Source organism: Seriola dumerili, unplaced genomic scaffold, assembly GCF_002260705.1.
Source record: "Seriola dumerili isolate Sdu_G_001 unplaced genomic scaffold, Sdu_1.0 BDQW01000088.1, whole genome shotgun sequence".
NCBI lineage: Eukaryota > Metazoa > Chordata > Actinopteri > Carangiformes > Carangidae > Seriola > Seriola dumerili.
In genome coordinates, this window is record NW_019174343.1 from 13439176 (window position 1) to 13578100 (window position 138925).

The window sequence follows — 138925 nt, forward strand, 5'->3', positions numbered from 1 at the left end:
TGACAAACAGTGCCATCCCCTGGCAGCAGGTCAAGTTGCAAAAAGACCATTTATGGCGTGTTGGCATCAGTAACGGTGCTTCTCTCAGAGATGGTTGGCATAGTCCTCTCCAGTGTCTGCAGTATTCACCTTAGTGCGCTGAGTTTGCACGGACGCATACAGATCGGACATGGTGGAGACACCGTCAGTGTTGCCTTCATTTCCTTTCTCCGACTCTAGCGGCACCTCTAACTGAACTACATCTGAGTACTGTATCTGTGGAGAGCTACGGCCAGACTGCGGCCTGGGAGGTTTCAGGGCCAGGTTGGCATAGCAGTCCTGAGTTTTGGACTGGAAGGAGAAAGAAAAAACAAAAATGTATAATCTTCACCAATTATTAAATCAACAGCCACAGGATAAGTTTGTAGTGAAATTCTTAGCAAAGTTATTCATTACAACAATCCCATCTGTCCTTACAAAGGCCTTTTTCATGTTGCTGCTTCCATTTCCTTTATGCTACTGCCAGTCTGGCAAAGTGGTGTAGCAAAGGTTAGTGATGTATGTGAATCAATATCAGATGCAGAGAATGATGAGAACCTACAATAAAGAGTTCGCTTTTTGTAAAAGGGTTTAAAGATTCTACCTGTGAGTTAGAATTGACTCTCTGTTGGTCCCTCAAAGATGAAGAGCTTAGTGATGAGTGTGGACGATCAGCTTCTGTGAACAAAGCAATGCCTATGGAAAACATCACAACAATGTAAACAGAGGCAAATGTGTAAAGGCATACACACGGTCACACACAATGCACTCACTTACTTGTTTGCGCATAGTTTATGTTTCCATAAATAGGATTTTCTTCCATATGCCTTGGACCCCGACTTAAATTTGACATACAAAGAGGAGATACATTTTGTAAATGTTCAGGTTGGCGATGATTTCGAAACATGCAGAGCATTTTAAAGGGAACATAATTTGCTTCTTCCTTTGAAAGGTATATATATATGGGCTGCATACCTTCGTCTTCGACATGTCCATTTTCCTGGGGAATAAAACATTCACAATGAAATACAGAAATTAATTTATTTTCATTGGATTTTAAAAAGAAAATAATGTAATTACCTGGGAAACATTTTGATACACAGAAAAAAAAATTCCAAGATAGTGAGATGAACAGCAGTATGCTGATAAGTCCAAATAGCATCTTCATATTATATGGCAGACAAAAAAAGTTCCAGTCTAGACAAAGGGAGAGAGAAAGAACTATATTTATTATGGATCATTTAAAATTATTAAACATCCTCACCAGACATGACACTTGTGCAAGTCACATATTGGACCAGGATTAGCTTCAAAATAAATCCACCTTGTCAATGAGAGGCAAGCTATGGCTAAAATCAAATAGGAAATTTGTCAAATACAAAACAGAATCGTAGACATAACATAGACAGTCAACTGTTCACACATACATTCACACCAATGTTAAATTTAAAACTAACCACGTTTTTAAAAATAATAGTAAACCTCTCCAGACCACAGCCATCATGCAAAATTCACAGAATGAGGTGACAATGCTAACCACTGCACCACTGTGTTTCCCAACACAGAGTCAATGACAAGTTGTTCTAATGACAAAACAAGAGGGTGATACAACAGGGACGGAGCTGTGAGCTCTAGTTTGTGTCTCTCACACCTGAGTCACAACGGTCAGCTGACTGAATGCAGCTTCCTGTTTACAAAATCTCCCGCTGAGTCCTTTGGTTGGGTTCGTCATATGGACTAGTTGCCACTTTGCATGTCAACAGAGGTGAGACATGGATCAAGGGATGTGAAAATGGATGTGAAAACTCAACGGTTCAACAGAAGTGTCCTTGAGTGTTTTGCAATCAATGCCAGCTCTGTGCTTTCGCATTGAACATTGATATTATTCTATTTCAACTCATGAATGCTTATTTCGTGAGCCTCAAACAAGGTTTATGTAAAAGATGAATTCTGCCCAACAGACAGAGGTGTAAGATTTTGTTGTGCCCTTAAGGAAAAGCTTTGCACTGCCACTGTCTTCAAGAGATCTGCTCAACCGTCAACACCAGCAGATGTGGTTTTCCTAAGAAGCTCACATACATGAATGTGTGAACTGCATGACTGCACAGTACACTAGGTTTTTGTTGCAAAAACATATACTCAGCAAAGCATTTTGGACGCATTTCCTATCTCACAACACATTAGTAAAACCTTTCAGTCCAACATACTGCAGTCAACTAATATTTCACTGAACCTATCACACTTGAGTAAAGTAAAATATTCAGTCAATACACTGTTTTGTGACACCACCACATCAAATGAAAGATGTATTGTGAATAGAAATTTCCACTGAACTCAGCTTGACGTGTGTTTATTATCTTTGAAAATCTTTGACATTTGATCAGTGTTTAAAGTTATTTGGATGCCGAGTGTTTGTCTTAATAATGAGGTTAAACTTGCTAAAAAAAAATTATATCATTGTAATTTAACATATGGCTATGGAAACAGCTGGCATTCTGCAAACCCTATGTATTTGTCTTTTTGGATGCAGAGAAAACCCATCTACAATACAAACAGACCAAATTATGTCTGAATATGATCTGATGATGATCTCTTATGAATATAAATCTATAATATAATATGAATATTATTATTCTCATTATGGTGGTGTGTTACTTCCCCTGCATGACTCTGCATGTCGCCTTTGGGTAAAGCAGCACCAACCTAATTAGTAATACTTTGACATGCCTGTAATTGTGTTACACTGACTGTTCTCATTTAGTTGTAGTTTCATCAGAGTTTCTGAAAGGAATAATTATATCATATTGATTATGCCATGGTGGCATCACATTAACAGTTATAGTGTGTGTGTCTGTGTGTGTGTGTGTGTGTGTGTGTGGTGTGTGTGTGTGTGTGTGTGTGTGTGTGTGTGTGTGTGTGTGTGTGTGTGTGTGTGTGTGTGTGTGTGTGTGTGTGTGTGAAATAATGATGAGCAGCTCACAAGTCAAATTAAAAACTAAAAAAGAAGAATTTTCACTTTAAATAAATGCTTTTTTAAAAATCTAAAACCAATCCACTTCAGTGTAATATGTTAGATATTCACATAATATGTTATGTTAATATGTTGTTAATATGTTATCTGTATGTAATCTGTTACATCACGTGTAATATGCCACAGAGAAATATGCATACATGCAGATTCGGATGACATCAGAGCCACATCATAAATGTTAAAACAATGTGTGGTCACTTAATGAATCTAGAGAGAATCATCACCCAAATATGCAGCCTCCCCTTAGCTTTACGGAGTTTAATAGTTTTATATTCAGCTCATTGTTTAGCTTCCCAGTGACAACTTTACTGTTTTGGTTCACTCTCACGGTGGCCACTGCAGGTAAAAGGCCAAAGCTCTAAAAACACAATGTCTGCTACCTGCTCTGCAGATAGCAGACAGACACAGTTAGTGAGACGCTTCGCAATGTTCATTAGCTACACACTAACTTTGTTCATCTGCCATATATGACCGTTTTTGCATTACACACAGTCATTTGACCAACTGTCAATTTAAAAACATTAATTAGTGAAGCTTTAAAGTTAGCTGTACAATAGATGCACCACTCCCTTGGCTGCCATTGATTTTTTGTGTTTAATGAGTGCTCTGCTGGGGCAGATGAAGAGCTGGCAAAAAGTGGAAAAGTAGTTGGGCAACTGATTGTGAATTTATTTGTGAACTAGTCTATTTATTTCCCTTCCAAAATTAAATTATCAAAAGCTTAAAGAAAGTATTTACGCATGGGAACTGTTGGGTTTCTCTCTATAATATGGTTCGATCATTCTGTAAAGGGCCTTATAATGTATGTTTGGTTTAATTTGGTTCTATATAGATAAAATTAAACTGAACTTAATTTAAGTCAATCCAATTCAATTCAATTCAATTCAATTCAATTCAATTCAATTCAATTCAATTCAATTCAATTCAATTCAATGAATTCTACTATATTATTTACATCTGACATCTGAGTGTTGGGCTGATCTTCTGGCATGGATCTCCTACACAATGAGATCTGGATAGTCCTCATATTGTCTAAATATACCATATTACCTAACTAGTGCTTGTAATAACCATCAGCTTGTTTTCTTTTGCCCACTGCAATAAGATGTACTTAGCATATTACCTGACTAGCACTTAACACCTCTCAACAAAAGGGTGTAAGCCATTCCCCTGTATTATTTCAACATAGGTATGATGTAGAGAACAAGCACCTGGCTGTTGCAGTCACACGTAATATGAAATAGCATGAATACTAAGCATCTTTGTCATTGACATTTTAAAAAGCAACTGTTGTAATTACATCCCATATCTACTCTTACATCCAACATTATCATTTTACAGCTGAGAGACTTCATTCAATACTTACCACCCACTCGTGTCAAATTGCAACAGTAATCCATGGCAGCGAAGCTTTAACCAAGGACAATGCTCTTTTTATGCTCTTTACACCCTGTGTATGATAACCAAGACTACAGCATCTGTTGTATGTGTATGCTTGCACAATGTGATGCTATTCAAGACACTCCCTTTTCAAGGGACAGGATGTGTGCTTTTGCAGAAAACCACAAACTTTTTTAGATTGACAAAAACATGCAAGGCAACAAGTTTTGAGTGTGTGAACCTCTGCTAACCTCTGCTCTGGTGATATTAAGGAATATGAGCACAGAAACCAGTTTTGCTTTAATTACCTTAATATTTGTATTGTCACATTTCAGTATTAAACAGGACTCTTTATGACAGTACAGTCAGGTGCAAGCTGCAGGACAAAAATAGACCACTGACAATGACTAAAACTGAGACTAACCACTAACTAAATTTGAATTCCATTATTAATATAAGACCTTCATTTTAAGAGAAAGATGGTGATTTATATTTTGTCATGATGACCTCTGAAAATGTTTCTGTAGCTGGACCTTTACCTGTGACACAGTTGAGATCTTATCTTCATGTATGTGTTTACATCCAAGCTAGTACCCAGTGTACAGTAATACAGTAATGTACAGTATACCTGATTCAAACATCATCCAGACTTCTGATTGATCAGTGTTTACAGGTTACAAGATGATGTATCCAAGTTTAAGTCATAACCTGGATGTCTTTAGACATAGACTACTTAATTACAATCAAATGACATTGAATGTGATAAACCATTATCCAAATGTGTAACTTGGATATTTGCAAATAATTGCAGGAGTACCACTGTTCTGGTATCCAGGTTCAGTGAATAGTTGGATTCCTCTGCATTGTATACTGTATTACTGAGATTATTTCTCTTCATCTTCCTGTCCACTGATTTGCAGAAACTGGGAGGCTGGTGACCAAGCCAAACTGTGTCAATTATTTTTTACACACGCCAAAACAACCTCAGACAAGTGGTTTCCTGTAAGGTGTGTAGGCAGCTAATAGGTTGAGCCATGTCCACATGTATACCATGAAACTCAAACAATTATTTAAAGTGATGAATCTGCACCAGTAAGAAGTCAGAATGTGAGCATTTTTAAGGAATTATCAAAGGCAAAAGTGTACATGAGTAAGTCATTCATTTAGACGTGCTGAGTTCAATCAAGGCTTTGTTCATCAGACTGCACAGGTCATCATGAGCTGTGTCATCGCTGTGTTGAGGTTTCCTGCTAACAACTCCACCCTGCCTGATATGCTGTGCTCTTTTTGTCTTGTTGCACTGATTATAACCACGTGAATCCTTCACTAACCGTTGTGCATCTGTAATTTTGCTCCGGTTTCCCAGCGGTGATCATAGAGTTCACCTGCATTTAGCTGGTGTTTGAAACACCTCCATGTTCAGCTCTTTTAACAATTCATCCTTCAAATCTGAACTGCACATCATCAATTTTCAACATTTTTTTTATCAGTGCACATGAAGTACAGTGACCTCTTGAGGTCTTTTGGTCTCTCTACATCCATCACTGTTTTAATTTTCTTCCTTATGGTTTCAGTTACTCTCTGAAACCTCACACAAACAAGGGCAAATCAGAGACTTTCTCAATCATACTAAATATTGTAAGAAACTATTTTATCTAAGGAATTCAAGGACATTAGGGTAACCTAACAATATGATTTACCATGGCTTATATATTTTCAGGAATATCATAGAGATGTGATGTTCAGTGTTAGCAGGCTCATACCGGCCATTGCCTGTTGCAAAGTATCTGCTTAAACTGCACATATTAGTCATATTTTTACAAGAATGCCATAGTGGTGGAAGAAGTATACAGATAATTTACCACAGTGTAAAAATACTCCATTACATGTATAAGTTGTCTCGTCTCTCGTCTCGTCGTCTCCCGCTAATCCGGATCCGGGTCGCGGGGGCAGCAGCCTCAGCAGAGAGGTCCAGACGGCCCTCTCCCCAGCCACTTCCACCAGTTCCTCCGGGAGAATCCCGAGGCGTTCCAAGGCCAGCCGAGAGATATAATCCCTCCAGCGTGTCCTTGGTCGACCTCGAGGTCTCCTCCCGGTGGGACATGCCCTAAACACCTCCCCGGGGAGGCGTCCAGGAGGCATCCTAACCAGATGCCCGAACCACCTCAACTGGCTCCTCTCGACATGGAGGAACAGCGGCTCTACTCCGAGTCCCTCCCGGATGACCGAGCTCCTCACCCTATCTCTAAGGCTGAGCCCGGCCACCCTGCGGAGGAAACTCATTTCGGCCGCTTGTACTCGCGATCTCGTTCTTTCGGTCATTACCCAAAGCTCATGACCATAGGTGAGGATCGGAACGTAGATCGACCGGAAAATTGAGAGCTTCGCCTTCCGGCTTAGCTCCCTCTTCCCCACAACGGACCGATTCAGCGCCCGCATCACTGCTGACGCCGCCCCAATCCGCCTGTCGATCTCCCGCTCCATCCTACCCTCACTCGTGAACAAGATCCCGAGATACTTAAACTCCTCCACCTGAGGCAAAGCCTCCCCCCCGACCTGAAGCGGGCAATCCACCCGTTTCCGGCTGAGAACCATGGCCTCAGACTTGGAGGTGCTGATTTTCATCCCAGCCGTTTCACACTCGGCCGCGAACCGCCCAAGCGAGAGCTGAAGGTCGGCGTTCGATGAAGCTAGGAGGACCACATCATCCGCAAAAAGCAGAGACGAGATCCTCCCGCCACCGAACCCAAACCCGTCCACCACCCGGCTGCGCCTAGAAATTCTGTCCATAAAAGTTATGAACAGAACCGGTGACAAAGGGCAGCCCTGGCGGAGTCCAACCCTCACCGGGAACAGGTCCGACTTACTGCCGGCTACGCGAACCAGACTCACACTCCTTTGGTACAGGGATTTAATGGCCACTAACAAGGGGCCATCCACCCCATACTCCCGGAGTGCCCCCCACAGGGAGCCCCTGGGAACACGGTCGTAAGCCTTCTCCAAATCCACAAAACACATGTGGACTGGATTGGCAAACTCCCATGCTCCCTCCAGCACCCTAGCGAGGGTAAAGAGCTGGTCCACAGTTCCACGCCCAGGACGAAAACCACATTGCTCCTCCTCGATCTGAGGTTCAACTATCGATCGGACCCTCTTTTCCAGTACCCTGGCATAGACCTTACCAGGGAGGCTGAGGAGTGTAATTCCACGGTAGTTGGAACACACCCTCTGGTCACCCTTCTTAAAGATGGGGACCACCACCCCGGTTTGCCACTCCAAAGGCACTGCCCCCGATGTCCACGCAATGTTGCAGAGGCGTGTCAACCAAGACAGCCCTACAACATCCAGAGCCTTGAGATACCCAGGGCGGATCTCATCAACCCCCGGGGCTCTGCCACCGCGCAGTTGTTTCACTACCTCGGCGACTTCTGCCCCGGAGATTAGATCATCCATCCCCAGGTCTCTTGGCTCTGTTTCCTCCACGGAATACGTGTTGGTGGGATTGAGGAGCTCCTCAAAGTATTCCTTCCACCGTCCTACTATATCCTCAGTTGACGTCAGCAGCTCCCCGCCCCCACTGTAAACAGTGTGAGCGAGTTGCCGCCTTCCCCCCCTGAGGCGCCGGACGGTTTGCCAGAACCTTTTTGGAGCCGATCGATAGTCTTCCTCCATTGTCTCACCGAACTCCTCCCACGTCCGAGTTTTTGCCTCAGCAACTGCCGCAGCTGCACTCCGCTTGGCCCGCCGGTACCAGTCAGCTGATTCCTGAGACCCACAGGCCAACCACGCCCTGTAGGCCTCCTTCTTCAGCCTGACGGCTTCCCCCACCGCCGGTGTCCACCAGCGGGTACGGGGGTTACCGCCACGACTGGCCCCAGCTACCTTGCGGCCGCAGCTTGCAACAGCCGCCTCAACAATAGCAGAGCGGAACAAGGCCCATTCGGACTCAATGTCCCCCACTGCCCTCGGGACGCGGTCGAAACTCTGCCGGAGGTGTGCGTTGAAAATCATCTTGACGGGTTCTTCCGCCAGGTTTTCCCAGCAGACCCTCACAACCCGTTTGGGCCTGCCAGGTCTGCGCGGCGTCTTCCCCCGCCATCTGATCCAACTCATCACCAGGTGGTGGTCGGTTGACAACTCTGCTCCTCTCTTCACCCGAGTGTCCAAAACATGCGGCCGCAGGTCTGATGAAACGACTACAAAGTCGATCATAGACCTGCGACCTAGGGTGTCCTGGTGCCATGTGCACCTGTGGACATCCTTATGCTTGAACATGGTGTTAGTTATGGCCAAGCTGTGACTAGCACAGAAGTCCAATAACTGAACTCCGCTCGGGTTCAGATCAGGCAGGCCGTTCCTCCCCACCACACCCTTCCAGGTCACGCTGTCATTGCCCACGTGAGCATTGAAGTCTCCCAGTAGGACAATGGAGTCCCCTTTCGGGGCACTTTCCAGCACCCGTCCCAAGGACTCCAAACGTGGGTTCCGGAGCCGACGCTATGTGTCGAGGTGAGGCCGACTATATCTAGCCGGTATCGCTCGACCTCTTCCACAAGCTCCCGCTCCTTCCCCGCCAGAGAGGTGACGTTCCATGTTCCACAAACCAGTTTCCGTAACCGAGGATCGGACCGCCAAGGCCCCCGCCTTGGTCTGCTGCCCAATCCACAATGCACCGGATCCCTCTGACTCTTCCTGCAGGTGGTGAGCCCACTGGGAGACGAACCCATGTAGCCGGTTCGGGCTGGGCCCGGCCGGGCCCCATGGGCTAAGGCCCGGCCACCAGTGTATAAGTTGTATATTCAAAAATTAAGAAAAGTAAAGATTTATCAGCAAAATCATTTTAAAATACTGTATCAATTATGCAGCAGAGTGAACCCTGTGTATGCAACATGATTTCATTATATTACTGATGCACTAACATGTAAACTGCTTTTTCATTTTTGCTAATATCAACTACCTTAAGTAGGCTTCTGTTGGGTGGTTTATTCTACAATAATGCATAATTGTTCAAAATGGTATGTAAAATCTATGAATAAGTATAGATTTATATTTTTAATGTAAGTATTCTTTATACAAGTATAAGTATAAAACAGAAGTTTGAAGGGCTTTTCTTTTCATCTCATGTACACAACAGGATGTAAACTAACAAGCATGCAAAACAACAAAATAAAAATTGACAATACAGACAATAAAAACAGAATTTGCTAAATCAAAAGGAAGTAATGTGTGACCTATGATTGCTATGTAACTGCTGTTAAATGAATTTAAATTCATTGTGCTAGCCAGTGGATGATCCTACTGCACACAGTGTGAAGAATGTAAATGTGCCAACGTTGAGTGCTGGTCTATAGATCTTTGAACTAGAAGCGTGGACGGAAACGCAGTTTGCTGATGTCTGTTTTTCCTCCGTGTGAAACACACTGGAGCTTTAAATGAGTCGGACCTCCCAAACCTACTCCAGACATACCTCTAACAGGCGGGTCCGACCTCCTTTTGTCCCGCCCTCTGCTCCGCCGCTGCCCTCTCCTCTCCTGAACGCTGATGTGTTACTAACTTCTGCCATCAAGTCCGAGAAAATGTTCAACTTCGGATCAAAGTTATTGTTGCTTTTCCTCCTGGCCTTCCCCTGTGGACTCGTTTCCATCGGTGAGTCGTATTTTTTCTGCGTTTGAAACACATTGTTCATGTCGCCGCCTCAGTTTGGTTTAGAGTTTTTAAAAAAAAGTTAATAGTCTAACGTATTGACGTGGCACAGTCGCAGAGCTGCACACAGGCAGCTTCACGTCTCCACCACCGCTTTTCTAACATGGACGTATGGACGTTTTATTCATCATTTCATCCAGTGTGATGAAAGAGTTGTAACTCATCGCTTTTGCCCTGAAATGAATGAAAACGACGGTCGCCTACCGGCTGCTGCCGTCCAAGTACAGAAGAATCACCTCCGTCATTAAATGTGAAGTTAAATTTCTCCCTGTGAGCTGTAGAGATGATTATTTATTTTAAAAAAATATAAAGTAGTTTTGGGATGCAGCAACGGTTGACGGCTCCCTCTCGCTGGGACACGTCACCATAGATAAGATGATGGGTTTGAACGTTTCTCTCAGCCTGTGTTTTCCCGCTGACTTACATTAGTGTGGGGATTTGCACTAAACTGCTGCCGTTCATTTTAAATTGGCAACAAACAGGCTGGTTCACTACAGACAGGGAAATAACAGCAGTATCAACAATATCAGTGGTTCCAATGTGTGAAGACTAGAGTTATCCATTCATTTTTAATTAGTTTAAGTTTTAACCACATAAATAGCTTGAAAACATCGTTTTTACAAACATTTAATTTATTCACTGGTTTGTTTTTACTTTTTGGCATAGTTATTTGCTGAATATTTATATCTGACTGGTGTGTGACCCTACCACAAACCAAAGATATTCAGTATAAATTGTTTATAAGGGTGAATACTACTTTTCTTTTACACATTTTCACAGCCACTCTGGACTTTCTCCACAAATAAGCAGGCTAGGGTGATATTGACATATATAATTATAATGTGGTGATATTTTAGGGCTGACAGAAAGAAAAATTCTTAGTAATGTGGATATGATGATCATGTTCATTGTCCATTTTTACTCACCTGTAGTGCTGCTACCTGAAGAAATATGCTGTAAAAAGAACAGCTTTGAACAAGTCAAGTCATTAACATATTATGACAACAACCAAAATCCCTGATGATATCTACACTTACAACATTAACTCTACAACCATCACCCACCCCCTTAAACATGCAACTTTCACAAAACTGTTGTGTCTTCCGCCCCCATGCAGGCCATGTGTCCGCAGAGTCAGACTCTGCTGAGGACATTGCTGAGGACGCTGATGCTGCAGTAGATGAGGAGGAAGATGAGGAAGAGGTCCTTGTTGAGGAAGATCAGATACAAGCCTCAGTAAGTATCTTCGATCATACAGCAATGTGGCAAAACATAGAGTTTGCATGCAGGTGGTTACATCACAATGTCATGTTCGTCCTCAGGAGGGTGAGGAAGATGAGTCCGATGAAGCTGCTGACAAGCTGTTATCTTCTCACCCTGATGCCGACACAACCATCATCTTCACGACAGGAGAAGGTTGGTCCAGGTCTTGAGTTTTCACAGTGTTTACGCTCACGTAGAAAACAGAAGCAAAAAGTGCGTACAGCACGGTAGCTTGCTTTTGTTCTAAGGAGTAAAATAACAGGCAACTGTGTGGCTTTGTTAGTACACCGTACACCTGACGTTTTAAATGTATTTAATATTTATTTGTATCCATCTTAAATTTAGAGTTTCCTGCCAATGAAATTGTGAGGTTCCTGGTGGGTTTCACCAACAAGGGGAGTCAGGATTTCACCGTTCAGTCGTTGGAGGCCTCCTTCCGGTATCCTCAGGACTTCCAGTTCTACATTCAGAATGTGAGTTTGATCTGAACTGAAACCACCAGCAAACATTTCTCCACCTTTTCAGTTGGATACATAACAAAATAATTTTAAAAAAAAATCAATAATGTGTTGGTTAACTCACACTCTTTTATAAATTATAAAAAAGGGAAGAACATTATTCTAAAAATATTCATCTGAATTATATAAAGGGCTTATAAAAGAAACATTTCTGGTGAATTCAAAGCAGTACGGCCACATAAAATCAGTGGTGTGTTATAATTGTTTTTTACATTTTTGTTTTTTTACTTTTGACTGATTCAAGACAAATAAAGTCCACAACATTTATATTTTAATGCATGTATATGTAAGTGTATATTTATATTGAAAAGAAAAGACCGATGTTTTCTGTCTGCCCTGCGTCTGAACACAATAAATACTCCTGAAAAGAATTACCATGTCATAGTGTAATACAGTAGCTGAGTTTTTTTTTTTCTATGTGTGTGTTTGTAGTTCACAGCTTTGCCCTTGAACACCGTGGTGCAGCCCCAGGCTCAGGCCTCCTTTGAGTACTCTTTCATCCCAGCTCAGCCCATGGCTGGTCGTCCATTTGGTCTTGTTATCCTCCTCAACTATCTTGACACTGAGGTAAAAAAAAGAAATAAAATAGTTTTTCATTATTTAAATTAATTAAAAAAATGTTTGTGGTTGGTTGTTGGTGAGGATATGTTGAGGTTGACTTTTGAAAGAGAGAAGATACAGTGTGAGGCCGTGACTGTCATGATGCACATGAAAATTAAAACTTAAAGAAGCCACAGTCAGCAAAGCAGCTTCTCTTTAGTCATGTTTTTATAACTGGCACCACTGGTGACTCTGTCATTATTTTCTCCCTGCGAAGTTTTGACAGCTGTTTCCATGCTATTAACAAATTATGTGATAAATGTTGAGTTACATTGTCAGTATGGTTTTTTAATGAGAAGTTTCAAGAGGGTTCCTGAAGGTTGAAGCTATTTCTTTACTTATAGTAAATGTTCACTTTGTAATCTTTCTTTAGGGCAGCGTGTTCCAGACTGCCATTTACAACCAGACTGTCACCATCACTGAGAAAGAAGAGGGACTGGACGGAGAAACGTAAGACTTTCTTTTACTGGGTCTATGTTGTATCCTGATATGTGCATACTCGTAAATGAACATGTAGATGCCAAAATGGAAGGAAGAAGATGACTTATAGCAAAGTGACTACATCAGAGTGGGCAATAGATGGACCTATTCAACCATTTTCTTTGCATCTCACTTTAGCGTAAATAATGTTTAACTCAAATTATTTTTGCCCACATTTTACTTAACTTTTTACTTATTTGCCATATCTCTTGAAGCCCTGGCATCTCTTTAAGGCTTCATAGTACCAGCTCTACCAGAATATTGCAGCACATGTAAGAACCTGTAAAAGAAGGTGTGAAATTGGCACAAAGAGATTAGTTGTCAGAGCTCTGCTGCTGGTGCACGATGCAGGAACTGTTGCCAGTCTTTATGCTACAGGTTTACACTAAAAAATGCACTTGAATTTGCTTTTGAAGGCAGCCGTTTGCTTGAATAGCGCTCTGATTAGATTTGCATCCATTATTTAGTAAGTAAACTGCAGAAGGTCATAAAACTGTTTTCATACCACCTCCCTCAACTAGGGATAAAAAAAAACTCTGCTTGGCTGCTTTATGTGTTGAAATAAATTATACAAGAAATAATAAATTTCAAATTAAATGGCTGCATATTATGGCCGTGCATTCTAATAGCTTTGTAAGTGAAGTAAATTGCAGTTAATTGAAGGTCTAAATTGAGCAGTTCAATAAAAAACACTACTGCTTGTTGTTTTCTTATTACAGAAGTGATTTTGTTTTACTTGCAGAATGTTCATGTACGTGTTCCTGGTTGGACTGGTGGTCCTGATGCTCTTTGGGATGTACCAGGTCCTGGAGTCAAGGACGGTATGTGTTTGTCTTCAATAAACCGTTGTGTTTTTTATGTTAGGATATGTATGTTTGATCTACTCAAGAAATTTCAATCAGCTTTGCCAATGCAAATTTAATAAGATATTTTCATGTGTAAATCCAACAGCAGTAAATAGATAATAAAGTGTGCATTAAGGTTAATAGATAAAATAGTTTAAAAATAACTTTGAACCTGTGTTTTACAGAAAAAGAGGATGCCAGTGAAAATAGAGAAGGGCACTGGTGGGATAAATGATGTGGACATCAGCTGGATTCCTCAGGAGACTCTCAATGTCATGAGTATGTTCGTTTTATTATCGCAAGTAGTAACAGACTCATTTCTGTTGCTCTTCATGAAGCAACACAAATAGCTGATCTTTACATCCTGTCTTACAGACAAGGCTTCCCCTAAAACATCTCCACGGAAACGAACCAAGAGGGCAGCTGGAGCAGATCAATAAAACTGCCCATGTTCCATCCATCATCATGCTGTTTCCATCCATATCATATTATTGATTACCTTTCACAATGAGTCAGCATTACTGGAATACAATTTCCAGCAAACACCAGTGTGTTAAAGATGTTTGTATGGATCTCAGCCTCTCAGACGCTAACAGGACTCAACTACAGTTCATTTTTAAAGCGACTTTTTTTATCTGTATGTGTGTGTGCGTGAGTGTGTGTGTGTGCGTGAGTGTGTGTGTGTGTAAGGTGAGAAAAGAGAATAAAATAAGTCATTAAAAATCATGGAAAAACAAAAGGGATGTGGTATAAGATGCCCCCCCCCCCCCCCCCCCCCCCCCCCCCCCCCCCCCCCCCCCCCATGAAAGCTGTTAAGCCATAATAATTTCATTGAAGATTAATTTGTTATCTTCAGGATAAAATAGATTTTATGACTTCAAAACATTCATATTTAATCCTCCTCTCTATCTTGTAAACACCATTGTGCCTTACCTGTACTGTGACTGTGATCCCCCATAATCAACCCCCCCCCATTTAACATACAGCCACATACAGTCACATACAGTATGGCTGGAGGTTTGTAAAACTTTGAGTTGGATGTGGTATTTGTTTTACAGTGGGGCAATGGCAGCTGCAAGTCTAACAAACATTCAAACAGTGTTCTCTGGAGGGTTCTGCAGGTTAATTTATCTGTTTCATCTCCTTACTGTTGTAAGAGGCTAGGTGAAGCATTTGGAACTCTTGCTAGGTGCTAACGGTGCAGTCAGTCTCAGATTGCAGGCCATTATTTGTGATGAAAGACCTTCTGAACAACAATAAAAGGGTGAACAAAATGTTTTTTTGGTCCTGGCAGTTGCTCTCTTAGAAACTCATTTCTTCATGATTATACTGTTGTCATGTGCAGTCTGTCACAGTTTGTGCTTCATGCCGCAATCTTATGTACTCAGTTTCAGTAAAATGACAACTGTGGATGGTGTTATTTGAGGAAGTTAGGATGAAAGTGACTTGAACCACAAGATTTTGTAAACCTTTTGGTAAGGCTTTATTTTCATGGGTTTGTAAATTCCTAATTCTTGGAAATTATTATGAAATTAAACTATAGAATTTGTCACTATAACTAAAAACGTATCAAAAGAGGTACAGTATCGTTGATTCCAAATAAATGATAAACTTAAGTAATCTAGTCTTTCAGCCAGTTACATCACTTCAGCTGGACTTTCACTGTGCAGACCAAACTATAGTTTTGAAACCAATCATGGTCCAATGAGCAACTTACAGAATTATGACTTCATAACTTAAAACCTCCAGCACATACATTGAGAAGTAAGAGACATCTTGTGTCCAGCAGTTAAACTTTTGAATTATAGTTGCATATTCATAGATTATGATTTTTTTAATGAGGGAGCTGCAGAAGTTTTACATTTTAAGAATAAGTAAAAAAAAAAAAAAAAAAGAAGAGAGTTAGACACAAATGATCCTTTTCTAAAAACATGTCAGACGGGGCTCTTTAAACTACAACCAAATGGGATAGCGGTAGCTTTATGATTCATGTGTGAATATAAATATAACTTACTGTAAGTATAAAATGGAGATCCTGCAAAGAGACAGCATGGGAGATGAAAAAAAAATAATAAAAACGTGACTGACTGGTGGCAAGCAAGGCACACTTTGAGAGACCTCCCTGTGTTGTGTGAGTGTTGCAGGAGGGTTGCACGGCGGTTCCTGCTCGGGGAGGTAGGAGCTGTCCGGTGCTGAGGGGGGAAGATGAGCTCAGCGCGCGCGCCGGGGGGCAGGTAACGTCAGCAGTCGGCCGGAGCAGGGAAAGACTGAGCATACACACCCACCAAGTGTTTATCGCCGGTTAATCACCGAAACACATTAAGCATGGGCAGCTAATCAGCTCCGTGTGACTCAGCGCCGCTTTTCCATTCCGATCCACGAGTCCCTCGGCAGCATCCCGCGCCCTCCGCTTGGCTTGAAATGGGATGATATGGGATTTTTCATGTCGACGAAGATCGGGGGGATTCTTGCGTTTGCCTTGGGTAAGTGCTCCTCCGTGGTTTCGTTTGGGCTGCGAGCCCCTCTGGATGGTCTGACAGGGAAAACTGCCTTACATCGTTTTATCTCCCTGCATCAGAAATGTCACTGCTGTAATTGTTATCTGCATTCATCTCCATCAGTTTTGCATGATGGTTATGAGATCTGTGCCGTGGCCAGCTGCTTCTAGTATATACCCAGCGACCATAGATACTGAGTGTCTATACTTAGGTGATAGTGTGCAAGCTTTTAGACATGCAACATTCAAAAATAAAACCCCTCAAATAGATTTTTCTTTCCTTATATGTCACTTTTACGAATATTTGGAGCTTTAATTTTTGCCTTGTCCTTTTGCAAATTGTTCTGTTGTGGACATGTTTTAGCATTTAATTTGCAAATAGCTCTGATTAGAACATTGCACTCCATGAGAAAGAAATGTATGAGCTGCAGTGGTCAGGACTATTCTCTGTGGTAACATCTGCTTCACAGCCAGCCGCCCACTGACATCTGTGAAGTTCAGATGCAAAATCTTACATTTACATATGAACATGGATGTTAAAAATACTTACATGTATTTATGCAATATAAAAAAAAGAAAGAAATTGAATGGAAAATAAGTTTTGTGCATGATCATGAGCAGTGTTTGGGGCTACTGTTGGAAGTGTGGAGATGCTAAAGGAAGAGAAATCAGATTCAAACTATTTCGAACATAGGGATACTTACAAAAGGCCAGAAATCCTAAACAGGACTTTACAGAATGAAAGCAAAGACTTTTGATAACTTTTCTTGCACATTTGTAAGTGGACATACTGATGCTACTGATTCATCTTTCAAACTTGAAAGAAAATGAAGGATCAAACATCACCAGTTCACAAAGTCTGGTCAAATTAGCATTTACTTGTGTCTGTTTTGCAGTATTCCTGTCCCTCACAGTGTCAGGAGACTCAGCAGATGTGAAGTGTGAGAAAATTTATAAGGACTTTTCTGATTGTGTCCTGGAGCTGGGAGAGAGCATGGACAACTATCAGGAGAACGTGACCAGTGAGAGGGGAGTGGCAGCCGTGTGCAGGTAAGAATAATTCTACCAATAAGAGAGTGTGCGTGAACAGCATGCAGCACCTATTTGAACACACAGGGCATCGCTCTTATAAACACCAAATTCAGTCTGTAGGATTTTATTTGAACCAAACACTGTGCACTGTCAAAGAGGGTAAAAACTGCCATGACAGGTTCGAATAAAAAAAACAGTCAAAAGCACTGATCTATAGCACTGTGCATAAAATTGTCCCTCAGTTCAATTTGTAGGAAATAGTGCATGATTGAGTGGAAAAATATAGACGGATACAGTATGAAATCTGCAACTCCTGACAAAATATGGAGAGAAAAAGAGAAGATGCTATAATCTCAGAGGGAGAATGGAGAAATGAATGGTGCTGAGACACTGAGCCATTGTACTAAATAATTTATGACTTCGCTGCAGCAGTAATGAAATTCCAGGGACGTTTTTTGTCATTGTTACTGCACGCACTCTACAACCCCAGTACAGTATATTGAAGACAAAGATTTACACAAAAACCTTCTGTTGAAAATTGCCCGCTTGCAATATCATCTGTGATATTGTTTCACTCTCTGATGCAGTTGCCATGGCAATTAAAGCTCAGTTTGACTTACTTGAAGCCATCGTAGCCATCTGAGCGATAGATTATTGGCAAACAAATTAATCCATGACAGCCATTGCACGTCTGCATGCTGTAGCCGGGATGAATTCTGAGTGAAATGGCAGACGCAACGTTGATCTGATGATCCTTTGTTTGCCACCAGCCACTGGGAAGCTTTCCATACATGTGCCCTCACAGCCCTGTCCGACTGTCAGGAGGAAGTCAGCTCCATCTGGGAGACGCTGAGGCAGGACTCCAGGAAGATGCGCTTCCAGGGAAGTCTGTTCGACCTGTGCAGCCCCAGCTCCGCTCCCAGCATAAGTTCACGTCTCGCTGCACTTACCCTGCCACTGATGCTGATCATGACTGGGCCCAACTGGTCCTCTGTATAGATGGGGTAACGGTGGGGGGGGGGGTTGAGAGTGAGGAGATGGGAGAGGTAAGGAGGGCCTCACATTCCCCAGGGTTCAGTCCTCCTGAGTTCAAACTTAAAGCCAAGGATTTAAGAGAGACAAATGTTTTAATAAGGATTATTTTTGACACAGAGCCGTGGATGCCTGTGGCAAGCCAATCAATATTTGCTGTGATGAATAATGTTTGAAATCCTCTCAAATACTTCAGCTTGATCTTCCCTTATGTCTAAAAACTGGTGGAGTAGTGAAGAAAATGACATTTCTGCCAACTTATCAGTCCAGGCAAACTAAAGCAGACACTCCAAGTATTCTAATGATTTCAGATACAATGTGACCAGAGTCAGATCAGTGACTCCTGTGGCTCTGGGTTACCACTAAACAAGGGGTGGACACAATACTGTGAATACCTAATGTAAAACCCACCTGCAATGAATACTCTTTTTTTTAGTTTTATAGAGATACAAGTCTGTTGACAATTATTATATTCAGTTTTCAACTCTGAGGTCATTTCTAAAGCAGTATTTGCAGAGCACAGGTTTTCATTATATTACAGTAATGTATTCCTGTTATTGTGTCCACTCCCTGCACCATTTATTGTATGCTTTTATCATGATAGTTAAAGGAATAGTTCAGCATTTTGGGAGTCAGCTGAGAAGGTCGATAACACTCTCATGTTTGTACGGTAATTATGAAGCCATCGCCAGCAGCCATTCAGCTTAGTTTTGCACATGGCTGCTCCCAACCAAGAAATTGTTCAACACAAAACTTGTTTTTGAGCTTTTGCACATATTCAACAAATGATATATACAATATTAATTGGAGAGCTTTAGAGGCACGGGTAGGTAGATTTTGTTACTTTTGGACAAAGGTAGTCCTAGCTGTTTTCAAGTCTTGTGCAAAGCTAAGCTAACCAACCGCTGGCTGTTTCGTATTTAGTGCAGACATGAGAGTCTTATCAATTGTCGTACCTAATTCTCTGCAAGGAAGCAAATGACATATTTCTTAAAATTACTGTAATAAAGAGTTACTGTACTGTACTGTACATTAGCACTACAACAAAAGTTTTAATCTTCATTTAATTTGTATAAATACATCCAAACCATCATGATATAATTAGCTTCCACATTACAGGAGAAGATTTAAAGGGGTACTTCACCAAAAATAACAGCAATATTTTAGTAAATCTTAGCTCTTAGTCATTACACATCTATTTGAATTAGTTGTCAACTTACTGATCAATGAACCAACCTAAAGACCAAACCAGACATTAATCTTATGGAACTAATGACACCAAAGCTAGCAACAGTTCAGATACACTTTAGGTGAAATGCACCTTTAACCTGTTTCAAATTGTAGTAAATGTTTGTGTAAGTGACAATCAAGCCACTTGTATGAAACCTTTGACCCCTTTTCCCCTACAACATTTCAGCCCACCGTGGCTGATGTTGCACGGCTGCTATAAAGACACCAAAAACAGACATCTGACACCTGGCATCACATGTTCACTCCTCCAGCTCCTCTCTCGCTCTCTCAGAGCCTCGCCCCACTCTTTGGTTCAATCTTCACTCAATCATCAGACTTCTGACCCATTGATGTATGTGAAAGAAAAGAAATCTAGAGTGTGAATGTTCAGTGTTGTCTCATAAATTTTTGTTACATGTTTTGTGTGAAAGTGCTCTACTGTAGTAAACGCAATATAACTAGAACTTTACTTCTTTCTCAAAGTACTGCAAAAAACACAGTAGTTTATGCAGGACACAGAGACTACACAGGGATGGATTCTATCACAGAGATTAGATTTTCAAAGACAATAATTCAGCCAGAAGTATAATGAAAATTCCCCAAATTATCATATTTTAATACTCATACACAGATTTTATTTAACTTTAAAAACCTATAATTAATGTCTAATAAAGTTAAATTATATGCAATAGAAAAACGAAACTGCTATAATACAAAACAATTGCTTTCCATATATCATCCATATAATTTATTTTTTATTAATTATATTTCAATTACAGGTCTACCAATTAATGCATTGCATAATTATGTTATCAAACAAAATACAGATTCCAAACTCTGCTGCTCCATTTATCTGTTTCATGCTTTTAATTGGTGTATTTTGGAGAAACTTAGGCTTGATTTTACAACACACCCATAAATTTCAAAAGCTGTTATTAGAAAGAAAAGTATAGTGAATCTCATCGACAGAAAACAGCTAATGGTTACTACAGTTTGTAGCAAAATTGGCATCATTCCCACTCAGTCAGCTCATTTAGCAAATATACCATATACATTATCATTACTTGTAATGGTGTTTTAATCACTTTGAATTAATTTTTTTTTTTTTACAACAAGACTAGGTCAAAACCTTGTTCGTGCCTGGACTGTGTATTGTTAATGAGCGAACTGGAGGACATATTTGAAAACTGTTGTGGAATCGCTGTTAACAATTGACATCATCACATCACGTGTTTGCATTTTCCCTAGTGTCACAGGTTTCAGTTCTTTATCTGTTTGCTTCTCCTCTACTCTCTTTGCTCACACATATACAGTTTTTCAATACAGTTGAATTCCCATTAAAGCTTTTCTCATTCACATGTTTTTCTGTTTCTGTTGCCAGACAAAGGAACAAGTTGGAAATAGTGACTGAAACACAGCCCATCAAGGATGAATGTTAACCAGCAGTCACTTCCAAGCAGCAGCTCTGCACTGCTAGAAGCCTGATTTTATAACCACAATGACAAAATCACCAAACCCATGAGTTAAAATAAACAGCTGTGCTGTACAATATTTACTTGTAAAATGATCACTCCCCCAAAGAAAAGTTAGTAAGCGACAGAAGATCTTTCTTATTTTGTCTCTGAAACGGCGCACAGACTCTATCTGGGATCCACAACTGTTTTCAACTACTGTATTTCCTCAAAAAGTGACTGGGGAACCAGGGCAGCAAGGTGACCACCCATAACGAGGTGTAGCCCACAGTTGGCACCAATACACTAGGTTTATACAGTCTTGTTTAAAAAAAAAAGTCTCTAAATCTTGCAAAAAATGCACTAAATTGTCAACACCACAGGCTGTAAACGCCCCCTAAAAGAAACTGTTTGTGCCAATTCATTTTGAAAGAGCAACAGCCAATGGGGAAACTCCAACTCACTTCACATGGCAATCACTTGCCCAATGGTGGAAATATGATCAGTCAGTCAGTCACATTCACAACTTTAGGGCTGGCCCCGCTGTCCAGCCAAAAGTGTGACATTTCTAATTTTATGGCAATGGACACTGAGATTCATAGAAAATTAAAAATTATTGAGCAATAGCATTGATTTTTGTTTGTTTTTCCAAAACTATGTTACCATTTGTACATTTCCTTTAATTATTATGGTCTTAACAGGCATCATCAATATATGGGTGATTTCTGTGGTCCTGAATATTTTCCTCATTTATTCTTTATCACAAATGCATGACAATTTTTGTGGCAGTCTGTTGATTTTAACTTGGACAAAGCGTACAGTGGTATTGACCTGTGCATGAAGTTTCACTTGCTCTTCAATGTATCAGCATCATTTCTTATGCAGTTTCATTAGCCACCCATCCCCCACTGCATTAGCATGTGTGTTCTAGTTGTTTCAATTTATTTCATGTTACAAGAGTGGTAGCATCATGTCATCCATTGTGTGTCTGGTGGTGAGAATAAAAAACCAGTTGTGGTGTCCTCCAAGCATGAGCAATATGTATGGTCACTTCTTTAAAAGAGGACTCTTATATCCTCATATGCTGTTGAAGAAAGCATGACAATGACTGTGTTATCATGAGCATTATACCATAAAAAATAACCCTAATGTCAGTTTAAACATGGAAAGAACTCCTGAATGTAAAAACAAGTTCAGTATCCATGTGAGTTTTTCAGTTTACCAATAGAAAAGCACACTATTTACAAGACTGTATAAAGCAATATATGGCAAAGTAATGTGTTTGTAATAATAAAGCACCATGTTTAAAATATATGTGTGTGTATGTGTGTGTGTGCATCACCTTCAGCAAAATACTGGATAGCAATGATCTTAAAACAGAAAGTGGTAAAACAGTGGAGCGTTTAATTGATGCAGTAAGCCCTCTGCTGTACAATTCATCTACTACTGACTTTCTGTTTTTAGTCCTCCCTGAAGCAAAGTGTTGGTAATGAGGATCGCAACCAGCATTTTTCAGCTCGTTAGTGCTCTCCCATCTGCTTCTTTCCACCTGGACACTTCCAGCACAGGAAATGGAGGGAGAAAATGAGGGATCAGGGCCCAGGGTGGAAAACCTTAGGAGAACTACAGACACGATCGGGGTGTGCCCCTCATTAGAGGATCCATCTTTGACGTATAAAGCATAATGGCCTTTTATTTTTTTCACCTACACTTTCCTGACTGAGATCTTCACTTTTTTTCAATCAATCCAAACTGGTAGAGTTTTATTAAACAGCATATCTAGAGAAGTACTTGCATTGTGCCAAAAGTTCTCAATGCTGGTGTAAACACCCTATATTTAAATCTTCAGAGAAAAAAAAAAAAGTACACTTTAACTGATGTTTCCACACTAGAAACAAGTCAGAGAATATAATTACATGAAGGGGAATAGGTCCATCTCTCGTGTTTTTTGTACAGTATTTAAATACATTATAAAAACAAAAGTTATGTTTAAGACTCAAAAGGTGGCATTGCATGTGAAAACGTCCAGTGCAGCCATTGTTGAGTTGAGTTTGAGTTGAGTTTGAGTTGAGTTTGAACACAACTTAAAAGGAATAGTTTGACATTTTGGGATTTGCGCCTATTGCTTTCTTGCTTAATGTTAGAAACAAAGATTGATACCACTCGTGTGTATGGGAAATATGAAGATACACCCAGCAGAAGATTAGTTTGGCTTGGTACAATAACTGAAGACAGGGGGGAGGGCCTGTCTGGTTCGGTACAAAGGTAATGAAATCCACCTATCAGCACCTCTAAAGCTCCTGAATTATCACTTAGTATATCTTGTCTGTTTAAGTCACACAAAAATCAAGGCGTCATATAAATAAGGTGTGTTATCACGATGACAGTTTTTGCACAGATTAAAGGATATTTGTCGTTTTTGCTATTGCTAGATAGCCAACATTAGCAACAGCTGTTTACTTACAAGTCTAGAAGAAACATGCTCACTTTCCAATACCGAGTCAATGTAGCATCCAGTCCGACCTGAAGAAATAGGGCTCTTCTGTTGGCAACACAACAATGGCTGAAGGTCTTGGCAAGACTGGTAAGTAAGCAGCTGTTCATACTAACATTGGCTACATAGCAATAGCAAAACTTAAAAATAGCTCCTTTAAACCAATGAGAAATACTGTTACACAGTGAGATTCAAAGATGCTGGTAGAGGGATTGTGTTTACCTTTAAGCTGAGCCAGGCAAGCCATTTCCCATGTTTCCAGTGTTTGAGCTAAGCTAACCAGCTTCACATTTACTGTACAGACATGAGCGTGGTATCAATCCTCTCATCTAACTCTCTGCACCAAAGTGCATTTCCCAAAATGTCAACTAGTCCTTTAAATATCCGCCCGTGCACCATAATAATGGACTTAAACTACACTTTAGAAACCTGATTTCAAAACAAGACACTGCATATTCCACACTATCACCACACAGAATGTAAGGATATGAGCATGTGTTACAGTTGCTGTAATATTAAGCAGTTAATTTAGACAGTGTTTCAAAAGCCGTCACTAAATGATAAAGCTGACATTGTTCCAGAAACCTTCAGTTCTGCACATTTTGAGGACTTTTCATGTAACGTCCCCACAAACAGTGACAGTCCTTTTAGAAACAAAGACACAGCCTGCTGTCAGAACACAGCTGGTGGCTGACAGACTGTCCCCAAAGTGGCCACCTTGTCTGCATAGTACATCATGGCATAAAGAGAGGGAAACAAACAACACTAGCTGTGCAAACTGCTGTACAAGCTTGACAAGGAAGGCCTAGAATGAGCAGTATGAGGCTAAATGTACAAACTTTATCCCGAGAGGTAAAAAATAAGCCTGATTTCAAACCTCTGACAGATTCTGTGTTGTGATTATAAAGCAGAAAACTCCCTTCTACATTTGAGTTTACACGACGACTGGCTAGTGTATATCAGAAAACTACAGGAAGCCTTTTTGAACACTGAACCTGTTATCCAACAGCTGTAACTGGAACATTTTAAATTGTTAAACCAAAACATCCTGTAACACGATGGTCATGATGTTTGTTTGCCAAACCAGCAACTCAACACAATGCACAGACAGAGAAAAAATGTCTCGCTTTGATATTTGCTGCATCTTAAGTTTCAACTTGTCACTTTCTATGGGTGTAAAAAAAGAAAAAAATACTGTAAATCTTAAAATATTTTAAAATGAGGGAATGAGATGCTCATGTTAATATGCTGAATTTCAACAGGTAGAAATTAATTACCAAGAAAAAAAAATGTATCTATAGTCATTAGTTTCAGAGAAAGTTGTAAACTGACATCAGCTTTTCATAAGCATTACAATATGTATCTTAATATGCTAACACTGTCCAACATTTAAAGGACAGCTATGAATAAATAAATCAGTTCATTTGATGTATCACTTTCAGAGGAGATGCATGAAAATTCGACATATATGCCGATGGAGGTTCATGTTCCATTTCTTTTACCAACAGTGGAAAAATCTCCCCTGAGCGAGTTCCTCGAGGATTAACTGTCCATAGACTCTCAGTGTGGTGTCAACAAAAATTCACAGATTAGATTTAGGTCCACTATTGACTGGAATGGCCCTGAGCTCAGTCCGCATGCACAAGTACTCTCCAATAACAGCCATCAAGGCCATGCAGGCTACATTGACGAGCCACCAGGACAGGGCAGCTGGGAGATGAGCGTTATAGATCCAGCAGCCGATCATGTGGAAGAAGTGCACAGTGACTGTGAAGTCTAGACACTGTTTCCCTCGACGGATGAAGAACCACAGACCAAGGGCGCTACAGGAACAATGAAACATGTTACCAGCCATGCTCATTTATGTTGCAGAAAAGATTATTGGATACAAAGGTGACTTACTTAAGATGAAAAAGTTCAAATCTTGCCACAGAACAAATCTGTCATTTTTATTTTCATCCTATGTAAATAAATGGTATTTTCAACAGTGTTTACTTCTATTGGTGTAATTACTTCAGTTGAGCAGTTACGAATAAATCCATCGTTCCCTTTCAAATGTTTGTATCATTATATGCATGGACAACAGCATTTCAGTAATACATGTTATAGCTCCCATCTCTTTGGATGTACAAAGGAAAAAACTGAAGAAAGGACTTACCAGGTGAGAGAGTTCAAGATGAATGCCATCATTGAGAGCCTTCCTTGCATTGTTGCAAAGCCAAGTGCCTGAAACAGCAGAGCAAAGATTTAAATACCGTTTAAGCACTGTACAAATATGACACACAAAAACAGGTTCCACAGAGAGAATATCTTATAACTTACTTCATAGCTGAAGATCTGGTCCAGTGACCGACTAGTTTGCACCAGACTGTCCACTCCAGCCAACCACAGGCCCAAGAAGCTGTAGTAGATGCACTGCATCAACACAATCTGAGAAATAATGAGGACCGGGTCCCAAATGTAGCTACGGAAGTGGCTGGCCATTGCGGACTGAGGTTACACGTACAGGCCCAAAGGATGTTAACAGCTGGCCCCAAATGTTACCAGCCAGCCCATCCAGTGTGACCTGCGTGTGGTCTCAAATTCTGAAACAAAAAAAGGTATTCAATGAAATACATTACCCAACAGCTTTATTACACAGAAATAGAGCAATTACTATAAGATCATTGCTATTCCACTAACGAAGCCAAATGTTTTGCTGTGAAGTACCTTGTAAACAGTTGTCTGTCAATCTTCAAAGACAAAACCAGAAACATTTATAGGTTAAAATCGATAAAAGCACCAAACTCTGGCATAGCATGAGTTTGAGGTTGTTTTTTGAACTATCAACGAAAGTTAAACGCAGGCGCTCACAAAATTAATCATTGGAAATAACATGAGTAAAATGTAATAACCTCTGTTAGCTTATAATTAATGAGTAATACTTTAAATTATTAAAACATTCTTTTATGGCGTATCTGGTGTGAAAAGAACCTGTGATTAGGTTACGCAGTACAAACAGTCATTATTTACCTTTTCCTCACTGAGTCATCAACTATTAATCACTGCTAATAGCCCAGACATGTAATCAATACAATCCTGTCCCTTTTATGTTTTATGTATCAAATTTAAACTTTGAACAAAACTGCACTCTGTGGGGCATTTTAGTGGAAAAATCAACTTATCTGTACTTTCTGGCAAACAAACCATGTAATGGAAACATTGTTTCTAAATTACCTCAAGACTAGTTGAACTTCTGTAGGTGAAGTAATTTCTTATCGGCTGATTTACAGCACTATATAAATATTTTAGGCTCTTTGAATATTTAGATCCTGATAAATCCTGTTACACCATCAAAGAGGCGTCTGATTTGACCCAAATTCAGTCAGCAGTGTGTCAACAACCCCAAACACACAGCCATGATCATAAAGATCTATCCTCAGAGACGAGAAGCACAGGGAGTACTGCAACAGATGTCTGTCCCCTACAGAGCCCTGATCTCAGCATCATGAAGTCAGTGTGGGATTTACATGAAGAGACAGAAGACACAGAGACAGTATAAATCCACAGAAGAACTATGCACTGTGCACAGGTGTACCTAGTAGAACTGGTCCTGTTTTAAAAGCCAAGTGTGGTCACACATATTGATCTTGAAGATAGACAACAGTAACACTTGATGGCTTTCTCTATAAATTAACAGCCATAGCTAATGTTAATGAGCCACTTCAGCAACAGTTCGTGATACAACGGTGTTATAACTGAGGACAGTTCATTAAATTTAATTCAATTTAACTTCAGGAGCAGACTAACCGAGCATACAGCTTCGCTCAGTCATCCAACACACAACAACGATTAGCCAAAGCTAACATTAACCAGGTGCGCCGTGTTAGCTTTGTTACGTGGCTGTTTAGATTACACAAACCCGCAATGACATTCAATTCAAATAAACATAAAATCCTAGTGAACACAAGCATTTACCCATGGGTGTGAACAATACTTGTTTAACTAAGTTAGTGATAAAAACAACACGAATGATGACCAACAGGTTACAGCATGCTAGCGTGGCTGTTTTCTCTCGGTGTACACAACACAGACACAGCTGATACACACCTGACGACTGGACTACAGAGATTTCAGGGTGCCGCATTAGCGAAAATCCTCTCGTTTTCTCACAGTTTTCAAAACTACACTGCTATCACACTGGGCCTTGTTGTTATCGACTGGCTAACCCTTGTTCACAACACGGAAGTCACGGTGGTGCACCCGGAAAGAAACCCTAACAACTAACGTATGTATTTTCAATGTAAAATACCATGGACGTTTCCGTACTAGTTTTCCTGTTAAATCGCTTCTCTGCAAACATCCAAGGGAGAGAATATCTCATGATTAATTATATCATACCTAAATATATTTATGCTGTTCATGATACAATTGCTGTTCTTTCATCTTGAAACAAGTAAATACATTTTTTCTTTTCATGCACGAACAACACTTATTTTGAAATTCTTTTCCATTTACCTTCCAAGTAGTAGTTTTAAAATAGCTTTTATAAAACAATTTTGTAAACAAATAAAGACATTAAATTGAAGTCAAAAAAGTATGAAGCTAGACATAAGAGGACTCTTTAGGAATCTGTTGCTTACAGATGTTTTACCTAGTGGAAGAGCTCAGCGTCATCCAAACAACACCGGGGCGCCCCGTTTTTCTCTCCAGCATAAACTTCCTCTACATTCTTAAGGTAAAATAACCTAAGATAACTTTGTAAATATGAACCGAACTTTCAGACTTAACGATTCTCTGTGTATGAAAACAGAAAGATATGGACGTTGCCCTTTTCTTTCATAAATAAACGTCAGATAATTCCTCAAATTATTTAGGAAATGAAAGTTTCTACGGCTGCTATGGCTGGTGGTCAGTGTTGTCTTTTTAACCACAGACTAACAGTTTAACAGTTTGTTGTCGTCTCTCTCTGTGCAGGCCTGTACTCATATTTGGGCCTCAAACATAAGTGAGTTCATCCTATGGTTCATTGACATGTAGCTCGCACAAGAAGGCAACTATTGGCCATACAGTAGTAAAGTTTGGGGGAAGAAAATGTCTGCTGACTGAAATATACATTGTTTTTTGTTGCTATTTTTGGTGAACTTTTAGTTTATTAATATTATCTATGGTCATTATATTGTGCATCAAGATTAAAATTTTCGTTTTAAAAAGTTTTTTATATATTCATAATATAATCTGGATTTTTGCTGCTGCACACAGATTTTAGGGTCAGAATATAGCATCAACAGCATAAATCCATTTACCCAACCTGCCTTGTGTCAGCAGCCCAGGCTGCTGGTGGTGGTGCAATGATATGGGGAATATTTTATTGGCACATCAGGCTCCTTAATACCAGTTAATCATGTCTTAATGTAACCACCTATCTGAGTATTCTTACTGACCATCTGCATCCCTTTATGGCCACAATTTACCATCTTCTAATGGCTACTTCCATCATGATAATGCACCATGTCACAAAGTAAAAGTTGTCTCAAAAATTAGTTTCATGAACATGACAATGAGTGGCCTCCCCAGTCAACAGATCTGAATCCAGTACAACACCTTTGAAATGTGGTAGAACAGAGCAATTGGCAGCATGAATGTGCAGCTGACAAATCTGCAGAAATTACATGATGCGATCATGTCAACATGACCACAATCTTAAAGAAATGTTTCCAATATTTTGTTTAATCCATGCCAAAAAGAACTGAGAGCAAAGGGAAGCGCTACCTAGTATTAGTATGGTGTTCCTAATAAAGTGCTTGGTGAATGTATATTACAGTAACAGCTGTAACAGCTGTCTAACATTTGGTAATACTTCTACTCCACTTCATTTCAGTGAAATATTGCACTTTTTACTCCACTACATTTATTTGATAACTTGTCAGATTAAGATTCTATATACAACATATGGTCAGTACATGAAATATGATTATTATAAGTTAGATATTTAAACATCCCAACCCTTTTATAAAAGACAATAACATTAAATATAATGTGTGCAGTTTTGGTAATGAATCCAGAAGTCATTGTAAAACATAAATCTAATTTTAAAGGACATTAGCAATTTATATTTGACAGGTTCAAACTTGCAGGCAAACTGACTGGAAAAATCCACATTTTTGAGGACCTAACTAGTCATAAAGCAACATCTACCTACTGTTTTCTAACACAATACTGGTCTGGGCAGTTATGTAGGACAAAGGCCAAATGTTAATTTGTAACAGAGGAGCGAGTCTTAGCCAGACAATCCTTGGCAGCAGAGTGTGCAGTTCACCCTTGGATCGGCTGTAAGGCTTAATATTTAACAGGGGCAGAACAACCATATGTCACTGAATACACGTGGAAGTCTTTTGTGTTTTAATGTTTGATCTTCACTCCTTTCTCTTCATAGACTAGACAGAAACACTGTGATGCTGCGAGCCCATATGAGTGTGACAACAATACAGCAGCTCACAGAAATGATGGTAATACCATGCTTCAGTTTACACAGGAAACTGGCACGGTTGCACCGTGCAGTGGGTAAGAATATTTTTTGTTCTTTGTTGTGTTGTTCAAGGTATTTTTTCAGGTATTGGGAGAGCTTGTCTCTCAGTTAAATCTTCTTCTAAATACAGCAGGTTTACTGTTCTTATCATAAAAGCCTGATTGTTATGTATGTGATAATCTGAGGTATGCATTTTTTTGTGCAAAATAATCACAAAACATATTTTTTAGAAATTATGCAAAACACAGCAGTGTTACTGTACTTGTCTCTAAATGTATTCCTGCACTTTCCCATGGCTATGTAGTTGACATGCTGCAAAGATATTCCCCTGCATTATTACAGCAATTCTTTTTGTCGACTGTCTTCTCCACCAAAGAGTTTAGGTTTCCTGCACAATTTCTCTCTATGTTTGTTTGTATATGAGCAGCTCAAAAACCTGTTGATAGATATCAGTAGAATGTAATAAAAAGTTAGGCCTTTGGCCAAGGAACAAGTGATTAGTTTCAGTTATGAAACCATTTTAAAGGCAAAATGCAAAAACTTCAAGATATAGTATCTTTAAAGTGGGTGAACGGATCCTTGAGCTACACACGCAAAATAATTGGAAGTCAGTCTACTACTTAGGATGTAGCAGGTTCCATCATTGCTTTGGTGGAGTCACAGTATGTACTCGCTGAGTTTCGTAGCCCATGGGATAGAACTGCCATTGTAAAAATATTCATAAAAGCACCATAGCAGTATTACAAGGTGCACAGGAGCTACCTTCAATAGAACTATAACAAATTATGTTATTTCTGTTGGATCTTTATCAGCGTTCTGATACGTGACACAAATACTTTATTACACGTGTACTCTCATCTACATCGCCCCTCTGTGTGTCTTTTGTAATACTCAATCGTTCAAAGGTATATTTTTCTACCACCTGCAGGTGCAGTTCGGTGGAGGAGCAGCTATAGACCAGCCCCTTTGTTGACAGCTGCTCCTGCTCGTGCCCTCATAGATGAACAGATCAGCATTAAAGGGCGTTTCCTGCCCCCACGCTGTCCGGTTACAGTGTGTGCACAAATGCACAGTGAGGATGATGACCTGTGGGAGGCATTCGCACATTATAATACAAATGCAGATGGAACTGTCAACTGTGAGTCACACTCAACTTTGCAATACAGTATATTCACTGTTGGATAATATATAATGCTTTTGTAACAATATAATTGCAAGAAACACAACATGTTAACACAACAACACAATTAGCGTGAGATTTAAACTGATATTTATTGCATTTTTTGTACTTTTTTGCAAGTAGTTTAGTCACATATTCTTTGGTCAACCACACTTTTAACCAGTGTTGATGATTACTTTTGTAGTAATCATCTACCCTCTGTCTTTTTCTCCCTTCAAAGTGACCAAGGATCATTCAGTTGGGGGTTCATATTTGGGCTGTGAGCCAATGGGACTCTTCTGGGGACTGCAGCCGGCTCCTGGAGCAAGAGAAGGTTTAAGGCAGGTGATAAAAACGATAAAAATCCGATAAAAAAGCTCACTGGGAGCAACAAAAACTGTCTGTGTTATCCAAACACATTTGCGATTTATGATCAGCCACAACCACTGACTGCTTCCCAGAAATGTAACTCCCCTCAGCCTCCACCCATACTAGAATTTTGGCTTTTTTATTACTCAGCTGCAGCAGCTTGTTATTGCTTCCATAAATGGTTAGAGGTTGAGTTTCCTCTCTAAGTTATGCTCTTTTACACAGATTGAGAAAAAAAAACGTGGAGATTCCATACGTAGTGCACATGTCCTTACTGGAGGGGCATGTGTCGCCCAGTGAGGGACAGAGCACTGAGCTGGCTGCTGTAACCACTGAGCGCTGGTACATGGCCCCGGGCGTAAAGAGAATAAAGATTCGGCAAAATGGAATTGTAGGGACGTTGTTCTTACCCCCTGGTGAGCACATGATATCAAGTATACAGTATGTAGAACCATTTTAAGAGTGTGGATGGTAACTGTGTCCTCTGAACAGTGTCTACTGTACTGATTTCTTGCAGGTCCGGGCCCATTTCCAGCCATGTTGGACCTGTGGGGAATGGGTGGAGCGCTGGTCGAGTACCGCTCGGCCCTGTTTGCATCAAGAGGTTATGCCAGCTTGTCCATTGCCTACATAGGGCACAAAGAATTACCTGGCCCACAAAACCGCATCAATGTTGGGGCTTCATATTTCAATGTAGGATATGCATTGCAACATGTACACGTCCCAAAAAAAAACGAACAGATACTTTGATTAGTTTGTAATTTCCTGAAAATTTCCCATTTGTTCTGTCTGGACAGTCAGCCTTCAACCTACTTCGAGATCATCGTCAGGTCTGTGCCGACAGAGTTGGTATCATCGGTCTGTCATTTGGAGTTTACCTAACTCTTCGAATTGCCACTGAGACTGGTGCCAAAGTACGTCAGAAAGTCCAGTGTCTGTTTCTCAATCTTCAGCTTGACCAATACATAGCTCCATGTACATGAAAAGTCAAGTTTTTTTTAAAGAGGAAAAAAATGAAAAGATGCTAGTTGTTTAGCAGTATAAAATTAATTTGTATTTTTACTAAGTTGTTTTGTTCTCCTCTCCAGCCATCTTGTTTGATTTGTATCAACGGGCCAATAGGAAGTGCCATCAGGCTCTCAGATGCAGACGGCAGGACGGAAGATTTTGAAGGGTAAATTGTAATGACTGATAGGTTTTAGTGTCATACCTCTATGATGAGTCTGTAGTCCAAAGTACTGACTTTAGTCTGACAGATTAACAGTTCATTACCTCTGCCAAGGAGTTTATGTTTTCACCGGTGTCTTATTATTTGTCAGCAGGATTACGCAAAAAGTACAGAACCAATTTGCACCAAACTTGGTGGAGCATGGGCCAGGGAAGAATCCATTGCAGTAGGGACGTTTTGATACTATCGTCTATATTTTACCTTGGCTGAGGTATGAACTCTACTGAGTGCCATTCTAATTCTCAATTTAATTGTTTTAGTGATTGAGATCAAACACAAACTGCTTTTCTGGTAAATAACTTGGACTTCAGCAAAATTTGCAATTGTACATGTGGATCACAGAGATTATTTTCAGCAATTTCACTGAAGCCTAAAGATTGAAAGATATAATGAGTTGTTTTCTCTTTTCTTTTAGACAACAGAAATATTGGACATATAATGATCAAGGCCATGTCAGTTTCAGAGACATCTCCTTGCCTGCTAACCTTCCTCCTGAGAGCAAAGTGAAGGTGATTAACAGCCTCTCTGCCGCCTGATCCCCGGCACCAACACACAAAGTCAGACATGCATTAAGAATGTCGAAGCAATGTGCTATTAATCATCAATGAATATCAATTTTGAATTGTGTTTCTGCAGCTAGAGAACCTCGCCTGCCCATTAATGTACATAGTGGGAGAAGATGACCTGAGCGCTTCAAGCATAGAGAACGCAAACCTGGTAGATTGTCTCATTTTACTTTTTTTTGAAGAAAAAGAAGAATTAATTGGGTATGTTTGTTGTTTTTATAACACTGATTTGTTGGTCATCAGATCGAGGAGACCCTGAGGGCTGCAGATAAATCCCAGCTTTTCACTCGTTTGTCCTACCCTGGTGCTGGTCACCTGATTGAACCACCTTACTCACCAAATTCAAGAATGTCATTATGGAGTGTCAAACCAAAAAAATGTGAGCCTTGTCCCAGAGCTGCATTTTTCATTCAGCCAGATCTTATTTTGCCTATTTTATACTTGTCGTCATTTTAACTGTCAGACACTTGATTATAATATTAAGATGTTACGTATTCTTGTAATTCTGACATGTTTTTTTTTTTTCTATCTCCTGCAGTGATCACTCTGTGGGGAGGTCATCTCGCGCCCCACGCTGCTGCCCAGGAAGATGCCTGGAAGAAGATCCTCGATTTTATGGAAAACAATCTGAGAAGATGAACCTGTGGTGAAGTGGACTTGTCGATAGAAAGTACCTCGTGACGCATGTGTCTGTGAAAGGCTGCATGTAGCTGAGAGAGTTTTACATGCAGAGAACTGAGGGAGGAAAACAAACTTTTGCTGTCCTGTGGTGTGCAGCTCGCTCAGATACGCTCACATTCAGCAGATTCTCCACAAGGGGGAGCTGCCATGCCAAAATACACCATCAACAGGGAAGGACAGTCATCCCTGCTGCATTAAATGTCTGGTTCTTCATGAGTTGTCAGCATTTTTGCATTTTATTTTATGCAACAAACTTTTTATTACACTGAACAGAGGATATAATAACGATCAGCCATCAAAGTTGGTCTAAATCTACACAGATGTCCCGATGATGTGCACATCATTCAGTCCCACTTATAAATTTCAGACACTCAGTTCCTGTGTTCCTCGTGTTTTTTTTTTAACGAGTAATTGGTATACATGCTAACTAAATACCATGGGGATTGGGGATGAAGAGTTCATGGCAAGCTGAGGTGACCATGGCGATGAGGGTGATGAACTCTTTGAAGTCAATCTCCAGGTCTCCGTTCTGGTCGAGGTCCGCAAAGAGCTCATCCAGAGTTTCACTCTCTTGGATTTTCTGTTCAACAGAGAAAGTGGATGAAAGTAAATAAATAAAAACGTTTGGGTTGAGGTGGTGATAGAGGAGTGTTGTTAGTTTATCCTCTGCACATTTGCCATAATCTTATATTTACCTGGTCAGCCTAGAAGCATTTGAACATTTGTATGTTGTGCTTGCATTATATTCACTAAGTATCTTAGGCTGATGCAAATGAAAGTGTAAAAAAGTTAAGAATCATCATTTAGGGACGTTGAATGTCTACGCCAGATTTCAAGTCAACGCACTCAAGCCCTATATCACGATGTTTCACTCCAGACTGACAACCGACTGACAGATGGATCTACCAACATCAATAAAACATCGCAGTTATTGTCTACACATCTGAGTATCTAATTTACACACATGTGAAGTGCAGCACACTGTGGTCTCAAAAGTAGACATGAAAAAGGCACGTGCTGATAAAGAGTCCATTGTCTTAAAGTTGTTATGGTTATGACTTAGTACACGCCTTATACTGTAGAGTGCTACCAATAACATGCACATTTTATAGCCACATAACTTACCATTATGAAATGACTCATCTCATTGTCGATAAGCGATTTAAGCTCAGCTTTCCTCAGCTTGCACTTGTGACCCGTGTATTTGTGGAAAACTCGGATAATATTGACCATGCCATTCTCCAGCTCAGACATACTCTTCTTTGAGGGCTACAACAAATGTTCCCAAAACACAATCATTACTCCCACATGAGGATCTTATAAGACAGATGATTATTTTTCTGCACATTTTTATAAATAAATGATTAAAAAATATATAAGTATATATAAATAATTTATACACATATATAACACATGCATCACTAATTTATTGTATTTTCAACTTGGAGACTTTCAAATGTATGAAAATAAACTGCAAAAAATAAAATAAACCTCAAACATTTAGTCTTTCTTACCTTCATCTGAAGAAGCATCTATGTCTTCTAAGGATCCTAAGTGCGACTGATGGTTTATCTAGCACAGCCTCGCCCAGTTTACTGTGGACTGTATTGATCAACCACTTCCATTTACATCTGCCATGCGCTATCTGATGTACGACTAATGGCTATTAGTGGTCAGAGATGTGACCAAAAACCATTTGCTTTCAAATGACTATGATCAAGCTTCTCCCTTTTGCCTCAACTAATATGGGCTCAGTTAAAACTAATATCTGAGCTTGTGAAACGATGTTCAGGAATAATTTCAAAGCCTATGGTTGTATGTCACCCTTTGATTAACCAGTTAAACGGATCTGCATGATTGCTAATTATATCAAAAGTTAAGGTTACACCTATAAACACTGAAACTGAACTACCCTTTTTAGCTCACACACTAAAAAAACAAACAAACAACTGAATTGACATTATTTATTAAAGGCTTCTGCAGTTTTCCTCTTAAATTCCTACTAGAACTCAAAAGTGTGTTTGTGGTCTACAGTTTTACAGGAAGATATACTGGGGAAGGCTTTTGCTGAGTTGTGGTTCCACTTTTTAAGAACTGTAATATATTTAGAGTATCACAATAATGGGATTGTAATGTGATTACAAAAGAAACAGAGCCAAAGCATGATGCTTTCTCAACACGCTATACATCTACACTATATAGAGAACTCTGTATATTCTCTTTTCTGACATCTAGATATGATGACTTGGGCTTAATTGCTAATTGTAGTTACTACATTTATGGTGAATATGACTTGGAAATGTATTCCCTGATAATAAGTAAACCACCCACACACGCTTCTGGTTCCCAGGAACCAGAGGGGTGGGTGACTTTACACAGAGATGAAAGCCATAGCAACTTCTCCCATATATGGAGGTTTATTATCATTTTCACAAACACATAGACAATGATAACTAACTGATATTGTAAACTAACTGACTTTTTTTTCTCTAAAAGAGGTCTGTGTCATCGTCAAACAATCTGCTGCTGGTTGCAGACAATGAAACTGGCTGTTTGGCAGTATATTTTTTCTTGGCTTAATATATTTCCTCTTGAAAGTAGTTGTCCTTTTAGGAAGCATTGTGAGCAGATATTTTTTTGGATTCAAAAGCAACAGACAACAAGTAAGGACACACTGTTGCAAATGAAGCAAATATTTGGAGATTTTGATTTAAAAGATTATTATATTCTTCTGCTGCTCCACTTACATTTTGCTGATAATACTCCTTTACTCATCAGGCAGTAGGATGGCAACTCTCAGTGTTATATAATTACTGTGTTATACAGTTCATTAGGCCTATATGGGGTCAATTTTAATGAATCTATGTACTTTGGGTAGTTTTGTTTTTGCCAATGCATAAAATCCACTGGCTGATAATTCTCAAAATAGCAAAATACTATATACACAATGCCAAATTTATGACAATCCCACCCATGATTAAAACAAATTTCAGTTGTATTGTAAATCCCTGAAATGTGAATGAATAAATATTAATAAAATGAATGTAAATTAAAAATGTGCAGGAGATATGCTGAGATGTGTAAATGTACAAATTGATAGAACCTGGATTTATTCATCTTTAATTTAAATTGAATCCCAGTTCATCTTAATTTGTATTGCTTTTTTTAATATTTACAATTTATTCAAATCAATTTAGCCTATTTCTCATTTTCTATTTATTTGCTTGTTGTTTGTATTTATCATTTATTCACTGTTCAGTAAAGCACAAAAATTACATAAATACAATACTTTTTTTTTTTTTAAATATGAGATCCTCAGATCAATTTCCAATTTTTAACATTAACTGTGCTGGTCAGTGATTTTAATCCTGTCCAGATCGTAATAATTTCAGAACCCTGTTACCTGCTGTTTTCTGTGAACTCACTGTTCGTCCTGTAATTATATTGCTTTTTTTTTTTTTAATTAAAATAAAGTATAGTCCGTGTGAGAAAAAAAAAGTAGAATTTCGAATTTGCACTTAAACCTTGAACGCACCGCGGCTCCATTTCCTGTTTGTCCCTACCTTGTCAAACATACCGTGCTCGCTCTGTTTGCGCTCATGTCTGAACCTTGTGCCTGTCGGCTTAGATGTGAGAGGACTGTCCGCCCTTCCTTTCGATAGGAAACTCGTACTGACGTAAAGGAACCAGAGCAGGCAGATCCCCGTGTTAATTAAGAGCGTTAATGTCACTGTTTTAGTGAATCTATGCGGCCTGTCTCATTCTATTCGCACTAAATTACCCAGGTTTGGTGACTACAGGGCGGACAGGAAGAAACAGCCACCGAGAGGGACATACGAGAGGAAAATAAGCAGTGTTTGGTAAGGTTTCAGTCATTTCACCGTAGTGTTTTTTTTTCTCTCTGACGTTTAAATTCCTTTGCTACGTTATCTATCCTCACGAATGCTAAGCTAAACATTTGCAACATTGACCACTGTAAAGTTGGGAGCAGTGGTATAGCTGGCTGGATTAAAGTTCACTACAGTTTCAGGTCAAAATAACTAAATTAACATTATTTAGGTTTCATGGAGGCCTGTCTTTCCACCCCCAGAGAAGAGATGGAAGAGAATAAACACTGTAATATTCCTCTGACATAATACAGCACTCCACAGTGTGTGGGTGGCACTCAGCAGTCACTTTCTACACACCTTATTGTGCTTTGTTGTTTGTCTAACTCATATGATCCACAGCTTTGTTCTGAGGCTTTGCATATGTTTTACTGAAGAGGACTGTGAGCTGCAGAATCCATCAGTCATTTGACTTCATCAGAGATGGTGTGTGGTTCACATGCAAAGACCTGAAACCACATCCCTCCCTCATGCTCATGTCTTTTTTCAGAAATGCCCTGTTTTCATTTTGAGGCTATAAATAACTCAGTATGTGTAAGTGTGACCTGCCTCATCTCTTTTTTTGTCTCTCTCTCTCTCTCTCTCTCTCTCTCTCTCTCTCACACACACACACACACACACAAACACAGTTTCCATCTCCATGTTGACTAAACCCTCTCTTCCTCTCCTCTGTTCAGGCATGGCTGATCTGCTGAGGCTGCTGCTGCGGGTGGCTGAGAAAGCGGCTAACGTGGCTCGGGTCTGCAGGCAGGAGGCTCCGCTCTTTCAGCTCCTCGTACAAGAGAAGACCGGAGATGACAAGAACAAGAAGTTCGTCCAGGACTTCAAGACTCTCGCTGATGTGGTGATCCAGGAGATGATCCGACATGATGTTGGTGCTCAGGTAGGAGCAGTCGTTGCATAAGTATGGACTGTAGAAATGTACTGAAAGTGGACTGTGTGCTGCATTTTAATGATGTCCTGTCTTGTCTTTTGTGCAGTTCCCTGAAATGGCTGGCTTCATTCATGGAGAGGAGTCCAACAAGTTTGAAAATGGGCTTGGTAAATATTTAATATTACACTGACCACACTACATGCTCTTGTACTCTGCTTACTTTGGGTGTTAATAACTTTACGGTTAAAGCATACTTTGAGTTAAAAGTAACATCAGTCATTTGCACAACCAGCCCCCAGTTTGTAGCCAAATATTCAACTTGTGCACTGGATCTTGTTTGGCTGAAACCACCGTGTGTTTGGGGTCATTTGGGGTCTTGCATGGGAATTTTACCAGTCCAGCACTGAATCCCTGTGCTCCTGCTACAGTTTTCTGCAAAAGCTGATGTTCAAATTTGCAGCCTACGCAGTTTATCAACTTTTATTTCTCTTTGAACGCTACTAGGAATGAAGTCTGTCCTGGAGAGGGCCCCCCAGACTCACAGGGGCCCTCAGGTTCACTACTGTGCATGTCAGCTGTTGTTTGGTATTTGTTTGATTGCAACAGAACTTGCACCACCACACGGCAATATCAACAAAGGCAGCTCCTGCTAACAGCTAATCTTGTAGAATGGCCTTCTGGTTTACTTGATGCTGAAATTATTTGATCTTACTGTAACAACTTAACTATCAATTAATCAGCTCAGTGTTTCCTTGTTTGATCAATTAATTGTTTTGTCTATAAAACATCAGAAAACACATTTTCCTAAAGCCGAACCTTCAATCTTCCAAGTGTTCTGTTGTGTTCGACCTACAGTCCAAAAACCAAAGATATTCAGTTTACTGTCACATGAGAAGAAGAGCACCACTTCCTTACATTTGAGAAGCTGGAACCAGATAATATTGGTAATTTTTGCATGTAAATGACTACAATTAATCAACTATCAAAATGTTTGCTGATCAATTTTCTGTCAATAGATAATAATAATAATTTTAGTTCTTGTTGATATTGCAGTCGAAAGTACGTTATTCTAAATAATGCTGTGTCTGATCAAATTTTAATTAGATGAATTGAAAATATGGGGCCAGGAATTGTTCCACTGTAGGAGTACTGGTTGGCTTCAGGCTCTCTTTGTGTGAGCGGTGAGGTTAATAATAATAATCACTTCACCTTCATAGTGGAAAACTAAATGCTAGAAGGGCTAAAAATATACTTGACCTGATGTTCAGCGCCTGGGCTTCACCATGATTGAGTCATCAAGTAAAATAATCAGACATAAAGTCAACACATCAGTGTATCGCTGTCCAAATATTTTAGCTCGCTGCACCTTTCACTGTGTAAATATTTATAGTAATTTGTAGTAAAGTAATCAATTGAAGCCTCACTGACTGTGTGGGTCAACAGGAGAGAGTGTGACCGTCACAGTGTGCGGTACAGAAGAGGAGACCGCAGCGCTGCTGGCCACGGTGCTGGATGGAGACCACACGGCGGCGTCTCTGCTGGCTCGAGCCATCCACCAAAACCCGGCGAACATCGACAGCAGCACTGACGGTCTGACGGTGCCCCTCAGCCCCTCTGAGCTCGGCATCTGGATCGACCCCATAGGTGAAAGGCTCTGCATTTTGAATTCACCTGAGGGCAGAGCTGAGCGTCTTATCTCAGACCTCAGTGACGACTCACTGTCTACTGTTGTTTTTAATTAAGATGCCACCAGCCAGTACATAGAGGGCAGAGAGGAGGTGCTGGAGAAGGGTCACCTGTCTCCTTCGGGTCTGCACTGCGCTTTGGTTCTGATCGGGGTTTACCTCCGGAGCACAGGCGAGCCTGTCATGGGCGTCATCAACCAACCATTCAACTACAAAGATCCCTCGGGTGGAGGGTAAGTAAAAACAACTGTTGCAATTGTAGCATGTATGAACGTTTGAGCACCCTTCTACTTATAAAGTCTGAGAACTAGTCGGGATAGGTCCAGAGCTGTCATTAGGAACTGTCAGCTGATGAGCAGAGTTGATCAATACTCTGACTCTTAAAACCTTGTGGGAACAATCAACAACCACAGGCTCCTCTAAGCAACTGACTGAGAATCTGAAAAATGAAGCTAACCGATGCCTACAAAGCAGAGGCGGCTATAAAAATATATCAAACCGCTTCCAGGTTGAAATTTCCACTGCCCAAAATGTCATTAAGAGGTGACAGCTAAAAGGGAACTGTGGAAGTCGAGACAAGATCTGGAAGACCAAGAAAACTATCAGATCAAATTGCACGACTCCAGGGCAGAAAGAAAACAAAGCTCCCATATGACTGCACAGGAGCTGCAGGTCCAGCTGACAACAGGAGTGGTGCAGCATTCCTCTGATGCACAAACAGGCTCTACATGGAAGAATCATCAGAAGAAAACTTTACCTGCAGCCTCCTCGCACAAGTCAACATGTTACAATCTCAGTTTTTTGTTTTAAGATTCAAGTGTGGAAACATTCATTGATGAGTCTGATACTCAACATGTCAGAGCAATCGTCAAACTGTTCAGGAGTGTTTAGATGATGAGGTGACTCACTGCCTGATGAAACTCCTGAACCTTTTGAGCAACAACAATCATATCCACCTGTCTCAGCTTAAATTCACTGGAGAGTTGACGGTGATTGGTGCAGTCCTCCAGTCAGCTCATGTTGATGTTCGAGAGAGGGAATGATCCGTCAGTCATCTTTGGTATGAGTCTGTATTGTGGAGGTGTCTTTGTCTTCCTCTGTGTCTCCCTTGAAGTAAAATATTCTCACCTACCCACTGCTTGCTTATATCCACAGCTGGAGAGGGAAGCACTTCTGGGGTGTGTCCTGTGGCGACATCAACGTCTGCTCGCTGTCCCGGCCCAAAGGTAACTCTGAAAACGGGCGAGGTCTCTCTGTGGTGCTAAGCTCCAGTGAGAAGCAGGTAGTAAAGGAATCCCTGACCTCACTGTGCAGCCCCGAGCAGCTGGTCTACGCCTCTGGAGCCGGCTACAAGATCCTGTGCGTCATTCAGGGCCTTGCTGACGTCTACGTCCTCTCAGAGGGCAGCACCTTTAAGTGGGACTCGTGCGCCCCTCATGCCCTGCTGCGAGCCCTCGGAGGAGGAGTGGTGGATCTGACTAAGAGTCTACAGTCCAGCTCTGGATCGCAGGATCACCAGACAGAACTGACCTATCACCAGCCTTACGCTGAGTGTAAAGGAGCCGACCGCTGGGCTAACCATGGCGGCCTGGTGGCTTATCGAGACTGTTCTCAGCTCCGCAGCATCGTCGCGGCCCTGAAAGGCAAGCTGTAGTTGAAAACACAGTGGATGTAGTCAGCATACACTGATGCAGTTATTGTTGCGTATATGATCATATTCATTTTTTTCTATATCAGAGGAAAGAAAGTTGGCATTGAAGGATGAAATATTTTAATTATAATGAATACTGTATTATTTTTAACCAGATATATATGCAAGTGTATATTTTACAAGGTAAACTTCAGGTCTGGGCCAAAAAATATTTGCAAATATTGTTTAGTTTTTAGTCTTGAGGTTCAGGGGGAAAACATTTAGCAAAACCTGAGTGAATCTAATTTATTTGAGAACAATAAGCAAACAAGAGCGCTCTGATGCTGGGAAGGCTATCAAGCTTCAGGTTAGAAAGATTTGTTCAGAAAGCAAAATGAAGTGTAATGTATGGGAACTTAACACTAACAGGTGATGCTCATGAATCAAACGTCCGTGAAATCCAAAATATGAAAAAGCCAATTTTATTCCTGGGTTCATTGTCAATATACTGTACCAACTGAGCCATGCAGGAAGAGACACATGCAGTTCATGTTCCCAGTTCTGTCGTCAGTTCATAGAAATTCACTGAATTTAAACATTGGGAAGTCTGAGGCCAAATGTTTTTCTGGCATCGAAAGCAGAAAATGACAGAAAAAGTTTGGGAACCGCTGATTTACGTCTCACCAGACTGGTGTAACTTCCCTCACAGGACAGCGCAATGGACGGCTGAAAGTTTAGATAATCAGGTAATGCTCTGGTTACTTCCTCCTAGCAGCTACAACAAACTTAACATTATTTGTGAATTCTGTTAAGCTCAGGCCTGATAGGCATTTATTAAACATTTGCTAAAGCTTTGTAACTGTTTGTCTCCATGTGGCATAAAGAGTTTGTCAGAGTTCGGATGAACTAGAGTGCTCACTGCTGGACAGCTGAGGAACGCTTCACTGCCAGAGGAAAGGTAACGTGACATCATAAGGCTGCTTCTGACTGATCTGAGGGATTTTTGTTGGATTCAAAGGTCTAAATTGCAGTTATGAAAAGTGATATTGCAATTTTTCCACCCCATCTAACCTGTTGAAGGCTATATTAAGTCAAGAGAGGGGGCTAGACTCTGCACCTCTCAGAAACAACTCCTTGTAAGGAGCAGAGGGATACACATGCCCTGCCCTCTTTCCACGGCCATGGCACCGTTATTTAACAAGGTCAGAGAGTGGAAAAGCCATATGAGGTAAAACAGTGACACAGAGCCCTTTTCAGCGTAGGTTTACAGTAAAATGAAATATTAGGCCAATTCGAAGGACGGGACCTCGGCAAGCTAACAGGCTGCTCTGAGCGGGATTCTTAGTGTTGACACATGTAACCCTACTGTGTATGTTTAAAACGATTTGTAACATTGATATGCATCGTTAGGAACTGATAAATCATTTGTTAAGTATATACTGAGCACAGAACAGAACAAACATTGTGCATATAGGAAATCATCTTTATTTTGAAAACCAGAGAAAGCGGGGGAACGAAACCCAACAGCGATATTTTAAAACTGTTTGCCAGCCAGGGAACTCGCCACATAATTCCCTACAAAAAACCCTGATGATTGTCAGATATTTTTTGCAATACTTCTGCATATTCTGTTAAAAACTTGAGAAAAAAAAAACTCTTAAGTGTTGGCTCTTTCTTTGACTTCGAACTGCTACCTTTAACATACAGCACTGTACATTCTTAAGTCAAGGTGGACATGTGGAAAACAACGTGTTCTGCTTAACGTCGGTGCAGTTTCCTACACAGGGAAAAGTAGATTTTCGACAGTTTATCATGATCCAAAAACCAGTTCTCTGAAAAAGTGAATAAGAACACAGATGGTCAACGCCTCAACGAGTATGTAAGAAGAATAATTGTTGGAAAAGAAAATCTGGAGCAAATTTGTGAACGAAATACTACCAAAGTAATTTCTGTCTGATTATCACATACTAACAATCTGAATGTAACCCTGACATCTTTGAAAATTACATTTTATAGCCCTCATAGTTTTGGCTTGGCTCTAATCTTCCTTAAGGCTATCAAGTTGTTTTTACCAAAATAGACTTAATGCAGGACTAGTTTTACTCTCTCGTTTTGTGAGATACTTTGATTTCATTTGAAAGGAAGGGCCACTTTAATTTACAGTAACTCAATCCATGTCTGGGAAACTGGCCAAATATACAAGAGGAAAACAATGTGTCATATGAAGAGAAATGTGGTAAACTTAATGTCCTTCTTCAGTGAACTCGACATTTGCAACAAAGGTTCATCTTTTAAGGCGACTACAGATTCCAGAGCGGTAAGTGAAGTGCAATGGGCTGTCAACTCAAATCTTTTTTTTTTTTTTTTTTTTAAAAAAAAAAAAAAAAACCCGGCCTTTAAACTTTATTTTTCACCAAAAAAAAAAAAAAAAAAAGCTTAGCGAGCTACACCTCCTACTCAGCTGCAGCTGGAGGAGTCTGGTTAGGCTAAATCACTGATGACTGTTCAAAACCCTCTGATGTTATTACAGGGGTGGGTGTGCAAATTAACACAAAAGAAAAAAATATGAACATGGTATTTCTTTTCCACTGTCAATATAAAAAATAGCCTTTATCAAATGCCTTGTATCACTACAGTCGCACAATCTGCACATATCAGGTGTAAACAATAACAGTTCAGGTTTCTTCAATTAACCTATGATGAAGATTAAAGTGTAATTTTCATGTAAAAACCATTTTAAGAAACCAAACCCAAAATACAACCACTTATTGGCTTTGTGACCCGTTCTTGTTGTTACATACAGTAACACAGGGGAGATTACAAGTAAATCAGTTTAGATTTAAATTAGATTTTCTGTGAATCTGTGACCTTGACATTTTGAAAGCTGAAGCACATCCAGGTAGAGGTTTTCTCCTGTGTTCAAGACTCTACACTAGCTGACACATCACCACAACACTTACGAGTCAGAATGTGAACATTGTTCATTATAAACCGCAGAATTATTTATTTTCAGTGTTTATTTTTCTGGGTGACGTTCATGACAGATCACTGATGTACAAGTTTTGGCATAATGTGTCCCCAAAACATCCTGGTAGGCATAAAATGGCACTTAAACAAAATGGTGGAAGATTTTGAAAAATGTTATTAAAGTTATTTCAGAAATAACTTGAACAACTATATAAATCTCTGCAGATGCAACATGTTTTAAAACTGCTGCCTTTTACTGTGAATCCAGTAATGATCAGAGTGAGAAAAAGGATGAATAAAGTAGTGACAATTTTGATCGGAAAAAAACAAATCATGTTGCAAGTTTACAAAAAAGGTCAGGTTTGCATTTGTGAAGTAGCACAATGTCTAATTTTAAATTAAATCAATACATTTAAGACTCAGGTAGCTGTTAACGGATCTATTTTCTGATGTATTATTAGCCGTCAGTCAGCTGTGACAAGTGTTTTCAATAGGCCACCATCTAACATCATAAGTCAGTATTGTGGTTACACAGTGGATCAACAGGGGGCAGTATAAATCTATTCTATGTTTGAAATAGCACTGACAAGATATCAACATTTCAAAATGTCAAGGTGTCACCTATGAAGTTTTGAAACACCAATGAATTCACTCCCGCTGTTAGATTTGAAGCTGTGCCATGATTAATGCCAACCTAGGTCTGAGATAATAAACAACAGGCAGATTTGAATCGGTATATCTTAAAACAAATAAAGCCCTTTTATATTTTTCACTTTAACAAGTCCAGAGCTTACATCCTGACTCCATCACAGGTTATTGTCTCTGGCTTCTGAAAAGTTCACAAAATCCGACTTGGGCTGTCTGACATGTTCAAATGACTTTACTTCTTGAATTTTGAGCCTGTTACTCTTAAAAACAAATCAAATTTTATAGAAAGTGGCCTCCAATGCAGGATGGGATTCTTTGCTAATTGCCACACAAATATCAGCACTTATTCTAACATAACTAATTCTGAATGAGAAGGTATAGCATGTGGCTGTGCCACATTACATGGCTGAATCTCCACGAAGCAACTACAGGATTGTTTAATAAAATGAAACAATTGAAACTGAACCTCTAGTGAGCGCAAATTTATCATTTCAGTAAACTTCATCACAGAAGGATCCAAGTAATATTTAATTATGTGTATGGAATTTTACTGTTTGTATTATAATAATCAAAATAACCTGGGACAAATATGTGTGGATGCTAGTTGCCTCAGTGGATTTTTAATGCAGGAGGATGACTGCATGTGACCTACATTAAGCCATGCATACTAAAAGTTTTTTTGCCTTCTCTTGCCATCTGTGTGCCTACTAGCAGAGAACCACACCGTGCCCTGATTTAACTGTAAATACTGGCCACTCTCAGGTCAGCTCTCCTATAAAAATGTGGCTACTGCACACTTGTTTTAAAAATTTGCTGATTTGTTTTTGTAAATTTACATTAGATGTGTTAGGTTTTGGCTGGTTTGGGTTCATTCTTGAAATATGGTGGGCGGGGTGCAGACCTAGAGGTAGATCCACATGCCACTAACGTGAGTAACATTGACACAGTGATGTTGCTCAAATCTTTATCTTCTTCATGTCGATTATAGCGATCCACAATTAACAGTCCATCTGACTGCAACCCTCTTCAACAGTCAGAAGTCAATGTCTTAAACCAACCTTATATAAAACATTAACAACATAATTGCGAGAACTAAAGTGTTAAAATGCAGGTGAATAAATCATGCATTGCAGGATTTGGCAGGAAATTATGAGAGAAAATGTTTCATTACAGCATCCTGATAGGGATTTCAATGCCAAGGCTACCGTCGTCTTAAAGACCAACAAAAAATAAGGTGAAATGAGAGGTAAAGCACCATCACTGCCACCTCTTCAGCCCTAATTCAATACTTGTTTTCAGTCCACAGGCTCCTCTTCGTGATCCAGTCTCTCTCTCCTCTGGCTGATCTGAGTGCAGCCTTACCCATATGAATCTTCTCCAGTTCAGATCTTGGCATGCCAACAGGCAGGCGAGAGACAAACATGGCCATTATTTATTGTGTCCCTGTGTTGCTTTGTTGATACTCTGAGAAGTCAACAGACTTCACCTCTGGAAAGGCTTCCGGACCTTCTTCCTCCTCCTGGGGGGTTTGCCGCTTTCAGCCCACGTCTCACTGGACTCTGGCCGGTGACTCCCTGGCATGTGGAAACCTGTCTGGCCTGGGGGAGGGGAGAACGGGGGCGCTCCAGCACCAGGTGGGTGATGATGAGGCGGACCTGAGGGGAAGAAGCCCCCATTGGCAGCCATGTCATTAGAAGGTCCTCCTTTGAAGATGCGGTTGAAGAAGTCCTGCAAATCGGCGGGGTTGGTTGGACCTGTGGCGTGCTCTGAGGGCATCCTGAAAGGAAAAGTTGGAGGGTTCAGAGATCTTTTGCACTGGAGACTCAAGTGTAATGGTGTAGTTTTCTCCTTTTAAAGACGGTCTCTGCAAGTGTGGGACGATTGGACCATAAGGTATCTTGATTAAAAATACAAACAAAAGTACCAAAGCTATGCACAAAAAGCAGTTTATGAGGAAAAATGTAGACACTGATGAGGAAGAGCAGGATGACATGTTGTGTTTATGCTCCCATGGAGCCACAACAACAACCTTAATATGAAGAAGAAGAATGATGACAACAGGAACTCTTGTGGAGTTCTGGACGGGGGTCCCTGACGGCACATATATGTTCAATTCTAAACACGGGGGACATACCTGTGTCGTGTAGCGCTGCTGTTGTTCTTTGAACCAAAGGAGATGTGATAGGGCACACGGTGTGTGTCAGGAGAAATGCCTATTCTTTGGCAACCTGCCCACTCTGAAACATGACACCATCACAACAGGTCACAGAGAGAAAAAGTACAACCAAAAAACACGCTTTTCCATCCCTTGAGGGATAGATACCGATAATACATGAGCTCATGCAAACTACAGAGTGTATTACTGGTTAGTTACTGGAATAAGAAGGAAGGAATAAAGAAATAATAAAGGAATAAAGAAATAAAATCTTTATGTACCTGTAATATCATAGACCTTGCCATCCATACAGGCAAAGTATGTGATGCGTAGGCCCAACATGCTGGACTCGGCCCACAGGTCCCCCTCCTCAGCACTATGGCAACGGTTGCATTCAGCACAGAACCGGGCCTCAGCAGGTTCACGATCCATCTCGAACCGTCTGCACACGCACAGACATACATGCACGCACAGACATACAGACATACAGACATACAGACATACAGACAGACAGACAGACAGACAGACAGACAGACAGACAGACAGACAGACAGACAGACACCAGGAAGGTGAAAGGTCTGCAGCATGAGGCACAATTCAGCTGTGTGTAATACAAAATGTTTAAGTTCAGGCTTAAGCATTGTGAAACAGCATGTTTCAGACGCTGATGCTGATGTATCATGACGTTGGGTGTGTAGCGACATACTTGTGTTTGCCTTCACACTTGGTACACATCATGGTATTCATGGCTTCCTTCAGGTCATCCTGCAGTTTAGTGAGAAACTCATTCATGGACTTTGAGAGCTCAGTTGCTGCCATGCGTTTCCTGTGTGGGAACGAAACAGACTGGTTGGTGATGTGCTACAACATTGCAGGCTAAAAGAATTTCTCCTTACCATCACTATTTTGCATAAATTGAAGGAAAGAACATGACAAATAATGCAAAGCCAGTATTCAATGAGGAGCTCATTCAATCTAAAGTGCTTAACAAAAGAAGGATGATATTCAATTCTACCAAAGAGATATTACAACTGTACATCTGCAGAAAATACTAAAGATTGTTGTGTCAGTGTAACTGACAATAGATGAAAAAAACTTTAATAAATATGTAATAAATGCAGTAAATGATTTTTGAAGAAACTTGATCTGTTTTTTGTTTTATTTTGCTTTTGTCCTATGATAACCACTTATTCTGTGTACTCACAACTCATACTCTCGTCGTGTTTCTGGGTTACTGACAATATCCCAGGCAGCCCTCAGTACTTTGAACGCCTCTCCAGCTCGTGGGTGTTTATTCTTGTCTGGATGAACCTGAAAGAGAAAGGACAGAGGAAAAGGTTACATGAGGAAAGGAGAAAGATTCAGCCTCAGATGCCGTTTATTAGTCATTATTGCAGACATCCAATAATTTGTAAAATACACAGTACTTTTAACTCAGCCACCAGCACTTCACACATACCTGGACAGCCAGCTGTCTGTAGGCCTTCTTCAGCTCAGCCTCAGTGGCATGCACCTCCACACCGAGCACTGTAAAGGGGTCGAGCTCGTCCTCTGGTACCTCGGCCAAGGCCAGCAATCTCTCCAGCTCCTGACCTGAATGGCCCCTCCCTGCTCTGCCGGGTGACTCAGGCATGGACGGAGGTACATGGCTATCCCTCCTGAATCGACTTCGAACTCTCTCCAGCAGGGACACCACCCTCTTCCAAAACTTCGACTCCTGACAAGCTGTCCAGTAGCGTTTTCCCCGCTCTCCACCAAGTCGGACCAACACACCTTTCGCCCACTGCGACCCGAGAATAACCAAAGCACAGAAAAGTCTGAAACAAGATAAGGCAGCTGTCTTTACCCACTTCACTGACCTAACAATTTTATCAACCAGGTCTGCTCCTGCGCATTTAGTCCATTTCAGAACCCGACTAGCGTCCGCCTTCATCCCCGGTATATCTGTGATCTTTACAAAGAGCTGCTGCCCAAAGTTGTAAAGTTTCACCCCTCCTGTCTCCACACCGACTCCACAATTGTGAGTTAATGTGACAATAATCTCAATCATCATGTGGACACAGGAGATGCACCAGAAACTGAGAGACTCTGACAGCATCTCCTTGAAAGCTAAGATGAGTTGGTTGCCTGTCCGCCGGCGGCCCCGATTCTGCTGATGTTGGTGGTGGTTACGTCTGCGGGTCTGCTTGTGCCGGCCACCACTGGACATAACATTGCCTTTTTGAATGGAGGCAAAAGCACTTTGACTGCTCTGCTCGGAAAATGAACCGCTGCTCTTCAGTTTGAACCTCCGGCCACTTCCCACATTCCTCCAACCAGACTCTCCATTCATGTGCTGCTCCTTCACAGTTTCATCCTCTTCTTGACTTATAAATTGCGAGTTTTCATGATCTGCAGTGCTGTCATGCTCGAACCCATCTGATGCCTCCTCAGTTTCCTCTTTGGCCTCTGTAGATCCACAATACTCTGTTTCACCAAGTCCAGAGTCTTGTGGAGTGGCTGGGTTTGGGGTGTCCTGAGATTTGAGACAGGCTGTTTTGTCCTCCTGCTCGGAGTCATCATCAGTCTCTCTTGTCTCACACTGACTAGATTTGGTCACTAAGGTGGAATCACCATCAGGGATCTCCTCGTCAGTGTCTGTAACGCCATCCATCTCCTTCTCGGCTGCTTCCCTCTCCATGTTCCTTACAGCTGTTTGACGGAAGCGCTGTGAAACTGGAAACTCATGGAAGATGACATCCTAGATCCATAATCTGTGGCAACATTTTCCCCAGACTCACACAAAAATGTGAGACTGGGGGCTCCCGAAGGTCTGTCTCAGGTTCACCATATCAGCAGCCACTTCCAGGTGTCAAAAGGCTTTTACATGCCTAACAGCTCACATCATGCATCAGGCTGTTTCCTGAAAAGCAACAGAATGAGGTATAAATCAGAAGTCATTTATATCACAGTAAACCATTTTACACTTTCTTAAAAAGTAAAATCACTAAATTTGATGGAAACGTAAGAGTAGTAGGTGATACTATTTATTTAGCAAAGAACAGACACTTTCAAGTCAGTGTGTGAATCAACATCACAATATAACACTACTCAAACCATGACAGATTTTATCCATATCATCCATCCCCAAAGAGCAGTTAAATTGAAATTATTGGTCAGTTCTTCAGCTGATTGACAGAAAATGAATCACCAACAATTTTCACTACTTCTGGGTTTTGGACTGCTGTTAGGGGAAAACGAGACATTTGAAGACATCAAACTGGGATCAATTTAGCAAAAAATAATAATTTATTAATCGGCTATGCAAGTAATCCTTACAACCCAGGGAGCAATGGTTAAGATTCAGTAACGCAAACAAGGCTCCTGAAATGTCATCAAGAGGAAAACTATGTATTCAACACATTCATAATAAATAAAGACTAGATTTGGGGGTGTGAAAAGGTAAACTGCCACTATAATATTACCACTATTATGATTCCAGTTCACCACGACTGTGTAACATGAAGGCTCCTCTTCACATATGAAACATGCTTTTAGGTTTGAGAGGAGCTGTTCCTGAAGGAATAAACTAAGACCGAATGACTTCATTAATGATTAACTTACATGAGATGTAGCTACAGGACGCGACCTTATGTATCCAGCCGTTATAGAAGTGATCAAGTTGATTAAGATGTTCAGACATTGCAGATTACATTAAATTACACTGTTTTGTTGTTTGCTAATTCAGTTAGCCAAAGAGAAACACGCTGTATCTAAAAAAAAACGAGCTGCAGCAACAAACGTTTGACCTTTCAGAGGCGATAAAAACCGGGAAGAACAAAGCCACCAGAAAACGGTGAACCCTGTTTGACAAACCTCATGTCAATATATTCCTGATAACAAGAGCAGATGTTTTACAGGCGGCTAATGTTAGCAGGCAGCCAGGCTGTTAGCATGAAGAGGAAGCAGCCAACCAGCTGGACGACAGACAGGAGCTAAAATTAGCTTGCCTCTGACTGGCTAACCTGACAATATTTCGACTAAATAAGGTCTCAAACGAGGATAAAACGACAGCACAGCAGTTAAGTGTTAACGCCTTTAGCTAGCAAACAGCCAACCGAGCAGCTAACCGTTAGCTACTAACAGCATAACGAGTCTGACTAGCTAATATTAACGCCTGTCGCCTCCTGTGGGGTCTGACGAGTAAGATAAGGCATGTTTAGGACACTAGGCGAGTCCCGTAGGTAGGCACATTATTTTGCATTTTGCAGTCAAACAAACTAGATGTCATATATACCTCTCAGAAAACTGTGTAACCTTGTTTGTTAACAGACAGCCAAGTGTCCGTGTTGTTTTTTTTAGCTACTTCTTCTTCTTCTGCTCCTTTTCCTACTTCTACCTATTTCTTCCTAGTCCTCGTCCTCCTTCCCGTTCTTCTTCTTCGATTATTTCTGACAGCATTACACAAGAGAAGGACACTACTGCCATCTGTTGCTTTAGCGGTATAGCTGATAAAACACACTTTGACATGCTGTTTCATACAGTATATAGGTTTTCCTTGATAAAGCAAGTAAACCCTCTCCTAACATTTCATGTTTTTATTTCAGTGTAACCACCAAATTAAACAACCTATATAGGGTACCACAACCCATTACACTTTTACATGGAGAGATTATGAGACAAAGGGCACCTGAGCAGAAAAGGCCCCTCAACCCTCCAAGACAGGAGCAAGACCTAAAAACCTTTGTGTCTTGTTGTAGCCGTTTTTCCGTCTCTGTCTTTGTGGTCATGATGTATGGCTTTGTAGATGTTTTGTTTCTCTTTATTAGTTGAATTGTGTCTCTGTAGTCATTGTATATTTCTTTATAGTCATTTTGCATGTCTTCATGCTCATTTTGTGTCTCTTCTCAGTCTGACTTTACAACAAGTAATGTTGACAGTCACTTCAAACAAAGCTCTGGCCCAGGGACCTCTGAGCCCTTTTGGACACCCCTGTTCACATAACCTGGTGTAGGTCCCTTAGTTCCTGAAAGGGAATCAGCTATTATATTGCACTCCCATCTTATTTGTGTGAATTGACCCTTCACCCTGGCAAAGAACTATTTATAATAACAGCACTAAAAAGTACTGGAGTTTCAAAAAATAAAATAAAAACAGAAGCACCGTTCAGTAAAATCCTCATCTGTCACATCTGTTCATTGTTCTCTGAATAAGCCAATTGGCCTTGTGTTGGTGAGATTTCTTGTTCAGGGGTCTTTCACATGGCACAGTTCTGGGAACCCCCCAAAGCTTCTGCATAATGGGTAAATCTTGAAGACGCAGAGGGTTAATTTCAAGCCCCCACCACCACCACCCACATCTCCAATTTGAAAGCCGCCTCTCTACCGGGAGAGGAAAGCTCTTTTTCGGTCAGATGGCGTGCTGCAGTCCGCCCCCGTCATTCTCCAGCCCACACAGACAGCAAAAAGGCAGCCAGCAACCAATACGGTGCGCCGGAGGAGGATTTCTGCCAGTGATTTCAGACGAGGTACAATACGCAAAGGGGATTTACTACGCCAATCTGAGCCTGGGAAGCTTTCGGCAAAAGGTAACAGGGTAAGAAACGAATAGGATAATAACTGCGTTGTGTCTTTGAGCAGAGTGCTTTCTGCTAACATCTGGCTCGGGGACACTTGCCCCCAGTCGATGTTTTTTTATCTGAACTGGAACCAATAATCCAAGTGTTTCTACTTTAGTGTAACGTGGCTTTGTCTAATCGATCAAGCGACAGTTTGTAGTTTCCATTTCTTTATGTTTTATCAGTTTCGCTCCGGCAGTACCGACCTGTGACATCGGTATTTGGAGAGACACATCTGCGTAATTACGCCGGTCTCCTCTCTGCACGTCCGTCTGCCTGACCTGAAGAAGGTAAGAGAGGTTTATACTCAACCATTTAACCGTGTAAATGAAAAACATGTTTAATAGGGTGGAAACAGTTGATCGTTATCTGAAGGACGCGATTCTGCTCCAAAGCATGCATTCACTTCCTATATTTTTATTCAGGCTTCATCAAGCTAGAAGAAATTTGAAACACGCACCTATAGGCTACTAGTCTAGATGGCAAAGTCTTTATCTAAATAAATAACTTGTGCAGGATTTCTACACCTGCAGGTTCATGTCTTTCCTTTCTCCTGCCTGAACTTTCCAGTGCCATGTCTCTGCCACGCACACTTGGGGAGTTGCAGCTCTATCGGGTGCTGCAGAGGGCAAACCTGCTGGCCTATTATGAAACCTTCATCCAGCAGGGCGGTGACGACGTGCAGCAGCTCTGTGAGGCAGCAGAGGAGGAGTTTCTGGAGATCATGGCACTAGTTGGCATGGCCACCAAGCCACTGCATGTGCGTAGGCTGCAAAAGGCTCTCCGAGACTGGGCGGCGAACCCTGCCCTCTTTAGCCAGCCCGTCTCCAACGTCCCTCTGGGGGGCATCCCACTGTTCAAAGTGGACGGGACAGGCACAAGTGGATCAGCAGGCGGGCCCAGGAAGTCTGTGAGCAATGGGCACCCAGGGTCACCCAGTGAAAGGGAGGATCGGGCATGTCTTACTCCAATGCACAGTGGCAGTCCAAGAAGCCCCTGCTCCCAGGCCTCCCCACAGCCACCAGACACACACTACAGGGAAAAACTGTCACCCATGGACCCACACTGGCTCAGCCCAGAGCCAGATGGGAACTGCACTTTGGCTTCTGCATCTGGAATAGACGAGGAGCCGCCCAGCCCACCTATGCTCTCAACGTGTCCTCCTGGTCCCTCCACATCTCCGAGCCCCTCTGCTTCTTTTGCCCCAGCTGCCCTGTCAGCCTGGCCCGGAGGACAGCTGGACGGGGAAACGGCGAGGGCAGTGGTGGAGAGCGTGGAAAGGCTCCTCAGGACCCTGCCCAGGTCAGATCCTGCAGAGGTGAAGACTTTGCTGAGGATGAACAAGAAGATGGCAAAAACTGTGGGGCACATCTTCAAAATGGGGTCCCAGGATGTGAACAAGGAAGAGGAGATCCGAAAGTACAGTCTCATTTATGGACGCTTTGACTCCAAGAGGAGGGAAGGCAAGCAGCTCACACATCATGAGGTAATGAGCATCAAAGACAAGAGCTGAGTTGAAGTGTTTGACTGTATCACATCATGTTTCATACCTACAACAACCTGGTAAAGAAAAGTTCACATTATAAACCAGCAGCTTTAATCAGGCAAAACATTTCAAACAAAGATGAGCACATTTTTTGCCTAGATGTCATTCTTCACAGTGTCCATCCCTCCCTCACTCAGTGTTTTTCCTCCTCAGTTGATCATCAATGAAGCTGCAGCCCAGTTCTGTATGCGTGACAATGCCCTTTTGCTGAGACGGGTGGAGCTCTTTTCTTTGGCTCGGCAGGTGGCGAGAAAATGTGCCTACACCTCCACACTAAAGCACGCAAGGTAAGGGCGATGCCTGTAGAGAAGAGTGATCTGTTCAGTAGCAACCGATGATGAGCACACCTCACACCAGCTGTGTATTGACAGTCTCAAGAAAACGATCCGTTAGAGAATCAGGAATATAGCTCTCAGTGTAGATGAAAACAAAGGATGGACCCTCATAATGTATTCAAGGCAGAGGAGCATCATGTTAGCCACATGTGAATAAATGTTAATGAAATAATTTCATATCTGAAAAAGCACATATTGTATTTAGCATATATCGACATGTACCGGGTGGTTTACATGAGTCATCTTCCCACCAGTGTATTCATTTTCAGAATGAACCTGGTTCAGATCACAGTGGGAATTAAACTCCAACCTCTGTAGTGTTAGTTTAATGAGCTGACTCTGGCACCACGCAGGAATACACAAACCTTGTGAGTTCGTTAATGTTCACAAAACATTTTCACATAGGCTATATGTTTGAAGGAAAATACCAGCTCAAACAAACCAACATGCTGCACAGACTAAATTTATTGCATCAAGTAACAACAGAGCACAAAAAGATTTTTTGATCATCATATTTTTCATTTATCATAGCATATCAGATTTAAGATTTCAAATGTCTCTTTTCCTGTAGGTATAATTTCATCCTTTATTATTCCATTGGATCCTTAATTCCAGAGATTATTTTACATTGTTAATAGTGAAACGATGAAAAAGAGAAATTTGAACATTTAAAAAATGTGAATAATGAGTTCAACGTCTGCTTATTGCCACTTGGCATTCAAATATTTACCATATGTGCATATGCATGTGAATAATTATGGTAAATGCAGCACATAGTTGTGGTTAAATCTGTGTTCCAACAACACAAATTACACAAATCACACTATAACACTGTCTTGATTTGACCAAAAACTCTACTTTGGTGCGCTCAAGGTCTCTCTCCGGAGATTCAATTCACATCTCAGGGTCTTCCTAAATAAATTGAGCTTCCACATTTGAATGGCTCGATTGTTTTCTTCTCGCAGGACAAATGCAGATGAGAACAGTGTGGTGTCCCAAAAGAGAGCGAGACATGAGGTGAGTCTTCAGGACGGCAGTGCCTCCAGTTAATAATATTCAGTTAATGTTCAGTTAATCTAGCAGACACTAGATTTATGTGTGATTTTAACCTGTGGCACTTGTCCAGGCATTTGAAGTGGTCCATCGGCGCTGAATTGACAGTGATGTGTTTCAGATAATTCTGCCTGAGAGTGTGTCATCGCTTCTCGGAGTGGAGAGCTCAGAGGGCTTGACCCAGAGGGCAGACGACGACAGCTTATCTGCAGAAAGCCTCGACAGTGTATCGCATGGTAAAGACCTCAGATATATGTCATAGAAAAACTACATTTTTTGTGTGTTTTGAAGGCAGCATTTACACCCAAATCTGTCTGTCCCGTTAGACACGGGCTCACAGTGCAACCAGTCTCCTTCCCCCCGTCCCCACTCCGACACCTCCAACCCTGCCAACTGGAGTCGCCACCTCATACAGCAAACGCTAATGGACGAAGGGCTGCGATTGGCTCGGATGGTGTCACACGATCAGGCTGGCAAGATCAGCCTAGGGTCAGAAGGAACTCACTCTACAGGTGACTTTTCAAATAATGACTTATCAATATTATGTGCTTCATAATGGACACAGAATTAAAGCCTCACTTTGCAATGTTTGATCATCGTTGTGCGAGTTAAACGAATAGTTTTACATTTTCGGAAACACTGTACACTTATTCGCATTCTGGCAGAGTTAGATTAGAAAATTGGTGCCACTCTCATGTCTGTACATAAGATATGAAGCTATCACCAGCAGACAGTTAGCTTAGCTTAGCATGAGGGCTGGACGCAGGAGGAAATAGCTAACCAGGCTCTGTTCAAAAGTAACAAAATCCAAGACCTCTAAATCTTACCTATTATGTTACACCTTGTTTGTTTAATCCTCAGAAAAATCAAAGTGTTGAAATGACACCCTTGACCTCTCTTGCCGGGAGCAGTTTTGCACTTTGGTATTTGTAAGGCTTCAACAAGAGAAAACCTGTAAACTAGTGAGCTTTAGAAATGCTGGTAGGCATCTTTTCATACCTTCGAACAAAGCCAGGCTAACTGTGTCCACCTGCTTCCAGTCTTTATGCTAAGCTAAGCTAACTGACTACTGGTGGTAGCCTCATATTTAATGTATAGGCATGAGAGTGGCATCGATCTTTGCATCCAACTCTTGGCAAGAAAGCAAAGAAGCACATCTCCGAAAAATGTCAAACAATTTCTTTAAGTTGGAAATGGAGGGAGCATTAAAAAATATGGAGTTGACGTTGGGGTTAAATTGAAAATGACAGACTTAGACTCCCTAACCTCTCCTAACAATGAATATTTCATATCGCTACAGCTTGAACTCTGGTGAGTCACAATCTCTCTGAGGTGACGCCTCCCACCATGCACAGCTGAACTTCACCAGCCTGTAAATTAGAGAGGACAGAAGTTAGAAGGGGAAACAGAAGGAGGTGGAGAGAGATATATAGAGAGGAAAGGAGTGAGAGAAGGAGGTTAGAGTGGGTGGGGGGGTGTGGGGAGGGGGGTTACACTGTTATAGCACTTCTTCAATACCCTGTTACTGTAGAGTTTTCCTGTTGCATCACAGCTTCTCACAAGAAAGAAAAAAGCAAGTGATCTGGGCAAGTTACTGGTTCTGGGCTGTGATAGCCAGTTGAAGACATGAAGCAAAGAGAAGGAAGCCAGCAAAGACATGAGGGGGTGGGGGGTGGGGGGGGATAGGAAGTACTCTGTGGGCGGCGGAATCGGACCCCCCCCCCTCTCAGCAGCAACTGACGTCAGAGTGTGTTAGATGCGTGGGCTGAAGGGCGGGATGGATGGGGCGTGGGGGCGAAGGAGTGGGAGGTAATTGGAGGGGCGTTGCATTGACTCACCAAGCGACAGTGTACAAAAATAAAACCTGTGGGCAGGGAAATGGCACAGTCTTTTTTATACATCTTCTCCCTCTACCAAAAGGACTGCGGAAATAACAAAAAAAAATGACATATGTTTCATTTCTGACGTCGATCTCCCTCACGTTGTGTTTTTTTTTCTCTCTCACTCATCCAAGTTTCCTACTTCTGCCTCTCTCATTAATCAGAACGTTGTCTCACTTCCTTTCAACGTCACTGTTTTCTCCCATAACTTATCTTCCACTGTTGGTTTATCCAGTCAGCATATCATTCTGCGTACATCACATTAACATTTAAATCATGAAGTCAGAATCCTTAATCCAGTAAATCTGCCCACCTGTATTTTTATTTGTATGTCACTGAATATGTGCTATTAAATTTTTGTGGTACTACAAATAACATTGTTCATATATTATTATATTACTGCATGCTGTTACAACACATGAGCACTCAGGGTTTCTAAAGGAGCAAACTAATGAATTGATAGTCAACAAATGAACATTGTTTGATTCATAAACAAAAGGGAAACACTCTGGATGCTATTAAGAATTCAAACATTAAGATACTGTTGTAAAGTGTCATATGCAGAGGTGGCAAGAATACACAGAGTCATTTACAAAATGTGTGTTTATTCAGAGCTCGTCATTGCAAACTAATGAATGCCCTTCACAAGTAATTTTCCAATAAGAATATAGAATGAAAGTCAAGTTTTGTTTATTTCACTATCTTGTTCACTGAATTGGTTGATTTCATCACTACTTTATCACCAGCCAAAAAATATTTAAACTCTGCAACACTGGAGACTTTATGTTATTCAGTAGCTTGGGTTGGTCATATAAACCATGATGACTTCATTTCATGTGGGAGAGTCTCTTGCTGAATTCCCCAAACTATTATTCAGAGATCTTAAAACTGGTTGCATCTTGACTCTTAACTGATTTTTATCCTTAGTTGTCTGTCTTGTCATTGCAGTGCTATGCGCTTCTCATTTTGCAATCATCTGTCTTAAACAACAGCATCAAATCCAAAGAAATTATCTTCAAAAACATATAAAGCTATAGTTATTATTGTTTTTCATAATCTTCGGCTAGTTGACATAACTCATAGTAAATTTTACTGTGTTGCAGACTTCTAAGCCGATCCATTCATGACCTAAAAACAGTGCTCAGTGCTTTGTAAATACATGTCAGTGGTTCTCGATCTAGTATTTGTTCTTTAAGCAGCTGCTAAGCTCATCTTAAACTTTACGTCTCTCCACAGACCATGACATTAAAGTGGAGAGGCGCAGCTCGATAACAACGTGCAGGAGCAGTAGCCCTTGCATCACCAAAGATGACTCCAACCACCGGGGGAAATGAAAGTGCTCTGAGGTTATCAGGGAACTCGTTGTGCTCAGACCTACCACTGAACTCCAGTCAAAGTCTGCTGTACAGGCTGTTACTGAGCAGGTTTTTCCATGTGTACTTCACTGACATCACGAGCATCTGATTGTGAGAAGACCACAAAATCAGTACAGTTGATGTCAGAATTTACCAGCGACTGATATCACAAAACTGCAGTGACTTCTAAATGCTGAAGTTGTGGATCAAGTTAAAAAATGTTCTGTTTTGACTTTATATTCGGTAAATATGTAGGGGAGACACTTTTCATTTTATTTTTAAAACACATGCAGAGTTTAGTAAAAAAAAAAAAAAAAAAAAAAAAAAAAAAAATTAATTGATTTTATCAGGGAAAAACCTGATATTTATGTTTAATTAATAAATCTATTGTGAGCAGTGCTGTGTTGAAAAGAAGCCACCTGTTTCAGATGAGGCTTGACACAGCAGGGGGCACTGCAACTTTGGAAATGGACTTTCTTAACTTAATCCAGCCTGATTGACAAACTAGTTCTGTAGAGGGAATTTGTTTGTTTTTTTCTCTCTCTCTCTTTTTTTTTTATAAGAACATTTTTATCAACATTTTCAGCAAGTACAAGAGTATGATAACATTATCTGCAGTTCATCACCCTCAGGAAACAAGTTCTGGTTTCTGACAGAAGTCAGTGTAGTAGTCTGGAGATTAAGTCAGGCGTGAATGATATTCCTTGACATTCAAAGACAGTCTACTTACATGAAGTAGGAAAACGATGAGCGTTTGTGGAATAAATTGATCTAATCTCGCAGAGCATAAACACAAATGCAGCTGTCAGGCTCAGAGGCCTTTTGTCCTTCGATGCTTCATCTAACCAGCCGTCAGATCTGAACAGGCATGCTGAGGTCCATGAGATATGAAGCCACCAGTCTTCATCATTTACTCCCTCACATCTTTCTTTAATAATATTTGTTGCACAAATGGCTGATATGGTGTTTGTAAGAGATAATGCTTCTGGCATTTTATTATTTTCAATCATGTGAAAATGTGCTCAGATCACATTTTCTAAACTCAGTGGCATGAAATAAGAATACAGACAACTTTATTGATTTCCAGTCGAGAGTTGATTTTTTTCAGTTGCTCTTGCTGCAGTGAAATCAGGTTTCAGACTCACTGAGCAGCAGAGCTCAGTGTCTTGCTTAAGGGCATTTAAGCAGGGAGGGTGTTCTCTTACTTTGGGGCTTTGACATCAGCTCCTCCTCCCTCTCATCGACACATTCAAGTTGTGCCCAGTAGGTGCCATTGTACAGCCTTTTGATTAGACTGCATCCAGAACTGCATCACCAGATTTAGGGAATAAAAAGGTTAAAAACAACATGAACCACAGCATTTTCAAAAAGAGTGGTGATTAGTGTAGATTTTTGATGCAATTTTTTTTTTTTTAGGTGTAGCAGAAAAATGTGGGCTGTAGCGGTGTGTCTTTGGGATGATTTCTGTATTCTTAGATATTAACAAGGTGAGCCTCATGTTAGTTTCCCTTTTTAAAAATAGTTCTTTTCACCTTTGAGACGTACAGTGAATTAGGGTGACGAATCTCACTTTACTTTATAAGCTTTTGCTGAGATTTACAGAAAGAAATCTTATGGTGCTTGACTTTTGATACAGCAGCTCCTGTTATTTATTTCCACCTGTTGTCCCTTATAAGGAATTGTTGAAATGTGATCAAATTTCATGTAACGGCGAGGCTCATGTTGATAATTAATGAAAATGTTAAGATTTTTGTACCTTTAATCACAGAGTATGTCAGTGAGGTAGCTTGCTGTGCATCAGTTACACCTGCCTGTCTCTTGAGCATTAGTAACCTCCTCAGTTTATTATGTTGCAAAACAGATTATTTATTTTGTTACATCTCAATAAATGTTATTTTATTGCTTAAAGCCACTGTGTGTTGCATTGGTTTCCACAAAGAATCAGTTTTTATTCTCGGGTGTTGGAAGAAGCTGCAGGAGCTGCGTCATACAGCCAGCAACACCTCTGCTGTTGTCCTGTCTGTTGCACTGACGCGCTGCATCGAGACTCAACACTGGTGTGACTCACCTGTACCAGTGATGTCATCAGGGCTCTCACGCACGCACGCGCACGCACACACACACACACACACACACACACACACACACACACACACACACACACACACACACACACACACACACTAAATTTTCAGTCACCATGCACCATGAAAAGGAAGACACACAGGCCAAACCTCACATAACCCTATGGAATTCAGCTTTAATGATTTTTAGTTTATTTCACTGTAGAGCCTGTATTTGTAACAGGGAATCATAAAGGCTTTTCACACAATGTGTTTGGATATTAAAGGTTAGAATTAAGCGTTGCTATTACTGTTCTTTTACGGTTCTTTCATGGTTTCCAGATGATGATCGACTTTGATGAACCCCGGACTTTTTCTCTAGCGCCACCATGAGGTCGATATTTTTGGGGTTTTTATTATTGAAATATCTTGTATTACATGGATTGCCATGGAATTTGCCACACACATTCATGGTCCCCAGAAGATGAGAAGAGAATGACAATGCTCACATGCTAAATGAAACATTATCCTCGCTAAACATCGACATGCTAGTATCGTCACTGTGAGCTCGTTAGCATGCTGACATTAGCATGACTGAGGACTCTCAGTTGTGTCACTGCATTACACGTCCTCCACCGCTGAACCAGCATCTAAAGAAACATGCTCAGATGTTAATGATGATGTTTATGGAAAAAAAATTGCCTTTTGATTATACAAGAGGAATTACGTCCGAGTTGGGTTTCTTTACTGGAAGCAACAGTTAATGTGGAAACTGATGAAGGGAGGAGGCGCCGCCATCAATCAGCTGTCAGCACCACTAATTTAGGGAGTTAAATCTTTGAGTCTATTCTTAGCTTCGGTTCCTAAGGGCTGTGCAGCAGACAGATGATTGATTTAATGCTCGTCTGCAAACATTCAACAAGATGTACATTGATTGGTCATGAAATTAGGAAGTCTAATTATCTGCATAACACAATACATATATTTAAATATTTTGCAGAATCTGCATTATAAGCACAATGAGCTATTGCATACAAATCATGTAATACAAATGCAGGCAGTGCTTATTTGCAGCTTAACAACGCTACCAGTGTCTGCAAAAGAAGAATTTCTCTCGTCAATAAACTGAATCTGATTAAATTAATTAATGTGGAAGGAGTCTCTTACGCTTCAGTCCATCCACTAATGAAGGTCGGTGCCGTCAGAGTAGGAGAAAATACTACAAACAGTTCAATGGGCTTCTTCTTAACAACTGAAACCAAATAAGATACTGGAGCACACAAATCACTTTAGCAATTTAATGATCAGGTGCAAATGACTTTCACACTGCGTCTTCTTCAGGGTCAAACAATAATGGTATAGTTTGGAAAAAAATAATTGAATTTAATCTAATTTGATTCATGTTTGAATGAACTGTAGTTTGTAGTTAAATTAATTAACGATTGTGCTTAATCTGAGTTTGAGAAGATCATTCAAAGGATGCGATAACTAAAGCAAACAGGATAAAACAGGGATCAACCAAGACCCCCCACTATCATACTCTGCACTAAGAATACAAATGCTAAAGTTACAGGTATACACAGGTGCAATATTGACTGGTTAGTGACAACTGAACCCATTTCAACCAACAGGTTACCAACAACAACAAAGTGAGATGCAATATTTCCATAATTGCACATACAATGGAAGCACAGGAAGACTATTTCCATCGTTCATTGTACATCTCAGAAAAAGCATCAGCATGTGCACAGTTCATCCATAGGCTAACAGCTAACTATATTAAGAACAGATCCATTTCAATGTTGTTTCCAGAGATCAGGTTAACTGAGTTTTACCTTCTCCACCACAGCATACGAACACATGACTCATATGTTAGGAGGAAAAGCAGGATCAGCTTTCCTTAGGTGATGTGCGTGTGGAGATGCCGAAGGAACTCCCCTCTGGTGGTTGTGTCACTGGGGAAAACGGCCTGGCAGAAGTCGCAAACGTGAGACTGCAGCACCACGTCTGACATCAGCATCCCGCCAGACTGACTCATGAAGCCACCGACCAAGGGGGAACTGCCAGACACAGGCATCTGACACAAACATAGAACACAAGACAGGGAGTTTGTGAGGAAGAACATGGGGGAAAGAAAATCAAATCCAAGGACAGATTGGAGAACTCATGGCCACAAGTGGGATTTTTGTCTGCCGAGGACACCTACCCTCGCTGTGTGCAGAGTCCTGTCTCTACCAGGATGATCTGCTTGCCCTGGATGTTTTGATCCACTGGAGGAGGCGCCTTGCCACTTCGAGCAGTCCAGGGTTAACAGGGGTGCGACCTTCTGTTCCAACTTCCCTTCCTCCTTTCTCTGAAGAGGCAAATCCACGCAAAGCTTGGACATATCTTCAGCAAGGAGATCAGAGAAAGTCCCCACGTTTCTGGAGAGGTGATGGACGCCACACTGTGCGTCAGGGTTGTGTGCTGCGGCTGTTAGTGGTTGAGGCTTTACATGGACATACACAGGGATCTCGTGTGTACACTGGATAGGGATGGACATCATATCGCCCAGATCTCCATTAGGAACAGTGGCACCTGCAGAAAGAGGGTTTTAGATGTGCTTAATGAATCATGGCAGACATGAAATGAGCATTAGAATTAGGTTTTATATGGACCTTGCTGTTTCTGCAGAGCTGTTGTGAGTTGATGCAACAGAGCCGCTTGTCTCAGGCAAAGTGACCTCAGGCGAAGAAACTCCTGGTACAGTTCGCTGTACGCTTCCTCCATCTCACCAGCTCAGGGATCTGCAGCTACTAAATAGCAGAGAGGAGATTACACTGGGTTGTACAGTAGTAAATATAGCTAGAATATACACTGTACACATGGGTGACAAATGAGGAACAGAACTTAGTATGTACAGCCCAGCAGCTTTGTCAGGCTGTACTTCTGCACAGCAATACTTTGTACTATATGCTGATGTCAGTGTGCTAACATGCTCATAATGACAATGCTAACAGGTTCATTTTTAGAAGGTAAGGGGGCGCTGTTTCATAACTGGGGACCTTTTTGGCATTTTCCCATTATTAGTTTTTTATACAATCGAGATTTCCTGCTTCCTAAACCATTAGGCCATGAGAGGATGCCCTGCCATTGGTCTTTTATAAACACATAACCAAAACATATTCTACTAAGTCAGATTGATATGATTATTAATTCCTACTTTTGTCACACTGCATCTTGAACATCAATACTGATCTACTTACCCCTTGTAAGCCCGTCTGCATGCTCTGCTTCAAGAATTCAGGACTCCTTGTCATTTCTTACAAAAGCTCGATTCAGAGACTTCTCCTGTCGAGCTTCCTCCATCTCAAACAGGCCTCCTGTTATTGTCAAGGAATCAGACACAGCATTTAAATCCAGACTCAAAGCCCATTTACTGAGCACAGCCTACAACAAATTTGTGACCGTGAAATCCATTCTTCAGATGAGGCTTTAACAACCACAGTTATGATGAGTCCTTTTCTTCCCTGTTGTGCTAATGGAAATTATGCTGTACCTATGTAAGATACATCGCAAAGGGAACTGTTAAACATAGGGAAGTAGCTCTTGTAAAAAGGGAAGTGAAACCTCTTTAGTATAGAAATGAACTTCACCACCTCTCAGTTAGACTGTTACATGACTGTCTGTGTGTCAAAACTCAGAAGAGGAAAGAGCCCAGCTATGTTTTTAATATAAAACACAAGCACAAGCACAGCGTTTGTCTCAGCTTATGAAAGTTGCTTTGTTGTCTCTGCAAAGAATGTGAAACAATATTTTTAGTGAGCTGCATCATTGTCATGGAGGAAAACAACTGTGAGGGGTCAAGAAAGTTTCCCAAAGAAGTCACTCAGGAATATGTTTCATTTGTGAAGGCGTCCTGAAGGGACTTTTTTTTTCAGTGGTTTCATGATGGCCATTATGAAAAGTTGCTATCATTTGTAATTTAATAGACAGAAGCACCAGGCAGGTGTTTATTTATGCTTTGCAACCAAAGTGACTGCACTCTCAACAGGCACAATGTTATAGCTACTTCCAAAAAAACAAGACAAAGAGCATTAATAAAATTCATAATTCATCTAATGAATGTATCTAATGCCTCACCATCAGTGATGGAGGAACCAGAAAGTAGCAATCATGTAAAATACAAGTAAATGTCCAACATTCAACAATTTACTTAAGTATTTAAGTATTATCAGCAAAATATTTAATATTAACAGAAAAGGCACTTATTATGCAGGAGAATGACCCCAGCCAATGATATATTGTATTATAATATTGCATTGATTATTGTTGATGTATTAATTTATATGGAGCGTTTACTGTAGCAGCTGGTAGAGCTACTGTTGTGTAGTTTCATCTGTAGCAATGCATCATATTTCAGCAGATTACTACATGTTTTGTATGTAAAGTAACTAGACAACAGTTCCAACTGTCAGATAAATTTAAGGAAGTAGTAGCCTAAAGCATGTACTAGAAACACCTAAGTAAAGTACTTTAGTATCAATAGTAAAATCATACTTAAACACAGTACTTAACTAGATGTAATTAGTTACTTTCCAACACTGCGTACCACAAGTATGTCATGTGTCCCAGAGTAATTCATCAGAGTGTAACTGTCAATCCTGATACAAAGTCAAAAATGTCTTTGCTCTGACACAAGCTCACAAAGATGGTGGGTTGACTCTGTTCAAAAATAATGGTAATTTGTTTCCATTTACAGCTTTTTGTTTTCATTCCATGTCTCCAGAATGCATCAAATCCAAACGTAGATAAGCTCTACCCCAGGAGATCTTCTTCTCCAGTGACACATAAAGTGGCCTGTGTGGAAATGTCTCTTCAGTTTAATGAGTCCCTCTGCCCTCATTCCTTGTCATGTTTTCATGTTTCCTTCCCTTTCCCCCTACATTCTCGGGTGTGCTACTTTCTCATTCACTTACTTGTTTGTTCCTATATATATTTTTAACGGTGGCAGAGAATCAGCTCCTAAGCGCCTAGTGTTAGCCTCTATCCGCCCTTAACATGAATCACAACTGTGTGTGTGTTTTTCTGTCTTTGGAAATGTGGAAACGAGGAGTCACACTTTTAACTTGTTTGCTTAGTTTCGATTTTGGTTTCAAACGAAATTCGTTTTGTTTTCTTCTTCTTCTTTTCGCAGCCTTTAGACATAGATCATGTGAGGAGAGTTGTTTACTGTGAATCATATGTAAAATTAAAATTACTCACACTCAAACCGAGAGATCATTACCAGCAGGAACTGTAGGCTCAGACATATGACGGATGTGACTGAATCTCCCCCCGACCGGACCGGAAGACATCCGCATTCCAATGTGATGACGTCCCTATCCCGACCTAAACAAACACCCAGTTCACCTGCGTCAAACCAAGGTAAACCGTGCCAAAATAACACTTCCTGTTTCAAAAGGCTGCTTTCAATATAAAAGTCACCACCTTTCGTGGAGATATGAATTATTCATTCAGGGAGACCTAGATTGAAAATTGGTCTCATGAAAGTGTAACAGTGGGTAAGCACCAACGGACAGTTGGATAAAATCTCAGAAATATTTTTTTTTTTTTTTTGACTTACTGGTTCTCAGTTTTAAAGTCACAAATACTGGAACCTGCTTGTATAGGTTTCACTTGCATAATGTAAACTCCCCCCAGGTCTGTAAACCCCCTAAAAGTCTGAAAAAAGTCTGTGAAAAATACAGACCCCAGTGTTTTCAAAGATTGCTTGATTTTATTGATGCCTATAAAGTAAGTTGGCCTGTGCTAAGAATCAATAATAATCAGTGCTCATCTAAATATTGTCTTTGTTACAGGTGGTGCTCCTGTGACAGTGTCCTACTTGCAAGAGAGGAGGGGAAGCCAAGGCCAAAGTTCGGCTGCACCCCAGGTTGGTTGCTTCCGGACCGGTCCATTGACTACATAAACATCATTTGATGACAGTCCTCTGAGCCATCACCATGGACTAGGCTGGCAAAACACTTAAACTTTCAGGAGGCCCAACTCTGCCTTAAGGCCACAGCACCTGAAGCAGGACCTGGCCTGCTCACAACACTTCCTGGCGCATCTGAAAACATGTTTGCTGAGAGCAATCACAATGAACCAAAACAATGAACTGACAGACACTAAAATACTTTGCAGAGCTGAGGAGAACTGCAGAGTAACTCTCTGTTGGCTCACATGCATAGTCATTTGAACCTTTGTAACATAGTTGGCTCAGCGAGGCTGTATTTTGGCACAGCAGTGCTTTGAGCTAAATGCCAATCATGCTGACAATCACAGTTTTAGGATGCGGATGTTTAGCAGGTATAATTAGTGTAATTATTAAGTTAGCATGTAAGCATGATATTTGGTAACTCACAGTAAACATGAAGTGCACCTGAAGCTGATGGGAAAACCATTAGTTTTGCAGGTATTTGGTTATAAACCAAAGTATTGGACATATTAAAACTTTCACTTCATGATGGCACTAGATGAAATGTTAAGGAGTCGCCAGAGTTATTCCAGTTTATCCCGAGGAACATGAACATGTGTACCAGATTTCATGGCAATCCATCCTATAGTTGTTGAGATATTTCAGTCAAAGCAACAAATATGAACCTTAAGGTGGCGCTAGATTGAAAACTTTGATAGTTGATCTGTAGAATTCATCATCTGGGAATTGTGAATCATCACAATCCATTCAATAGTTATTTCCATCTGAACTACAGTGGTACATTGACATCAGATTCACATTGCCATCGAGCCAGTAGGCGTTACGTTGCTTGCCGACAGGTGTGTTGAGCTGGCGCCACTGTGAAAAGAGCTCTTCATGAGGATGTTTAGTCATGTGTTTAGTCCCGTTTCCTCAGGGAGTATTCAGTGTTTGTGTGTGTGTGTGTGTGTGTGTGTGTGTGTGTGTGTGTGTGTGTGTGTGTGTGTGTGTGTGTGTGTGTGTGTGTGTTTGTTTGTGTGTGTCATTTTGGGCATTCAGTGTTGGCATTCAGCATTGAATGTGCCTGATACTGATTTTAAAATAGACCAGCATTAAGGCAGCGGAGTCCTGTGGGTGGCAGAGTATCTTCCATACCATCAATCCACTTAGAAGGAACAGCAGTTTTTGCCCCCAGTGTCAATCCCTGACAGCTGAGTTCACAGGCACCACCTTGTGATCTTAGATGGGTGCCAGCTCCCTCTGCTTCAGACTGGTTATGTAACTCTGTGTGTGCGGGATGGGCAGCCTTCATCTCTCTGATACTGGCAGAGTCACGTCTTTGTCATGTCTGTTCTTATCCAACAGGAGCCATTTTTGTTGTCACCTGCTTTTTGGCTGATAAAACAGTTGTTACCATGTATGGCTTACAACAAATTAGTATCATTTTGTTGTGTTGTTAAACACATTACGTGCTTGCTGACCTTGCTGTACTGATTTTACATCTGCAGTGTATTGCTATGTGTCATCTGAGGTCAATTTACATGGCCTGATTGGGAGATTAAAGGAATAGTTTACCATTTTGAGACTCCTGGAAGTCACCCCCATAAGACCACATGTCCTTTTTACAATTCTGACTCTGTAAGGATTAAACAAACAAAATATATCATGTTAAAATATGGAGCTGCTGCAGAATATTTAAAATGTTGGACAGGGCCAGGCAAGCTGTTTCCCCGTGTTTCAAATCTTTATGCTAAGCTAACAATTTACTACTTTCCAGGTTCATGTTTGATGTACTGACCCTAGAGTGGTATCAATCTTCTCATCTATCTCTTGACAAAAACAAACAAAAAAACAATAAGCATATTTCCCAAAATGTTTAAAAATTACTTTAAATAGTGATACCAACTGTTTCTCATAATAAAAGGGTCATATCTTTACTAGCTCTTGTCTTGAGAACTTTATATGTTTCTAGTCACGGCAGGAACAACATTTAAACAGCGACAGAAGTGGCTCAAGACAATTGCAAAGAAAATATACACCACCTGCAGTTGAAATAAACTGACAATGACACTGGGCATGGATGAGATATTGCACAGAACACTGACCAAAGTTAAGAAGCTTCAGACTTTGTCTTTACACTGTGTGAAAATCTGCATGTTAATTCCTATTTTTAACAGCTTCTCGTGTATCCAAGGACATGTGTGATGCTTTATCACTTTCGAGGCTCTTAATGTGATACAAGTGTTAAAACTGTTCACAAAACTTTACTTCTTGTAAATCTTCTACAAAGACAATACACAGTTAGAGTTTTCATTTACATCTACTTTAAGCTGTCAGAGAGTGAATTGTTGATTGATGTAGTTATTTATATATATGTTATACCTTATACCACCCATCTGTGCTAGTGTGTTGCTGGTTTGCACCACGTGTTTGCCCTGACCTTGAACCCCTCCCTCCACACACACACACACACACACACACACACACACACGCACTCACACCACGCCCTGTCCACTAGCCCCCCTCCTCTACTGCCAACCCTTAGCACTTGATCCCTATGTTGGGGCTCTCTGAAGTGTGTGTGTGTGTGTGTGTGTGTGTGTGTGTGTGTGTGTGTGTATGTGTGTGCGTGTTTGTGTGTGTGTGGGCTATGCTGTGAATAACTTCCGGGAATGCTGCCAGGATCTGTCATCTGCTGGTGCAACACTATCCATCCTGTCAATCTTGTTTTATAATTGTAACATTCTCATATTCTCCGGCTGAGCAGAGAGAAGTTTCCAACATAGTGAGACGCACACACATACACACACACACACATACACACACACACACACACAACTACAGGATATCATTTTTTTTTTGCTAGCTGTGCTTTTCAGACAGCATCTTCAGATTTTCTTATAGTAATCAGTTTCTAAAGCAGCAGATTTATAACTTATAACAAAACTTTAAAATTTATAAAACCTCTAGTTTATGGTATGTAACAGTCAGTGATCTCTTTTGATCTTTTTTGATCTCTTTTTCCTTTACCTGCGTTGCCCCAAATACATTTTTCCTTGTTCTATATTGAACAGGTTTGCAGAACTGATTCCTCACATTGCAATAAACAGTGTGAATTCATCAAACATTACTTAACCAAAATAGTAGTGCATTGTATTCCCTTATAATATAGAGACTCAGGGCCACAAACACCATAAAAAACAGACTTAAAGTATTTATACATATTCTTCTTAGGGTAATTCAAACCAAACTTGGCTGGTGTGATCTTACAGTAAGTAAGTAACCTCTCTGTTAGTAAAAACAGCATAATGATCATTTTAAGCTTTGACATATGATATTAGTTGTTCAAGTACAACATATAAGTTCATACCCAAGGAAACATAGAGATAGCCATTAAACATCCACAGAGCAAACTGGTTTCCAGTATCCCTTTCTCTCATACACTTCAGAATGATAATTCAGCAGGCTCACCATTCACTTATGAATTTAATCCTGCAGGGACTAAGAGCTCAAGACGTGATGTGATGTGGGGCGTAGAGTTATCACAGGGATGGCATGAGCAATGATGTCTGCCAGCTCATTTATCACCAGACTCTCTCTTAGTGAGCAAGACCAGATCCAATTACAGAGGTTTCTATGGGCTCAACAATGGCCGGCTATAAATACACTCATAGAGGGTTTTCCACACTCAACAACACACCCACATACATACTAGTACTGTTGCTCAAATATACAGTACGTGTACAAATGAATGTGTGTTTGAATGAACATGACACTCTGTGTTCATCATTATCGCCTTTAAATACCACGCCAACTGCTGACACATTCATTTTTGTTTTTATCTGAAGCATATACTGCAGGGTGAGTTGCTGTGCTGAGATACATAAGATGAGTATTTGCAGAAGAGTAGGTGTGTGTGCATGACAATGTATAGAAAGGATTGGAGAGTTGAGAAAGAAAGAAAGAAAGAAAGAAAGAAAGAAAGAAAGAAAGAAAGAAAGAAAGAAAGAAAGAAACACAGAAGCCCCCACAGAGCATTAAACAGCTTCACAAAGTTATTTACAGCTCAGTCCATCAATAAACGACAGGTGCAGCATCCCCACAAACAAACCTATTAGCTTTCCTCCCACTGGAACAATATCCTCTACACACACACACACACACACACAGAGAGAGAGAGAGAGAGAGAGAGACAGACAGACAGACAGACAAACCAGTATGCATGATTTTCAAGTTACATGACTTAAAATTATGTAAAAGAAAAAGAACTAAAGTTTAATTTTTTTAATGTGCTTCATTCATTTATCCCTCTAAACTTTATTGCAGCTGCACATTCAGACATTAACAGTGAAAGGTTTTCTTGAGTAAAAGTAAGTTAGCACTCACAGCAAAATATACTTCAAGTATCAAAAGTAAAAGTACTCTATTACAGAAACCTGACAAAACTGTCCCCTGTTAGTGCTAGATTATCATACAGTATAACATTTTACAGGATTATTTTTAGCTGTGCTAGCAGCTCTACAGATGGTAATGTCAGGTGGTCAGTCTGTCCACCATCTTGGTCCAGACTATAATACCAACAACTATTACACGAGTTACAATTCAATTTTGTACACACACTAACCGTCATCAGAGGATAAAACCTGTTGACTTCGGTGATCAACTGACTTGAAGTTCAGATTTGTGCTTTTGAACGAAATCTCTGGAGAAATATTGAATAGATTTGGTATAATTATCAAGTAGAATGATAACAGATTATTATGATGGTGAGCATCGTAAACACTGTAGCTGCTAAACATCAGCATGTTAGCATTCTGAAATGAGCATTTAGCTCAAAGCAACACTGAGTACAGCCTCAAAGAGCTGCTAGCATGGCTGTAGACCTGTAGTCTTGTTATTGAGACATTAACAATAAAATTAATTAGAATTTTAATGGTCTAGTTGGTCATTTTTCCTCCTTTCTCTACTGTTGGGTAATTCTTAAAACACATTATATTTTGTGAGCACATCTTTGGTTTTTGTGGTTACAATGTTATTCTGCAGAACAACCACTAACTAATGAAGTCAATCTCAACTGTAGTGAACTAAAACTTTAAAGTAACATAAACTACTCAAGTAAAGTACAAGAACCTCAAAATTGAACTTAAGTACACTACTTGATTAAATATACTGAGCTACAAGAAATTTTTTTCGCAGCACAGTGAACATTTTTACATATTCTTGAGCATTTTCTGTATAGTCAGAGAAGGTGCAGAAGCGAAGTGTAAAACATGGAGCTTGGCATGTTTGTGCCACAAATCACCATGACAAGTGAGCCACATATTACCAGTCAGAACATAATGTCTCGAGGGTGCAGGGTGTAAGGCTACACTTTGTTCCTGAATGCTGAGTGCTGCATGTCAGACCAGTCTGCTCAAAAGTTAAGGGGCCAATGGCAGCTCCAGATGGTAACTTTCCACTTTTGGAAAAAGATGATGGTGTCAAGGAACATAGTGAGTTCAAACATGAGATTTATTGACAGGGGATGTATTTTGAGTTTGGGTTTGGGCAACTTCAGCAGGCAACATCTGACCTGTCATGAATACGTGACCATAAAGTAGGAAAAGTCACACTGAAAGTCAAAAAGGATTAACACTGTAGATAGTCATGCAGCCAGAAAAAAAAAATATTTTAGTTACAACCAGAGGAACTCACTGAGCTGCTGCGTTCATCTAAATCCTCCTTTTGAAATTGTACTCGTCTGCTGTTCCCATTACATCTGACTTGGGCAGCATGCTTGCCATTTTGTAACATAATGAACACCTCAATGCAAGCTAGCTTTCATATTGCCTCCTCCTCTTTTCTCCCCTTGTCCTTTTTTTCCACTCTGTCTGCCAACACCAATATCCAGATGACCGGTACGTGGTGTACAGTAGGATCGGGTGGCGAGCGGCTGAATGCAGTCGGTGTTGCAGTCTGCTGTGGCTGAGAGTGGGACGGTGTCATCTTCCTCTGGTCAGGGATGTTGCCAACATTAACGCCATGTGTGACAAAACAACACAGATGCAGTGAAAAGGAGATGAATTAGTACTTTTGGTCACTTTTCATCAAATCATTAATGTGTAAAAAGATGCAGCACAGTAGGGTCTGTGTTAAATATAGATAAGCTTTACTTCCTGCAATGTATCAGCCCAGCTGGCACCAGATGTCAATGTAGCATCAGAAAGATGTTGGACTCTAACGGTGGACAAGCGTTAAATTCTAGTTGAAAATGAAAATCAGATAGACCCATCGCTGGCCTTCAAACTGTAATTTTTAAGAAATTTTTACCAGAGCCACGTGTTTGTTGTATATGAGAAATCAACATACTGAGAAACTTGATGATGTCATACCAAGGTTAGATATGTAGAGATCCAATGTCACACAGAGCCAAAACCCTAACATTTGTTTGAACCTGCTTACTGTGTTTAAAAAGAAGAAGAAGAAAAACAAAAATTAATTTAACAAAATTCACACAGTTGGAACCTGGACACCGGTGAACGGTTCAGTTAACAAGACCTTTAAGAGAGTCTTTTTCTGCCACCTCCACCCATGTGGGGCATAGGCCTACTTCAGGCAGAAGGCGACAGCTGCCGCAATGTTTTCCTCCGTTTCCGCTGTAGTCGTCTGGACACTCTGTAAGAAATGTTTGAAACTGTAAATGAAGAATAAGATAGGCTACGCTAAGGAATAAAAAAATTAAGTTGCAGACATTCTTAGGGGCTGTAAACATTTACCACATTCTTGCATGTAAATGCTGCGACTACTCAAATGGATTTCAGCTGTGAATGCTTTTCACAAACCAGGAGCATGCTGGCAGAGAAAAGTGAAAAAAGTTAAAGACGTCATAGAATGTTAAAGACATCTATCCAGCATGTTTACATTAGAAACAAAAACAGCACACTGAAAGTCTGACACTTTGTGCGGGTAGTGGCCAGGTTGTGGCCACTATACTAATGATCCTGGTTCTCACTAAACCACCAAAATAGACACTACACAATGGTGAGGATATGCTGGAACAGCAGGGCCAACCCTATAATCTGGAATATCGCTGGCTGACTGACTGACTGACTGACTGACTGACTGAGTGATCATATTACCACCTCTGTTCGGCTGAGTGCCTCGTCACTGCGTTGGTGTTTCTGGCGCAAACAGGTTCTCTTAGGGGGGTGTTTACAGCCTGCAGTGTTGCCAACTTAGCACACTGTCACTAGATTTAGAAACTTTTTTTCAAACAAACTGGGTATAAACCTGGTACATGACTGGACTGTGTTTGGATTGTAATGAGATTAGAATAAACTAATCTCATTGCATGTATCATTATTACTAAAGGAGGCAGAAGCATAACTAAACATAAGACACACCGAGCAGAGAGAGCAAGAGAGAGCAGGAGAGAGCGAGGGAAAGAGGTCATCAGTAACCGCTAAAGAAACTAGCAGATCTGAATAGCATTAACAACAGAAACACTAGCAACAGGAAATGAGCTATGACCAATTTTACATATCAGGCCGAGGGAGTTAGACCATTGTGGATGTCAGACAGAGGCTGTGAGCTGTGTAAGAGACAAAATAGTAAAGATAGTGTGTCGCAGGGCACCGAGGTGGCTCATCTGGAGTGCGTGTCATTTGGTCTTAGACCTTGTCGCAGCAGCCCGGGTTCAAGTCTGGCCTGTGGCCCTTTGCTGCATTTCATCCCCTCGCTCTCTCCCTGAACTCAAAATAAAGAAAGACAGTCTGTCTCTTCTAACTTTCTCTCTGAGTGATCATTTTATAAGTAAATATAGCCAAAATCACACCACAGTCTTTGTCTTTAATTTATGTCTTTGGTGATTTTCTCAGACAATGTTGCAGTTACAAAATCAGGATTTGACCATAGGTGGTCCAGCCATATACTAGGTTTTGACCTTGTCTCGTTACCTGTGTCAACAGTGCAGAGATGGAGCTTTGCGAAGGCAAGCTTGACTATCTTCAGCTTCATGATGAAATTTGCCCCAACCTCATTTGTCATCAACCTGCAGATGTAAAGGTAAAATGATTTAAAGGTGCTATTTGTAAGTTTTGCAATCGCTACATAGCCAGTGTTAGCATTAACAGCCGTTTGCTTACCAGTCTAGAGGAGATGTTGTGAGTTCAGCATCAAACTTCATTCCTTCACTCACCAGAGCTGTCTCCAGTGGTGGAAAGCAACTCTTGTTTCTCTCATGTCTTTTCTTCCGCTGAAGTTAGCATGCTAACCAGCTTGCCCCAGCCCACATCAGCCCATCTCGTCATTTTCCCATATAGCGACTCAGTGTAACCTCCAGTCTGTCATGAAGACGGTACTGCTCAGAGGGCATATTATAACTTCTTGTATTATAAAGACAATGATGGCTGAAGCTCTTGTCAAGTCACAATCAGAGATGAAACTCAAACCAATAGAGAAAGTGATTATTCATCTTTCACAACTGAAACTAAACAAACCTAAAGATATATTTGAAGAACTAAATTTCTGACAAAGAACACATGATGACACAGTGGTGTATTTTTAAAAAACATTTATTATCAAATATTCTCTGTCTCTGAATACTTTTGCACTATTTTACAAAAGCCCAGGCAGTATTGTCAAAGTCAACACACATGTCCCAAACAAAACTCATACAGTAGGAGAAAGAAGTATTCTTCATACTGTTTGAACACTGTTTGAAGTGTTCATAGCTGCTCATCTTCTCATCACATTTCACTGCGATTCCTTAAGGTACTGCATTTTTTAAGTTAAGTTTGAGATGAAATTTAAAAAAAATCCAACATATAAAAAATCTGCATGATTTAGACAAATGTGGAAGACAGCTGGAGAAACTTCAACAGAGTTGAGGTTCATAACAGATGAAAGGTGAAGTATCTGTGTGTAACAGCCAACGAGAAGAAACCAGTTGATGTAAAACATAAAATGTCTGTCTATGCATATGAATTTTCAAGTGTGGGATTTTTCCATGTATCAAACTAGTAGAAATGTTATACTTCAATTGTGGATACAAGGAGTCTCTGAAATGTGCTCTCACATAATTTAATCTCAAGATGGACAGCTAGTTATAACTTTCACTGCTCCATGAACATGTGAACAGGATTTAATTCTTGTAGATCCAAAACCACGTGGCCTCACTTGATGCCCTTCCAGTTTAGCAGTATGAAGTGTGCGTTCAAGTATTGTATGCGCTATATCAAACTGTATCAACAGTCACATGCCTCAGGCACTTCACATCAAAAGCTGGCACAGACCAGAAATCATCTTCATCAGCGATGAGTTCAGTGTGATTTCTAATGGTGAACATCTTTTTTCATGGCTATAACAAATAGGGTTCACTGTATGTGATATTTGGAATGAAAATTCACTTAGTGTCACTTGTGGTTCACGGGCTGAGGTTTTATAAAAGGCACTTTACATTTTCATTCAACAACTCCATTTTTGTTCTCAAAAGCCCAAGAAGAATGTTATTACAGGGACATGCGGTTCAACAGGAGCTCTGCCAGCATTATCCTTTACAAGGTGTTGCAAAATGGCAGCACAAGAGTTATGGTGGAACATTTTGTTTAGCGTAAGGCAATAAGGTTTGTAACTGGTAGTATCAAAATAAGCGTAAACTTTGGTCCGAGACCTTCCACAGGAGCATGATTATGACTAAAACTATGTTTTGTGATACAGAGAAATTAGTTAATATTTCCCTTTTGAAAAGTAGGACTCCACAGTTTTTTCTTAACAACCAGGACTTGTGATTCTGTCTGCCCTTTTTATACCAAATAATCTACTACCTCAGCTTCTTAGTGGGGTCAAAAAGCAAATTTTAAAAACATGATTTTTAAGAAATTAGTGTGTTTCTTAGTATGTAACACTGCATTGCATCTACCCAAGTACCCTTGCCATACCATGTCTGCATAGCAACATTCACACATCTAGCACAGCAATAAAGTCATTTTACACATGCACACGAAAAATATATAAACTGTGTCCTGAACTGTTTATACCATTTCAGTTCTGTCAGTTCTGTCTATGACAGTTTCATGGAACTGAAATAAATCCTTATGTAGTACTCACACAGATACCATATTCAATTTTAAAAGTTAATGTTAGAAAAATAATGGTCTCTTGAACAATGTCAGATGTCTGTCAACACACAGGTCAGTGTGCTTGAAAGAGGTTCATCAGTAGAGTCCAGTGATAAAACCTCACATTGGGTGCTTTCCATCTCCATTTTTTACAAATAACATGTTTGTGTTGATGTTTTTTCAGAACGGCAGAGTATCCATGAAGATTTTCTCCACAATTGGTGGAGGTGGGACCAGGTCCTCCAGTTTAAGGTAGAATATACGCTGCAGGCCTTGTGTGCACAGAGTCCTCAGCTCGGGGAGTTTGCCCAGAAGACGAGAAAGATAGTTGGGCTGGGTCCTGCTCGGCTCTGATCCGTTTCCACTCACGTGTTCCCTCAAACAATTGATGAGATGATTTTGAAAGTCCTCGACCCGTTTGGGTTCTTTGAGGCCATGGCGATCTAGGTGCAAAAGATGTTCTCATAAGAAACAGTCCTGAATATAATATAAAACTGAAATGCAGGGAGATTCATGAACATAAAAAGTAAACAAAGGCCCTCACCAGTGATGATAACAAGCGCCGAAAGGCAGGCAAACAAGGAGACGTCTAAGTTCATGCGGTGAAGACTCTGGGAGAAATCCATGATGGAGTCGATCCAATCACCAAAACTGCGAACACACTGCAGTCGGTGGAGGACCACGCCGTTGCAGAAGATTAACTTGTTCTTCTCTGGATTTGACCTGCACAGTTCCAAGCCATTAGTACAATTGAAAGGTCAACATCAGTCTAGAGAAATAATAGTTAACAGGGCTTTTTTTTTTTTTAACCGTAAAGGAGGCCAACCTGTATGCAAGTCGGAGGATGAAGAGCTCAACAAAGGCAGATTCAAGGAGCAGCTCCTGGTCCTCTGTGCAGAAGTCTGTGAATCCTGGGATGGTTTCAGCCCAGTTCCTGATAACATCCAAGGCACCAGTCAGCAGGTCATAAAACTGCTGGATATCACCAGCATCCTCCTTTTCTTTCAGATTGTCCACTGTCTCCTGGTACTGAAGAGGGACAGGAAGGAAAGGTCAATGCCACTCTCAGTGAACTCTTTGCTGACTTAATTTTCATTCTGTCATGTAACCAATCTGATCAGTGTAAAAGAGCTCTGGTCAGGCTGCAAGTGTTGAGATTTACCTTGGAGTAGTCAAGCTTCCCAATGCTCGGGTTTGAGTCTAAATGTGCCCTGACAAGCGAAGATATGATGTTTACACTCGGGGTCGTGGACGAAGCCTCAGCCACAGTCTTGGGTTTAGAAGGCAGGCGACCCCGGCGACCTTTGAGGCTGTCTGTGCGCACAACTAAGAGAGGGACAGAAAAAAGAAAAGGAACACTTAAAGTACACGTTTGTGACTCTCACGTGGCCGTCTCTGCACCCCACACTTTGAAAAACAACTGTTCTATCAGTTTCGGTTTCCCTTTTTTCTGCAGATGGCACTTTAAAGCTCTGGTTACATATCTGTCATTCCTAGCTTTGGTTTCACCAGACTGTCATTACAAACCCCAGTTTCTTGTCATCATTCATTAGTCACTGAAAGCTTTAAGAGATTCTGACATCGCATTACCTTCTTTGACCATTCCCACTGCAAGACATTTCTGGAAACGGCAGAACTGGCAGCGGTTCCTCCTCCTCTTGTCCACTGGACAGTCTTTATTGGCAAGGCACACATACTTTGCGTTTTTCTGTACAGTTCGCTGTCAAACATGGAAAAAGTGACATTATTTTAAAATGCAACATTGAATTTGTGTATAATTTGATGTTAAATAAGCAACAGAATTAGGAGTTTTTTTTATTTGATGTCCTTACTATTGGCAAGTCCAAAAAACTTGCATTTCTAACAGGATAAAACGTATATAGGAAGCAGCCAGTGAACTTTGCAGGTAAATGCCCAATATTAATGTATATATTTAATCTGAATAACAAAGTAGTTTAGTCAAGTTGTGCTGTTTTTTTTTTTTTAAGACCTCAAACAATCCAGTAATACATCTGCCCATATTTTTTTTTTTAAATAAATGCATAATGTAAGCTAACTTTTAAAATAAGGATATACTTGCTTTTCAGACTGTACAGGATATTTTACAGTTGAAAAATAAGCATGTCAGTGTTCTCTGACAGCCACTATGTGATGGTGTCACTGTTTCTGAACTTCCTCAAAAATGTCTTTACATAATGGACAACATACACTTCAGTACCAGTATATATATCTGTGATAAGGTAATATCACAGTGATTGGATGTTTATTCTACTCAGCATGATGAACCTCAATGATTGCAGGTTTATTGTGTTTTATACTCTATTTATACTGTAGATTTAACCTGCAAAGTGCTGTTCATCTGTTTACCTTGAAGAAACCTTTGCAGCCCTCACAGGTGCGGACTCCATAGTGCTGACAGGATGCATTGTCACCACAAACTGCACAGCGGCCCTCACTGGATCCTGGGTTGTGGCTTTTAGGAGACGTCATTGCCCCCTCTACTATCCTGGGGCTTTCCAGAGGTCCATGTTCAAGGGACATGGGGGGACAATGAAGTGGAGAAACATGCTGCTGGTGAGACAAGAAGAAAGGATCATCCTGGCCTGCCTGAGCATCCTGATGATGCCCCAGGGGGGAGTGCTGCTCTGGTGTGGGGCTGAAGGTGAAAAAAGAGAGCTGCTGAGCCATGGCGGCCTTATCACCCACAGAGGAGGGGGGGGCTGAGGGGTAGGGGCTGAAAGGGGAATCCCAGACAGGTGCAGACTGGGTCTGAAAGCCGGGTGTTAGAGGAGAAGCAGCAGCGTAAACTGGGCTGCCATAGTAGTCTGAGCCACATGACGACAGTGTTTCATCGAAGCAGCTGAGCGCAAAGGAACCTGGGTAACAGCCATACACCTGGAGATCATCCAGCTTGAAAGCCTGGTTCTGCATCTGAGGGCTGGAGCTTTCAGCTACCGCGGCATGATTGAATGAAACTGTAGAGGCGGGAGGAGAAGTGGTAATCTTGCAGGAATAAGCATCAAACTCCCCCACATAGCCATTTTCCACTAAGGTGTTGATGCTGGGCAACGAAGATGTAGACAGCTGGTCCTTTTGGCCACTGATGTCCATCACCAGTTTGGCACTGAGGTCAGGATTCAAAAACTCAGAGCTGAAGTAGGTGTCATGGGGCAGGGATGGATACTGGGTTTGTACACAGGGCATCGCTGGAACAGAGGACAGCAACAATTACTACAGATGAAAACAAACCCTGATGTTTGTCTATGTAAAATAAATATTGTTCACATTTATACATACTAAATATGCATTGTTAATCTAACCAAATATCTAATTTATTCAAACAAAGTCTCTGTGTATGTAAATGTGGCCAGTGTCTTGTGTGAAAAAGGCCCATGAAGGTAGGGCACTGAATCTCTGCCCCTTTAAAATTTAGCTTTTTTTTTTTATTTCTGCACTTTTCTTTGTTTTCAAAAGATTGGGACACTATTTAACATTATGTTTCACTCAGGATTTTGATTTGGTAATTTTCTTCTTACTCAACCTGAACTTTACATGCACTTATTTTGTTTAAATTTTGCACATGAAACCTTTCCCTTTGACCTTGTCATTCTTGTCAATATGCAATACATTTTTAGGTTTACTTTGTCAAAATAGGAGCAAGTGAGTGATATCACTGGGGATAACTGGAGCTGTTAAGGAGTTGATTTTTTAAATATTTGTAGTAAATGAGATATTGCTTGAATCATTTAGGTCAGCATTTTTAATGCTCTCTCCAGACCCATCCAAACAGTAGCCTACATTAGCACCTTCAACATACACTGTCTCATTTCCCTGCATGCCATTTGTCTAGATCCAGGGCCTATTAGTCCTCTTTAGAAAATGCAGAGGGTGGTCCAGTGGAGCAATCAGATATTGTCAGATATTTTGTTACTGGCTGTTAATGCTCTGAAAACATCCTTCATTGGAGGGCAACCCTCCTTCACAGGCGCTGTACCAGGGAGTGTTGCAGATTGTATTTCACAGTGGGCTGTATGCCAGCTGAGATGGGAAAGGTGGCAAAGCCTGTTTGTGTGTGTGTGTCATTGGGTGAACGGGAGTGTATCCACAAGTGCTAACTCTCTCACGATATGGGTTTTTCAGTACTAAATGTACTTCACATCTTACAAGAACACATGATCATTCTTCGAAAACTGTTCAACCTTAAACCAAATTGTTGAATTATTTTCCTAAACTTACACTTAAGCTTGACATATGGGGAGGTCACACTACTGACATGTCCAACATGTGTTTATAAATATACCCTACTCTATACATCTTCTCATATAACAACAGTAATAGACCCCCCACATAAAACATGTAGCATGTAATATCATAGAAGTCATTAAAATGAACACATACAGACATGAGCTCTGAACTATTTACTTGAGAATGTCAACCAGACAGCTGCTGAAAGTTGCACAAGACACTAGACACTAGATTTTCAGCAGGTTGCTCATGGTACAGTTGCAGGAGCAGTGATATTACTAGCAGGGGTTACTTAATTAGTTGCACTCTGGGATATTTCCTCACTAATTAAAAAATATACTCAGTTTTCACAACTTTTAACTCAGTTTTCATATAACACAAATGTGAGTTACCATAATAATTAAATTACACTTAGTTGCCAGTTTTATTAGGTACACCTTGCTAAGACTAATGTTCATTCAAAGATGTTCATTCAACTTTATGGTCAGCTTGGAGGCTGTAGTTTGCTCTGCTGGTATGGTGTTGTTTGTAATGTTTTGTCCACACACCAATTATATCAATGGGTTACATAAAACACCTTTCTAAAATAGTTTCAACAAAACTGATCTTTATGAAGGTAGGATTTATTGCAGGGCTGTACAGTGTTTCTTAGTTTTACTATATACTATATACTATATACTATGGAAGTGACAATAAGTCTCATTCTCATTCTGAGATTGGTGTGCCCAATAAACTTGCAACTAAGTCTACAGCTCTGACTGCTACCCATGAATGACACCTTTAAACATTATTTCCCACCAAACTATCAAATTAATTTGTGTATAAGGCTGCAAATGTTTAACGGATGAAATAGCAGCCCAGTCAGTCTTTTTCTATGAGCTTAAATGATTATGAAAGTAGTTATAAAGAAATATGACGGCATGCATCTACAGTCTAACATAAGCATAAATGTGACCCCCTGAATAAATAAACAAATAGTAAACTTTCACTCACCTGGTTCATGTAAATATCCGGAGTTTTGAGTTTTTCATTTATTCCAAATCAGCGAAACAGATGAATGTCACCTCTGCCAGCTGCTGTCAGCACACACACTCATTCAAACACACTCGCACATACACACTGGGTCAGACCAACGCTTACGGCTCCATATACTCTTGTTTTATTTTGGCTGCGTCGACAAAAAGGCGGGCCTATGCCCATAAATGGTAAACGGGGCGGTGGAACGTTCCGGGACGCCAGCCAATCAGTGTCGCGTTCTAGACCGACGTCCTCCGTGTGACGCACGTACGGGATTCCATTGACGCAAGAGCCGGGGGAGCGTGCGTTCTAAATATAAACCAACAAACGACATGGGCGCTCACGTGGGGCTATTACTGGATGAAAAATGCTAAAAATAGCCGCAGATTGGAGGTGCAGACGTTTTCTGAGTGGAAATATAGAGATTTTACACGTTTACAGCAGGGAAGTGTGGTATCACAGGGCATACCAGGAAACACCTGTAAGGTTTCTTCATAAAACAGAATAAATTCATAGAAGGGCTAGAAATACCCTCTTCAATATTTCAACAAAACTCTTGGAGGAAAATGTACCATGAACACACATATCCGTTCAGCAAATAACTGTAATTATTTCATACTATTACTCCTGTACACATTTTGAAATCAAAATTGCTGAATCAAACCAAAAATTTATAAATTTGTATGAGTATACACATATAGACTCAATCAAATCAAAACATCTACCTCATGTGATATGACTGAAAGCTCCAAACCAGCAACTAAATGAACCTTGATTGTTTTATAAACTGCACTGACTCTTACTTTGTGATGATGTGTTTAAGAGCTGTTTGTTTAATCCTGTGTTTCTGTTTAACTGCTGTACAGCCAATTGCTCTTTGAAGACAAATGAAGCGATTGATTGATTTGGATACTTTGAGTCATTTTGACTCTATATGAAATTTTATCACTGCAATCTCTAATGTAGACTTAGGAAGAAAACAAAACAAAAAGATGACTACATATGATCCAGTTTTAGCAATAATATTTGACTTCATTAGACAAGGTATCACTTTTTGAATGGTTATTAATGATCAATTTTGTTGTATACATTTGGCAAAAGATGATTATTATTAGAGAAAATCTGTCCTCTCCAGACACACTGCGTACTTTGTCTTTTAACATAATTAATCCTGACCTCCAGAATATGATAATTACAACAATTTATGCTTTGAATTCAAGAAATGTGAAATCGCAGACCATTTCATACTGTAATGTCATCTTTAGACAATTTGCAGTATGCATGTCACAGTAAAAGCTTCATACGTCAGTATCAATTTAAGCATCACCTAAAAACCATAACTTCATAACTTCTCTCTGCACATGTGAACTTGAACCCTCTCAGGAGACCTTTGGGCATCATCTTGTTTCATTTTTAAATATGACGAATGTGCAACAGATCGTTCAGGGTGAGAAGCAGGTGAGATTTTATCTGAGGAGGGGAGAGCCTGCAGCTAATGAGACTGGCCGGGAGTGAATGGACATAATTACAGGGGTTTGAGTACAATGCTGCTTTAGGTATGAACATAAAATAACAAACAGATCGGGGTATACACTGGGGCTGAAAACTTGGGCTGAAAACTGCTCCACTGCATGTTGAAGGTCCTGGTCTGATGAGGCCAACTGAACCGCATCATCTACAAATAGCAGACTGGAAACACTCTTCCACCCGGCTGCACCTTGAAATCCTGTCCATGAAAATTACAAAAAGGATTGGTGACAAGGGACAACCATGGCAGAAGCCAACACCCACCAGGAACATGGTGTCCTGTCCTGAATCTCCATGCAACAATGAAGACCCCAGGTGGAGCCCGTTCCAGTACCCAAACCACTGACTTCATGAAGGCCTGATACTCCATGTATAAGCGCTGACAACAGTCAGGACCTCCTCCTATAGTGACTTCCAGTCGCATGGAGGCAACACTCACATACACACATATTTTCCAGTGTGAAGCTCAGCACAGCAGCACTCAACTGGGGGCTCATGAGTACTCTCTACTACTAACCAGCAGTATCAAGTGTAATTACAATCAGCCCCACCTTTACCTGCTGCAACATTAAAATGATGCTAACACATTACTGCATTAACAATTAGAATAAAATATTATATATTATTCCAGACAATACTTACAATGCATTATTCCAGAACAGTGGTATTGCACCTGAAGCAAGACCACTGTCTTGTTTCAACTAGTCTGTTTTTGTTGAAAACAGGTTAACATTATTTATCATATGTTAGAGTTGACATATTTTGATAGACAAGATAATTGACAAACTGACTGAAGTTTGGTCAGACACACCCAATGTGTCAACTTTTAATAACTGAAACTAAGGTAAAAGCCTCTGATCTAACAGTGAGTGACATTTACAAGTACTAATTCAGTCTTGCTGTGTCAGCGCTAGATAATTCCTTTTATACTCAAAACAAGTCCAGCTAGATTTCACATATAAATGTGAGATTATTGCACTTACTTTTTTAGATTTGCATTTGATTTTCATTTGCGGGAAAATATGTTTCATCTTTCATTTCCACCTACTTCCCTCTCATCCCTGATGCAGTCAGTGACATATGTCTACCAAGAGTGTGCAAGCCTCACGCACATACACACACACACACACACACACACACACACACACACACACACTCCAAAGCCTGCCTCGCTGTACGCTGTCATGCTTTGATATTAGGAAGATTTGAGCATTCCTTAGAATTTCAATAAGTGGGCTGTATTTACAGTAAGAATGCATAGAAATAATATTTAACACAAGTCAACACAAAACAGAAGCATTGTTGACAAATATATTTATGACAGATAAGCGACTTTTTTTTTTTTACATGCAAATAGGCTCTTTTTCTGTTTTGCTGTTAGCAGAGTAGTATGTTACAAAGATACAGTACATCTGTAATTTAGTAAACTTTTGAATATGCCGCCATTTGTCCTTTAAAAGATTTTGATGAAAACTGGGTATCCTCATAATAAGTACTGTAGCATCCAATGGTACAGGTGTAAAGTAAATCCCTTCGTAAATTCAAACTTGTGGTGGGGCAACAGACGGTAATTATTTCTTTAACTGTCTATTCACCAGATAATCAGTCTGAGGGCAATCCAATATATGTTGTCAACGTAATGCTGCATGACTGATCACTGACATCACTAACATCAAGACACATATGCAAGTGACAGCTACACAATTTGACATTAAGACAATAAATGAACATACAAGCATGTTAAATGTTACAAGTACACCGAATATCCAACACAAGACTGACTCACGAAATAGATTAATTTGATTAACTTCCAACACATTTTTGCTCAGTTTCATTACTTGTAATCAGCAATGTTTCATTAGATTAGTCACGGTTTCTGTGTGTTTTTTGACACTGAGTAAGTTTTCTATACACGACTTGGTAAATCTAGGAGAGGTGTACCAAACCAACACTTTCAGAACTCAGTTATAACTGAAGAGCAGAACTTTATAAGACCGCATTCATCAAATGTTTCTTGCATTATCATTAATCATTATCTCACCTATTTAAGAAACAGTAAAACCAGAAAGAAATGCATTGTATATTTCTCTTTCAGTTGGATGAACACTGACACTGAGAGGTATCTGAGCAGACAGGTAGGATAGTGTTGTTGAACAAGTTATGCTGCTGTGAGCTTATGCAGGTCCAAACAAAGCCAGGTCATCACTAGCTGCATTGGGAACAACAGGTGAAATTCAGTGACACACTACTGTAAATTTGATTAGCCATAGAAAAAGCGGTTGCAACATAAAATATATATATATATATATATTGCCTATTCATGTACTGTAGACACGCTTAGCTCTTTTATTTACAAACACAACAAATGGGTGCATTACATTTAAGTTGGCACACAATAGCAGTGATCAGACTGAGTAGTGAGATTTGCACATCTAGGTTGGTCTGTCAGTGTGATCGCTGCATAAGTGCAATTTGTCTGTACTCTGAAATAGTTCAGTCATATCAGGGATTACGTGCAAAAGAAGCACACATCAACACTTAATAATAAAAGCACACAGTTACACACTCATTTTCATAGTAATATAGGTGGTCCACTGTGGCCGTGTGCAGACTGGAGGATGGAGTGGAAGTGCTGCTCTACTTGAGGTGAAAGAAGCTGGATGGTTTGGTTGGTGCAGCCATGAGCATGTTAGCCTGGTTCTTGTGATTGATGTGGATCTATGACAAATCAATAAACAGAATTTTGGTGAACTAATTATGTTTGCTCATATTCCTTTAAACTGATACATATCTGATGAGCACAGTGTGATTTATAAGCTGGAGGTATGCTACACTAATGGAAATATTCTTGCTGTTATCTGCGCTGTTGTAGTAGTAGTAGTAGTAGTAGTATTTTATTTGTCCCCATGGGGAAATTGTTGTAGTAACGTGTCTCTGCCACAGTAATCAAAATAAATGTATGATTATGTTTAATCACTGAGCTAAAGATGTAGCATTCTGCAGTGCTGTTACCACTATCTTGAACGAATCTAAATGCAGGGTCTGAGTCTTCACCATTAACACTGGATTTGAGTGGTTCATAACACTTACAATACAAGGAGGTTGCATCCAAGGCTCCCCGTCGATCTGCATGGGCAGGGCTTTGGTTGTCCTGCACACAGGAAGGGACAGTGAGATGTAATTATCCTGTATCACTTATATGTGAACATCATGTCCAAATGTGTGCCTGTTTACACCAGACCACATGGCATGGAGAGGGATGAAATAACAGTCAGTTATTCTTGTTATGTTTGTCATCTGCCTGTGGGTAAAAGTACACAACCTGATGGTAATTTGAGAGGTCTGTGCCAGTCTGTGCCCGGCGCTCTTCAGCCCAGTGTAGATTTGTCCCATCTCTATAGCTCCTTCCAGCCCCACCACCTCCAAACGCTTATCGCTTATGTCTGCAGAATGACGAAACACACACACAGAAGACGTGAGGGGATTAAATCTGCACGCAAGTAGGCAGGGAGGGCCCATTGATAATATTTGAACACCATAAATTAGGTGATTTAGGAGAGTACAGATGGTCCAACCAACCACACCTCACCCTGTGAGATAGTTTTAAGAAGTTCGGGGTCATTGATAACCTCACTGTGCTCCACCTCTGGCACACCATCAGGCTTCTTGGACTCGCCCCAGAGGTTGGAGCCCCCGTGCATGCTGGGTATGTTGAGGACAGCTATGCCCTCCAGGGACATGCTGCTCAGGTCCAGTTGTCTCCCACAGCACTGGTGGAGGCACAACAACGGGTTGTTTTGTTTATACACAACTAAACAAAAGCTAGACTTAAAACATGAGCAAGTATTTGAGTTATATATTATTAATTTTGGTTGAAACAGCAGCATTTTTCACCTCAATCATGAGACAGTCCTTCAGCTTCTTACAAGAGGCAGAGATGGTCTCAGAAGTGGCAAACTCAAAATACCAAAGTTTGTTCTTCATTCTTAAAAATGAAAGAAAAGAAAGTATTTCACTATCACTTATATATTTTTTTCAAATTACCTGTTACAGTTTTCATTGGAAAACACTCACACAGTTCATGTGAATCCCCACCTGCTATTGAACCTCTGGGGGTGTTTCTCTCTCATGGAGTGGAAACGATGAGCAATAGAGGCGTCCTGCTCACATGGACACAAATACAATCATAATAAGTCATATTTTAAGCAAGATATTCCACTTTCTGTTTATGTCAAGAAGAAATTAACAGATTTTTCTATGATTAAATATTGCTTATAGGACTGAAGAAATCAATTTAAGTGGTATGTGTGCTGTTATTCCTCCCTTTTGAGATAGTGACTGACCACTCCAATAGAGAAGTAGTTGTTGATGATCTCATAGGGTACGGGGTCTCCTGCTTCTTGGGGGTCTTCTGGTATCACCTGGATGCTCCAGCGGTCCATGGGAACCATCTCGCTGGCCTCAATCTCCTTCAGGATCTCTCTCAAGTCTGACCCCTCGTAGCCTTTCACGGGATTACAAAACAAGCAGGATGAGTATATAACATATGGCGCCAATGTCAGTGCCAATACCTGAGTGAAAGTTGTGCGGTTTAGAGGTTGGTCATGGTTTTACCTCCTCCCCAGCGCAGACAGCGTGCCAGGTCGTTCCCAGTACCAAGAGGCAGCACAGCTACTGGAGGATTCACCTGGAGGTCCGCTTTGTCTGAAATCACGGGTATATTATTTAAGCCTTAGAGATATTTATCTCAGTCAGCTGAGCTCACAGAGACCCAGAGGGCCCCGCAGTACCTATAGCGTCCAGGAGCCACCCAACTGTCCCGTCTCCTCCACACACCAAGATCCTGTATTCACGCAGATTGTGGAAGAACTGCAGTCTAAAACACAAAGTCAAAGTTAATGTGAAGAAAAGTGGACGGACAATCTGCCAGTTCCACAGTAATGAAAGTGCTCAGTACCCTGGTGCAGGACCTCCATTGGACAGGTTGTAGACTTGACGTGGGTTCAGCAGGTACTGAAACTTCCTGAGCACTCTGTGGAAAACATACAGACAGAAAGAGAAATCATAGGGGAACTATTAAAAATATACTATCACAATGAATTGCCAATGACAGTCATGTTATAAAAACACATGTACTGCAACAACACATCATAATATCTGTGTAATTCAGAAAAGAAATATGTCACACGAGAAGCCTGTGTATTGATAACGTATTGTATGAAAATATTATGCTACTATACTGATCATTTATCCATATCAAGACACTGAGCTGCTTACCTTTCACCCTGCTTTCCTCCACTTTTTGGGTTTACAAACACCAACAGAGGATGGGTGTCAGGAATCGGAACAATCTGTAGAAAAATGTGCAACTGATTAAGATCCAATGGACTGTCTAAATCAGCTGGCAAATCTTTGTTTCAGCGTGTGGACCGATGGACACATGCTGCCATTCAAGCGACTGCAAAGGTTTTATATTCATTTCATATACTGCTCATGTTTTTCAATTTATTTGATCATTTTCTTAACTTTGAGGCATCATCATCATCATCATCATCATCATCATCATCACCCTTCAAGGCGAGGGTGATGTACTGTAATGGCAACAGCAGATATTTTTAGATTTTATTCAGCTGGAAATTGTTGTGAATGTCCATAGCAAACATAAGCTGCCATACAAACACAAGCACAAGTGTATTCAGACATATATCAAACCTGAGTGTGGACAAACTCAACAGACAGGACAGACGTCAGCGAAGCGGATTATGCTGCAAGTGTCTTTTGAGAAAGTTTGGATGTTTTTTTTATTTGTTTTTTTTTTGGCTGTGACAACTTGTTATCATTACCATATGTTAAAGACAAACATAACACCTGCTTCTCAAGCTCACAGGAGGTAAGTGTCTGATACTAAAAATATACATTTTGGGTTGGTGAATCGCTTTAAACTTGAGCGTTGGATCAAAGGCCTTTCTCTGCAGATGCAGACAAAACCATCACAGTTGTATTTTTCCATGACTGAACTGAGCTGAATAGACTACAAAGACGTTAGCAGAGTTTAAACATGAAATCCCCCCACAAAAATAATAATAATAATAAATATATAAATAATATGACGAATCAATAAAATTGGAGATTCTCCCAAAAAGCAACGGTATGCAGATGGTAGTTTGAGCAGACAACTTGAAAGAGACCTAGCAGAGAAAACACATGGGTGTACAGTTGGAAAAGAAATTAAAGTCTGTAGGAAGATTTGATAAAGGCAGACCTGCAGGATGTGGCCATCAGGAGTAACATTTAACAGGTTGGTATCCTCCTCCTGAAGGAAACAAAGGACAATTAACCGACAGACAACTAATAATAATAATTCTAAGAATCAAAATTTCCCTTTTTTCCCCCCATTTTTTGTTAAGCTGCTCATTTTACCTTTGAGACGGCGTATATGGCCCACGGAGGCAGTATATGATCTCTCAGTGGTCCACAATCACAGGTGGATAAGCCCGAGAAAAGACACTCATCGTGACGCTTAAAAAGAAACAAGACTCTGTAAACACAGACAGAAGCGATCCTCTCTAATTCGTGCATCAATGTACAAAAACAAACACAATCCTCACCATCTCCTGGCACCACACACAACGCCTCCCTGCTAAAGTTTTGATCTTCTTGTGGCAGACCTGACACTTGGTAGAGTTACAGTCAGCTCTGATCCAGTCGTGAGCTGCTACCTGAGACACAGAGGAATAGAAGCAAGAGGTGTTGTCCCACTTAATTTAGTATAATTATCATACTTTTCACCCTTTTAACACCCTTTATAGAAGTGACTGCAATACCCGGTGTTATTCTCACATATTCTTCTACTGGAAGGTCTTATGGTGCTGATCAAATTCAGCTGCATACACAAATTTTAATGTTCACCACTATGGTGCCAACAAAAAAATCCAGCCCTGAATGACTGCAGGAAAAATTACATCATTATTTACTTAAAAAGAATCAGCACAGACCACACCTTCCTCAAGAGCAGCTGTCGAGGTTAGAGACGACTTCAGATTTATGACTTTTTGGATAACCATCGCCTTGGCAGACGTGCATCACCAGATCAAATATCCCTAGAGCACACTGGCACCTCAAACCTTTCCAAGCAGCTGAAACATTTTGGGCAGCTCAGTGTTATGATCCATTACAGATATTGTGAATCAGTGAGTTGAGGCTTTGACACGCCACTGGAAAAAGACAGTGAACAGATCATTGTCTACGCTTGTGCAAAATTAGGACATTTACCAGATGTACGGAGCAGACTGTGCCGGCTGTAATCCGCACTTAAAAAGAAAAAAAAAAAAAAAACACTGATGGGCTCCACTTATAACCGACTAATGCACCCTAATGTTGTTAATGTGTTTACATTCGCTGCCATTTGGAAAAAAGAGAACAGGCATGAATGTATTCTCCTAAAAATATAATGTATATATATATATATATATACATATAATAAAAACCAATAGAGGGAACTGAAAGTGAAAAGGGATCATTGTGGTTTCTTACACTAATCTCCTTTTTAGATTTGACAAAGGTACGAGCACAGGCTTCGGGATTCTTGTTGGCACACTGACTGTGGACGGTGTACTTGCAACCTGTAGGAAGAAAAATAGACCCATATAACAGAAGTAATCAAATAAATTCTCTACTAGAATTATATTACTTATATATTATTTTATATATTATTTTATAACTAATTATATGTATTAATTATGACCCTGACAAATAACAGACAATACAAGTAAATTGGAAAGTAAATTGGAAAGTAAATTGGAAAGTAAATTGGAAAGGTTTGACTCCTCCAGTTAATTGTTACTGTGTATGAGGTACATGTCTGCGCCCTGGTGGCAGCTGTGAGCTCTTACAGGTGCAGCAGAGTCCTTGCTTCCCGAGGCCGAGCAGCATGCCCTGACACACACTACAGTAGGTCGGCTTGTTAAAGTGCTTCATCCTCCAAATATGTTGCCCATCCCGCTCTGTCATCTGTGGGTGGGGGGAGGGGGGAGGGGGGGGGATTTTCAATGGACTTGAGTACGAGCAGTAGTGCTGTGTCCTCAAGGTGTTCGCATAAAGCAACATTAACAAAACAACTGAGGTTGTAGTGAGGCTGTAAAATGTTGTATGTCCAGTACTTTTCTTTTTCTTACCTTCAGTCCGAGGAGAACAAGTAAAGGTACATTGTTCATGCCTCCCTTCACCCATTCTTCCAGCGTGACGGTCCCACTGTCGTCCAGATCGATCGCTGTCATCATGTCTTTGAGCACCTGCACAACCACAAACATGTACTGATTATTTGTCATCTGTGATCCTTTTATTGAATCTCAAGTAGTTTTTTGTTGCATTCACGAACTCATGAAGCTCTCAGCTGCTGTAATGAAACTATCTTCCTCAGAACAACTTCATAATAACGAATAACAACTTCAAAACCTTTTCTGGGATAGCAAGTGATTTTCTGATAGAAAGAAGCAGTCTCATACTGGTCTGAGCTCAGTCACATCCCAGCCCAGGTAATCACCAGCCCGCATCATCTGGGTGATTATACGATCCACTTCCTGACGGAGAGACAACAGAGGTCACATTCACAGTAGCCTCATGGTGTATGAAAATCCTGCTGTGTGCTGTGCATCCAAAACCAACTACTCAAAAAAAAAAAAAATCATGTGTGTTACTGAAAACATTTTTTAAAATTTAATTAAAACATTTTTTTTTCTGAAACTATCTGCCGACAAAAGTTGAAACTGTAGTCCAAGTGCAGCTGGGTCTCAGTTTTTCAGTGTCACATGATTGGCTTGAAAGCTGTTTTCATTTTCTCTTTTGGATAAAGAGGGACTTGTTTTGCATAATGAGCCGGTTTATGTTTATTGGACTGTAAAGTACTTAAGTAAGGCTTTTCAAATCTGTCGCAGATAAGCAGGGGCGTGAGGTTAAACGTATTAACTCGCCTTGATTCATAGGTTGGACATATTTGTGGCGGTGCTGCTGTGATTGTGTCCATGTCAGTATCCGTGACACCACAATATATACAGTACACGAGCTGCCTGTTTACTTTCTGTCACCTTCTACTATTTCAATTTGCAAATAAACTTCAAAGTGCAGATAGAGACTTTTTTGAGATCCCAATAATGTGACGTTGACATTTTCAGGCTGTCTTAAGTGTCAGTTCAGAGGTCAATGATCACCAGAGATACTTTGCAGAACTAGTTTCAAACAGAAAATATGAAAATTCTGTGAATTTGTGGGAAACTTGTCAGTGACTTGGAGTAACTTACAGAGCTGTCCAGGAGTCCGTTGTTGTCTTTGTCGTAAAGTTTAAAAGTAACTAGAAACACAACACAGAAAATCAGTGATCCTGCCATTGTTTCTTCACTTTCTCTGACCTTACAAATAATCAATCTTAATCATTCAGTGGTGAATGTATGTACAAGGCAGTTACACCATAATAAACATGTCACAAAATGTTCAAGAGGTAGATGACACCAACATTCAAGCTTCTCTCGTGGCTGTCCTTCCTCCAGCACTGAGAAGTAACAGGACACATCACGAAGAAAGACCCCTCCTGAAAGTAAAGAAATGTACAGAACCTTCTGACCAAACTAGAAACCTTTATTACATTATTCAGCTCTAAAACAGTATGGTGTTTTTTCTTTAAGTTCCTGAGGGAACAGCAGTATAAAAGTGAGCATTTTATCAAAGGTTGGTTTGGGAACAGGTGCACTAATCTCCAGAGCTACGCCCGCAGCCACATTCCTGTGACGCAGCGCTACAAAAAGAGACAAACAAACAGGTGGGCGTTGGAAAAAGCGTCCGACAGGAAATGATATCAAAGACGTTCTAAGGTGTATTACCAATCATGATCTGAGCTGAGCGTGACTGTGGAGCTGAAAGCATTTCCTCTAAACACCTGCTCAGACATGCAGAGTGATTTACCTCCTTTGGGTAACGGACTCTTCGTGTTCCCATCCTGCTCTACGTGTTGAAAATAGCGAAAAAGGCGTTGGCAGAAATCTGTGGGAAAGTCATCCACCTCTAGATACGTCTTGAGAAAGAGACAGAAACCCACTGCGTCCATACACTGAGGAGAGAAATCAAAGTAGCCATCAGAGGAGGCACAGGGACAAAAGTTTATGTTATTGTAACATTTGCATTAATGGCAGCGCCCTATTTTACCCCGGACTATCATTTTTGGATCATTTCCAAGGAGGTTTACTAGAAGAACAATGATATTTGCAAATATAATTACAGATAAACAGAGAAAATGTTCAATTAGTAAATTTCAAATCATTAAATTTTAAATAATGTCATTATTGAGAGTGCAAAATAGTGAAATTTATCTACAGTCAAGCTGAAAATTCAAGAAATATGTAGAAGAAAGTTTCCAATATTAAATGAATAATATAATATTTATTTGGCCTTAAAAGGCAATTTTTGCAGGAAAAATTCACATTTTCCCAATAATTAGTACAAATAGTTTTCTTCAGGAAAATTCCTACAAAATCTATTAGAAGAAATGGGAAATGATCAACTTGTAAAGTAAAGTGTAGCCACAAAGATCTGTTTCCATAGGAGCAGTGACAAAGACTGACCTCTCCAAAGCTGTGCTGGGCCAGCCGACCTCCAGGGTGAAAGTCCTTGATCACATCTTTCACCCTCAAACTGCTGTCTGCAAAGAGATCAGCTGACGTGAAACAACATGAAGTTCACTTCCATTAACACTTCCCAGATATGAATCTGTTCCATCTGTATGCTCTGGACATGACGGACGAAAAAAGAGAAGAATCGCACAGAGTGTGTGTGAAGAACAAAGTGAGAACAGAAAGGCTCAGTGACTAATTCAGTTCTTTGTTTATTTGTCCCACACATTGATTACATGGCTCCTGAGTGCGGGAGAGTGCATCACCTATTGTGCACAGTGTGCTTCCTACATTAAATTTGGGTTTTGACCTCACTGTCTGAGGTAACACACGGCAGTGCTTTTCTCAGGTCCAGACAGGAGCAGGTGTAATTATCCATTCATCCATTATCCCCAGCCCTCCACCCCCACCCTGACTAAACTACTAAACTAAAAGCCCTTAGACCCATTTCATTTCTTTCAAAGCCTCTGAGTGGAAGGCAGAATATTTTTAGCCCCATACCACTTTTTGTTTCCTGTCAACAGGTCTATCAAATTCTGCATTATCTCAAACCCCTGGTGCAGGAGCATGCACTTACATTTTGGAGTTGATGTTTGGGTTTTTGTGTCAATGCTGAATGATCCTCCGGAGTACACAGTGGAGTGTTTTTGAGTTGATGGTGCGTGAATAAGAGGAACCTCCTCAGTCGTTTATCTTATAATGTTGATGTAAGCACTTAGTGGATACTGCTGCTTTCACTTGCTGTGTGGTTTAGAGCCAAAGGACAGATTTTCAGCAAGTACAAGGAAATTTTGCACAGATGTTTTCAGCATTTTACTTCCCTCCATACACCTAAACTGGGAGAGTGCATTTAAAAGAGTATTCTGACTGATTTAGTCTCGTCAATTTTCCTTCTTCTTCCCGGACTTTGAATGTAGTAACACTCACCTCAACTCTCTTTTTGTATTTTTTTCCCCTCTACTTTCAGACAACTTCCAAATCATTATTCTTATAAATTAATAATCTATGATTTTCCTCTAAATCATCAGTGTTAAAGGACATAACAAAACTTACAACAATGTAAACATACTCAACTAGAACTAAAAATCATGCATCTAAAATCTTACTGAAGTAAAGTGCAGATGTTCTTATCAGCTAAATGTACTTTAAGTATCAAAAGCAAAAGTATCTCATATATTAGAGTATATTATAGGACTATTGTTACTGATGCATTACTGTTGCAGCTAGTCAAGCTGGATGACCATTTTAACTACATCATATAGAGTCTGGCTGTTTAATTTGTAACAATGTCTCATATTTTATGAGCTGATTATATGTTTTGTACGTAAAATCTTAAGCAGCAAGGTAACTAATAACTAAGGCTGTCACAAAATACATGTAGTGGAATAAAAACTACAGTATTTCCCTCTGAAATGTAGAGAGACATTTTTTGACTATATTGATCTATTGATTTCCCAAAAGAGAGATTATCTCTTTGATCGCCCCACTGCAAAGCAAGTGCAGAATGTAGCCTGAACTACAAAAAAAGCTCCCCTTCAGCTGGTCACTGTATGTGTTACATGTATTAACACGCCAGTAACATCAAGTAATTGTTGAAATAATGTAAAGTGAGTGAAACTTACATTCCATGTACTGCTGCAGCTGGATGAAATCCACAGGTGTCAGAGACCCTTCTGTGTCATCAGAGGAGGCCATGCCGATCAGCTGAATGAGCGAAGAGAAAACACAGTCACGGGACAATCACAGGCTGAAGCGCTGACCTCGAGAAAGGTTGACAGTGCAAGCAATCTTTCATATAACAGATCTAAGGCCATCAACTGTGGCACTAGCAGTGACTCACATGAACTGGTTTACCTCCATTCCTTGGATTGCACACATCATTAGTAAGTGAAACACTCCCCTGCCTGTTATTGGACTCTGATCAACCACAATGTCTGCTTTCAGACAGGCTGATAACTGATGATTCCCAGGAATCACCAGTGAAAATGTGACCTACTACACCGGGAATATAGCAAATGTTATCATGCTGATAATTGGAATAATCTCATAACAGGCTCTGACAATTAGCTCTGACCTGAATTTAAAAAAAAAAGAGCTATATATTGTGCAGGTAAACATTACCGTATTCTCTGCACTGTCTCCTAGCCCCTAAAAACCACTATGTAATATTCCATCAGTTTAATCAGCACCGTGCTGTACCACTTAGAGTCTGACAGCAATTCAGAAATCAACAATTAAGGTTAAAAGGGGCATCCATCAGAGAGGATTATAATTTGAGGCAAGAGTGACTGACAGGCATGACTTTTTTTCTCAGCTGTCTATAGTGCTGCACAGGTGTTCAGTCACTGAGACAGGAAGATGACGGAAGCTGAACCCTCCAAGACTCCTTACCTTGTCTCTCTCTGTCCCCAGAGTTCAGCAGAGGTGAATAAAAACTGTCCCAAACACGGAGCTCCACCACACGGAACTTTGATATGCTGGTTGACGGCAGCTGGTACTTGTGAGTAAATGTGTGCCGCGTCATTAGCGGATATAGGGGATTAAGAATGGGCGGAGGAGGAGCTTTCAGCCATATAATTACAGTTAGTGGCACCGCGTCGCGCGTGAACGAACACCAACACACACACAGACACACACACGCACGCACGCACGTACGCACGCACGTACCCTTCCAACAAATCAACGCATTTTCTAAATTCTGAGGCTTTAATCCTTAAAATCAGAATGAGGGTCACAGACTCTGGTCTCCAGCTTCAACAGAGTGAATGAGCAGATGTGAATGAATGAAATGCTAAATATGAAATCATGAATTGGCTCTCCACCATTTTACAAGTGACAGTAAATTTGGCTTTTCACCTAATCAAGACATTTGTCTCACAAAACCAAAATAGGCTAGGAGTGGGACATAAAATCAAACTGTGAGCGCATCTTGTTTCATAAGGAAGACTGAGGCCCAGCATGGCCAAAAAGTTGAAAGGTGCCTGGTACGATTTCCCAAAGACCAAGATGATTTAATCAGGTCTAAAATGCAAAAAAAAATATTAAATTTATAATCAGATATGACAAATTATGATTTACTTGTTTCTCGTTTGTGATGAAAGATCAATTGACTAATCATAGCAGCTCTAAAACAGATGTCTATGACAGCTGAGTAAACTCCATCTGCAGAGGAAGACAGTTTAAACTGTTTAAAGCGCTGGAAAAGATAGTAAGTAGAACTGTTTAGTCAAACTACTGTTTCCAATAACAAGACTGAACTTGTAAAATCGATTTTATAAAACAATCACAGCACCCTATTGGCGGTTATTGTATGTTATTAAAGAAAACAGGTCACTGTCTGTTCGCTGGCAGTAGGTGGTGGTAATGCGCCTCAGTTACAGATGACAGCCGCAGTTAATGAGTAGAAGAAGAAACGGTTGACGCAGGTGTTTACGTTTTCCTTCTTCCGCAGCTGCCTAAAGCGGACTAAAATTTACCAATCTGACGTTAAATCCAAACTTTAAGGAGAAACTCGCGGTCATGTTTCTTATTTTTAACTTAAGTATTAGAGGTGCTTAGCAGATCAATATGCTTAAGGTCGTTTGCCGTCCACTATAGGCGCTGTATCGTGAGTTTTCCTCATCATTTATCGCAAGCAAAGCTAAAGCTAAATCTAGCAGTGCGTTAGCAGCGGCTCAGCGGCTCAGCGGCTGTGGACCAAATTTAATAAATCATCTCCTGATCCGCACTTTGTCCAGAGTTAACTTAGATATCAAGCAAGGCAGTCATGGCCACTAGGCGTCTGACCGATGCCTTCTTGTTAATGCGGAACAATGCAATCCAAAACCGGCAGATATTGGCTGAGCAAGTGAGTACATACGACCCCCGTCTGAGTACACGTAGCAATGCTGCGGTGAGTGGTCTGCATCGTTTTGACATTTTACTGTGTGTGTTTGCATGTAGCCAGTCACTGTGACCTGTTAGCTAGGTGCAGCTGTGTGCCAGTAGCTGCTAGTTATTCTTAGGGAAGGTTTCACCACCGGTAGAGTTTGTGTGCCCCGTCATGTCACCTCAAGACTGACGGAGGTGATGGAGAAGGAGGAGTGTGCAGCCATATTTTCATATTATACATATATGATATAAATTATAATATATACTAGAGGGGTCAGTGTATATTGGGTGGGGTTTTGTGAATGTTAAAGCATGTTTTTTATGTTCATATAATGCTCCTCACTACTAAAAAAAACTCCATCATGTTTTGATGTAGTCTAGATCAAATCGTGGCTGTGACTTGTATTTCATTGTTCCACTAGGATAGAATTGGTTAGTTATAGATATTCTATCACAATATATGCAATTGTATATTGTGATATTGTTATTTATGGTTATATAGTAAATGTTCTGGAACATGTGTTGAAATTATTCATGGAAATGATTAGCTGACAGGATTGGTTTTGGACAATTGGATGCCTGAAAAATCACAGTGCTTCATTACATTGATGCCAGAAACATACAGTGTATAAATCCAGTATTTCCATTTTCAGTCCTGCTTATTGACTTGCAGCGCAGTGGTTAAACAGATTTTCTCCCTGGATATTCTTAAGCTGAGGTGGTAAAATGACCCAGATCATGGTACAGATGACTTTGTCATTATTCTAGTTAGCAGATGAAGACCTAAACAATAGTCACACTTGTTACATAAAGACATTTGATGTGAAATAGCACTTCTTTTTTTACCTTAAGTCATTTTCTTTTATTTGATGAAAGATTATTGTTGATGTTAGCAGAAGGAGTCTTTGTTTCAGGTGAGGTGGCCCATCTCCCGCTTTCAAACACTCCAGGAAGCTCTGCCCAATACATGCAGAGACATTAAGAGACACTTCACCATAAATAGTATGGGAAAATCTCTCATGTCTAACAGTTTGTCTCATGGCATATATTGTTATACTGCCCAACCCTTCACTAGAATGTGGCTGGTTAGCTTCTCGAAGTATATAAATGTGTGACAGATGTCAAGGAAAGGACAATGGAAAAAGGTTGAATTAGACTCCTGAAAACAACTGCTTGTCATTCAGAAATACTAATAATCTTTGTGTTGGGCTAATCTCTAATGATGCCATTTAGAAAAACAAGAAGGCTCCTCATCAGTTTTTTTCACACTTAATGTAATCTGTTATTAAGAACAGCCATCGTTTCCCCTCACTCTGGGGAAGAAATGTGTCACTGTACTCTACATATTACTCACATTTATTCCTGTCATTATCTACCTCCCTGGTGTTAACTAAAATGCCATTTTAGATCAATTATGAGAAACTATCAAACACAAGTTAGCCCTACACAGTTCTTTTCGGGCTCCTTTTTGATTGCTTTTATAGCTTTCCACCAGAAGTGTTTGCACTACAGTTGGCCAGCAAGCAGGTGTGTGTGACCATTCACACTCAGCTGTGAACATTTTGACCAGTTACCTGCCAGCTGAGCTAGATTAATTCCTGCCAGCCAGCAAACAAGACTGTATCCCATCATTTGAGGTAGCAAGGTTTCTGTACAGCATTTTCCAAAATATGCCACTGAATTTCAGCTACTCAGCAGCTTAAGCAATGACTTTTCCTAAGCCTGATTTTTTCCTCCTATAAACATTTTCTCTGCTGTTGCTGATGGCTTGGAAAGCTGATTGTTTCAATGACACAACAAATTAGCACACCCAAATCTACAGAGCAGAGATCTTTAGATTGATGAGGTTCCTGGACGGACACGTCTGTTAATGCTGTGTATGACAGAGTGCTGTGCTGGGGTTTAGCCCAGGACCACCAGGAACATTAGCAAGTAGGCTCAGAGACACTGGTAGTGATTTTGTGGCCTGATTCACACACTCTCTGTCTATTCTCCCGCTGAGAGAGAGAAAAGAGAAAAAATGTTACTCAATCATTACTCAGTTTGTCCGCTGCATTTTTCCCTTATCTTGGATCAGCCCAGAAATTTGGCTTTGGGTAGTTTGACTCCCTTGGATCATGAGATGATACACCTGTTGGATCCTGGTCTTTGACTTCGGCTCTGTGTACATCATCATTCCACATAGGCTAACTGCTTTAGCTCTTTGTTTATTTCACCATTGATAGTTCGTATTACCACATTATAGAGTAGTTTTTTTCCCAATAGTTATCCATCATGTTGCTTAGTTAGTTATTAGCTGCCAGTGGCCTTCTAAAAAATAAATTGGAATAAAAAGAATAAGGAAGGAAATTTCTACAGATCCTGAAATAGAGCCGCCCTTCCCTTGTGTCCTTACTGGACATTTGAACACGATTCCAACCACATTGTGTGTTATGTAGCTCAAATGAAATAAGTGGATGTCAAAAGTTTATATAGTTAATGAAGTGTATAGTCTAATATCTTGTGTCTTGTAGTGTTCAGTGTACGTTTGGTCCTGTTGTCCTTTATATTAGGCTTCATCCATTTATGTGGTATTACACTGTTCATTTAAATGTCTCTGCAAACTCCACCACTGTCACAGAGAAAAGCAAATCTGAGTCTGACATGGAAACAAATTATTACTGTATTTTTAGAGCAGTCAACCACAGTCAAGCTATCAAAGTGAAAAAACTTAAAAAATATTTGACACAGGTGTTCTTTGCTAAGTCACTTTGTTGTCTATTTAATTTGATTTTACAGTAGTGCAGTTAAAAAGATTACAAGGCAATGACTCAACTAAAGCTACTTTATTTTCCATCAGAAGATGTACATTCAGCTAAATGACACTGCTGTATACTCAGGTTTAAAATAACTGACTTTGCCAGAGGGCAGCAGGGGACTTTGCCAGACAAAACAAGACACACATGGGGGACATAATTATCCAAATCAAGTCACATCTCTAAGGTTTTAGTGACCAATCAGCTACATGACTTTAGAATTTTCTATTACATATTAACTTCTTGCTCATTTTAAATTTTCTTTAAAATGTGCTTTCCTTTTTGTTACTTACACTCAGATGATCTTGAAGCTCAACCGTTTCTGCTGTCTTTATTCTTATTCTTTCTTACATTTGTTGATTTTTTTTAATTGGAATGATGATGTCAGTAGTGTAGGGATCATTTATGATTTAAATCTGAATTCACACTGTTTTTACAGTTTTGTACATAGTAAAAACCTCAGGACAAACAGATGAAGTGAAAATGGCTAGAATTAATTTAAACAGCCAGACTTTATGCATCTCTGCTATTTACTATTCTTATCTCAAAGTAATTCAATTGTTGGTAGGAGAGGATGCAAACACGCCTTTCTGTTATCCACTGCTGATTTTCCTGGGCTCACCTTCTGTTACTTCTGTCTTTTTCTCCTTTTCCTTGTTGTGTAATGGATGGGACCACTCTGCTCTCTGCCAATCACATTAGGAGCTTGATGAGGTACTGCTGTTTCCCTTCATGGTAGAATTTAGACTCGTAAAATGGTGCACCATCGTCATTGTGTTGAATTATTACATAAAATATTTTAATAAGATTATTTGTTTGCACTTTTAAGTTGGCTGATGATCGAATGGCCCTGGTGTCAGGACTTAGTCTGGACCCTGAAGCTGCCATTGGAGTCACCAAGAAACTGCCCCCCAAATGGATAGAAGGAGTTGATGAGGTACAGTTTGAAATTGGAAATTAGATATATGTAGATCTGCATCTTTGTGCTTTATAAACTATTATAATATTTTAGAAAAGAAATCAGACATGAGTAAATAAATATATTTAGCCGGTAGGAGTCTTCAGATCAAACCAGTTATTCCTCCAGTAGTTTGTGTACAAAATAGTCTTTACTGGGTTGTGAACTATAAATCATTGCCTTTCAGATCCAATATGAAATCACACGGGTTCGGCAGAAGATGAAGGAACTGGCCTTACTTCATGACAAACATATGAATCGCCCCACACTGGACGACAGTAGTGAAGAGGAACATGCCATAGAAATCACTACACAGGAGATCACACAGGTATATTCATATTACAGTTTAGTAATTGAGATAATGCAAATTTCCCAGCATATTTCAATCGTTCGAAATTGGCAGATGTTCCTACTTTTATAATTATGTATAATTGATCTTTTGTCCTCTTTATTGTTTTAGGGAGTGACTTCTGACAATATTTTATGTTAAAGAGTTTGAAATGAAACTTTGCTCATTTCTACTTGCTCACAAGTTTTGTGTTTACTTCAGATGTTTCACCGATGCCAGCGAGCTGTGACAGGTTTGCAGTCTCGTTGTGGTCACTGCACCGAGCAGGAGGAGAGACTGTTGAGAAACGTGGTGTCATCTCTGGCACAGAGTCTGCAGGACCTATCCATCAATTTCAGGCACACACAGTCCAGCTACCTTAAACGTAAGAACTACACTGAAGCTGGTCTTGTTCTTCCTAAATCTTCATTCCTTACTGTCTCTACTCACATATTTTGACTATTGTCAGGGTTTTATCTCATGTCATATCACTGTCATCTTCATGTTGCTTCAATGCCATCTAAGCACAATGTACTTGTTTTGTCTACCAGGTATGAAGAATCGTGAGGAGAGATCAAAGCACTTTTTTGACTCAGGACCTTTAATGGAGGAGGATGAAGATTTAGCACTATATGACAAGGTGTGTGGCTTTTATGGCTTTTTTCATTTGTCCCCTGTGTGCACAGTACAATAAAAGCAGAACTATCACTTATTATTATCATTATTATTATTATTATTATTATTATTATTATTATTATTATTATTATTATTATTATTATTATATTCATGAGTACACACAAGATCAGAAAGACACACAAACATTCATTCAATATCTGGACACACAGTGAGACAATTAGAATTTAGCATTTGTGTTTATCTTTCACGTTGGTTTTTGTCACTTTTTACTATTCCCACTAAAAGACAGGAAATGAAAGCAAAAATATGAATCTTTATTTTTGTAAATATAATGGTCAGGCTAACTACATGTACAGTTGCATTTGGAATATTAATTCTACTCTAAAATCACCTAATGTTGTTCTTTCATTATTTTTTCTTTCAGGGGTTCACAGATGACCAGCTGATGCTGGTGGAGCAGAACACAGTTATGGTTGAAGAACGAGAGCGGGAGATCCGACAAATAGTGCAGTCCATCTCAGATCTGAATGAGATTTTCCGGGACTTAGCTGGAATGGTGGTTGAACAGGTATTTGAAGCAACAATGACACAGTATTAAATAATGGTCCATTCAGTGTGTTTTTGTCAGTGAGATGTCCAAATGACTTCTGAAATGTAACATCCAGCATATTTAGATATTTCATTTCATATTTGGTATTTTTTCATTAACAAAGTGAGAATCATAATTATTTAAGTATCGATGAATGGCTAAACACTTAAAGATGAATTGACCTTCAAGTCAAAGCAAATCAAACTTTAAGGAAGGTATTTTGCAATGTCACACTGAACAGCTAATACACAATAGTGTCTAAAATAAATAATCTACAACTAAAATAATCAAAAGAAAATATCCTGCACTAACAACATCCCCCATTTCTCTTTAAGGGCACTGTTCTTGACCGAATCGACTTCAATGTGGAGCAGGCTTGTGTTAAAACGGAAGATGGATTGAAACAGTTACAAAAGGTAAACACAAAATGCTCATGCCTTGGCTAGTTTAACATTTTTTTGTCACAAATGTACTGTGCAGTCTGGATATACCATATTTAATGGGTCATTTTAGATGTAATAATGAAACAACCAAAGGGGAAAATTTACCATATCTACAAACCTTTGCGGTTAAATACAGAAATCCTTACATGAAACTGAAAGCAACTGAAGGTTTTTGACTTTTATTTTTTTCCATTTTCTTTGCAGGCAGAACAGTATCAGAAGAAAAACAGAAAGATGCTGGTCATTTTGATTCTGTTTGTCATAGTGATTGTTCTAATTATTATTCTTTTTGGAACAAAGTTTTAGTCATGCATTCCTCTGGCTTTTGTTTTCTGTGTGGGCATTTGTTGTGCATCTGTGTGGACTTGGACTTGGTCTTGGTTCTACTCAAAACAAAGCTGAATGCCTTTCATACCCACCAGGAAACGACAAGAAGAATTCCATGTTTCTTTGCGGGTGCACTTTGGGCTATGTGGAGATATTTTATGGTCCATTTTAATGAAAGAAACAATCTACAGTCTGTTTGAGCCGTGGCTATTTTATCAAGTGACTTGCATCCAAATCACTCCAAGACTCTTTGACGGAGGTATGTCAAACCAAACCATGTTGACATATCTGTCTTAACAAAAAAGAAAAAAAAGAAAAAAACTTTGGTGTATAAAAATGGACTGCCGGTGTTAAATTGCTAAGGCAGAGTGTTCTCTGCTTGAACTCTAAGCACGAGTTGTGACATTTGTTGTGTGAAGATGCGTCATTTCTGTTCAATATCATTGCAAACATTTTGTTTCCGTGAATGAGATGTGACAAGAACGAATGTTTGTGAAAGAGAAAAATCATTTTCATCTCAACATTACATGTATGTACTGGCTCAGTATTTTACCCTACCTTTATATATAAGGGCAGATATGATTCATCCATTCAGTACCAAAAATATTCCTTCGGTTTAAGGACCACCAGTTTTTTGTATCCCTTTTCACCCTAATTTAATAATAATACTGAGGTCCTTTTTACTCCACTGTTGGCCTGAGGAGGGTGTAGACAGCCATGAGCATCCTCCAATTCATCCTATAAGTTTAAGATCATACCGGTGTCACATCTGCTGTACTTAGTGTTAAATGCTCATTTTTAAAACACTTGATTGTTTTGTTTTCCATGGTCCTTGCATTAAGTGCTACCTTCTTAAAACTCTTGCAGTTTGCACATATTGAGGCCTGAGGGAGGGGGGGGGTGGGGTGGGTGTTATGGATGTAATACTACTGTCATCTGTGTGATGAGAAGAATTATTTATTTTTTAATAACTTCAAATAATCAAATGGTTCAGAGGTGTTCTGTTTCAGGCAGAATTACTGTATATTGAGTAAAGTGTATCTGAAGTCTGAACCCAACAGTTATTGTCCACCCCGCTAAGGAAACTGTGATGTAGTCCAACACAAGCAAATGTATGAAGACGGCGTTATGAGGTTGTTTTTGTTTTGTTCTTTTCACGTTGGACAAATTACATTTTAGTTGGCTGTGTTGGAAATTCTCTACATGTTCTTGTGTTCTATAAAGACTGATAAACTGAAATAATGAAGAGCTTTATTCAACATATCTGTACGCTACACTTTACACACCTGTTAAATCATCTATCTTTGTCATTGATGTGATGTTGTGTGTGAAAAATGGTTATGTCCTAGTGGTAATCCACTTAAGTTTTGTTTTTCCAAACAAAACAGGTGAGGAGACAGCAACTTTTTTTTTTTAATAAACCTGGAACATGATGGTGTTTTGTTTTTTGAATCGCAGCATTGATACAAGTGGTCTTCCCCATCAAACTCATCACACATATGGAGACATATATACTATTAGACTTACCTATCCTTCAGCTGTAAGTTCATCAGCTCTAAGTCACTTAATGGACTAGACACTTTATCAAGTACTTTGATAATGGAAGACGGTGATAACCATTTTTAAAGCCAACACGCAGACATCTGAAGGCTATTTCTAAAAGGTGAGCATCTGCTTGTTTTCGTCTGCGTTTGGTTTAAAAGGTACAATTTAAAAATATCACCTTAGCCTTGGGGAAACTGTAATGGGCCTTACTCAGATCATCACTAATTTAAAGGCTGCAGAAGCCACCTAGTAATGGTATGGTGAACCTCAGGTTAATATTAATTTAATGATCAATTGGATTGTATGTAGTTTTTTTTCCCCCAAATAACATCAGAAATATGTGATGATGTGTACAGAGGTGAATGCAATGTAATCAGCGTATTATATTACTCTCCTCCATATGTAAAAAAAAAAGTAGTTAAGACTATAGTAATACACTGTTGAGGATTGTTGTGGACAGTGTTCCTTAGGGAAATGGGACCATTTTAGTGTATTTGACAGGCTCTGTAACCCGGAAACTAAGTGTCGTCATGCTACTTTTCAAAGTAAAAGCCTTGCGCAACCCTATGTTTTCACTACAGACATACAGATAACTAAATATTATTCTAGTTCACGGTGAAGTAAGGGAGTGTAATTAATAGCTCCCTTTCTCTCTTTACACAGTGCAGGCGGAAACTAAAACGACGAAACAAACGCAGCTAAATACCTAGCTGGGTTAGCTAAACTTATAGCCAGAGTTAAACAGATAACGCCCAGTAACAACACTGGGGAAAATGCATCTCAAAAATCAGAATAAAAGGCAAATTAACAATTCCCTTTTTCTTCTCACGTCGCGACGACTTTTTACATCCCTCGAACAACTAAAAGCTGTTTCTCTTGGTGAGACAGTAGTTAGTTCTCATGTTGCCTGACCTGGAAGACGACCAGCCGACGTGAACTTAACAGGCTTTATCGAGTGCATGCGATAATTGATTTTTATTTTATTTTATTCACCACCAACCATGTCTTGTGCCGGGGATGAAGACGACCCATTTCCCGTGGACGACTGTCTGTTTGCCGAAACATTTTCTCTTGAAAATCAGTACAATCTGTTCGGTGAAGAGCTGAAGATAAGACAGGTGTTCGGTGCCAACCTCGGCGTGGCCGCTCCGGTCTGGGAGGCTGTAAGAGCATATTAGTCACGTGCTTTTTTTATAACTGTAGAAATATCATCACTGAGTTTGAGTTGTGTATAACTATTGTGTGTGTGTGTGTGTGTGTGTGTGTGTGTGTGCGTGCGTGCAGGCATTACACTTGTGTCGTTACTTCGAGGAGCAGTCTGTGGAGCTGAGGGGAAAGCGCATCATAGAGCTGGGAGCGGGGACCGGTGTGGTCGGTATTTTGGCAGCACGCCTCGGTATGTTGGTTGTTTCTGCTACTACATCCATGTTCATTATTCAAAGTGACATTATACGATCCTCCCGAAACTTCCCCGACTGGCTGTATGTGCACATGGGAGATTGTTTTTTCATCTTTCTGTGGGTTTGCCTCAGTGGACATGTTCTACACACTTGCAGCTGTTTATGACTCAGTCCTGAGCTCACTGCTGCCTCCATCAGACACACTGCAAACTGGCTCCTTACATGTCTGTGTTGTGTTGCACATTTACCTCATCAGTCATTTAGCATTGTCAGAACAGATTTTTTTTTTCCAAGTTTACAGTACCTGAACTGTATAAATACATATGGTGTATGTATTTTCTTGCCATGTGTATAACATGTCTTTATTTTCCTGCAACCTCCACTTGAGTGTTTCATCAATAACATCATACCCTTTCAGGTGCAGCTGTGACCCTCACAGACCTCCCTCTGGCTCTCCCACAGCTTCAGGCCAACGTCTCAGCTAACATGCCGTCCAGTGGTTGGCCTTCTCCTCCTCCCACTGTCCTCCCTCTGTGCTGGGGTGAGGACCACAAAAACTTCCCGACTGACTGGGATCTGGTGCTTTGTGCAGATATAATTTACCTCCCAGAGACTTATCCACTGCTGGTGGAGACGCTTACTCATTTGTGCAAGAATGGTGCTGTGGTATATCTCTCATCCAAGATGCGAAAAGAGCACGGGACCCCGGGTTTCTATGAGGAGTGTCTACCAAGCAGATTTAATGTGAAGCTTGTGCACCGTGATGACCAACAAAACATTAATATCTACAGGGCATCTCTAAGAACAGACCAGTGAAAGCAGGGGTAACTGTCTTCAGGCCTGGGACTAGGATTAGTTACTATACTGAGACCAGTTTCTTAAGTGCCTTTTAAGACAACTTAAAGAAAAATGCAGTGAATGCATTCTGCAAAATTATACTGTAAGAAACAGCAGCTCAGTTTCAGAGTTTCAGATGATACTCACTCTTTCTTTAGTTGAAATTGTGTTTTTCATCCTGCATCTACAACTTGTTACACTTAATTTGTATATTCCTAAAAAAAAAAGAAAAAAGCTGCTGTATAAAGAAATAAATTTATTCAGTCGGTCAGTCAATCATATGAAAAGTGAGTTGAGTTCACATGCTCTGTCAAGCTGCAACAAATAGCAGAACTTACTTTGAATTGACTGATTTTTTACTTAATTAATCATTGGTTTGTTTTATTTATATATTTATATGGGTATTATCAGTTACTTGAGATAGATGTAACATCCTATGAATATTTCATTTTTTACAGCAGGGAATGCTGAATTTTACAATACATGTTTTGAACAATGAAATGTGTCCTTTGTGTTTATTAGTAAAGTACTCTGATGATATGTGCATTGTCTTCAAAATGTGTGTGAAGTAATATTTTTGTTGTTTAGTAGATTTCGACTGGGCAATGCTAAAATAACAAAACATTCAATAACACTCGACTGCTCTCCAGAAAATGACTGAGGATCAAAGTTCAGCGCTGGATTTAATGGGCATGAGCAGTTACAGCTTCTCTCCTGTTGATAGTACAGGCTGTGGTCTGCTGATATAAAGAAAACACCATTTTTTTGTGTATGGGTCATTAATATTCAACACAATATTTTTTTGAGATACATTAAACCCAAAACAAAGTTCATCACATCCCATCCAACTATTCTGTCAACATCAACAGATTGTCCTCCCTGCAGCCTGCTGTCTGTACATACTTCATCCCCTCTCTCCTGCTCTCTGCTGATGTACAGACTTTCTGTTCAGAAAAGGAAAGCCTGTTTGTTACGCTGGAGAGTTTTAAAGAAAGGGAGACAACCCGTCCGCTGCCCGTCTCTCCCTCTGCTACAATTCAGCCGACAAAACAACAGATCCCTATCTCCATGCAGAGTCTGCTCGCCATCACGCCCAGCACCTCCCACACGAGTGCCAAGCAAAGTGCAGATCAACGGTTTTGTTGATATTCATTATTATTAGGGCAAAGTTATGGAAAACTGTGTTGCTAGGAAGTGGTGGTCATGTTGTACTGACAGGAAAACATCCAAGGAACTGGAATTTACATTTTAAATATTAATCATGCGCTTGACAAGCATTTTTAGATTTTATGTTATCTAATTTTTGATAAAAAAAAAAAAAAAAGTGTGTGCAACTATGTGAACAGTGACTGGTCCCCAAAAAGTAAAAAAAACATTTTCCTATATAAAATAGTTGTCGTAGTAAAACGCTCTAGAGCTGTTTCAGATTCCACTTTCTTTCTTCACTTTTTGAGAGAATGATGGAGATAGTAGATAGTATTTCTAACAACCTGATTAAAAATTCCTCTCTGCTATTTGAACTCTGCATGTTGGCTTGATAAAAGGAGGATGGGCTTGCATGTGTGTGTGTAAGGGGGGTGGGGGGTAAAGTGGGAGGGGGAATGAAAACCACAATCCTTTTAAACCAAGTTTTCCTGTTTGACTTCATTAGACCTCATGTCACCTCATGAGCAGTAAGGACAATAATCTGAAAACAGCAGCTGAAGGTACGTGTCGCATGTGTCTACCTATCCCTCTAAATATGTATTTACTATCTATCTACTTACTTATTTGATTAGTGTTACCTTTTTATGAAACCTTTTAGAGACTTGTTTTTATTTAGTAAACTCATGTCAAATTTAATGTTAGAAAAATAATAAATTCTTCACAAATGTTTTTAGATCTTCTCATTTTATGTATTTAGAGAACAGGCACAAAAAAAGCTGAATATATAATAATTTTTTCCTTGTTTCAGATCTTTGTATCAGAGCAAATGATGGAGTTCTGGCCTGAGCATCAGGGGCAATCACCTCTATATGCCAAATTTGGTACTGTTCCTGGGAGAAATTGTTCACATAAGTGAGTTTAGCGCTATGAAAACTGTTTAAGTTTTAGATAATAAAAGAGTTGCCTTTTTTCAAAGGTTGTTTGACAGACTTAATACTTTATTGTAGCCTTCAGTGTTGATACTCAACTTGTGACAGAGAGTAGTTCACTGTGTACTTTATTTGCACTTTGTAACCCCTGATTAATTTAAAAAAAAAATACTTCAGAGATTACAGGTCCAGATTGCTCTTATTATTGTCAACATTATATTCACTTACTAAATATCATGTAGATGCAGTTACGCATGTTGAGCTCATAAGAGCAACCACTTGTCATGGAAAGATTTTCTTCAAAAACAGCATATCATAAAGCGAGCTGCGATGTGGAACTGTCATCTTTGCTAAAATTATATATTTGATACATTTGAATTAATTGAAACATTTTACCACCATTTTACCAACAGCTATCATGACAGACATCAGGCAACCCATTATCCGTTGTACTATGGCGAGCAGCAGGATCAAGGCAGGGAGTCCAGTTACTGGACTTTACCAGGATCAAGAACAGGAGGGGCTCCACAGGATTACACCAACTGGACGGATCCAGAGCTATCTGCCACAACTTCTTCACACTTCCCTTTTATTCTGGACCGTCACACTAAGCAGCATCAGGACCTGGGCGAGTATCAGCCACATGAGGCCAGAGACAGAGAGTGGACAGCGGCTCAACGAGCGGCAAGGGAATACGAGAGAGGATTTCTGAGGGAGGGATGGCAGAGGAGGTGGGAGCCCTGTAGTCCAGTTCGCTACAACAGGGAAGTGTCTCTTAAGAGGAGCGACAGCAGCTATCGAGAGCTGGAAGCTTGGGCAGCTCGGTATAGCCATTCACTTCCGAGGAGGAGACGTATAGAGGCAGAGTTAAGGGGCGCCTCTCAGGGCCTGTTGGACAGCAGCAGGGCTCCAGAGAGGGACAGCAGAAGTGGGACAGATCCTCGAATGGCAGCACTGCAACAAGTCAGACAATCTGCACACATCAGAGAATCAGGAGTGTGGGATAGGGGGGGCAGACAGCAAACTCTGGCCTATTATCCAACACAAGCTCCTGCCCCTGACACAAGCCACATGTTGGACATTAAAGAAAAGACAGGCTACCAAAGGAGGATGTTTAGCCAACCTCCTGGCTATATTGCTCCTCCTCCCTATAACAGCCCACATAAAAGCTCACCTGTAATGCACCATTGTGACATCAGCTGGGAGCAGGATGGTAAGAGACAAACCTACTGGTCACAGCCCACACTCAGAAAGCAGGATGTGTCTGTAGATCTGCAGGATAACAGGAAGGCAGAGAAAGAAGACTTCACAAAACCAGATGGGAATAAAACCTGTGCAGAGCTGGATGGACTCAAGCACAGAGAACCAGGATTGAATGCCTTACAGGCAAGCAGTCCTATCAGTGATCAGAATACACACACGCAGCCTGAGTGTATGTCGTCTTTGCAACAGCCACAAATTATACCAGCAGTTCAGACTACAAAGACAAATGAGCAAATGTCCTCAAAGGTTATTGAAGGAAGGAAGTTCAGATTAAATAAAAAGACAGGTGGGATGACCATATTCTGCCTGGTGTCCCGAATAGCTGACAACTCAGAAACCCCATCCTTGCCACTTTGCACTTCCCAAACAAATATTCAAACCACAGAATTAGGAGAGGTTTCTAAAGGTCTGAGTGATGGTGGTGACATTTATCAAACACAAAAGTTTGCAGATGAAGTAGACTTCAGAGCGCCAGCACTCACAGAGCAGTCAAATACTTCTGATACAATAAATCTCAAAGCCAAACAGCCGGAGACACCAACCTGTGTAGATAGTGAGATGCTTGGAGATAATATATCAAATAAAGCAGAGACAGATGTTGTTTCCCCAGAAAAAACAAATTTAAACGATGCAAATTCTACATTTGGGAGACAAGTTGCACCGTCAGTCCAGCCCGTGTCAGTCAAATATCCTTTGTGGAGGGAGCCAAGTTTCACAAGCAGGGCAGAAACTGAGAGTTCATCCACAGTTTTGAAAACAAACAGTGAGGAAGGAGAATCAGATGGTCCGCACAACCGAGAAGAGTGTGCTACAGTTCATCCAATCAATGTTGAAGTAAGGAGACTGGACATCAAGAAGGACACACAATCTGAGGACAGTAAGGGTCTACTGGTCATTGACACAACATGTGTTGTTGTCAAAATGGAGCTCATTCCATCACCAAAGAAAGAGCATGTTCACTTTATAGGCTCCACACCAAACACTGAAGACAGTCCACATGATATTCAATCAAGCACCTGTCCTGAATCAAACAGTCAGCTGAATCAGGATGAGACTCTGAACACAGAAATAAACCCCTTGCAGATAAATGAAAGGCCTGAGAGTGAACTAGAGTCAGATCTTGGGGAGAAAATGGCTCCTGAGGGAGGAGAGGACATCTCTTTTCCCTGCATGCCTTCATCTTCCATTTCTGAAAAGGAAACCTTGGAGCAGCGTGCTGAAAGGATCCTTGGTATCCCTCTACACGACTGCATCCCTGAGCAACAACCTGAAGATGCTACATCATTCCTTGATTCGTGTGTTGAGAGGCAGGATGTGGAGGTTGAACCTTCTCCAATAACAAATGAGATTCACGATGCAACTGAACAACTCCCAGTGGACACCGCAGAGGAGGAAGGGTCACAGAATCACTTTGAAGTTGGCCAAAGTGAGGAGGCTGTGCATTTGAAAGAGAGTGATGGTGCTGAGGATGAGGTAAAAGATCAAGATGATGAGGATCTTGCAGGACCTCAGGAAGAGGTGTCTAATATGTCTGAAGAGAAAGACACTGACTCCCAACTAGAAACAGACATCAAAATGCCACAGGAAACGGAAATAGCTGAGGACATTCTGCTTGAACCTACCAGTGATGAGGGTACAACTGAACAGAGTCAGGAAGAAAATCTGCCTGTTGAAAATGATACCTCCTCTCAACATCCACCTCAGTGTTTCACTCCACCCAAAGATGTCTCTAATTCGTCTTTGTTTTCATACTCCAACCCTGCTGCTCTCTCATATATCTCACAGTCGAACACAGAAGAAGGTCTTGATCCCAACTTGGCTGCACTTGATACAGCTGAAAATGTTGCTCCTCATTCCGAAACCTCATCCCCTCCTGGCACACCATCACTGCAACTACCATCTCCTCTTCCCCCTGGATCTGCCGAATCTTCCCCAAGCGACACTCCTCATACACATCATTCCCCAAGCCCTCTTCCTCCTCTTGATTTAATGTATCAAACGGCAGACACAATGTCTGGCACTGAGGATCAGGATGAGGAGGGTGAAACATCACAGCTAATAAACAGTGAGATCAGTGATGCCTTTGAGGACCTTGAGGACCAGGAGGTGGTGTCACAGGAACAATTTGAATATGAACAGTCAAACAATGCTGTTTGTGTAGGAGAGAGCAGCGCCATTGATGAGCAACAAGCAAAAGATGTTGAAAGGGACCCAACAGACCTTTTGGAACAGACTCTTGAAACATCCCAAGAAAATGCTATGGATGTCAACATTTTGCAGCAACAACTTGAATGTGTCCAAACAGAGGATGTTGTTTGTGTAAAAGAAAGTTACGTTACTGAAGATCCACTACAACAAGAAGCCAGTGGGGATCCTACAGAACTTTTGGAAACCGCAATATCCCATGAAAACGTGACTGACAGTCAAACTCAAGTAGAGGTCATAATTTTGCAGGAACAGTTTGATAATGGCCAAGAAAAGGACGCCTCCACTGTAAATGAGAGCCATACGACTGAAGAGCAATCACAAAAAGAAACGAGTCAAGATACAGATCTCTCAGTACAGACATCTGACATATCCAACGAAAATGCAACGGACAGTCAAGTAGAAGTGAAAGTTTTACAGCAACAATTTTATTATAGCCAAGAAGGGGATACTTCTTGTGTAAAGGATAGTTATATGAATGAAAAGCAATCACTAATAGATGCTGAGGAGGATCCTGCAGGGCTTACGATATCCAAAGAAAATGCTACAGACTGTCAGACTCAAATAGAAATAGAAATTCTGCAAGACGTTGAACCAAAGGCTGAACCCTCTGACTCCACTTCTCCCTCACCTTCAAACGAGGTGTCTGAGTCACCTTTAAGTGTCCTCTCACCCCCCGATTTTCCCTCTCCACCTTCTCCACCTCATGCATCACCCAAGTCAGACACAGAGACTGTGTCTTTTCTGGGAACAGACTCAGTCTGTCCCTCAGCTCTAAGTCCTGTCATTGCTGATGCTTGCATCCCAGAAACTGTCCCACCTCCTCTTCAACTGAACTCCTGTGAAGAATCCCTTCAGTTTTCTTCTTCTTCTACCTCTGAATCAGCCCCAAATCTGGCTTTCAGCACATCTATCCCTCCTCATGAGGGGGTTGAAGGAGTTTCCCTTGACTTATCCGACAAAGAAGAGCCCCAATATCCCAAATCCCTGTGGGATGCGGTAAATCGCATTAGGAAACATACAGCGCCTGACTCTGAAAATGAAGAGGAGGAAGTGAGTGAGCAGTGGGATCCAGAGAGCATAGGGGAGGATTTGGGTTGCCCAGATATGGTATTAGACATGAACTCTGAGAGGATAGTCTTTGATGAAGTAGGGCAACACAAGGTTTCAATAGAAAGTGTTGAGGATGTAGAACAGGATCCATGTCATGAAGAGCCAAGCAGGCATGCTGAAGAAGACACACTGTCCTGCAGCAGCATCAGCAGCTCTGGAGACACTGTTATTATAGCAGAAGAAGACAAGGTTGAGGAAACACCACCTGATTCCATGACAGAAAGCAAGACAGAGAGTGGTGAGTTACCGATGGCTGAAGGAGAGCAATGCTGCTTTGGTGAAGTAAAAGATGAGACTACAGCTAAAGAAGGGGCAGAGGATGAGCTAGACAAGGTAGACACAAAAGAGTTGTGTCTGACTGAGGAGTGCACAGCTGAGGATGGGAATAAAACAGTTCAGGCTATGGAAGTGATGGAAATGGAGCAAAAAGAATGAGAAGGAGGGTTTGACACCCACAGAGGTCGCTGCGGTGTCAGATGACATCACAGATTGAGATTGTACAGCTGCAGTGGAGGAAAATGAGTCTGTAACATAATTATATAAAAAGAAAATAAAAACACTGGCCCAATATATTTAATTGGCATCTAACAACATTGTACTTAGTTTTTAATGAAATCTGGAGTACTTTTTTAATGTAATTTTATAGTTTTTATTTTTTGACTGATTGGTGATGCATTTACTTTTATAGAAATGTAAGAATTTGACAGTTGGTAAATCTAAAATATTCAAAACCAACTCTATTTATCTACAAAACTATTCCTGTAAACCAAGTTTTGCTACACTTTTTCTTAAAATCTAAATTAATATTTATGTGCTACCTCTAGGAAAGTTTTTTTTCATAATATGCAGTGTGAGATAATGGAAATAAATAGAATAAAATATTTCATTATTTGGAGTGATGTCATGGTGTGGTGATATTTTTGGCAAAAATCCAGCCATTATTCATTTTAAGTTAATAAGAAATGGAGTGCATTAACCAAATGCTGTGGAAAGTTTATGTCTCCTACAATAAATAAAAATGGGTTAACAGTGTGTTAAAAGATCAGACCTTTTGTAAACTGGAAATCACTCCTTAGTCTTATATTTAGTTTCTCATATAGTCTTTCAGTCTATGTTTCTGTATTTTAATTTCTATCAGCAGCCCATTTTTCTGAATACAAATGTGAGGCAATAAAGAAGGATCGGTTACTGTATGTGTGTCCTCTGCTGTCATTGAAAATTGTTAAACTATACATTCAAAATGTTATGCACTAATACACCAAATTCTGAGGGAAATCTATGTAACTGCTTATGTGAACAATTATGTAAGTGGCAGATTTATTGATGTTAAATGATTTTTATAAGACTCTTAGCTTTTTGATTTTTACAATAATTTGGATGGATATTTATAGTCAACAAGAGTCTATGGAGCGACAGAGATCATATGCTTTTTGAGCCTGAAAGTACTCCGCCAACAGAATGGACAGAAATACTTTGAAATTTGTGCATCATCCAGTAGAAACACATATATACAGAATATCAAAACTGGGTCACATGATTTCACAGCAAAATGTGTATGATTAGGGTTAAACTTCTATGATTTAGAAAATAGATGGTAAACTCATGTTGATGTTGTACAAATATATATATTGATTGAAGACAACAGATGCAGAAAACTTACAAAATTTATATATAAAAAAGGAAATTTCAAGAGAATGTTCACATGAGACAGTAAGTTCATTTTTTTCACACATTGTAAAATAAATGATACCAAATATAGCTCCTGGCCTTTCTATAGTGACAGTACAGCATGAGGATTTTCCAGCTGAGTATGATGCTTAGGACTTCACAATCAGATTGTGGACAACAGCACACTCTAGTGGAAATAAATTAGTTTGGTTTTACTAGACTAAAGAAAACTTCACTCTACTCTTGAGACTCAGAAGTAAAAACGAAACACTCTTTAAATGTCATAATACAAGGGGATTGCAGCTGGTTTTGATAGTGTTTAATAAAAAATAAGACATGCCACTAGCCAGCTCCTGAAGCTATTACTGACCAAATATCTAATTCTTATTTTATGCTTTTTTATTTAATATGACATTTTCCTTTCTGGATTTGAATGGCACCATGGAGGGAAAACAATTTTTAACAGACATAATTACTATTACTATTAACCCATACCATTTGCAACATAACAGCCCTTTTACAAATCAGTACTTTGTTGTCAGAATTGAATTTACTTTGAAACCTCAGCAGACCCCAATAGTTCATGTCTTGATCTACAGCCATTTACCATGTAAATAATTGAGATAAAATAAGTCCCTGGGAGTGTTTTAAAGTGTTCAGCACACAAGAAGCTACCAAGTCAAGTTGGAATTCATAATTTCACACAAAACAGTGGATGAAGTTTTTCACAACTTAAGAGTTTGTCATTCTTTAATTTTCTTTTTTTTTTTGACAGCTGCGTCTTTCAATTAATCTTCAGTTGTAAATTTCTCTAGTGGAAAATGTGTGATCAGTTGATTAACTAATTAATTTCACAACAGCAATAAAAATACTGAGGTTCTTCTACTGATGATAAATGGGATTGATTGGTCCTTTGAGTACTGTGATGCTACCTGGGAAACATTTTTTTGGCAATAAAGGCACATTTTCTCATTTGCCGTACAGTGGAACTAATTCCACTCAAATCTGAAATCAACTTCATTCTTGATCTTACGTAATGTACCTTATAACTTCTTTCATAACCCAAAAAAACTAGCACCAGTTATTCTTGTGATCATGGACTGTTACATAAATATTGGTGAGAATTAAAAACTCTCTACTAAAGCTAAAACTGAAAGTGTAATGACACTCGTGTTGTCAGTGAGTAGTGGCGTCAAAGCACCTCTGCATAGCTTTGGGAGAGACTTTTTCATTATGCATGAATATGGACTTCAGGACCACTTGACCAAATTTCAATGTAAACTCTATGTACTTGTTTTAAAGTGGAATTCTTACTGGAAATATGCAATTAATGTTGTAAGAAATCCTGCATCTATTTTTAAGTCTGACTTTATTTTTGCAATTTCACAGTTTCAGTTTTATCCGGTGAGGACAAGGGCCTTTGTATGAGAAACAGAAATTTGAAAAGAGTAATGACTTACAGTTAATAAAAAAGTGACAGAAGAGGTGTGGCTAAAATGGTCGTTAAGTTCTCCATGGTCACAGGAATAACACTTTTTGTTTTGTTTGTGGATTTTCTATTATATAGATTTTAAGGATTTGTATACATCTTGATCCACTGCCATGGCATAAACCGGTGATAAGTGACAACTGAAAACATTACAGCACCCAGTGTCTCCATCTCAGCTGGGGAGAGATGGCAGCCATGGCGAAGTGATATCAAAGTTCATCATGGGGCATTTTCAGAGCGTGGTCGCAGAGGTCTGCAGAGCACACAGGACAGGAAAACAATTAATTCAAATGCAGACATTGGAGTAAATCCACATTACATAAGTGTGTAATTGGGTGACAACTAACCATATTTTAAAAAAATCAACCTAAGTCATGTCTAAAAAATAAGGTGAGCTGAAAACATACCTGTCCTCTTGCTGCAGAGCTTGTCTTTAACATTATCGGTCTCATGAGCGAAGAATTCAATGATTTCATCTTCATGCTGCTCAACAATGGTTTCACACTGGAGAAATTAGTCAAAACCAACTGTAAGAAACTGTACAATTCACGCTAGACAAAATAACAAAATCTACCATAAAAGCTTAATACTTCAAGACCATTAAAACCCAACAATGGATAGCTAATGCAGTATATTGTCTGCCATTGGCACAGGTCATTGTAATGTCTTGAACAGAAAACTGTACTCACTGAAAATTTTAAACTGGCTGTAACCCTTGAATCCAGCGTGGCCTCTGAGAGGTCCATGGTCTCACCGCTCCGGGATTTGATCCTCACGTAGGACTTCCTGTTTGTTGAAGAATCTGTGTGCTCGCCATAGTCCTCCATCCGTTCGCACACAATCTCCATCAGCTCCAAGAGGTTTCCCTCTGAGCGAGCCAGAGGAACCTGGTGGCATCAAAGGTCATGAGGGAATGAGATTTCTCTCCATGTCAACAGTCAAACCAACACTTAATGGATTTTGTGGTTTATTTTCTGACATTTACAATTATGTTTTCATTAAAGAGATACTTTGTGTGTAATATCACATCAAATTTTTTTTCTGTAAAATGTCTGTCTCTAAGGACGACTTCTAAAACAAACAAGCTATACACCCTTGTCTGAATTAAAAAATAGTATAAAATTTGAAAAGAATGTGATTTATTTATACATATATGTTGACAAAGATATTCGGGACTTACTCTGATGATGTACATGTGAAGTACTACTTCATTGTGTACAACAGTAGTAAAGGGATGCAGCCTACAGAGTGGGTTGGACACAGATTACTACGTGGCTGTGCTGCTGCAGCCTCACCTCTCTGATGGACTGGCTGCCGTCCGGGTTGATCCTGAATGATCCAGTCTGGATCATTTTCTTCGGATCTATCTGGGAGATGGCCCACTCCATCTCATCTACCAGAGCCCTGCAGGCTGAGAGGAGCACACGCTGAGATTAGGATTTCTGTGTGAGTGTGTGCATGTGTGTGTGCAGTGATCAGAGCGTGAGCTGGGGAGAGACACATACCTCCACATCTGATGTCCTGTCCTTGTCTGGCTGCATCGCTGAGGCTCAGGAGGAGACACAGAACCGTGCACGATGCGAGCAGGAGAGCCGCTTCCCTCATTTTGCATCTAAACACAGATTCCATCATCACACAAGCTGACACATCAACCAGCGGAAGAAACAGCTTACAAGTGACTCGGTGTTAAGTTAGCCGGTAACCCCTCAGGGTCGCCGCTAGCGACAACAGTCTATCTGTCCCACTAGTATAAACGTGGAGAAAGACGCGGACACAGAAACACAGCATGTAAGAGTGACCCCTTCAGTCGCTTACCTGTCTCTCTAGCGGTGTTTCTGGAGACCACCTTCAAGATTTTCCACGATGTTCCATCGCATTCGGTGAAATGTGGTGACGTAGGCACCGGAGCTGCTGGACAGGATGGAGTCGAGCTCGAGAAGGCGCCCCCACGTGACCGGGAGGATCCTAACAGCTCCGTAGGAACAACTCCACCGCTCAAGTGTTACCATGGCAACCTGTCAGCTCAGCAGAGCGTGGGGCTTCTTCGTTTCATCAGCAGCACGTTGTTGTTTGAGATGTAAGGGGAAAAATAGTTGTCGACTGAAACAAACTGAAGATGAACATGTGAGGTGACATGGAGAGGAATCATGTGCAGGGTTTCAGGACTAACGCTCATGAGAATTTAACTGGTGTAGTTAAGTTGAAGAAAACAGGCTCAATACAACAGGGCCCCTATTGATCCCCAAAGTGCACGTTTTTTTGTTTTTTTTTTACAGTTAAAGTTAAAGTCCTTTATTTTAAGAATAATTTGTGGGTTTTTGTCTTTATAAAAACATGAAACAGAGAGGCAAAGGGGTATGACATGCAACAAAGGTTCTCAGCCAGACGTCCAATCATGGACATTGTGGTCATGCTGTATTCACTTTAACCATTAAGCCATGCCAATTAAAGTTTTTTTTGAAGCAAAAATGCCAAACATGTAGCAGCTTCTCAAATGTGAGTATCTGCTAGTTTCCCAATTTTCATCATAGTAAACTCACTATTCTTTGACATTTTATTCACTGACCAATCAACTGAACAAAAATAGTTGTCGGATATATTGATAATGAAAATAATTTCTGTTTTCTGCAATACAGTTCTCCTATGATAGAATAATACAACCATGTCTGAAGTTTTCTGTGTGTTAATGACCTACTAGCTTAAGAGCCCCTGGGCGGTTGCACACTTGGGAATCCAGCCTTGACTACTAGAAACCACAATAAAAGTAGGTGAAAATGAGTTTTGAAAACCAGACTCTCCTCGTGAGGTAATTGCTGGTATTAATAAACAGACTTATCAAAACCCTGCAGGCATATCATGCCTATTTTGTGCAACAGGTGTTAGGTTATTTAAAGTGTCCGAGTAAGACATGGCAGGGTGGCATTGAGCCACTGTATGTGCAAAACCAGTACCCTGAAATTGAGAGCAGCCAAATATAATTCAGCCAATCATTAATTTCATTATTTATACCTGTGATTTTTACCTCCACCAAGTAGGATATATTTTCATCCCTATCTGTTTATGTGTCAGCAGGATTAAGCAAAAAGTATTTAACTGATTTGCACTGAACTTGGTGGAGGGATGGTGCATGGGCCACGGAAGAGCCCTGGCCCATGGCACAAAAGGCACAACATTTAAAGGTTACTTTACTGTTTTATTCAACAAGAACAAAATATTCAAACATAAAACAGACCTGGAGACAAAAAAAAATCAGAAAACCACCCTTTAATAAGCTCTCAATTCTGTATCATACTGTACAATTTAATCAAATCAGAAAAAAACATATTTCATTCATTTAAAATACAGTACAGTACCAGTTTCCTGTCTGGCCATGGGGCCAGAAAATGGTCTCTGAATAATGCCTACCTATTCCCAAATTCAGATAATATTCTTCATAATAATTTGATACTCTGATACATGATGCAGTAATCAATTAATATATGGAATCAATTAGGTCATTACCATGTTTTCATTGATTTCATTTAGATAATACAGTCAGAAGTTCATATGATGTTTGCCTGATGTACACACTTCAACCAAATACATGTCTCCTGCGGGGAATATGTTTAGTGACTGTTGTCCACCCAAAATCATTTACTAATTGCTGAGCATGGCTTCTCTGCTGTGATCCCATCAATGGTCCCCCAAAAAATTTAAATCAGTTCATCCTATAGCTTACAATGTCAACTTTTCTAACTTACACCTTGGCCCAATTTTTGTCATTAAGTGCTGGTACATTTGTTTAAAAAAAACAACAACAAAAATGCTTTTTGCAGGAGTGAAATTACTAAAATCTTCTTATGCACAAATATTAGTTTTTTATTTGGCATGACATGTCATTTCAGTTGCAAAGGTCAGAATAATTTTTTTTTTTTAAATTTGTGGCAAAGTTGGAATTCAGTAGTGCACTTCCCATTGGAATGGATGTAGATCTTTCAGAAAGAATGATGGCAAATGAAGAACTCATTGGCTAAGAGAAAAATAATTCAAAAAATATATAATCTTTGAAAAAAATCCCAAAGAAGACAAACCTATACAGAGGTTGCTTATATTTTTGCATTTAAATGAGTATCACAGTATTAGTTGCAGTGGGCAGGAGTTTCTGACTTATTATTCTTATTCTGACTGGAATATTAAATTATCATCTAGAGATGATAGAGATACAATAAATGAGGCACGGTGGTGAACACAGGAGGCACTGTGGTCGTCTGCACAGTAATTAGAAGACACACGTGCAGTCAAATACTTGGGGAAAATGAAAAGGTTTTGTTTATTAGCAGCCCTAAACAGCCCAATCCATCATACCTCTGAGGTGTTTCATGATGGATCCTGCTGGTGTTTGGTGTATTTATTTTATATCATTTCTTTCTTCTTGTCTAGTATCCTCTCTGTACAGTTTTTACTCTTTTTATTTTCTGTAACACTGTTTCTGAAAGGTGCTATGCCAATCAAGTTAAAGTTAAGTGCACAAGAAGATATGCAAGTATCATAGTGTAACAGTTAGAGGCATTTGTCATATTAGCACTCTGCTGCCAAGCTCACACTTGTCTCCCACATTTGAAACAGTCAAACTTGCTCATGTTTTAGACGATTACAAACTCCTGTGACACTCCTGGTACACCAGAGTCTAGGAGCCCTGAGATACAGTGAGCATGGCCCCTGTTTCTGCTCATGATACAACACCTCAGATCACTTCTCTTATTCACCGTTAACAGTTCCTCACCTGTTTGTAGTGCCAACTATGCTGTACTTTTGTGTGACAGATTGCACTATTGCACTCATCACACTTCTGCGCAAATTTGGCTTTATCAAAAAACAAACAAACAAAAAAAAAAGACTAGCTGCTACTTTAACTCCACAAAATGCTGACACAAATTAAATGAAAATCATGTAAACTACATACAAGCCTAAGAAGCATTCATAAAACTTATAAACTACACATAAATAAACAAATCTTAAAACAAACTGACCTAAGCGTAGTTATAATATACCTGCCAGCAAAACAGTGGAAGAACAAACCATTCATAATCCTCTGGCAACTCTGAAAATGTATAAATGTATTGAATGGGAATGTATACATGTGATAAAAACATACACATGTATCATCATGTGGCTTAAAGTTTGTGCCTGTTGTCACAGTGTCTTTTTTGACACTACTAACAGAGAAATAAGGAATTTTTCCTACCCTCCACACAGTAGATTTAGTTAATTATGACCAGTTTTTAAAAGGCTTGGGAATACAAACGTGTACATCCCCAAGACCAAAATGTATTTGAAAATATTTTGCATAAATGTAACACAAAGAGAGTGACATAAAACTGTCATTCTCTTACATTACAATAAAAACACAGTAAGCAGAGTGACTAATAACATATAAACACCTTGTACATTCTTGAAATGTTATGTTCATATTCAATATATTAATTATAACAATTTATTAGTCTAATATTAACATCTAGATAATTTAAAGATTGTATTTGAATATAAATTAGAATAAAGGGTAGCTGCTTGGTATGCTTGCCACCGAAGACAAAAACTTAAACATGCTGCAACTTTGGTGTTTGATTTTTCCATTTGTTTTCACTCTGTGGGGATGTGTGCCGATGGAAAAAAAATCTTTGTTTTTTTTGTCATGTCAGGTGAACCAGAAAGAAATAGAAGGTTAAAAAAATCAAATGAAAAACAGGCAAGTCTAACATGCAGCCTGGCGCATCTTCAGTGCTACACGGGCTGAAAACAGAAAATTGTGTCTCTGATCTCTCTTATGACTCTGGCAATTTCCTGTTTTGGAGTAGTCACTTTATTTTTGTGTGATTTCTGACTGAAAAGTGATTTTTTCATCACAGCAGTATCAGCTTGGCAACTATCGCCGTCCTTTTCTTTACTGAGGCTATGGGGTTATTGACCTGTTGCGGTTCAGTCATTTAAGACGAGTGATTTGGAGAGGCCAACGGGCACAAATGTCATTTTATGGACATTGAGGTGAGATTGATTTATCAAAAAATGTGATATAGGTTACTGCGTCACAGTCACAGGAACCACTTTTTTTTTCTTTTTCTTGTTTTTTTTTTTTTTTAGAAATGTCTCATTTTTGAGTCCAGACATCTAACCATTATTTGCATAAACATTATTTGTCAAGAGACCTGCAGCATGTTGTTAGCTGAGACTGCTGAGACATTTGTGATAGAAAACATCCATCACTGAATTGAGCAGGATTAGAAGTCTGTGCGTTGCTACAAGGACACTTTAAAATGTGTTAGGCACACGAAAGGTGAAGGCGAACTCGTACTGACCAAGCTTCAGTGGTCCCACGCTTCAGTCAGGTAATCTATCAGTGTCCCTCAGTCACCGCAGTTCAACATCCACTCACGTGTCGTCCTATCTCTCAACCACAGAATCAGTGTCCATGTCGTTCAGTAGGTAAATGTCCGTGTGACGTGACAATCCCATCTGCATCTGAAAGAGACAGAAAAGAAGAGATGGAGTCGTTATGAGTGAGGAGGCTGTAATTCTATCATTCATGAGGACAACCTGAATTATAGAAGAAACACATTTGATTTTGCCATGATTTGTTTGGCTCCCAACTGATTTTCGGGCTTTCATGAATGAATCAAGTTGCAAACTGTCATTCAAGAAAATAATTAAGAAAAATACTACTGCAAATTTTCATACTGTAAAAAAAACCCACAGAACTACCTGCTAAGTACACACATTGTGCTTATTATAACCTGTGAAAATGTCTGCGTTTCTGCAGCTCATTTTAAACTAACTCTACATTTGACTTTGTTCTTTTTTTTCAGAGAAGAGGAGAAGAACATAAAAGTAGAGACTGTCAGGTGTTAGTGGTTTACTGAACTGTTACACAGATATATTAATAAGAGAAAAGATATCAATCAATGCAGTGTTTTGATCAGAGGTCAATAAGGTCCAATCACTTCAAAATTTGAATTTGATTTTTTTATTATTATAAATTGACTAAGGGTGCTCACCTTGGGTCAAAGTGCTACTTTCCAAATTCAACTTTCCTCATTTAAACCTGGAAAAGAGCGTTTGTCCTACATACAATGGAATGGTCTACCATCTACCCTGATTAATTTAAGGTGGAAATATGAAATCTACAGGTGACATATGTATATGTAGTTTCATCTTTTAATCAGTGTGTAGAAAACCCTTTAAAAAACAAATCATGTTTTATGTTTTACATTATTCTCACAGGCCACTTTAATAGCTAATGATGATATTACACTGTAAATTAAAGCTACTCTGTATTGTAGTTAGAAGGTTGTACAGCAAGTTATCCTGTTAAGTACATTATTCACTGCAACATCTTGTCAAGAAAGTACCACAATTCAAGAATCATTAGTGTTTTTCTAAAATTGTTATGATGAGAAAACCCCATAATTTGTTTTTTTTTCATTAAACATAGAACTAAAAACACAAAGATCATGAGTCCTTCTTCAGACATTCAGACAGAAGACGCCAACAAATGTCCATGTATCCATTATTTCCCATTTATTTTGGACACATGGTGGTTTTTCATCCAGTAGCAAAGGACAGACACTTGTTCATTCAATCCCAAAGAGCAGAAATGAGTGATAACTTCAGAAGACACAGTCTAGTAATGTGTAACTTCAGTGCACAGTGCGACACTGAAGCTTTCTCTGTAACAGTTTAAATGTGCATTTTCCAAGAGGTTTTTTTTGTCAGAGAGGTATTCACATGACACTGTATGGATTGATCAACCCACAACAGCCTAAAAAAGGTCAAGTTACATTTCAACCAGCTCTATGTAAACCTATGAGATACTTTATGAAAACCTTTGAGAGGTATGAACCGGTGGCCTGCAGCTGTACCTGGGTCGGCCACACTTAAGAGAACATTTAATAGCACAATAACTGAGACCTTTACTATTATTACTGGGGCAACACAAATGGCTCCCAGTCCAGTCTCAGCTAGCTGGGCTTCATTAACCATATATATTGAACATATATATTTATCCTGTTACTGTATGAACTGCTCCACAGTTCAATACTAATGCCCTTATTGGTTAATATATAGATCTTACTTGGATATTGCTCAGTTAGGTGCTTGAGTAAAGTATATACCATCTCATTTTCAGTTTATTGAGTTTGCCTTCACTGGTTTTTCTTAATTTCTTTAAGAAATTGGAAAAATCAAGCCATAACATTGATAAAAAGTAGATGTTTTTTTTTTTTCTTTTCCACATGCACTGCCAGAGAAGCTGAAAGTACAGTGTTGATAGCCGGCACTAAATCAACCCCATTAAATACTGAAGCCATGTCAGTTTGGTAAAAGAGGCTGTCCAGTGTTTCTAAGTGAAAATGATTTATGATGTGAGCTTGATCACCACCTCCCTGTCTTTGTTCAAGACTTGAACATGTTAGTTACGGGAACAACATAGAGACATAATTTCCACATCAAACTGCTGCTGCCAACTCCTCCTGTGTTTAGCCACGTTAGACTGATAACAGGCCGTGTGAGGGCAGAACAGGTGTTGACTTTAGTCTCAGATGTGAGCTACTGAGTATGGTGTCTGACAGCCGATATCAAAATATAATTATAAATAATCAATTTTTCCTAAGCACAGCTTTAATTCTCTTTGCACTGGTTTACTAAATATGCCTATTAGTTTGAGAAAAACAAGTAAAGTTTTAAACTTCATTTTGACCCTCAGGTCTGCTGCTGAGGAGACTTGTGTTGGAAAACTATTGTAAATATTAACAGTAGTTTTAAATTTAATTTAAACTAACAATGTTGATGCGGGGGAATAACCAAGGCAAGAATTCCCAAATGTTGCCAGACCCTTGCCATCATGTGACTACTGTAAACTGATTATAGTCAGAGCCAATGACGAAAAGAAAAAAAAAAAACACACCATTGTAGTAAATGAGAAGGTGTTAAATAACTTACATTGGACACAGATGCAGTGCACCGTCTGACCTGAAAGAATTTTATTGTGAGCTGTAGTATTTTTAGACTTTCATTCACAAAATGACTACTTCTGAGGGCCCTCGAAGCCAGACTTGTGATTATGGGTTATAGAAATAACCATGGCTTTCTTTGAACTGGTTTTGACTTCTTTGTCATGATAATTAAAGGAATTATGACTACAGCAAACATAAAAGCTTGTCTTCTCTTTGCACAGCAGTATAAATATGTTGCAGTGACTTCCTCTCAGGAAGTCTAACCAAAGACAAATGATGCTCAAAAAATGTTGCAAAGAGAGTTATTTTGGAACAACAGAACAAAACAAAAATGTTTTAAAGATATATATATATATATATATTTGTACATCCAACACTCTCTGGCGCCTGCACTGTTAAAAACATATTTTGATGCTCAATTTCCTTCATATTGAATTTCAATTCACTGATAAGCTCACGTGCGATGACTCACCCCAGCTGCTGGTATCCTTATTATTTAGGCACTAAAAGAGGCTCTGAGGATGGGGCTGCAATCATATAAAGCTACATTTATTTCAATGGAGCGGTTAAGTTCAGGCTGCATACCTCAGTCGCAGACTTGGTTGTATCCACTACATGTCCACTCTGGACTTGTGCAAAACATAGAGACAACTGGGGCTCCACACAAGGAAGTGACAAATGAGGTATATGCAATACTTCTGCATGATACTGAAACTTGTCATTTAAGCTACTTTGACATGTTTGACAGGAATCAGCTCACAACATTAAAACCCCATAACCAAAAGGTTTTTCTTTTACACAATAAGGGCTGGATATCATTTGGAGATTTTTAGTACACAGAATTAGATTAAGAAAACTTCCTCATGTATCATGTAACAATTGTGTCGTTTTGGAAATAGAATCAAACTGCTATAGAGAGCCTGAGAGATGACGAGATGATAGTAGATAGTAGAGTATATAGTATAGTATAGTATGTTGAGGTAGACTGAGTGGAAATTGCAGCACAGTGAGCAGCTCCTCCAACACCAGGACATTGGCAGGTTGACAATAACAAGGTGAGGGGGCTCACAGAGAGCAAAGTACTTGATGCAGCTGATATTGTCACAGGGAACATGGCAATGAATCTGGAAAATATAATCACTTCAAGTAGATAGTTAGGTCAGCTCTTGCTTAATGGAAACAGTGCTAAAAATAAGTGTGGAAAACAAAGTGGCTTCACCAGCCATGCTGATTCTGGTCTTCATGACCATATAACACTATAACCTCAGCAGCAAAAGTGGAGTCTTTCATACAGTGTGTATGACATGTTGCATGTTTGATCAATTTTTTTTATTAAAAATATATTTATAGTTGAAAATTATTATTGCAATTGTGGTAATTCTAAAATTTTGATCCTAAATAAAAATGTATTTTATTAGGGCTATTCACATCCTCTGTGCTGCTCTGGTCTTCCCACAGACATCAAGCTTGTTTAAAGAATTTGCAGCTGTAAGGCCCCAAACACTGTGGCTACTAGTGTAGTTTATAGAAACCAGCACCTTTTCATGTTAGCTTAAATCACTGGAACTTTTGTGTAAAACCTTTAACTTCGAACTGATATCCTCCGTCATCCTGCTCATGACGACCAAAGTAGGTGAAAACACAAAGACTGCTGGGAATGTCTCCCAGTATGGAAACGCATGCTGAGCTGCTATTCCTAAAGTGTAGATGACATTTTATAAAAAGTCTGAAAATACTGACAATTAGGTGAATTATCGAGTCGTATGCTGTATGAATCACTCATGTCACAGTGTGTCGCTTCATAACCAACGGTAAATACTTGGAGGATTGTAACAATTATTCATTTGTAAAATGATGTACGTATATTTCCTTAGGGGTTGGCTCAACCATCAAACACTGGTATCTTATATACTGTGCTGGTGTAGTATTAATATGTTTGATTGATTACCTAAAAAGCACCAAATATTGATACCCAGCCCTACACAAAAAAAAACAAAAAAAAACACGTGACATTAGCAGAAAATGTGCTTTCAAGATCCTATCTGATCTTGACAAGTCCTGGTTGTGTACAGGGCTCAGAGTCTCCGAGAGGAAAGAAGAATGCTGGTGGTTACTGTCCTGTTCAGCTCTAGGAGTCGTACTCTGACTGTTCCTCTATCAACACAGCAGGTCGCTTTCTTACCCTGCTGCCAAAGTCCAGGCAGGAAACCCCCAAGGCAATCAGACAGTGCCATGCCTGCAGACGATGAGAAAGGAGAGAGAAGAGAAGATAGGTTTTACACACACGCTTATGCACTTTCACTTAAAGAATAGTGGGACACTAACTTAAACATTTAGTAAGACAAATAATATTTGCTTTTAAATACAGAAAATTTATCAAATAATCACAATTAATGAAATATGTTTCTCATCACTGTAGCTTTTTATAATTTTATTTGTTATACATCGATCAATTCTGCTATAAAACCGCATTTTCACTTTTCATGTTGGATCCTTGGATCTTCGTTAAGTGTGAAGTTTAACATACTGAGGAGAGTTGTGGGGCTGGGTACTCAGTTGATTGTGATGTACTTCTGCTTTTGCTTTTGCACACTTGTCACTGTGCACCGTGTGTTCCCACAATTCAATTCAACTATGAAGTTTAGACATGTATACAGACAATGAAAAACAGGCCTACAGGTAAAACTCTGGTAAATAAGGCACAAAGCAAAATTGGTAGACAGCACTAACTTGGATAGTGTATTATAACCACATTTTTGTGTAGCACGTATCATTTGTGGAAAGACTGAGCCAGTTAGTTAAATAAAGTGGATTAAAATTGGGCAAACAAGTTTATACTTTGTCACAGAAACGTCACAAAATGTCACATATCTAAAGCCAAAAGGTGACTGAGAAGTGAATGTAAGTCTGCAGTAATCTAACTCACCAGGTAGCCTACAAAGCACAGATAGGCTACGGAGAGGAGAGCAGCGAGGACGTAGAGCAGCACACTGTTCAGCGCCGTCACATAAACCACCACAAAGTACATGTTGATTGCACAAACCACCAGGATGACGATGCCTCCGGAAATCTTCCAAAACCTAAAAAAAAACAAACAAAAAAAAAACAAACAGGCAGGCAGTTTATTCAACCATTGAGAAATAATGAAATAAACACGGAAAATAGTCCGTGTTCTCGCAACTGTGATGATGTCCTACAGATTTATCAAAGAAACCTCAAATGTCCGTAACTAGTTTTCTTGCATCACAGTCCTTCCTGTGACTCTACTGAGTAAATCCCTAGTTTGCGTAATACAGCTTTGGCCTGTCTATGAACAAAGTGACTGCCTTGGGTTATTTTTCATAAATAGTGTCCAACTAAATTATCTGTCTCTATCTGTAAAGTTCTTGGTTAAATAACACACTCATCTGGAACAGTCACTCAGATGACCCCGAGCAGACAAGTTGCATTTGAATAGTGAATGAATGACTAAACCTCAACCAAAACAAATTCACCTGGTGAAGTTTCAAGTTGACCTGACTTTGATCCTAAAACAAATCGAGTCAGGGGTCTGTCTCTGTTAGTTTTGAATTCGGCTAATAAGAACAAAAGACTGTCCCATGGTGGACTTGGGTTTGGGTTTTCTCAGCACTGCCTATCATCTTTTTGTTTGACATGCACTAGATATTTATGCGTTACATGTTTTATATGGTCAGATACACTGCTGACAGACAAAAACGGAGTGAAAGCCTCAATGATGAAGGTAATTGCTCTGTCAGTGAACAATATAATACAGTACATGTAGCTCAAGGCATACAACTAATAAATACAGTGTGTACTGAGAAAGTCAATTATTACACATTTCTACAGAGAGAAGAAATTAATGATTAAAGAATGTATTTCACTCACAATCCGTTTGCAAAGTCATTCATAATGGATGTCAGACTGGTGAAGGTCAGAATTGGGATCAAAGCAAATGGAAGCTGTTGGATGTAAAGAAAAGTCACACTGAATATTTTACAGGATTATGTACCACACAAAAGGAACAATAAAAGGAGGATAAGTGTCAAAAACCGGGCTGGAGATTGTGTAAGAGTAAACTAATGTTAAAGAACTTTTTACAAAATTGATTTTTGAGAGTTTTCCTGTTGACTGGACCTGACCTGCATGCTTTGAAGCACATTCAGGAAGTCGTTCATGCCTGTCAGATGCTGAACGTCCTGGAAAATGGCTACCAGCAGAGTAGGTGTGATGGCGATGGAGCGGGTCAGCAGTACCCGTGCAAAACGAGACCACCGGAGGTTCAGGAAACCCTTGGTAATTAGGAAAGCACAGCAAAGGATGAGTGTACACGCTTAGATACTGTACATCTTTGGCGACACGCTTGACTATAAAATAAAAAGCAATAAAGCAACTGCTACATTTCCCACCAACAGATATTCTTACCTCCATGACAAACTGCCCAGAGTAAGTGCCTGTCATGGTGGAGCTCTGTCCAGCTGCCAGGATCCCTATGGCCCAGATGTAGAGAGCTGCAGGGCCAAAGAAACAGCCCAGGACCACTCCCTGAACAAATAGATGAGCCGAGAATGAACTATCTAATTATCCATCTAACTAATGTAGCCACAGACAGAGAGATGGTCATTCAATTATGTAGGGCTGGTGATAATTACCGTAACTAAGATTATTAACAAAGAGATGGAGAGAGTACAAACATTCAGAATGATATGGTGAATTTAATGAAGTTGTTTTTACTCTTACTTTATTTGAGCCACACACACAGGTGATTCAAATTGACCTTCCTGATTAAACTGATTTACTACAACTCTACAGTATGTACACATGCTCTGTCCCAATTCAAATATATTAATAGTACACAGTAAGTGCTTTACACTAAATTGTCACTATAACTTGCTTCTGCAGTTAGTACACAAAAAATGAATGTAATGTTTTATCAGAGAAAATGAAGTAATACATGTTCTGCCAATCAAACCGTGACTTTGGAAGGTCACTGCCAACTAAACTGCACAAAGACAAAACAAAAATGTTTTCCCACAGATGTAATACTTTTTTGATGGTTTGTTTTCCAAGATCTTTCTGGAGCTTTCTCATCACCATCTGCAATTCATGTTGATTTTTTGCAGATGAGAGCAGCTCCTGTATTTCCATTCTGCATTGCTTCCATTTGTACATCAACAACACACAGAAACATCAGGCTTTTTAGTCTATTTAATTCTGTCACAACATAACACAGACTCAAAACCTGAATGAAACTGTGACACAGACATGCAGCCTACCCAACCTAAGCAGCCTAACCTAACCACCAAACCAGCCTGCCGTACCACCTAACCTTGATATGCCTTTAATAAACCAGAACCAGTGACAACACCCGTGCTGAAGTGCGGGGCCCTAAAATAGAAATGGCCATTGTCTTCATCGGCAATGAATGACCATGTGCTGGTCACAAGATGAGAAGATTTCTGCTGCTTCTTCTTCTCCCTCTTATTATTATTTTATTTCTTCTTAGTATTTTATGTGATTAATTCTAATAGCTGAAGTGCAGTTCCTAAATCTGACTTAATAATAATGCACACCATCTACCTAATCTTTAAATCCCAGTGGGGACTTAATGTTGTAGTTTTGATGCACAGACGTACCCCTTTATAGATGTCCACCTCCAGTGTGCCGTTGTTGAGAGGGAAGAGATCTGTGTGTGGACTGCCAGTTGCATTGCAAACTGCATTCTGCAGCCAGGACAAAACACATACAATAAGCATCAATTTGATATGCACTGTGTGCAAACAGCACTCACAAAACAATTACTTCACTGTATTTCAGAATGACCAACAGAAGCTTCAGTCATACTAAGTAAGAGCAAGAGATTTCAATGTATACCCACCACGTCCATATTGGTTTTATTGTAGAAGGCCTGAGCAAAGACCGCCACGACAAAGACGTTGATGAGAAAGGAGACGAAGAGAGCGATAGTAGACTCAATGAAGTAGTATTTGTTGGCTTCTTTTACTTCCTTCTTATTTCTGCGATCGACTTCCCGAGACTGGAACATGAGGGAGTAAACAGAAAAACACTCAACACACAAATGTGCTCTAATTTTTGACTTGTTGACTCCTTTAGGCTTGAGTCTTGTTAATCTGCAGGTGACGACAGTTATGTTTCTAACCTTGACCAGCGCTGAGTGCAGGTAGATGTTGTGGGGCATGATGACAGCGCCCACGATTCCCACTGCCTGCTCCAGCTGCACAGGCCCACAGTCGGCACAGTAGGGTACAAACATCCCCTTCAGCAGCTCCCCTTGGTCTGGCTTTACCAGCACGTACTAAAGACAGGCGACAACAAGTCAAACATGTCAGCGTGCTATGAATGTCTCTGTAAAAACCGTGAGACATGTCAAACAAAATCTTAAAATATGTTTTAAACCTAAAGGAGCCTTACCTCGTAACCAAAGCTAATTGCCATTACAGTGATGAGGAAGCCAAAGAAAGCTTCAAGTTTCCTCAGGCCTGCAAAGAGATAGAAACTTTATCAACACAGCTTTTCGAGGAACGACTGGTAGCTAGTGGTTGTATATCTACAGAAGAGAACCGCATACCATATTTGTCTAGAAAGAGGAACACGAATGTGTCTGTTATGGTGATGAGGACTCCTCCCCACAGTGGGATCCTGAAGGAGAAACAGTCAGTATTTATCACCGTTACAGAAAACCACTACATATGTTTGCAAACACCATCTATGGATGAGCAATAAAGATGTTACCTTCCCACAGAGAGGAGGTTGAGAGCTATGGCACAGCCGATGACCTCCTGCATGTCTGAGCCAATAATTGCAAGTTCAACCATAAGCCAAAGGATTATCCGAGGAACCTGAGCAAGAAAATTAATTAATATATTATTAATCTGAGTTTTGCAATATCTAAAAAACAGAAATAGAGCACTCATATTGACAAATACAAATACACCCCTGGCTAAAAAAAGTTAATGTACAACAAGAAAGAGGAAGTTAAATGTGTAATGAGAGAGACGGGAATGCTCACGGCGGGATACTGGCGGTTGCAGACTTCAGCCAGGTGCATCCCTGTGACGACCCCGAGGCGTGCAGCTAACCTCTGCAACAGCAGCCCAATGATGGTGGCTAAGAGGAGCACCCATAGGAGCTGAGGAAGAACGACAAATTCAGCACAAATTGCTTCAACTTTGTACGAGGAGTTTTATTTGGGCAGACCGCCAAATAACAGCCTGTGTAAAGTCTTGTTCATTTCGGACATTATGACAGAAGACTGGTATTTCTTTTTCAGAAAACAATGCTGGTGCTGTTGAGCACTAACACTGATAATGATGGTATTGATGCTTTGTTGAGTATCAAAACAAGAGACAGAAAAAAATATGAAAGCCATTTGTCTTCAAAGTAAAATAACTTTCATAAAAAAGGGGGAGCCGTGGCAGCAGTCATGTTTGTATATGTCACCTTAAAGCCGGCTTTAGCTCCAGACTGCAGGTCGGACTCGATGTTCCCCGGATCCAAGTAAGCAATGCTCATCAAAAACCCTGGTCCAGTGAAGGCCCAGAGTTTTCGGAAACTGAATATCTGGAAAGAAACCACTGTTGTAATTTCAATAATATTAACATATCTTATAGATCAAATTAAAATATTTTTGCTGTCTAATATCTAACAAATTCTGATTAATTGCCCAACAAGAGCACTTTGCTGCTCATAAAACATCAAACAGTTGCCGTCAGTACCTGGTTGCCACCTTCAGGAATGGGCACCTTGTCTTCAAAGTACGTGGAGAACGGTTCTTCCTGGATCTCAGGTGAGGCAGGAGGAGAGATGGAGCTGTACTGGTTTGTCTGTACTCCATTCTCCTGCGGGGAGTCCTCTAACAAAACCACAGAAGAAGGAAAAAGGGGTTAGTTCGTGATAAGATAAAATACATACGAAAGATGCATCTTTCCACCAACTGTTAACATGTTTCCATGCTTTATATCTACCGAACCCGTCTCAGTAACTGCTGCTATTTTTTTATAACCTGGAGCTCATGCTTGTAGTTTGAACTTCATTGTCATGGGACTTCCCACACTAGCTTATTTGCAGAGATCTGGAGATGTTGCCTAATCACTGTGTAGTCTTAGTGGAATGTCACCTGCAATGTACTGACGCAAAATGCAAAATGTCTTGTTGGCTTCATGAAATACTGAGATCATCTAATTAGTAAAGATTAATTTTGAGAGATTCTGTGTGTGGAGAGACTTGAACCGATGCAAAAATTGTTGGTTTTCAAAACCAAACAAAGTCTAACTGATTTTAACAAATTCATATAGTTAAACGCAAACACTTCTTAACACTGCATAATATCATTCTCCAAAATGCTTAATCCACAATATTTAAGAGACTTCTGGGGTCCAGGAGCTTTATTAAAGAAGCTGCATGCACTTCAAGATTAAGCAGTTTGTGCCAGTGTAATGACTAGACGGTGAAAAAAAAAGAAAGTCTCAGCACTGATAATCTAAAATCACTTTCACATAACCTCAATTTCAACTGCTACATAAGTGATTTAGTGTAAGACTTTAATTTACATGTATGTAGTTGGTCAATAATAACATGTAATTAGAACCACATTATTAAAATCTTGAACCCAGTGACTGAGAACACAATGACGAGATTATGTTCAAAAGATCAGTGAATATAAACACAAACTAAAACCTAACATAAAAGCCATTCTATGATCTGTAATTACTGTTTAACATTTATGACAAATATAAAACTACAATTCCTTTCATTTTAACCTGTATAAGTTGTGTACTACTCACTGAGTTTGGACTTTTCATTCTTTCCTCCCTTCATCTCCAACTCACTGCTGGTCCCAAAGTCCACTGTTCCCTCACAATGTCTCTGCTTTTATATGACCCAGTCTTTTTTTTTTTTTTTTTCCATTAGATGTCACGATGACATTCTGACATCATGTTTCTAAAAGTGACCCGCCAAGAGGGAGAAGTAAAGACAGCACAACGCCCAAATTTGTGCTTGGGATTGTCAACAAAACAGCCCATGGCACAAATAATAGTGTGACCTGCCCTTTACCCTTCAACGAATCACGCAGCATCACGCAAGCAGCAGTTAAGTTCATAAAAGAAACTAAGAGAATTAACAGCATTCAGACTCTTAAATAACTCCAACAAAATGATTAAACCAAACATATTCCAGCATTAGAAATAAAGAAAATATATATTTCTTTTTGTAGATAGTTAGTGAGAGCATGAGTTTTCAAAAGTTAAACTGTGGTGCTGCAAGTTAAAATGTACTGTTGTGAAATATTGTTTTAACCACTCCTGTCAGCATGCACACTGACACTGATCATATACCGCAGCCTTAACCAAATGCCCGGGGAGTTTAATGTTGGAGAACATAGCAGGGTGTGTTTATAAGGCGATGGTCATGTGTCTGTTATCTTAAGCAGTTACCTTCGAGGAGGTCTCCGTCTTGCACGGCCTTCATCAGGGCTGGCTGAGGGATCCCTGGGATATTTGAGGGATGGATATCAGCCTCCCTGCAAAAAGACAACAGCAGTTACATAACCTGACAACCTACAAACCCATGACTGTTGAGGGTGAAACGGTAAATGTCATGCTGCATTAGTGATGCTTTGGTCTCTAAAATTAACTTTCAGTACGTTGCCAAACAAACTAATTTCAGGTTTTCTCACACCTAAGAATGAGTAACATCAACGTGAGACATGACTGTGCAACATTTTGTTCCCCCTTTTTTAAAAAAAACAAAAACATTAAAAATCACAAGTCATAAAAATGACAAAGCAACTTTAACAGTGTGCGAAAGGACACTACATTGTTGAAAACTTTTAATAGGAAACGAGTTGACCATTGGCGTCGCAGTTTCACTTCCACCACATCCATCCTTCCTCTAATCTTCGGCTCACAACCGTGTAAAACTTGTGCTCTCTGACAATGAGTGGAGGCTGCTCTGAAACCACATGACGCCTCTGGTCATATGAGGCAAAAGTCAGGCTGAGACAGCAGACTGGGCAGCTTTCCCAGACAGTCAAGGTTTCCATCAGAGTGCAACTTCCTCCGGCTGAACATGTGAGTAATTACCATCATCAAAGTGACAGGTTCTTTGGCACTTTCCGCAGTAGCACCAATGAATTTAAAAATATTACAATTTGAGTAATATATTAGTTGCCAGTAAAATGTGTGTAGTGTCTAATATAAATGCCCAAGAAATATCATGTTAAATTGAATCAACTTTTCCACAGGTCATGAAGTTTACTGCTCTGGAGAATGACTGGCCCTTTCTAATAAAACTACCAAAATAAGGAACTTACTTGTTCTTTCTCTCCTAGGGGCTGTTTAAACACTCTGTTTAAACACATTTATCCTCCAATTTTCCACCTTCTTAAAAATAAATAAATAAATCAAATCAAATCAAATGATTACTCAAAAATAAAAAGACATGAAAAAAATGTGTGTTCATGTGAAATAATGCTAAAAATTAATTTTAAAAATGGGCCAGATTTAACAGTAAATTTTAAGCATGGGCCTTATGAAATTACGGGATCTGGCCGCTGACAGTTACTCATTACTGCGGCTGCAGGATGTTTCAATTTTCTGCATCTCTTGAGACACTGGCGCATTTGTCATGTGTCCTCATGAGGGCACAGTGAGCAGCCAGACCACATAAAGACTACAAAACGAGGTTTGAAATGATTTCTGACACCACCCAATGTGTCGGGTCACCATAGAAGAGATGATCAATAACAAACCATTTATAATCATAAACCAGTACAAATTATCCAGATAGTTTTAATACAATTGACATTTTTGCAGCCACACATGATGATGGAGAGCAGTTCACGTGCATCGGTTTGCTCCAGTCATTTTTCTCAAACTAAAACAAGTCCAAGCAATTCTCCTAAATCTCTTAACGACCACCCAGCATGCTCTCACACACCACCATGAAGGTTTACGTCTCCCTTGTATAATCTCACTAACCAGGCATGAAAGAATAACATCCTTTGGGGGGGACAGTGGCTGTGATCTTACTTTGATGTTTCTGATCATAAGTCATGTAAGACACATGTCTAATCATGTTTCAGAGTATGTTTACTGACAAAAATCTGTCTAGATTTCAGTGTGCAGGTATTAACTTTG

At 40.0% G+C, this 138925-nt stretch overlaps 15 protein-coding genes across 24 annotated transcripts in view; 7 read left to right on the forward strand and 8 right to left on the reverse strand.

Annotated features, from left to right (window-relative positions):
• Window positions 1-9941: 9941 nt before the first annotated feature.
• On the forward strand, window positions 9942-14304 carry LOC111221496 (translocon-associated protein subunit alpha-like). The gene is made up of 9 exons (XM_022744876.1): window positions 9942-10075; window positions 11250-11368; window positions 11455-11548; window positions 11741-11868; window positions 12346-12480; window positions 12887-12963; window positions 13736-13814; window positions 14024-14117; window positions 14214-14304. Exons 1-9 carry the CDS (start codon window positions 10006-10008, stop codon window positions 14276-14278), a joined length of 861 nt encoding a protein of 286 aa, XP_022600597.1. The 5' UTR covers window positions 9942-10005; the 3' UTR covers window positions 14279-14304.
• A 1747-nt stretch (window positions 14305-16051) lies between these two features.
• Window positions 16052-21098, forward strand: LOC111221502 (neuritin-like). Its single transcript, XM_022744884.1, has 3 exons — window positions 16052-16321; window positions 17232-17385; window positions 18138-21098. The coding sequence occupies exons 1-3, from the start codon at window positions 16270-16272 to the stop codon at window positions 18364-18366; spliced, it is 435 nt and encodes a 144-aa protein (XP_022600605.1). The 5' UTR covers window positions 16052-16269; the 3' UTR covers window positions 18367-21098.
• A 1366-nt stretch (window positions 21099-22464) lies between these two features.
• sys1 (SYS1, golgi trafficking protein) lies at window positions 22465-27810 on the reverse strand. Of its 2 annotated transcripts, none has more exons than XM_022744881.1 (4): window positions 27664-27810; window positions 25897-26159; window positions 25733-25800; window positions 22465-25397 (listed from the first exon to the last, which is right to left on the reverse strand). In XM_022744881.1, the coding sequence occupies exons 2-4, from the start codon at window positions 26056-26058 to the stop codon at window positions 25157-25159; spliced, it is 471 nt and encodes a 156-aa protein (XP_022600602.1). In that variant the 5' UTR covers window positions 26059-26159; window positions 27664-27810; the 3' UTR covers window positions 22465-25156. The 2 variants fall into 2 exon arrangements, with proteins under 2 accessions (XP_022600602.1, XP_022600604.1); XM_022744883.1 differs by lacking the exon at window positions 27664-27810 and adding an exon at window positions 26284-26366.
• A 422-nt stretch (window positions 27811-28232) lies between these two features.
• LOC111221490 (bile acid-CoA:amino acid N-acyltransferase-like) lies at window positions 28233-34477 on the forward strand. Its single transcript, XM_022744865.1, has 12 exons — window positions 28233-28291; window positions 29990-30117; window positions 31011-31220; window positions 31483-31582; window positions 31836-32026; window positions 32128-32303; window positions 32408-32524; window positions 32699-32784; window positions 33254-33347; window positions 33475-33555; window positions 33648-33783; window positions 33943-34477. The coding sequence occupies exons 2-12, from the start codon at window positions 30009-30011 to the stop codon at window positions 34041-34043; spliced, it is 1401 nt and encodes a 466-aa protein (XP_022600586.1). The 5' UTR covers window positions 28233-28291; window positions 29990-30008; the 3' UTR covers window positions 34044-34477.
• Window positions 34478-34500: 23 nt separating this feature from the next.
• Window positions 34501-35617, reverse strand: LOC111221611 (protein S100-B-like). Its single transcript, XM_022745062.1, has 3 exons — window positions 35600-35617; window positions 35211-35354; window positions 34501-34665 (listed from the first exon to the last, which is right to left on the reverse strand). The coding sequence occupies exons 1-3, from the start codon at window positions 35615-35617 to the stop codon at window positions 34513-34515; spliced, it is 315 nt and encodes a 104-aa protein (XP_022600783.1). The 3' UTR covers window positions 34501-34512.
• A 2117-nt stretch (window positions 35618-37734) lies between these two features.
• Window positions 37735-44519, forward strand: inpp1 (inositol polyphosphate-1-phosphatase). The gene is made up of 6 exons (XM_022744869.1): window positions 37735-37945; window positions 38650-38855; window positions 38953-39013; window positions 40290-40490; window positions 40590-40764; window positions 41687-44519. Exons 2-6 carry the CDS (start codon window positions 38652-38654, stop codon window positions 42183-42185), a joined length of 1140 nt encoding a protein of 379 aa, XP_022600590.1. The 5' UTR covers window positions 37735-37945; window positions 38650-38651; the 3' UTR covers window positions 42186-44519.
• Window positions 44520-44591: 72 nt separating this feature from the next.
• dnajc14 (DnaJ heat shock protein family (Hsp40) member C14) lies at window positions 44592-52295 on the reverse strand. Of its 2 annotated transcripts, none has more exons than XM_022744854.1 (7): window positions 52208-52295; window positions 49391-50833; window positions 49136-49242; window positions 48638-48757; window positions 48213-48373; window positions 47911-48013; window positions 44592-47553 (listed from the first exon to the last, which is right to left on the reverse strand). In XM_022744854.1, exons 2-7 carry the CDS (start codon window positions 50609-50611, stop codon window positions 47259-47261), a joined length of 2007 nt encoding a protein of 668 aa, XP_022600575.1. In that variant the 5' UTR covers window positions 50612-50833; window positions 52208-52295; the 3' UTR covers window positions 44592-47258. The 2 variants fall into 2 exon arrangements, with proteins under 2 accessions (XP_022600575.1, XP_022600576.1); XM_022744855.1 differs by lacking the exon at window positions 52208-52295 and adding an exon at window positions 51535-52081.
• A 1078-nt stretch (window positions 52296-53373) lies between these two features.
• On the forward strand, window positions 53374-59979 carry nab2 (NGFI-A binding protein 2). 2 transcript variants are annotated; one of them, XM_022744863.1, is made up of 8 exons: window positions 53374-53505; window positions 53713-53817; window positions 54098-55013; window positions 55227-55360; window positions 56374-56425; window positions 56583-56697; window positions 56788-56973; window positions 59578-59979. In XM_022744863.1, the coding sequence occupies exons 3-8, from the start codon at window positions 54102-54104 to the stop codon at window positions 59673-59675; spliced, it is 1497 nt and encodes a 498-aa protein (XP_022600584.1). In that variant the 5' UTR covers window positions 53374-53505; window positions 53713-53817; window positions 54098-54101; the 3' UTR covers window positions 59676-59979. The 2 variants fall into 2 exon arrangements, with proteins under 2 accessions (XP_022600584.1, XP_022600585.1); XM_022744864.1 differs by having other exon boundaries at window positions 53374-53497.
• A 3064-nt stretch (window positions 59980-63043) lies between these two features.
• LOC111221498 lies at window positions 63044-67110 on the reverse strand. Of its 2 annotated transcripts, none has more exons than XM_022744879.1 (5): window positions 67004-67110; window positions 65005-65121; window positions 64417-64551; window positions 63966-64336; window positions 63044-63836 (listed from the first exon to the last, which is right to left on the reverse strand). In XM_022744879.1, exons 3-5 carry the CDS (start codon window positions 64526-64528, stop codon window positions 63660-63662), a joined length of 660 nt encoding a protein of 219 aa, XP_022600600.1. In that variant the 5' UTR covers window positions 64529-64551; window positions 65005-65121; window positions 67004-67110; the 3' UTR covers window positions 63044-63659. The 2 variants fall into 2 exon arrangements, with proteins under 2 accessions (XP_022600600.1, XP_022600599.1); XM_022744878.1 differs by having other exon boundaries at window positions 64417-64554.
• A 9162-nt stretch (window positions 67111-76272) lies between these two features.
• Window positions 76273-83142, reverse strand: LOC111221484 (probable nuclear hormone receptor HR38). Its single transcript, XM_022744856.1, has 7 exons — window positions 83033-83142; window positions 80162-81000; window positions 79385-79514; window positions 78957-79120; window positions 78621-78823; window positions 78339-78517; window positions 76273-78237 (listed from the first exon to the last, which is right to left on the reverse strand). Exons 2-7 carry the CDS (start codon window positions 80996-80998, stop codon window positions 77975-77977), a joined length of 1776 nt encoding a protein of 591 aa, XP_022600577.1. The 5' UTR covers window positions 80999-81000; window positions 83033-83142; the 3' UTR covers window positions 76273-77974.
• A 3757-nt stretch (window positions 83143-86899) lies between these two features.
• On the reverse strand, window positions 86900-97726 carry LOC111221482 (diacylglycerol kinase alpha-like). The gene is made up of 24 exons (XM_022744853.1): window positions 97633-97726; window positions 96864-96945; window positions 95194-95270; window positions 94538-94682; window positions 94092-94166; window positions 93880-93929; window positions 93088-93162; window positions 92758-92874; window positions 92476-92593; window positions 92117-92205; window positions 91192-91302; window positions 91004-91102; window positions 90846-90896; window positions 89861-89934; window positions 89541-89615; window positions 89374-89459; window positions 89198-89287; window positions 88927-89087; window positions 88679-88743; window positions 88478-88568; window positions 88173-88353; window positions 87906-88026; window positions 87674-87734; window positions 86900-87301 (listed from the first exon to the last, which is right to left on the reverse strand). The coding sequence occupies exons 2-24, from the start codon at window positions 96934-96936 to the stop codon at window positions 87221-87223; spliced, it is 2166 nt and encodes a 721-aa protein (XP_022600574.1). The 5' UTR covers window positions 96937-96945; window positions 97633-97726; the 3' UTR covers window positions 86900-87220.
• Window positions 97727-98637: 911 nt separating this feature from the next.
• stx16 (syntaxin 16) lies at window positions 98638-106073 on the forward strand. 4 transcript variants are annotated; one of them, XM_022744870.1, is made up of 9 exons: window positions 98638-99133; window positions 102609-102620; window positions 102736-102843; window positions 103052-103192; window positions 103415-103577; window positions 103744-103832; window positions 104253-104396; window positions 104753-104833; window positions 105065-106073. In XM_022744870.1, exons 1-9 carry the CDS (start codon window positions 99008-99010, stop codon window positions 105164-105166), a joined length of 966 nt encoding a protein of 321 aa, XP_022600591.1. In that variant the 5' UTR covers window positions 98638-99007; the 3' UTR covers window positions 105167-106073. The 4 variants fall into 4 exon arrangements, with proteins under 4 accessions (XP_022600591.1, XP_022600594.1, XP_022600593.1 ...); XM_022744873.1 differs by having other exon boundaries at window positions 98638-99088; XM_022744872.1 differs by lacking the exon at window positions 102609-102620.
• Window positions 106074-107733: 1660 nt separating this feature from the next.
• On the forward strand, window positions 107734-109441 carry eef1akmt3 (EEF1A lysine methyltransferase 3). The gene is made up of 3 exons (XM_022744877.1): window positions 107734-107895; window positions 108017-108128; window positions 108551-109441. The coding sequence occupies exons 1-3, from the start codon at window positions 107734-107736 to the stop codon at window positions 108946-108948; spliced, it is 672 nt and encodes a 223-aa protein (XP_022600598.1). The 3' UTR covers window positions 108949-109441.
• Window positions 109442-117275: 7834 nt separating this feature from the next.
• Window positions 117276-121029, reverse strand: LOC111221500 (protein canopy homolog 2-like). Its single transcript, XM_022744880.1, has 6 exons — window positions 120598-121029; window positions 120288-120394; window positions 120078-120193; window positions 119472-119669; window positions 119190-119286; window positions 117276-119035 (listed from the first exon to the last, which is right to left on the reverse strand). Exons 2-6 carry the CDS (start codon window positions 120385-120387, stop codon window positions 118992-118994), a joined length of 555 nt encoding a protein of 184 aa, XP_022600601.1. The 5' UTR covers window positions 120388-120394; window positions 120598-121029; the 3' UTR covers window positions 117276-118991.
• Window positions 121030-122026: 997 nt separating this feature from the next.
• LOC111221486 (natural resistance-associated macrophage protein 2-like) overlaps window positions 122027-138925 on the reverse strand; it is a 19329-nt gene continuing 2430 nt past the window's right edge. Inside the window, exons 2-17 of one of the 3 annotated variants that reach the window (XM_022744858.1) lie at window positions 137222-137307; window positions 135503-135639; window positions 135228-135347; window positions 134797-134916; window positions 134520-134626; window positions 134356-134426; window positions 134199-134266; window positions 133927-134082; window positions 133645-133803; window positions 133403-133489; window positions 132192-132311; window positions 131909-132058; window positions 131655-131728; window positions 130693-130846; window positions 129949-130002; window positions 122027-125277 (exon numbers count right to left, since the gene is read on the reverse strand). In XM_022744858.1, coding sequence (XP_022600579.1) covers window positions 125200-125277; window positions 129949-130002; window positions 130693-130846; window positions 131655-131728; window positions 131909-132058; window positions 132192-132311; window positions 133403-133489; window positions 133645-133803; window positions 133927-134082; window positions 134199-134266; window positions 134356-134426; window positions 134520-134626; window positions 134797-134916; window positions 135228-135347; window positions 135503-135639; window positions 137222-137255 — 1689 coding nt within the window. In that variant the 5' untranslated portion in view covers window positions 137256-137307 and the 3' untranslated portion in view covers window positions 122027-125199. Of the gene's footprint in view, window positions 125278-126316; window positions 130003-130692; window positions 130847-131654; window positions 131729-131908; window positions 132059-132191; window positions 132312-133402; window positions 133490-133644; window positions 133804-133926; window positions 134083-134198; window positions 134267-134355; window positions 134427-134519; window positions 134627-134796; window positions 134917-135227; window positions 135348-135502; window positions 135640-136570; window positions 136677-137221; window positions 137308-138925 lie in introns of those variants that run through there. The other 2 variants (XM_022744859.1, XM_022744860.1) reach the window with 2 other exon arrangements.

Bases quoted from the DNA above. Each gene is read 5' to 3' on its own strand.
- LOC111221502 (XM_022744884.1), top strand. From the start codon at position 16,270: ATGGGATTTTTCATGTCGACGAAGATCGGGGGGATTCTTGCGTTTGCC. The intron at 16,322-17,231 runs GTAAGTGCTCCT...TCTGTTTTGCAG, and splicing joins GATTCTTGCGTTTGCCTTGG to TATTCCTGTCCCTCACAGTG. The intron at 17,386-18,137 runs GTAAGAATAATT...GTTTGCCACCAG, and splicing joins GGAGTGGCAGCCGTGTGCAG to CCACTGGGAAGCTTTCCATA.
- eef1akmt3 (XM_022744877.1), top strand. From the start codon at position 107,734: ATGTCTTGTGCCGGGGATGAAGACGACCCATTTCCCGTGGACGACTGT. The intron at 107,896-108,016 runs GTAAGAGCATAT...GCGTGCGTGCAG, and splicing joins CCGCTCCGGTCTGGGAGGCT to GCATTACACTTGTGTCGTTA. The intron at 108,129-108,550 runs GTATGTTGGTTG...ATACCCTTTCAG, and splicing joins TATTTTGGCAGCACGCCTCG to GTGCAGCTGTGACCCTCACA.
- sys1 (XM_022744881.1), bottom strand. From the start codon at position 26,058: ATGGCCAGCCACTTCCGTAGCTACATTTGGGACCCGGTCCTCATTATT. The intron at 25,801-25,896 runs GTAAGTTATAAG...CTGCTGTTTCAG, and splicing joins ACCAGATCTTCAGCTATGAA to GCACTTGGCTTTGCAACAAT. The intron at 25,398-25,732 runs GTAAGTCCTTTC...TTGTTCCTGTAG, and splicing joins ATCTTGAACTCTCTCACCTG to CGCCCTTGGTCTGTGGTTCT.
- inpp1 (XM_022744869.1), top strand. From the start codon at position 38,652: ATGGCTGATCTGCTGAGGCTGCTGCTGCGGGTGGCTGAGAAAGCGGCT. The intron at 39,014-40,289 runs GTAAATATTTAA...GTGGGTCAACAG, and splicing joins CAAGTTTGAAAATGGGCTTG to GAGAGAGTGTGACCGTCACA. The intron at 40,765-41,686 runs GTAAGTAAAAAC...TTATATCCACAG, and splicing joins AAAGATCCCTCGGGTGGAGG to CTGGAGAGGGAAGCACTTCT.
- LOC111221611 (XM_022745062.1), bottom strand. The intron at 34,666-35,210 runs GTAAGTTATGTG...TCTGTTGAACAG, and splicing joins AGATGAGTCATTTCATAATG to AAAATCCAAGAGAGTGAAAC.
- LOC111221498 (XM_022744879.1), bottom strand. From the start codon at position 64,528: ATGGAGGAAGCGTACAGCGAACTGTACCAGGAGTTTCTTCGCCTGAGG. The intron at 64,337-64,416 runs GTCCATATAAAA...CTCTTTCTGCAG, and splicing joins AGCTCTGCAGAAACAGCAAG to GTGCCACTGTTCCTAATGGA. The intron at 63,837-63,965 runs GTAGGTGTCCTC...TGTTTGTGTCAG, and splicing joins GGACTCTGCACACAGCGAGG to ATGCCTGTGTCTGGCAGTTC.
- LOC111221496 (XM_022744876.1), top strand. From the start codon at position 10,006: ATGTTCAACTTCGGATCAAAGTTATTGTTGCTTTTCCTCCTGGCCTTC. The intron at 11,369-11,454 runs GTAAGTATCTTC...GTTCGTCCTCAG, and splicing joins AAGATCAGATACAAGCCTCA to GAGGGTGAGGAAGATGAGTC. The intron at 14,118-14,213 runs GTATGTTCGTTT...CCTGTCTTACAG, and splicing joins GGAGACTCTCAATGTCATGA to ACAAGGCTTCCCCTAAAACA.
- nab2 (XM_022744863.1), top strand. From the start codon at position 54,102: ATGTCTCTGCCACGCACACTTGGGGAGTTGCAGCTCTATCGGGTGCTG. The intron at 56,698-56,787 runs GTAAAGACCTCA...CTGTCCCGTTAG, and splicing joins CCTCGACAGTGTATCGCATG to ACACGGGCTCACAGTGCAAC. The intron at 56,974-59,577 runs GTGACTTTTCAA...GTCTCTCCACAG, and splicing joins AGAAGGAACTCACTCTACAG to ACCATGACATTAAAGTGGAG.
- LOC111221484 (XM_022744856.1), bottom strand. From the start codon at position 80,998: ATGCCCTGTGTACAAACCCAGTATCCATCCCTGCCCCATGACACCTAC. The intron at 79,515-80,161 runs GTAAACAGATGA...CATGTTTGACAG, and splicing joins GCTGCAAAGGTTTCTTCAAG to CGAACTGTACAGAAAAACGC. The intron at 78,824-78,956 runs GTAAATCTCAAC...GTCCCTCTTCAG, and splicing joins GGAAGCTTGACTACTCCAAG to TACCAGGAGACAGTGGACAA.
- stx16 (XM_022744870.1), top strand. From the start codon at position 99,008: ATGGCCACTAGGCGTCTGACCGATGCCTTCTTGTTAATGCGGAACAAT. The intron at 102,844-103,051 runs GTACAGTTTGAA...ATTGCCTTTCAG, and splicing joins GGATAGAAGGAGTTGATGAG to ATCCAATATGAAATCACACG. The intron at 104,834-105,064 runs GTAAACACAAAA...TTTTCTTTGCAG, and splicing joins GATTGAAACAGTTACAAAAG to GCAGAACAGTATCAGAAGAA.
- dnajc14 (XM_022744854.1), bottom strand. From the start codon at position 50,611: ATGGAGAGGGAAGCAGCCGAGAAGGAGATGGATGGCGTTACAGACACT. The intron at 48,758-49,135 runs GTGAGTACACAG...GTTCCCACACAG, and splicing joins ACACGACGAGAGTATGAGTT to GAAACGCATGGCAGCAACTG. The intron at 48,374-48,637 runs GTATGTCGCTAC...GTGCGTGTGCAG, and splicing joins AAGTGTGAAGGCAAACACAA to ACGGTTCGAGATGGATCGTG.
- LOC111221490 (XM_022744865.1), top strand. From the start codon at position 30,009: ATGCTGCGAGCCCATATGAGTGTGACAACAATACAGCAGCTCACAGAA. The intron at 32,525-32,698 runs GTACGTCAGAAA...TCTCCTCTCCAG, and splicing joins CCACTGAGACTGGTGCCAAA to CCATCTTGTTTGATTTGTAT. The intron at 33,556-33,647 runs GTAGATTGTCTC...GTTGGTCATCAG, and splicing joins GCATAGAGAACGCAAACCTG to ATCGAGGAGACCCTGAGGGC.
- LOC111221500 (XM_022744880.1), bottom strand. From the start codon at position 120,387: ATGAGGGAAGCGGCTCTCCTGCTCGCATCGTGCACGGTTCTGTGTCTC. The intron at 120,194-120,287 runs GTATGTGTCTCT...TGCTCCTCTCAG, and splicing joins ACAGGACATCAGATGTGGAG to CCTGCAGGGCTCTGGTAGAT. The intron at 119,287-119,471 runs GTGAGTACAGTT...TAATTTCTCCAG, and splicing joins CAGCCAGTTTAAAATTTTCA to TGTGAAACCATTGTTGAGCA.
- LOC111221482 (XM_022744853.1), bottom strand. From the start codon at position 96,936: ATGGCCTCCTCTGATGACACAGAAGGGTCTCTGACACCTGTGGATTTC. The intron at 93,930-94,091 runs GTTGGTGTCATC...TTGTGTTTCTAG, and splicing joins GCCACGAGAGAAGCTTGAAT to TTACTTTTAAACTTTACGAC. The intron at 89,460-89,540 runs GTACTGAGCACT...TTTGTGTTTTAG, and splicing joins AATGGAGGTCCTGCACCAGG to ACTGCAGTTCTTCCACAATC.